The 144,179-nt window shown below is 34.7% G+C and overlaps 1 protein-coding gene and 1 pseudogene across 8 annotated transcripts; both read left to right on the forward strand.

Moving 5' to 3' along the window:
- Window positions 1-23,014: 23,014 nt before the first annotated feature.
- On the forward strand, window positions 23,015-117,702 carry Atg4c (autophagy related 4C cysteine peptidase). Of its 8 annotated transcripts, none has more exons than XM_046451061.2 (14): window positions 23,046-23,204; window positions 33,177-33,204; window positions 35,511-35,602; window positions 49,158-49,295; window positions 56,922-57,005; window positions 63,008-63,241; window positions 65,455-65,785; window positions 68,364-68,434; window positions 73,273-73,409; window positions 81,325-81,403; window positions 82,059-82,135; window positions 89,638-89,757; window positions 102,828-102,872; window positions 116,561-117,702. In XM_046451061.2, exons 4-14 carry the CDS (start codon window positions 49,220-49,222, stop codon window positions 116,726-116,728), a joined length of 1,422 nt encoding a protein of 473 aa, XP_046307017.1. In that variant the 5' UTR covers window positions 23,046-23,204; window positions 33,177-33,204; window positions 35,511-35,602; window positions 49,158-49,219; the 3' UTR covers window positions 116,729-117,702. The 8 variants fall into 8 exon arrangements, with proteins under 8 accessions (XP_046307020.1, XP_058437523.1, XP_046307017.1 ...); XM_046451063.2 differs by having other exon boundaries at window positions 23,064-23,156; XM_046451064.2 differs by lacking the exon at window positions 33,177-33,204 and having other exon boundaries at window positions 23,015-23,156.
- Window positions 23,218-33,169, forward strand: LOC131424427 (acidic leucine-rich nuclear phosphoprotein 32 family member E-like; annotated as a pseudogene).
- Window positions 117,703-144,179: the final 26,477 nt, after the last annotated feature.

Raw genomic sequence — 144,179 nt, forward strand, 5'->3', positions numbered from 1 at the left:
TAGATTTGATGGCATTTGCCTTCTTCTCATTGACTCTTGGCCCAGAATCTCACCTTCCCCAGCCCCATGCAGAGATTTCATGGGAGCTGGGAAAAGTTCAAAGATGAGATTTCATTCTGCTGATTAAAGTTTTTGTAGACTGTATTTAGGGTCTGGAAAACTGTAGTTTATTAACAATTCTCTATGCAGTGGTACTGTTGGTGATTCTTACTCTTTTTTTCTTGTCCTATTTTTTCTCTAATAAACATAAGAAGAAGCAAGAATAACAGTAAATTTGTAGGACGTGCTGCTTTTCTTCCATAATGAAATTTCGTTTTATTTTTTTATCTAACACGTAACAATTGCCTCTATTTAGAGGGTATGGTTTGGTATTTCAACACATGTATACAGACCATATTGATCAACTTAGGGTCGTTAACATTTCCGTCTTTATCATTTCTTTATATTTGGAGCCTTAACCTCTGTTCTTCTAGTTCTTCCCAAGACATATAAAAAGTTATTGTGAACTATAGTCATCCATTGTACTATGGAACACTGTAACTTGTTCCTTCTATTTAACTGTTTTGGTACCCATTATCTAACTTCCCTCCATCTTCCTTCTCCCCAGCCCTTCTCAACCTATCTAGTAGTAAGATTTTATTTTAACAATAGACTCTTTGGCAAAAATGAACAAGTACTCTTCAAGTTCCTTATTCATTCACTATTTCATTTAATCCTCAAAACAACCAACAAAGCTCTAAGATCACTTTTTAAAATTCCATTTGAGAAATAAGAATATGACAGCCACAGGACATTGACTGAGCCTCGTTTAAATACTAGTTCATTTTACTTTTGGGACTAGAAATCAAGATCAGGCATACTTTTGATGCAAATTGGGAATTCAAGGTTGTAGTTTCTTGTGATTATCAAAGTTTGAGCCCCAATTACATTTTTATTTTGACAATATTCATATCTCTCCCTGATCTCTGTGATGACCAGTATCACATTACCCTTCCTGAAGATTAATTTTTCTAACCGTAGTTCAAGAGTTAAAAGGAAGAAAGCAAATATCATCAATTCTTTTCTAAATTAAAAATTGAGATTTTTAATCTAGCAAAAGTTTTTAAGAAATTTTAAAATTCAAATATATGAGCTCATTTATAGGAAAAAATCTTCCAGGATTTAAAAGTCAAAATCCAATAAAGGAATGACCTTTGTTATGGAAAAACAAAGAAAGAAAGAAATCAGGTCTTTTTTGGAAATCTGGGACATCGAATTGTTAGGCATAATATGTGTCCCCTAGGGACATAGGTCACTTTCAGTATTTGCCAAAGCATTAGATCAGCCAGACACTGGGACACATTTCTAAGCTTGAACAACTGAGCTGCTTCCATGTGCTTTAGTCAAAGTTTAAAACTTCTCCGGCCCCATTTTATTGAACATACATCTTCAACTATATAACATCTTACTATACAATCTCCTATAGGATATTAGTGAGAAAGTGGCCATCTACTTAGCAGTTGCTTTGGTGCTTGTAGTACTTGTACAGTGTGTACAGTTGTCTTAAGGTAGTAAAACTGCACTGATTAGAGATCTTGAAAAGGGTTTGGGAAAGTAAGTGGAGTTTGTAATCTGAGCAAAGAAATGAATTATTCACCTGGCTAAAAGTGTGTCAATCTTCTTTGCTTCACAAATACATTAGAAACAAGAGGTAGACCTTAGATCAAACACAGAAGCTCCAAAAGAAACAAAGAAAAAAGCAATTTGTTATAGAATAATCAGAAAAAACCAGATAATTTTTTTTAAAATCCCTAAAACTATTAACCAGAGAGATATAGTTTTTGAGATATAGCTTTCTAGACCATACACATACATATATTCATTAATACATCTTGAATATATTTCTGTGTCAACAAATAAGATACTAAAATATCATGATAGTTACCATATAGTATTTTATTAAGTAAATTTATAATTTGTATAGAAAATTTTTGTTCTGATTTTTTACATTTATAAACATTAAAATGATAAATATTTTCATAACCAACATCTTTGGAAGACTTTATTAACTCCTGAAGATAAACTCTAAGAAGTAAAATTGTGGGCTGGGGTTAACTCAGTTGGTAGAGTGCTTGCCTTACATGCATAAAGCCCTGGGTTCAATCACCAGCACCACACACACATACAAAAAAGTACAATTATAGGGGGTATTGGTTGAGAGTCTTTGGTTGCAAGAGACAGAAATCCAAACAGAACTAGCTTCATAATAAAAAGGAAGATTTATTGACTCACATTCTTTAAATATTGTTTTTTAACTATTAGAGCTTTTGTTCATTTCCTAAATCAAAACATGGATCTGCTCAAAGAAAGCAATAGGGAGTTTGGGATTTTTAAAAAGCTCTCACTTCAGGTAGTTCCTCCTACACATGTCTTGATTAATACTCAACTGAACAATAAAGGGGGGACCCTCTAGAGATCTCTGCAGCAATCTCCTCTCTTGGATTCTGCCCTAAGAGCCCTAGCTACCTTGGTTTCCCCAAAACCCTGAGCCTATTCCTTTAACTCAGAGAAATCTTGAGAATCCACTTTGATTCCCTTCTTTGTAATATATAATGGAAACTCTCTCTAGGTAGTAAAATGGGTCAGTCATAGAATACACCTTATCAGCTTCCTCTTTCATGGATCACTGACCTGCACTAACTGATGTGATATTCAACATCTGAAAACTATAGTTTCAGATATGTTGTCTGGTTTTTAAATTGTTTCATATGGGCAGTTAAATCTGGTCCCTGTCATTCTCTCTTGGTCCAAAGTGAAGTCTTTGACTCAACAATTAAATTTTGAGTCATTATTATGTGCCAGGTACTTGGGATCCCTGCTCTTGTAGAGTTCATGACCACACCACAGAAAGGTTAGAAAGAGATCTAGCTCTAGGGACACAGGATCCAGGGTTATAAATGCTACCAGACTTCAGTATTTCTGTATATCTCTTTTCATATCTTGTATCTCTGTATCTTTCTTCAGTGGTTTCAATCTTCTGTAGATAATCTAAATTCATGAATAGTAAGTACACAGCCAAGTCAACCTGGAATTATGATCCTTTAAACTTAGTCATTTTAGGAAAAAAGCGAATCTTCTCCCCCAGCCCCAACCCTCTCTTTTGGAGGTTTGGACATTGAACCTAGGGCCTCCCACATGCTAGGCAAGTGGTCTAACATTGAGACACACCCCCAGTCTGTGAATCTCTTTTTGAAAAATTCTATTTGAAAAATCTCTAGGAAGGAACCATAATTCCACCTTATGAATGAATTAACCACTGTGCTAGAGGAGTGAGGAACTTAAATTGACACATCCCTGGATCATATGCCTTATTTTGTGGCCAGGGATATGGAATCAATTACCAGACAGAGCTACAAGGGAAATATCAACAGAGCAGCCATCTCGATTTGTGTTTATAATTCAAGGTGTACTAATTTTAGATACTTCCAAAGTGACTTGAAATGATGTCAAACTTTAACACATTAACCCCTGGTTAGTACTAAGTCAAATGTTTGCCTAGTAGAGTACATAAAGAAGATAATGTAGAAATAACCTTAATATTTGAATGAATGTGGTACAAATAAACAGTAGATTGTAGAAAGAAACGACTGAGGCTCCAGAGGAACAAAAGAGAAATTTGAAGAGTAAAGGAGCTATTATGAGGTTAGTTTAGAAAACATGAAAGGAACCTGTGATAAACTTTTCTCATTCATGGACCCAGGGCAGGAAATTCTTACAACATTTAGGCTAACCATGTCACCGTCTGGCCAAGAAAAACTTTATTCTCTGAGTCATCTTTGTCTAGTTCTCCCACTGTTTAAACTTCTCAGGTAATTATTTATCAAGTCCTGTCCATTCTACCTTTTGTATCTGTCTACTTCTCTCAACCTTCACTGACTTTTCCTTGCCTAGGACATTGTCATCTCTCATTTGGATTATTGTAGGCCTTCTAACTGGCTTCCTAACTCATGTCTTGTTCCCCATAAATGATACTTGTGTAGGCTGCCCAGCATCCATTTCTGATCCTTCTTGGTAGCAGTACCTCAGATTTCCTTTTGGAAACATCTATTCTCAACCATGTAATTTGGGGTGGGATTTAACTTCTCCCTCAGTTCAAGGAATAGATTCTGATTATGCCAGCTCTTGCTGTGAATTCCTATTAAATTAGTGAATTTATTAATTTGCTTGGTGAATTCATCTACACTCTTCACCATACTGATTATTTAAGGCCAAGGAGACACAATAAACTGTGTATAGAGGGCTTCTGGGTAGGGAGTTTCTTGCTCTGAAAAGGGAGATCCCTCTTTCTGCTCAACATGAACAAGGGAAAGGGAAACCATTGGCAACTATCTTGAGATCATGAGGGGGAGCCAACTTTACAAAGTAGCAATGCAGAAATCAAACAAGAGACATGGAAAGAGAGGATGTCACAGTTTACCATTTCTCTGAACTTTTCATTTATGTAAGCCAATAAACATGTCATTTGGTAAAGCCACTTTTGCTTAGGTTTTCTATAATCTATAGCCCAGAGCATCCCAACTATTCTCTCTTTCAATCCATTTTTCATTCCAGATTCAGAACTGATTATGTAAGTAAGCACCCAGAGAGGAAGAGAACAAATTGCTGGACAGTGAAATGAAGGCTCGTAGAGAGCTACCATACCATGTTAAGGTTTGGATCTGAAATGTCTCCCAAAAGCTCATATATTGAAAGCTTGGTTTTCAATGCAGCAATGTTGAAAGATGTGGCTTTTGGGAAATGACTGGATCATGATGTCTCTGATCTCATTAAAGGATTAATCCATTGATGGGCTCATAACTAAATAGACTATTGGAAGGAAATGAAAACGATGAGGTAGAGCCTAACTGGAGGAAATATATCACTGGAGGCATGCCCTGGAAGGGTGAATCTTGTCCCTGGCCCCTTCCTCATTCTCTCTGTCTTTCTTTGCTTCCTGGCTGCCAGGAGGTTAGCAACTCTGCTCTGACAGGCCCTCCCTGCTTTGATGATTTGCCTTATTACAAGCCCACAGCCAGAAGACAAAATGACTATGGACAAAAACCCCTGAAACCATGATCCAAAATAAACCTTTCCTCCTTTGAGTTGGTTTTCACAAGTATTTTGTCACCATGACAAAAAGTGTACTAACAGAAAATGTCATGAGGATCCTGACACATGTAAAATGCTTGGAATAGTATCTGTTATATTGGCATATAAGCAGTTAAAATAAGGCCTGGCACTTAGTAAGCTCTCAGCCAACATCTCATTTTCAACTTCAAACCTTACAAAGACTTCCTTGTGTCCTTAAATTAAAATCTAAGTGATCTAACATAGCCTGTGATGCTGACTTCCCACAAGATGACTGCCATCTACCTTCAGATTCTTGCCCCGCTACTTCTTTTACTTTGTATTCTGTTTCCTTTTGTCTTTATGAGATTAACTTCTATTTCCTTTGGTTCACTATGGAAATGTCACTTTCTCAAGGACACTTTCAATTCCAAGAATCATACACAAATAATTTGTGTGTGTGTGTATGTGTGTGGAGAGTTTTTTTTTTTTTAATATCACATTCATAGCTATATTCTGAGTCCTGCATAGGGCATGAGATCAAATACATGCTGAATGAATCAATAGACCAAGAATAAACATGGAACTCAGAATCATAGTGAAAACAAAAGGTGTATGATAAGAGAGAATGAACGTTGCAACAAACCTAGCTTAAGTGTTAACCTAATGCTACTGATGTTAAAGAATATGGGTATCTTGAGCTAAATTCCAATTGGATAGGTAGGGCTAAGAGAGTAAATGTGAAATCTGACAACCCAAATAGTGTGCCTTTCAGATTGATTTTTGACTGACTTTCCTTATTTAATGTTCTGTGAACTCCTCCATGTGTATGCCCATGCATTGTCTATCATTTTGGAATATTCTTATTTGTTATTTCGACAAATGTTTATTCACTACCTCCTTTACTTATGGATTGCTATAGATGTGTGAGATAGGATGAATAAAATGTGATCCTATAAGGAATTTACAGTCTAAGTAGAGAGATACATGTGTAAACAAATAAATTATAATACTAATATTGTGATAAGTGCTAGAAAAAAATAGTGATTATTGCTTTCTTCAGACATGAGTTATTATTAATCAGGAGTCTCTCAGTTGCAAGTGACAGAAACCCAATTTCAAACAGCCTAAGCAGAAAATGAAATCTATTGGCTCATGTAATTAGGAATTCAGGCATAGAGGTGAGCTGAAGGACTCATATAATATTGTCGGATCTCTGTATCTCTTTCTGGATTTATTTCTTGCTGTGTGGGCCCCATTTTCTTCTTCCAAAGTTGACTTAGAGTGAATTCTGTGATGCCACCACCTTTATGAGTGAACTGGGTTTTCCCCAGCTCAGCTTGTTGGCTGCTGATGGCTCAAAGTTAAGTCTCCCTCTGTGAATTGTCCTTAAACAAAGGGAGCTTCTCACCTGAAGTTAAATCTCCTCCCTGGGGCAGCATTCATCCAGAGCAGGTCAGTGAGGGGTACTGAAGGGGAAGCCCAGCTATGGGATCAGGTGAGGGGTCTGAGAAACTTGAGCAGGTATGACTGTTGGCAGAACAGTTTTGTGGAGAAGAGAGTTGAGTTTATTTTTTTTTCGTTTCAAAGATATGAAGAAGAAATAGAACAGGTAGAGAATACAAAATGAAACAAAAATACTGTTTCAACTGGTGAAGGACCAAGACCCTTTCCCTGTAATCCCCCTCTGGGGCTCTGTTAGATCTTTGACGATTGCTTGAGTGCAAGTGTTTTTGTGTGTGTGTGTGTGTGTGTGTGTGTGACAAAAAGAAAGAGAGAGAGAGAGAAACCCATGAAGAGACTGGTCTTCTCCTTTGGCCCAGGATTGGATGGAACCATGGAGTTTAGAGGCATATTTAGAGGCATAGTTCTGAGGTCATAAGTCCCAGAACTTTATACAAATAGTGGGTAGAGCTATGAGCTTTTTAGGGTCTAAGGTGAAGCTGGTGAATATGACTATATTTGTCATGGCAACAGGGTAAATAAGATCTAATTTCTCCAAACATTTGAGGAAATAGTAGTAAAGCTGTTATGCTTGAATTCGGGACCCTCAAAAGACCACCAGAGACCAAGACCGATGTAAACAGCAAAGAGGTGTTTATTGCGAGCTAGCTCGGTCCTCCGCACGCATACCCAGCAACTGGTGGCGCTGAGAGGCCCCGAGCCCAGGGTTTGCAGCAGTTTTATACATTCTTTGGAAAAGGCAGGGACCCTCCCCCCCACATACATCAGAGCATCTCTTAGCAAATCATCACACACCGCTGGAAAATCAAATAACAACTCTAAAACATGATTAGCACATTCACTGGCGGGAACAAGTTGGGTAGGGGTGATTGGTTACTACAAGAGGGGGGTTCATTTGAACTGATTGATTTAAGCCAAGAGGGGTGTACGTGCTGAACTACATGGTTTCCCAACACGTTATCAACCACCATAAACTACTGGGAGGGTCATCTGGTATCCCAGGTATTTCCCTGTCTCATGCTGATTGGTGGTTGTTAGGGGGTTGCTATGGATCCCCACCTAGCCTGACTGAGTCAGGGACACCTGGCGCAGCAGATCTCTCCTGTTATTTGTAGATAAACAACTTAGCAGGGTGAGAATGTGCCTAGGAGTGCTCTGTGGGTCTTTCCAAGGTCATGTCCCTTCCTTGGACAGGCTTTGCTTTGAGATAGAGGCTGGTTTTTCAAAGCTAACTAATGCCAATAAAGGACAGTATAACAAAATGAAGAGAATGCTGTGGGTAGAGACAAGTCCTCGTCCACTTATTGATTTCTTAAATAACTTTATTTATTTATTTTTATTAGGTGTTGAGGATTGAACCCAGTGCCTCACATGTGCTAGGTAACCACTCTATCACTGAGCTGCAACCTCAACCTACTTGATGTATTTTTTAAAAAGACAGATTTTAATAAGTTATTACAGAGCTTTATAATGTAGACAAAAACTGAGAGATTAAGGGCTGGGGTTGTGGCTCAAGTGATAGAGTGCTCACCTAGCACGTGTGAGGCACTGGGTTCAATCCTCAGTACCACATAAAAATAAAATAAAGATATTGTATACACCTAAAACTAAAAAATAAATATTTAAAAAAAATTCTAAGAGATTAAGTTAAACATGAAGCTACTATAAGAAAATTAAATAGGAGGGGCCGGGGTTGTGGTCAGTGGTAGAGTACTTGCCTAACCTATGTGAGGCATTGGGTTCGATTTTCAGCACTGCATAAAAATAAATAAAATAAAGATCCTTGACAACTAAAAAAATGTTAAAAAAGAAAGAAAATGAAATAGGAAGAAAACTAAGTTAATTGTCTATTAAAACGTTTAAAAACAAATATGTTCATCTATTAATCAGAGCCAATAGAAATAATAGAAATCCTAGGCTCCAACTAAAAGTGTTCCTATGTTTGATGAACTAAAAGAACAATGAATTTAAAAATCCCTATCAATTTTTTGATTGAAAAAAAAATTGAAGAGGTACCTCTGAATGCAAATTTATTACTGTGAATGTGATCAGAAAATAGACAAATGAATTAAATAATTCCTGAAGAGCCAGGTCTGTCCCTCTTTTGAGGTTTTTGATGGTGTAACTTGACCTATAAAAGTAGAATGCTGAAGTGAACATAAAATAGCACATTAAGAGAGCCATCTACTGGCAGTTCATTGAAAACTGTTTAATTCATGAGGCTTCTATGCCAAATATCCTCCCATATATAATACTGTGAACATCTCTGGATAAAATAAATTTAATCTATCCAACCTCCACACTACATTTTGTATTAAGGGGGATATATTTAATGTAATACTACAATTCATACTACATATATCCACACTTAGAAATTATTATTTGAAATTTGGCAAACCTTGAGGGGCTGATGGTGTAGCTCAGTTATAGAGCACTTGCTTAGCAGGCATGAAGCTCTGGGTTAAATCCCCTGAACTGCAAGTAAATAAATAAATTATTTGTTTGTTACACTAAGAATTGTGATGGCAAGATGGGTGATATTTAGTAAAGTGAACATAGAAGAGCAGACAACATGTGTCCAGCACTGGTTTATGTACTTTTATGGATTCTTATAATCTTCACAACTCCTTATAAGGTAGATACTATTCTTTTTGTAGGTGAGAAAACTGAGCACAGACAAATTAGGTATCTTGGCCAAAGTCAAACAGTTAACAAGCTTTCCCCTTCAGATCAAGAACAATACATAGACATTCTTGCCACTTTTATTCAATACTATATGAGATGTTCTAGTCAGGGCAGTTAGGTAAGATAAAGAAATAAAAGATACCCATATTGGCAAGGAAAAAGTGAAGCTATCTATTTGCAGATAAATATGATCATATATACAGAAAATAAGTCTTAGGAATTTACAAACAACTATTAGAATTAATAAATAAGTGTAGTGAAGGTGGTAGGGTGCAGGATCAATATGCAACAATCAATTGTTTTTACATACACAGCAGTGAATAATCTGCAAATTATAGAAGATTTAAATAAATGAAAAAACATTTTTGCGGATTGTAAGACTTAATATTGTTAGGATGGCAATACTCTTGAAGTTGAGCTACAAGCTTAATGCAATTCCTAATAAGATTTAAACTAGCTGATCTTTTTTTGTTTGTTCTTTTTTTTTTTGTTGTTGTTGTTGTTTGTTTGTTTGCAGAAATTGGCAAGATTATCCTAAACCTCATATGGAAATGCAAGGTATTCAGAATACCCAAAACTGTTCAATCCCCAGTATCGGGGTAAAAACCCAAAACTGTCTTGAAAAGAAGGAGTAAGATCAAAAGGCTCATATTTCCCAATTTTAAATCCCACTGTAAAGCTACAGTAATCAAGACAGTGTGGTACTGGCAGAAGGACAGAAATTTATATCCACAGACTAGAATTGCAAGTCCAGAAATCATTCTATAATTCATTGTGAAGCAATTTTCAATCAGGATGCCTACATAGTTTGGTGAGGAAAGAATAATCTTTTCAGGCTAGGGTTGCAGCTCGGTGGCAGAGCACTTGCCTAGCATGCATGAGGCACCACATAAAAACAAATAAATAAAATAAAGGTATCGTGTCCATCTACAACTAAAAACAATTTTTAAAAGAATAATCTTTTCAACAAATGATGCTGGGACAACTGAATATCCATATGAAATAGAAAGAAGTCTCACCTCCTACCATATGTCAATGGAAATCAAAATGGACTAAAGATCTAAATGTAAGTGCTAAAATGGTAATGTTTTATCTTCCTACTTTGGGAAAAAATTTGTATAATGACATATGAAAAAAATTTTTAAAAACTTATGGTTTAAATGATTGTCATCAAAATATCAAAGATGATTGAGCTTAATTGTTATTGTGCATGTCCTGTAATTAGGTAAGATAAAGAAATAAAAGATACCCATATTGGCAAGGAAAAAGTGAAGCTATCTATTTGCAGATAAATATGATCATATATACAGAAGATAAGTCTTAGGAATTTACAAACAACTATTAGAATTAATAAATAAGTGTAGTGAAGGTGGTAGGATGCAGGATCAATGTAATGGGTTGGCAATATTTAGGTTAGTAATAAAAGAAAGACATAAATAATTTACAAATGATTGCATGCTATATTAGTTTTCTTGGGTTGTTGTAACAACATACCACAAAGCAAGTGGCTTAAACAACTGAACTTTTTTGTCTCTTGGTTCTGGAGGTTGGAAGCCATTCTATTTCTTTCAGAGGGAGTATGGTCCTCCCTTCAGAGAGAGCATAGTCTCTCTTCCAGCTTCTTGATATTTCCTTGGTTTGTGGAAACATAATTCAAATTGCCATGTGGAGTTCTTCCTATGTACATGGCTCTGTCTTCAAATTTCTCCTTTTATAAGGGCACTAGTCATATTGGATTAGTAGACCACGGTACTCCAGTAACCTCACCTTAACTAATTATATCTGTAATTAATTACTCTATTTCCAATTAAGTTCACATTCTGAGATACTGGGAATCAGGACTTCAGCATGATTTTTTTTTCTTTTTGGTGATGGGAATTGGATCCAACACCTCAGGCACACTAAGCACAAGTCTTACTACAGAGCTGTACCCCAGCCATAACATGAATATTAGGGGAGGACACAATTTAGCCCATAACACATGCTTATTCAACAGGACTAGTTTTCTTGCCTTCATTTTATCAAATTGCTCTATTCAAGATTTTCACATAAATTGTATACTGTTTTATAGTTGTCTAAAGGATTAAGGCATAAAGACTGCTTACCACAGTCACCATAGACACCATGCTAAATTCATGAGTGCCTTTAAACCACAAATTAGAATATGAAGAGTAGCAAGAAAGTAGGTGCTTGGTCCTAATGGGAAATGATTCTTTGGTATGTGAGAATCCATTACATTCATGCTGTATGAGGGGAAGGTTTTACTAGTTTATTAATTATAATTGGAGGCCATTTTAAATCACCAAGAAAAAGCACAGAAATGTGAAAAAACATGGCATTAAATACACTGCGAAAGGGGCAATTATTTACAATATGAGAGATGAAAGAAGAAAGCAAAGCCTGGCTTTTGTGAACTCATCTGAGAACAGGCACAAGACACTCAGTTGTTTTTTTTTTTTTTTAAAGCTTGGAAATTTTTCTTTATTTGTGTAACATCACAGAGCTAATAGGTGCAAAAAGGGAATCAGTTTCTCTACCTCCAGAATCCATGCTTTTAACCACCATGCTATACTATCTTCCAACCCAAGTTTTCAATATTTATATTTACAATTCAATGGATTTAATATCTTTCAAAAATGTATATATGTACTGTTAAAAGAAATGTTTTTAAAATGTTAATGTAATTATTCCCCAAAGAAAATTTTGTCATTTTATGCTTAAGAATATAAATGCTTTCTTTTTTTTTTCACAAGGTACTAAACCATGTTTTATTTTTTTATTTTTTATTTTTTTAATTTTTATTGTTGGTTGTTCAAAACATTACATAGTTCTTGATATATCATATTTCACACTTTGATTCAAGTGGGTTATGAACTCCCATTTTTACCCCGTATACAGATTGCAGAATCACATCAGTTACACATCCGTTGATTTACATATTGCCATACTAGTGTCTGTTGTATTTTGCTGCCTTTCCTATCCTCTACTATCCCCCCTCCCCTCCCCTCCAATCTTCTCTCTCTACCCCATCTACTGTAATTCATTTCTCCCCCTTGTTGTTTTTCCCCTTTCCCCTCACTTCCTCTTGTATGTAATTTTGTATAACCCTAAAGACACTCAGTTTTTTCACAGCTTTGTACATGTGAATGTCTGCAAATGACTTGGAAAGAGCCATGAATATTGATTTTGAGGTTGCATACAATCTTTAGCAAGGTGAATTTGTACATGCAAAATTTGTGAATAATAAGAATCAACTGTAATTCTAAAACTTATCTTCATGAATATACCATCAAGTCAGACCATCACAGTATTCCTATTCTGCTTAAGATATGGTCAAAATCCATAATTACAAACACAGGAGACAACAATTTATCAAGAGTGAGGTAGCAGCTGGGCATGGTGGTGCACACATGTAATCCCGGCACCTTGGGAGGCTGAGGTAGGAGGATCCCAAATTGAAAGCCAGCCTCAGCAAAAGCAAGACACTAAGCAACTCAGTGAGACCCTGTCTCCAAATAAAATACAAAATAGGGTTGGGGATGTGGCTCAGTAGTCAAGTGCCCCTGAGTTCAATCCCCGGTATCAAAAAAAAAAAAAAAAGTGTGAGATACTAAATATGAAAATTTAGAAACCCAAGAATATCTGGAAATAAAATTGTACAATGGGGAATGTGAAATAAGAATTTTGAAAATAATTTTTAAAATAAAAGAAACAAAGGAGAGAAAAATAAGATAATTTTAAAAGACCAGGTGGATTTGAAGAAGCCCAGGCAGAACTTCTAAAATAAAAATACAGTCAATTTAATTTCAAAAGTCATTGGGGACCTGGAGTAGCTCAGTGGTAGAGCACTTGCCTAGCATGTGTGAGGTACTGAGTTCAAACCTCAGCACTACATAAATAAATAAAGAAATAAAATAAAGGTATAGTGTCCATCTACAACTAAAAATATTTTTTAAAAAGTCAACAGAGGGCTGAAGTTGTAGCTGAGTTGTAGAGCGTTTGCCTAGAATTTGTGAGACACTGAGTTTGATTCTCAGCATCACATAAAAATAAATAAACAAAATAAAGGTATTGTGTTAATCTATGAATATATATATATATATATATATATATATATATATATGTCAGTGGAAAGTTTAAACAGGAGACTAGACAATTGAAAAAAATTAGTATATTTGAAAATAGAAGAAATGACCAACTTTAATCAATGCAGAAATCAAAATAGAAAACCACAAAATAAATACAAATTAAAGTCATAATTCTTCCCTATATACATATATATGCATGTGTATATATGTGTTATAGCAAAAATGAAATATTTGGCTTAATTATCTTGATATTTTGTTTTGAAAAATTTTCATGTTAATAATTGTGCTTCTGAAACGTAATTTTAATTGGTTGTATTATATTCCATTAGCATATTATAATTTACTTTTAGTCATTCCCTGTATTAACTATTTCAGTGGTTTCCAAACTTGTGATTTAATAAATACTGCTGTGCTGCATATTTTTGTACATGTCTTCTGGATTGTTTATTCACATGGAATAAATTTTTAGACATGTTATACTTGAGGTACTCCATCCATTTTTTAACACATTAATACATAAATGCATTAATACATATTTCATTTGACTTTTAGGGAAGTTTCCCCATTTGCATTTTATTCAATGTTGTTTAAGAGTATCTAGTTCCATATCTCTCTCCAATGGTGGGGTATTAGTGTCAGTCTTAAATTTTACTGGATATTAAATGACATCTTTTTGCTTTAAAGTTCATTGCTTTAAGTACTGTTGGGGTCATAAACATCTTTTCATCATTCAAACACTGTAGGAAGTGATGGTGACACTAAGAACACTCATTAGGTGGCAATTTTAATGAATTTATTAGGTTCAAAGCCTGACCTTTAAATCCTTGTAGGTTTGAAAATATGTTTCCCCACCTTAACAAACAGAAAGACTTAAATATTAGGTTTATAGAGACCAAAATAATCATTAAAATGGTGATTTGTTAGTTTTAATGAGAAAGTAAGTTGTAAAGAGAGGAAAGAACCATGGAAGTAACAAAAGTCTGGTGAGGGATGAAGAAGGCTTTTCTAGAGGCTTTCATTTATTGAAGCAGTAAATACGCACCGAATGTCAATTATCACTTACTATTATAAATTATATCATAAAGACAAGAAGCTTATGATTATAAATTTAGTGTTAATTTTTAATGTTACTGTTTTTACATTTAAAAATGAAGAATTAGTGTATTATTTAACCAATGTTTACTTTTTGCAAAAAGATTGAGACCTTAGTTGGCTATGATGGTTTTACTTCATAGAGTATTGTAACAGCCTGTGTAGATTTATGTGGAAGTTCTTACACTGTATCTATCTCATTTTAAATAAAATCATCTGAAAAATGATATCATTGTTTTAAATCCATGATTTTAAAGCAGATAATCACTACAGAGGTTTTAATTAAGTGGTTATGAATATGTTAATGAATGCTAACTTCCACCAAATTTCTTTCTTTCTTTTTTTAAAATAAATATTTCCTCCTCTAAGTTGTTATTTATTTATTTTGTGGTGTTACGGATTGAACCCAGGGCCTTGTGCATTCGAGGTAAGCACTTTACCAACTGAGCTATATCCGCAGCCCCTCCACCAAATTGCTTACTATTGTGTGAACAGTATGCAGTTCTCCTTTTTCAGTATCGAAAGGAACAGTTTCCTTAGGTCATCATCTACTTTTCTGAAATAGCATATTCTTATTTTTAGAGACGGTTATTCTGTTGCATCATAATTCCAAATAAATGCAATGGATTACTATTCATTTACTTTAGAACAATAATTAGTACAATGTATTTGGTATCTGTTACACACTCTGAGCTTTACATTTTTTTTTTTTTTTTTTTTTTTTAAAGAGAGAGTGAGAGAGGAGAGAGAGAGAGAATTTTTTTTTTTTTTTTAATATTTATCTTAGTTTTCAGCAGACACAACATCTTTGTTTGTATGTGGTGCTGAGGATCGAACCTGGGCCGCACGCATGCCAGGCGAGCGCGCTACCACTTGAGCCACATCCCCAGCCCCTGAGCTTTACATTTTATCCTTCTAGTAACTTTTCAAAGTTCTAGGAATCACACGCAGATCCAAAATGTACAGCAGAATATAGACTCCACTTTTTTTTCCAGGTGGTGCTTTTTACAAATTGTGATAAAATACATATGACATGAAATTCACCATTTTAATAATTCTAAAATGCATAGCTCAGTGGCATTTAGTAAATTCATGATGTTGTATAACCATCACCACTATCTATTTCTGGAATGTTTTCATTACCCCCAAAAGAAGCTCCCTAAACAATTATTCTTTATTTAAAATATATATGTGTGTGTGTGTGTGTGTGTGATATATATATATATATATATATATATATATATATATATTTATTTATTTATTTATTTATTTATTTATTTATATTTAGTAGTAGGTGGACACAAGATCTTTATTTATTTATTTTTATGTGACGCTGAACTCAGTGCCTCACACGTGCAAGGCAGGTGCTCTACCAATGAGTCACAGCCCCAGCCCCAACAATTATTTTTTTTTTAATTTTTTATTTGTTCTAATTAGTTGTACACAATGGTAGAATGCATCTTGACATATCATACATAAATGGAGGATAACTTCTCATTCTTCTGGTTGTATAAACAATTATTCTTTATTCATTCTCTCCAGGGTACCTGAAAACCACTAGTCTGCTTTCTGTCTCTATGAATTTGCCTATTCTGGATATTTTATATACATGGAATCATACAATGTGTTGCCTATTATAAAGGGCTTTCACACAGCATGATGTTTTAAAGGTTCATCTGTGTTGTAGTATGTATCAGTACCACGTTCCTTTTTATAGCTGAGTAACATTTCATCATATGGATATATCACATTTTAATTATCTATTCATCTGTTGATGAATATTTGGGTGATTTCCACTTTTTGGAATAATGCTGCCATGAATAGAACTATAAAGGCAGTGGAGTCCCTATTTTTAATTCTGTATATGTATATGCAGGAATGGAATTATTAACCCACATGGTTGTCTGTGTTTAACTTTTTGAAGAATTACCAAACTGTCTTCCACAGTGACTTCACCAGTTGAGATTCCTATCCCCAATGAACGAGGGTTTCAATTTCTCTGTATCCTCACCAATATTCTTCCCTCTTTTTGGCAGTAAGGAGGATCAAACCCAAGTTATTGCCAGATCCAACTCATGAATCTTTACTTGTGTAAAATAAGAAATCTCGAAGACTTCTTCTATGAGTTTTGACTCTTATGTTTAAGACTTTGATCAACCTTTAGTTAATTTTTGTGTAGAGCATGATGTAAGGGTCCAGCTGAAGCGACTATGCTTTGGCATACAGTGGTATTATTTTTCCTTCCAATTCTCCTTTTCTTTCTCCTTCATCTTCTTCCAGTACTGGGGATTGAACCTGGAAGTGATCAGCCACTTCCCACCTCTTTTCATTTCTTTCCCTCCCTCCCTCCCTCCCTTCCTTCCTTCCTTCCTTCCTTCTTTTTTTGAGATGAGGTCTTGTTAAGTTGTCCAGGCTGGTCTGGAACTTGTGATCCTCCTGCTTCTGCCTCCCAAGTAGCTGGGATCACAGGTGTATGTCCCTGAACCCTTCCTTCCTCCCTCCCTCCCTCCCTCCCTCCCTCCCTTCCTTCCTTCCTTCCTTCCTTCCTTCCCTCCCTCCTTCTTTTTTTGAGATGAGGTCTTGTTAAGTTGTCCAGGCTGGTCTGGAACTTGTGATCCTCCTGCCTCTGCCTCCCAAGTAGCTGGGATCACAGGTGTATGTCCCTGATTCGTTAGGTAGATCACAACACATGCCTTGTGATGAAGACAGGGTAGGTATCACTCCCTTAACCTATGAGAAGGAAGGATGAGTTCCATTAAAGAAGGATATGAGTTTTTACACTCTGCTGCCAAGACTCATCAAAGATATACACATACAGGCTAGCATGAAACACAGATCTATATAGAATTTCTTTTATGAAATTTCCAGGCACTACCCAAAACTACTTTATGTTCTTGTCATCCTTGGTTGACATCTTTCTTTTTGTGTTCTCACCTGTGCTTGACTTTTCTCCTTCCAAAAATCTTTCCATTTCTTCTTTGATTCTGTCATTCACCACATCTTGATTCTCCTCAGAATTCTTGCTGTGCCTCCTTCTTTTAAAAAATAGCGACTATCCCCTGAAGATATTATCTCTGCAACCTTCTTGAATTTATGTTTTGCTGTATTTTGGGGCCTCATTTATTCATGAATACTGGACTCAGAAATGAGTTCAGTTCTCTCTTCATTCTTCAATGCTACATCTAAAGCAGTACTCCCCAGCTCTTAGATAAAAACACTTGTTTCTTTGAAGGATTTCATGACATTTGCACACACTGATATCTACCATACCTCATATTTGTCATCTGTTGACTTCCTGGTTATTAGCTTAGTTGCTCACCCCAATGGCTCACAATATTATCCATGTCGATGGTTTCAACTGTCATTTAAAGGTGATTAGTCCGAAAGCTATATATTCATCTCAACTCTTCCTCTTAAGTTCCATATACAACTGCCTGTTGGGCATAGTCATCTGACAGCTTTTAAACATCTCTAACTCAATATGTAGAAAAATGAAAAGCCAGAAACCTGGAAGTCTCCCTTGATTCCTTTTCTCACTCCCACCTCCTCTTGATTCAATTATCTTCACATCTTCAACTAGTATTTTGCTCTTTCCTTATTCCTATTGCATTTCAGATCTCCCACTTAAAAAAAAAACTAAATTAGAAAAATTAGCTTTGCCAACCTAATCCATTCTGTCTACTGCAACCAGCAACCTAAAATGTAATCTGATTATGTGACTCTTTAAGTGATTCCCTTCATGTTCAGGGTAAAGTTCAAGGCCCACATCATGGTACATAATAGCTCCATTCTGTCTTTCCAGGCTTATATCATATCATCCCCCAATCCAGCTATAATGAACTCATTGGTTATCTTAAACTGGTTTGTCTTCCTCTTCTGCAGCTGGCTATTTCTTATTTTTATCATTTAAGTCATTTCAGGAAACTCCTCTTCTGGGACCCCTCAATTTGAGAGTAACAAACCTTTCTTGTTCTCTTAATATATTGTTTATACTTCTATCACAGCATTTGTCACACTGTATTGTCAAGCCATAAGCTTCGTATCTGAATTCTCTTCATATTCTCAGAACAATTGTGGGTGTTTAGTAAACATTAGTAGCTTCAAAGAGATCCTGTGCTGAATTTCAAGCCCAAGGTTTGCTTTGTAGCACTTGCTGAAGCATGGCAATGAAAGGAAAAGGAATACAGAATAATATTCATAAAGGAGGAAACGTGAATTCACTGAAGATGCTTTCAAAAATCAGAGGGATCCCGGGCATATTTGCATGCTGAGGTGAAGGGGGCAGTGGAGAGAGACAGAGATTGAACATATAAGAGAGGGATAGAAAGAAGTAAGGTCACTTGGAAAGGAGAAAAGGTTTTCACCAAATTTTCTCTAAAATAATTTTTTAGCCTTTAGAAGTCTGCAAGTTATTCATCTCATCAAGGCTCAGTTCAGCTTACCACAATATAATATTTCCAATGAAGCATTCAAGCTACACGTTTACTTATTAAATAGATCATTCATCTTTTTTGAGTCCAGAAGGAAGATGGATAAGAAGTACACTTTGTAGAAGTTAATGATTAAAAGTTTGCTTACATGGGCTGAGGTTGTGGCTCAGCAGTAGAGTGCTTGCCTAGCAGGGGTGAGGCCCTGGGTCCAATCCTCAGCACCACATAAAAATAAATACATTAATTAAAGATATTGTGTGTGGGGGGGACTGGGGATGTGGATCAAACGGTAGCTTGCTCACCTGGCATGTGTGCCGCCCAGGTTAGATCCTTAGCACCACATACAAACAAAGATGTTGTGTCCTCCAAAAACTGAAAAATAAATATTGAAATTCTCTCTCTCTCTAAAATAAAAAGATATTGTGTGGGAGAGCAACCTCACATGTGACTGAGTTACTCCCCAGCTGGGTGTTTTGAGGTGTCCAGTAGCAGATGCAGCAGGACTTCCCTACCCTTCTTGGGTTCGAGAACGGTTTCTGTGTAGAAGTGTGTCTCTCCACTACCCCAGGGACCCAATTACCTCACCTGACCTTGCAATACTGCCCCCTTTGACCTTCATTGGACGGGATTTTCCCCAGAATTTAGAGTTCCCCAATAAAAGCCCACTCCCAAGCATGCTCGCTCTCTCTCACTAGCCTCTCCGGTAGAACCTTGCTTCCCCTTTGGGGAGCTTGAAGCAGAGAGTTCGAGGAGCTGTCCAGAAGCTGGTTTAAAGATAAAATTGTGTGTCTGTGTTTTATTTTGCAATTCCCTGAGAATTTCCCTGCGTGACCAAACAATTAACCGTCTGCATCAACTAAAAAATAAGTATTAAAAAAATAAAAGTTTATTTACAAAAAGCTGGTGCTATATCACTCTCTATGTTACTAGAATAACTGGCATGCTTTAAAATATGCCAGTGCCTGGGATAAAATGATATTTGGAAATCATACACATGCCTGCATGTGTGTGTATGCATACACACGCACACACACTCACAGGGAGAGAGAGGGGAGGGAGGGAGAGAGAGGGGAGGGAGGGAGAGAGAGTGAGTGAGAGAGAGAGAGAGAGAGGAGAAGAAGGAGAAGAAGAAGAAGAGGAGGAGGAGGAGGAGAGGGAGAGAAAGAGAAAGAGGGTAGTAAATTCTGACTGATAAAATATTCTGGTTTTAGCAGTTATTATATACTTGAATTACTAATTTGTTTAAAAGCTCAGGTATTAGAAATAACTTACATTAAAGCACAATGGAGGGCTGGGGTTGTAGCTCAGTGTTAGACCACTTGTCTAGCATGTGAAATGCTGGGTTTAATTCTCAGCACTGCAAATAAATAAGTAAAATAAAGATCCACTGATAACTAAAATAGTTAAAATAAACACAGTGGAATATTACTCAGCCTTAAAGAAGAATTAAATTATGGCATTTGCCGGTAAATGGATGGAGCTGGAGAATATCATGCTAAGCAAAACAAGCCAGCCCCTCAAAATCAAAGGCTAAATATTTTCTTTGATATGCTGATGCTAATTCACAATAAGGGGCGGGGGCACTAGGGAAGAATAGAGTTACTTTAGATTAGGTAGAGGGGAGTGAAGTGAGGGGAGGGGATAGGGGAATAGGAAGGATAGAGAATGAAACAGACATTATTACCTCAAGTACATATATGACTGATGACCGATATGATTCTACAACATGTACAAAAAAATGAGAAATTCTACCCCATTTATGTATGATATATCAAAGTGCACAAATGAATTCCTACTATCATGTATAACTAATTAAAACAAATTTTAAAAAACACACAGCATGAATGAGGAGGGAGTTTCTGGTCCTCTGTCACCACTGAGAACTCCCATAAACACTACTAGTTCCTCTGTTTAAACACACTAGTTACTATTTTTAGCACTGAGAGTGACACAAATATTTAAGATGCAGTTCTTGACTCTTAGAAGGCATGTTAACTATTATAGATTTCCAATTAACCGAGTGTACAAGTGATTATTAAGTTAATGTTAGACATATTTTACTTTGTTTTCCATTCTGCTAAATCTCTTCTCTCCACTTTTCTTTTTCCTTTAAATCTTTCTTAATTATCAAATTTATCTGGGCTTCAGAAACAGCTCAGAATGCTTAGAGTGCTTTGCCCCTAGGAGTACTTATTATTTATTTGTTAAACAGTTTGACCAGTATTGACTCTGGTGTAGATGGCAATTGGCTGAATTGGAACGTCCAAAATGCATTTAGAGGAGAGAACAGTGCTGAGTATTGCAGCTGCAAGAATCTCTAAAAACAAAGTCTGTTACATAAATTATGTACTCTTTAAATGCTCTTCCACGTTCATTTCACAACCCATCATTGAGACTGCTTTAGAAATATGTTTATCAAATATTTAGCACATTTTAAAAGGTTCCTTAATAACATCACTAATAAGTGGGTACAATTATGTGTTTGTCTTCTACAAACACTTATAAATATCAGATAACCTAATTATAATTTATTAACACTACCTTTGAATCACTCCAATGAAAATGTTCCCTCAATGCATTCATATTGTTTTGGTGCACAAGTATGGAAAGCAGCAGATTGTTTTCCATGATCATAGATTTTAAATATTTACTTGCTAGTGCTGCATAATTTATCACACTGGAGTTGGAAAGCAGTTTGTATGGTAGCTGATACTGTCAGTGTTATAGAATGTAAGATCCCTCTGTGACTTGCATGTAAAGTTGTAAAAATGAAAGGTATTCTACTTCCTTTTTCTTTTAAAAAATATTTTTAGTTGTACATGGATATGATACTTTTATCTTATTTATTTATTTTTATGCGGTGTTGAGGATTGAACCCATGCCTCACATGTGCTAGGAAGTGCTCTACCACTGAGTTACAATCCCAGCCCTCTACTCTGTTTTTCTAACCAGTTAAAATTTATTTTGCTATAAATCCATAGAAACCTAAAGCTTATGTTAGTCACACAATTTAATTTTGCATAATTATCACATAATTATTTTATGAATCCAAGCATTGTTTTTCATAGCCTGTTAATATAGTAAGTTAAAAAAAAAAAACCTTATTCTTGTCATCCAATTATTTATGGAAGTTAGAAAAAGTCTCCAGATGGCTGTTAGATGTATGTTCTCTCTCTTAAATAATCAAAAGAGTTCTGTCCGTCTATATATGGAACCACAAGCTATGTAAATAGGCAAGAAGAGGGTTACTTTGCTTGCTCACTCTAACAAATGTTCTATTTGTTATTTTGTACTCTGATTGGTTATTTGATTGCCCCCAGAACATGAATGAAACATAAATTGCTCTAGTTAACCTAGAGCTGTTTTTTGAGAAAAATAATGAAAATAAACAAATTCACATTCACAAATGGAAAATAATGATTCAAGTTTAATCTAGAATTTTTCAATTCTGCATTTTGGAAGATTTTCATTCCCATGTGGTTTCATAGTCCTGACGTACAGATTTTTTTTTTTTTTTTTTACTTTTGAGTTTCTACTATAATTTCCTAGGTATTTTAGGAGAATGTCTGGCAGTCGTTGAGCCAACAGAATCTGCAGTACTGCAAAACCATATAGAATTTTCTTTTTACTATGATTTAGTCATTCCTTCAACATCTTTTAAAAGTGAGCCCTCTTCCAGACTGTTGTGTTTCAATCCTTAAAAAGAATATAAAGATGGAAAGTGAGTGCGCACGTACCTGGGTATTTTACCCAACCTAGAGTCCTAACTATAGCCTGGCTTCAAGTACCCTTGCAACAGGTTAAGACAATAGTGGTATTTTTATCACAATGTGGCTTGGTTAGAGGTCTAAACTGTCGGACAGTGAGAATGAAGGGCGCCGTGCATACTGGGTCTTGTAGTTCTTGAGCCGAAAGCAAGCGTGGTGTTGCATGGCATGCTGGTAGTTGAAGTCCACTTGTTCAACAGGCATTTTTGACAGCTGTAGCAAGGTTTAGTCCATCAGAGAGACACTGCTTATAGAAGCCTTCTCTGGGCTTTGCCCTCGTGGCACGAGTGATCAGCGGTTGCTACGGGAGGCAAACCCGTGGGAAGGCGGGACGTAGGAGGCCAGCCGAGCGCAGGCCAGTGCTCCTCGGCGCTCTTCGCCAGGCTTTGCCCCGGAAGTGGCTGATCTGCAGGCTCGCGGCAGAGGCTGTTCCTCTTACTACGGTGGCCGCGTGGCCGCGGAGCTGAGGCTGCGGCGTCGAGTTTGGAACGTCTGCGTGCAGCTGCTTTTGTGGCGGCCGTTGCTAGAGGTGGAGAGTTTCCTGGGTTGGTGGCTCCTGCACATTTGTACAGTTCTCGGGTCCTTCTCTTTCGGTGAGGGGTCGGCTTGAGGCGAGGGGAGTCGAGAAGGTCGGGAATTAGCGTCTCTAACTCCCGAATGGCAGGGTTTTCTGGGAGGGCCTTGCCCCAGTGGAGACCCTATGGCCAACAGTTGGGTTCTCCGAGGCGTTGGCGCCTCCCTCCTCTCCGCTTTCCAGTGTCATTTGTCTTCTGACTCCTCCTTGCCCTGTCTTGGGCTCTAAAGATAACAAACCCTAAGCCTTCCTGTGGGCAGCTCTCTTTCATTGCGGTTTTTTATTAGGTATTCCAGGCACGACCTTGTGCCCTGAGCTGTCTCATCTGTTTGGCCCCTTCCCCGTGCCCATTTCTCTCTGGGGAAAACAAAAACAAAAACAAATATACACACAAAAAACTAAATTCTTAAGATCTCATTTTCTCATTCCTATTCCCTGTCCCCTCTTGTGGTCTTTGTCACTGTTTCAAACTGTAACACATTACCTTGGGTATACTGATGCCTTTCTATCTGGATATTAACGTTCACTAATTTTATTTGAGTTTCTCTTTTGAGATTGAAGGTTCAGAATACACTCTTAACATTTGATGACCCTGAGTTACAACGGCCAATTCTGACATTGCTTATTGAATTTATTTTTATTTTAGCTTCTTTGGCTTACATTTTCATTTTGTGTTGTTTTCCTATATGTGGTCCGCTACTACCTTAGACTTGAGGAGAATACCTTGTCCTACAGCCTTTCATGTTTAAATGACTTAGATGGGAATTTTCATTTGTTTTCCGTACTGTATGTCCCAATGGATTTTTTTTTTTTTTGCAGTGATTTTGTGTCAGTTGATAGCACTTAGATGCACAAGGGAGTGGTCTTTCCTTCTTGCTTGTGATTTATAATTAGATTATGAATCATTGAAAGTACTTAGAGGAACTGGAAAGGCTTTAAAGGAAAAATCTATGTCTTTTCTGAGTTTCAAATTGATAAAGCTTTTTCCTGAACAGTGAAGGGGTTCTAATTAGTCAGGAAATCTGGTGCTGTATTGAATTGCTGATCAATTCACTTGTTATAAAATTTTGAGAACTATTTAAAGTTAAAAAGCAGAAAACATAAGAAGTTGTATAATTAGTAAGTTTTAAAGCTATTTACTTGGTGCTCTTTTTTCTGTGAAATGGGATGTACATATGTTGAAAAAGGTGTTTGTGATAATTAATAAGTATTTCTAGATTTGGTAAAGGGCTTTGAATACTATTCACTAGTGTTTTGTAGACAAAATTTTTTCCTTTGCTTTCTGAGACTAATGCAACTCAAATGAGTTTGCCACTTCTAACTCAAAAGAGTTTGCAACTACTGTTCTTATTATTGCATTATATATTATAGTAAGTTATCATTCTTCTTTAACAATACAATCTATACCTGTCCATAAAATTAACATTAATACTTGTATTATCAAATTGGGATTATTCCTAATTAATCTGAAATGGTTACAGCCATGCTTAAAATTTGGGGCTAAATGTATATTTCAGAATTAATTAACTCATGGAACTCTTTAATGGAAAAACCTAAGAAGCTAGACATTATTCAAATTTAAAAATATTTTCCTGATATTCCTGAGTTTCAAATTGGTACTTTTCTGAGATTTTGTTTAATGGTCATTGAATACTTCTTACTCTTTAATACAATCATCAGAACATTCACTGATAAGTGTTCTCTTGTCTTTATCTATACACATGCTTTTTTTTTTTTTTTGCAGGGGATGGGGGTGTACCAGGGACTGAACTCAGGGACGCTTGACCACTGAGCCACATCCCCAGCCCTATTTTGTATTTTATTTAGAGACAGGGTCTCACTGAGTTGCTTAGCACCTCACTTTTGCTGAAGCTGGTTTTGAACTCTCCATCCCCCCATCCCCACTCCTCCATCCCCATGGGGATTACAGGTGTGTGCCACCTGCCTGGCATCTGTACCAAATGCTTTTGAAACATTATCTTCATTAATTGTAACAGTTCAGTGAGCCACTGATTATTATTTACATTTAGCAAATGAACAGACTGAAGCTCAAAGAGTGTATGTCTTTCAGTCCATTTTTTTTAAATTTTTATTTTTTATTCTTCCCACTGTACTACAGTTGCAAAGATTTGTTCTGCATCCTGGAATGTATAAAGATCTTGCTTTGTAGCTTTATTGTATCAGTTACTCTGCTAGTTGCAGGTGATAGAGCAGTGAACAAAAGAGACAGACAGAAGCTCCTGCTCTTGGGAAGTTTATAGTCTAGAAGAATATATGAAGTGTAAACTTTGCCTAAGGAAGCAGAAAGTATAGGTAATAATTGTTAGATTTTGTGCATTTTCCAATGTTAAAGTTGAAAAGAGAGGTTGACTAGGGAAGGTTTTATGAAGATGAGATTTAATCTGGAATTTTAATAGTGGGTAGAGATTTTATAGGTAGGAATAGGGAGGAGAGTAATTCCAGAAAGAAGCATAAAATGAACAAAAATTCCTAAGGCTAAATTTTAGGGAGAGCAATTAGAGGGGTAAATAGAGAGCTACTTTGTGTCTTCAGTTTTCTTGCATGTAGTAAGTACACAATGTTGGTTGAATTTGGAAAAAAAAAGTTTAAACAAATGAAGTCACAGTAACAGCTCAGATGAGAAGTAATGAGGAGTTAGATTTAGAGTGACTTTATTGAAAATGGAATAAAGAAATATATTGGTGAAAGAACCTATAGGTTTGTTAATTATTGATTGTTGAGAGTGGGATAGTAGCCAAGGAAGAAGAAAGGCTAGATTACCAGTATGAAATGAGTGAGCCCCCCAGGTGAATTGTGAGTCATGAGATTAAAAAAAAATTCCAAAAAGCATCATTATTTTATGATTCAGTAAGAGAAAAGAAATATTGTTATTTAAACAGATTAAGAGTATTAATAGTAAGATGAATTTTAATTTCAGAGTTAAATATAAAATTCTGTGATGGAGGCTTGATGTCATAAGGTATCCTTACAATGAGTGATGTAATCTCTGACACACATTCAATCATTTAGCATTTATTTATAATTGGGTACTTTTCTAGGCCACAGTGATGTAGTAGTGAGTAAATATAGTTACTACCTTCGTAGAATTTACTGTAACAGAGGAAGCAGATGTAAATCAGATAAAGAGATTTAACTTTACAATTATGTTAAGTGATATGAAAAAGTATTTGATATTATTTATTCAGAGGAAGAACTGATTATCAAGGGGAGAAGACTGAGAGACCAGTTAGGAGATTGCTGGAGTAGCCCACTGAGAGATGGTATTAATCTAGAGAAGGTGGAGGTAAATTGTAAAAGATAATTAGTTAGAAGTGAATGGATTTCAGAAATGTTGGGGAGGTAGAACTGGAAATTACATTAGATATGAAAGTTGAAAAGACAAAATGTCATTGGCTACACCTAGATTTTTGATTTATTTAACTGGATGGATTGTGATAAAATTCACTGAGAAACAGAACATTGAAAGAGGATCAGGTTTAGGGGGACATGCTTTGTTTATTAAAATTATTTTATCGTGGCAGTAGTGTTCAAGGTTAATTCTTAGTTATTTTTCCCTTTTGTGTCATTGTTTAGTATATTTGAATAATGGTAATTTATAGTAAGGTTTTTTTTTTTTTTTTTTTTTTTTTTTGCATTGTTTCTCCTTGAATGAGGGAGAATGAAGTTCTAGATGAAAGCATCTGGAAAAATGTTGCTGTCTATTTTGAACCTATGTTCAAAAAGTCTCATCTGTTGTTCTAAAGGTCAACTTAACTTTCACCTTACTTTTTTCCTCCAATTTTTTTTCTTTTGAAAGTTTCAAACCCAGAGCAGCCATTGAAGGGGAAGGAAACTGCTGGTGTATGTGTGTGTGTGTTTGTGTGTGTGTGTGTGCGCGCGCGCGCGCGCGCGCGCGTGCGCGCACATGTGGGTATGTGGACAAGGAGGTGGGGGCAGCCGAGTTAGAGTCCCAACTACCTTGGACTCCATTTGCTATTCTTTTCTTTCTCCCCCACATCTATCTGGTGGTAGTGGGCGTTTAAATTTGTGTGTTTTTTTTCATTCATTTCCAAATCTTTTAAAAATTTTAGGGTTAGGGGGTAGTGGGACAAGCAGGAAAGGGGAAAGGAAGAGAGTAGGAGCAGAAGAGCAGGAGGAGGACATGGAGATGAAGAAGAGGATTAACATGGAGTTAAGGAACTTAGCCTCGGAGGAGGTGACAGAATTAGTTCTTGATAATTGCCTGTGTGTCAATGGGGAAATTGAAGGCCTGAATGACACTTAAAGAACTAGAGTTTCTGAGTATGGCTAATGTGGAATTAAGTTCATTGGCCCAACTTCCCAGCTTAAACAAACTTCGAAAGTTGGAACTTAGTGACAATATAATTTCTGGAGGCTGGAAAGTCCTGGCAGAAATGTTCAAATCTTATCTACCTCAATCTGAATGGAAACAAAAATCAAAGATCTCAGTATGGTAGAAGCTCTGCAAAATCTTAAAAATATGAAAAGTCTTGACATGTTTAACTATGAGATCACAAATCTGGAAGATTACAGAGAAACTTTTTTTGAATTGCTGCAACAAATCACATACTTAGATGGATTTGATCAGGAAGATAATGAAGCACCTGACTCCGAAGAGGAGGAGGATGAGGATGGAGATGAAGGTGATGGAGATGAAGAGGAAGATGAAGCTGGTCCACCTGAAGGAAATGAGGAAGAGGAGGAAGATGATGAGGAGGATGAGGATGAAGATGAAGCAGGATCAGAATTGGGAGAGGGAGAAGAAGAAGTGGGCCTTTCTTACTGATGAAAGAAGAAATTCAGGATGAAGAAGATGATGATGATTATGTAGATGAAGGGGAAGAGGAGGAGGAAGAGGGGGGAGAAGAGGAAAGGAGATGCTGAAGATGGTGGAGAGGAAGATGACTAGATCATTCTAAGACCAGATTCCCCAGCATTCCTGGGTGTGCAATAGAGTGATCACATCTTTGTTTTTTCATGTACAATAGCTATCCCTACAGAAGATAATGTGTTCCTTTTTATAGAAAAGTGTGGTTTTACTATTTTTGCCTTATCATTCCAGTTAGGATTTACTAGTCTGTTAATGATCATATTGTATGTAGAGAAAAAAATTTCATTGACACTCCTCCCATTAAGACATTCTCTAGCAATTATATTTAGAAGCTAAATTTTCTAATTCAAGTTCAAGTTCATTGTATTAGTAATTTTTAGTCCGTAATTAAAACATGATTGCTTTTACACAGGTGAAGTTTGGTGCATTTCATTCATAAGATTTTAAAGTTATTTATAAATTAACTGAAATTACAGTCATCTGTAATATGAAATAACAGTAGTCTCTTGAATAAGTTGATTATTATTACTTTTTTTTTTAAAGAGATGCTCCAGGGATCTTTATTTTGAAGGCATTGGCTTTTTTTAAGTAGCTAAGGATATTTGGGTTTTTTTTTGTCACATGAATTAAGTTGTAAAGTAGAAGCAGAATAATAAAGGTTCTATTCAGCAATATAGTTTGTGAATTTGGGGGAGGTTCTAGTCCGTAATATAATTCATGGATTTTGTGGTGATTGATAAGATTTTATTTTTGAAGGAAAAATTGCCTATACTAAGTGAGACACGCAGATGAGCCCTCTCTTTAGGCTGCAGATCATGACATGCCAATAGTTGTTTATTTTGTTTTGTTTTAGTTGTGCATTTTCTTATCAGTTTCTTTGTGATCACTTTCCCTTCTTGTTGACTCCCCTCTCTCTATTCCAAAAGAAAGCTGGGAACTTCTGGATACCCAGAAAACCTTTAGTCTTATACCTCACCACCTTTTCAGATCTCTCTGGGTTTTAAACAGAGTAGAAGAAACTGAGAATTTTCTGAGATACAAATATTGTTATTGATACAATTTTAGGCATCAAGCTCTGCTTATTGTAAATCTTTCTTGTCTGACAACATGTAAGACCATATAAGTAGGTTGAAGAAAGTAAAGAAGCAGAGGAGGGTTTTTGAATAAGCATCAATGTTCATTGCCTGTTGATAATTAGACATTTAAGTCAATTTTTAAGTTGGCATCCCAAATTATTTGGATACCAACCCTGTGCAGTATTTATAATTTTTCTGAGTAGAACCTTTAGTTGTTCCTATAGTTTTAAAGCATTACCAGTTGTAGCATTTAATTGGAATATTGTAGGCAGTTGGAAAAATGTTTGGGATTAAATATTAAAATTAAGACTTATTTTCAAGTGAATGTTCATTAAAATAAAAGAATATTTGGGATAAGTATGAGTGTGTGCTTACTTACATGGTTACTATATAAAATATAATGAGTACACAAGTACATCTCTGTTTTTGTCATGGAGGCTCCATGTTCAAGGTAATTGCTTTGTTCATCTTGACTATCTAAAATTTTTTTCTTTGTTTTGAATATTTGTAAGGTTTTAAAAAGTGTCAGTAAACTAATTGAAGCTATTCTTCTCTACTGGGACACATTTAAATTACTTAGTGCTGCTGCTGCTTGTTTTTTTTTAGTTTAAAATGTATGACTTGGCGTTTTAAAGGTTATTTGTGGAGAAACTAAAACAGTTGCACAGCTGACTGAAAAAAAACACTTGGAATAAATTTAGTAGGGGGGGGGATCAGAAAGTACAGAACATTAACATTTTTTCTCTTAATTTTTAGGAATTGATATGCCCTGCTTTAGTCTCTAAGAATTCTCATTACATACTATGTCCAGGTTATCAAATACTTATTTTTAAAATGAAATCTATATATTGACTTTCTTATCAATCATCTTATTGTGCAATCAAAATTAGAGTTCTTTGGTTTGAAAACAACACATAGTGAACCTCCAGATAACTTTTAAGAACTTATTTAGCTTTGTGGGTGGTATTTTCATGCAAATAAGTAAGAGGAGGTTTTATATTTTGTAGAATTTTGGGGTCCTGTTTTAATGCTCTTTGTATTGCACTATGTATATAGTGTGTTAAGTTCTTTAAGAATCTCTTCTTAAACTTTGAGGTTAATCCTTTTGTGCAACTGTGTTTTTGAATAAAGCCATGACAGTGTTAAAAAAAACAACAACAAAAAAATCAGTACTCATGATCATTCTTTTATTGTTTCTGACTGTTCCCTGTTTTTCCTGTGACTGCTGTAACTTAAAAGTTTTTGAAATGGAATTGCTTCAAATAAATTGAAGATTTGTTATTAAAAAAAAAGAAAGTTTCAAACCCATAATAAAGTGTTTAAAACCATATGTACCAATAGATACTGAGTAATACAGTTAAGTGTCATTATTTTACTTGGGATTTGACAGTAAACTCACATCTGGTTAAATTCTTACTTGGGATTTGACAGTAAACTCACATCTGGTTAAATTCTATGCATATGTAAATATAAATGTGCATTTGGGAAAAACACATGCTTTTGATTTTTCTTTGAAGTGTCTCATGTATGTAATTGTTGATATCTATTGAATCAATACAATCAGTTTAAATTTTACATTTCATAGTGAAAGGACAGAATATAGTGTATAGAACAAAGATCATGGGCTTTGGAGTCAGCCTACTTAAATTCAAGATCTCTTGGTATATTCTAGCTGTATGACCTTACAGAAGCAATGTAGACTTTCCAAGATTTTGTTGTTTTATTTATAAGTTTAGGATAATAGTAGTACTTGCCTTATCCTTATTGTGAGGATTAAATGATATATGTATATGGGTTAACAAAATTCTTGGTACAGAATTTAAATGATTAGTACTGTTATTATCATAGTGATACTGGGTGTGAAATCATCTGAACTTTTGTGAAAATGTTTTAGTTTTAGGGCTCTGTATAAAATAAAGCTCAATTTGAGAAAAAGAATTTCTTGGTAGTTGTATTTATATTGGGGAGAATAATATATAAGATAGCTTTGTTTATTCACTGTTGTACATGCATCACCTCTCAGGGAATCTTAAGCAGAGATTATATTTAGTCTGCCACTATGGTAGAAAACTGATGGTGGGCCCAGCGCAGGCCTGTAATCCCAGTGACCTGGGAGGCTGAGGCGGGAGGCTGAGGCAGGAGGATTGTGAGTTCAAAGCCAGCCTTAGCAACTCAGTAAAATACAAAATAGAGCTTGGGGATGTGGCTCAGTCGTGAGTGCCCCTGAGTTCAATCCCTGGTACCAAAAAAAAAAAAAAAAAAAAAAAGAAAAGAAAACTGGTGGTGGATTGGTTTGTGAGTACTCGTTATTAGTTAGAATGATTATCTTTATTTTTAGCCATACCTTTTTTGAATGTTATACTCCTTTTAGCCCTTCTGGGTAGGGTGAAGAAGTGGTTAGGCTCTATAAAGTCTGATCTACTGTTCTAAAGGTCAACTTAACTTTCACCTTTTTTCCTCCAATTTTTTTTCTTTTGAAAGTTTCAAACCCATAATAAAGTGTTTGAAAGAGTTAGTACTACAAATATATGTACTTTATATCCTTCACCAAATTCATTAGCCTCATTTGGGCTTGTGCTTGCTGTTGCACAAGTGCTGTCTGTATTTAAATGTACCCATATACTTTTTTTCTCACTGAACTGTTTGAAAGTAAGGTGGAGACATAGTGGCACTTCACCCCTAACTACTTCATCATGTTTCTTCTAAGAACTGGGACATTCTCTTACATCAGTAACTCCTTTAGCATACCCAAATAATTTAACCTTCATATGATAATATTATCTAATGTAAAGTACATGTTAACAATTAGATTTTTTCAAATATCCCAATAATGCATTTAAAATATACTGAATTCAGTCAGAGATCATGAATTATATTTGATTGCCCTGTCTCTGTTTTCTTTTATTTAGAGCATTCTCCATCTTCTCCCTCCCCCCCTTCCTCCTTTCTTTCCTTCCTTCTCTTTAAAGACATTGTCATCGGTCAGGCACAGTGGCACATGCCTTTGTCCTAGCTACTTGGAGGCTGAGGCAGGAGAGGTTATAAGTTTGAGACCAGCTTGGGTAAATTAGCTGCACCCTGTCTCAAAATATAAAATTTTTTAAAAAAGGGTTGGGGATGTAGCTCAGTGGTAGAATGGTCCTGGATTTAATCCCCAATACAACCCCCCACCCACATGCACAAAGAAAACATTATTTAAGAGTCTAGACAAATTGTTTTGTAGACTGCTTCACAAAATTGAGATATCTGTTTCTTCACAATTAGTTTCAGGTTAATAGTTTTCCCTGTCTTACCTAGGTAATGTTAAAAACTTTTCATTTCATCATGACATAGTTTGTTCCATCATTGATGATGTTAACGTCCATCAGTTAGTTTAGCCTGATTTCTGTATTCTAAAAATATCATTTGTTTCCTTTTTTTTTAGAAAGAGAAGAGAGAGAGAGAATTTTTTTAATATTTATTTTTCAGTTTTCGGCGGACACAACATCTTCATTTTATTTTTATGTGGTGCTGAGGATCGAAACCCAGCGCCCCGCGCATGCCAGGCGAGCACATTACCACTTGAACCACATCCCCTGTCCCTCCTTTTTGTTTTTAATAATCAGTCAGTGGGGATGATATTTTGAGATCATGTGGGTATTGTTTTCCAGAGTTTTTTTTTTTTTTAACCTAGTGGTTTTAGCCAGTGATAATTCTTGCTTGGATCAGTCATTGCATTGGTACTTGCCAAATGGTGATTTCCCAAGTTTGGTCAATTGCAGTCCCTTCAGACTGGTTTCTATGGCTTTTGGATGTGTCCACATTTATATGTAAACATTTTTTTTTCCTCTTTTGTACCCTATGATGTTCCAGGCTCTTCTGTATGTTACCTACTTGAGATCTGGAATCATCCGTTTTATGATGGAGTCTGAGTTCATTTTAGTGCAAAATGATGCTTAGGACCCAAGATCTGGGCATTGAATATGTTCATTGCTATGGGGTGTCATTGCTTCTCAACCCTTTAAATGGACAGACACACAAAAATTCAGCACTAATTCATATTGGTATCTCCTTTTTCTTACAGGAAGAACTTGGATTTCAATAATATCAATGTATGTAAGCACTTAATTTATCCTATAATCACATAAAATAGTTTTGTAATTACTAGATCATTACTCCTTTCAACAACAAACCCACCAAATTCTTTGCCCTTAGAATTTTTTGTCCTTGGAATATATCCCTCTAAAGGTATATATAGTAGGTGCTCAAAATTAATTGAATTATTTTTTTTCTGTGTGATTATGTTATCAATTTAAAATGTAGTTAAGTTTTTACTAAACTACTCTTAAACTTTGTAAAATCAGTTGTTTGTAAAAGTACTAAAGTAAACATAACAATTTAAAACTGTATAATAATGTATAGTTACAGAAACTCTAGAATATTTATATCATCTGAAGACTATGCAACTTTAACCTTCATAAAGATTTAAACTTATGGCTCCATTTTCCAGTTGATATATTATTTATAATTAGGAATGACAAGTGACATTAAACAATTGGATTTGTAAGCCCAAACAATTGTGTTTGTGAATATTTTAAACAATGGTCTTTTATTGACTGATGATACAATTCAGCACTAATCTTTAACAATAGTCATAATTGTTGAGAATACTTCAACTTATTCCTAACTAATCTGTCTAGTGTTTTCCTGTATTTATTTTCAGAATAGAAAGATTTGTTAGTAGCATGCCCTTGTTCCTTGTATTGAAGAAAGCCATTTGTGATTATTTACCCTGTGATATTGCCCTGTGATTCGTCTGTGAATATTCTCATTGGATGGTGGAATATTTCTCTTTTGTATTACTTTGTATCTCTATTGTGAGATATAACCACATTCAGCTATGTTATGGTAGTTATGAACATCTTGCTTATTAGAATGGAAGGTTAATGAGGTTAGGAAGTAAGTTTTATCTCCCTTAGTGATCATTTTATCTCCCTTAGTACCTTGTAGAAGTAGCTACTCAAATATTTGACAAATAAATGTGGTATTTTATGTTTAAATGTGATGTATGTAGCTTCAATAACATGGATGTACCTTTGTCTTGGCAAGAGTAACTAATGGAGTGGATTTGGGAAAGATCATAATCATGTTTACTTGTTACCAACTTCTAAATCAGTGTCTTAAACTGATTTCCCCATCTTAACTTTAGTCTTCTCCATCTGCATTCCCTGTTTTTGAGGATGGAACCATTGTCCTCCTAGACCTCAGACTTGAAATCTCAGAGTCACTTTAGTCTCTTTTCTTGTGTGTGAGCATATGCATTCATATAGTTGTGTGACATTGCTAGTTCTACCATTTCAGTGTGTTACCTGTATGTCCCCTTATGGTACCCTGACTGAGTCCTTATTACCCTCTTTTTATAGTCTTCTGGCTAAGTGAAGGAATTGAGGATTTTTGATATGGAAAAGAGAAGACTGGAAAGGAGGGGTATTAGGAAGTATGTTTTAAAATATCAGCTGGGTTGTCAAATGGAATAAGGATTAATTTCTGAGGACATAAGCAGACTACTTGGTGGACTGTATAGGGAGAATTTTAGTTCTATGTAACATCTTTCTAGCAAATGTAGTTGTTTAAAATTAGTAGGTATCAGATAGTTAATGTGAAAACTATAGAACAGTTATATCAGTAGAGAATAAACAGTTTAAAACATTATCAAGCTTTTACATTTAAAACTGCATATTCAGTTAGTACAGTACTCATTAGGTAGTGAGCTCCTCCTTATTCTAGAAGTGTTTAGTCATAGGCTGAGGTACTACTGTTGGTGAGGATGCTGTAAAGGTCTCATTACTGTGTGTTAACTTTGGGTAGTGATTAGTGAATCTGAACCAGAGAACAAATCAGATTTCTTGGGCTGAGAGTGATTTTTTTTTCAATCTTTTAAATTTACCCACTTTACTCCTCCTCTCAATCTAAGCTCTGATAGATTGAAGTGTATTATATGGGACTGATGGTCAAGAACTACTGTTAATACTAGCTATTAGATGCTTTATAAGTTTTCTTTCATTTCAGAGATTCTGACATCCTTCATCTGTTAATTATATTTTATTGATTAAGTGGTTTGATCTCCTGTGTGCATCTTATCTTTAGACTGCATATTTAACAGCTTGAAAAGTTGCATTTTAAAGTGTGAAGGCTCCAAATATTCATAGATACCTAGAAATCATCAGAAGTTACTAAGATCCTGACATAATTAGTATTTATTTACCAAATGATAGTAAATATTATGTTCTTCTTAGAGATAAGATAAAGAAAGCTTAAGACAATATTGTCTTTGGACAGTCTAGATATCATTAATAATTCTTATTGCCATCTTCAAGTAAATGGTTGAGGTCATTTCAACTCCTTATATCCCATTTAGATTGGTTATGGTGATGACTGTATGCAGCCTGTGAACATGGAACATGCAACACAGCACAGGTCCAGGTTGTTTGCTACAAGTCAAGTGTGATGGTAAGTGTGTGTCTGCTCAGTACTTAAATTTTACATTTTATTTAGGTCGTCTTTATAAAGTAACTGTGCATCGAGATAATATTTTTAACTGGTGGATATGATCCTGAGATGCCCTAAGAATGTTTATAAGATGTATCCTTGGGACTATCTTATTATTCTCTTTGCTCTTAGCCCTTTGTTCTTCTTTTTAAAACCCTTTTTCTGAACTTGCATGTTTTGCCTTTATTGTGTTGTTGTTGTTCTTCTGAATCTTTTGTCTTCATCTTTTACTGCCACCTGTTTCCTCTTAGCTCTAAAAAGAGACAGTCCACATAATTATTACCATTGCTTTCCCATTCTCATATTTGTGTCCCTTCTCCACTGCTTTTTTTTTTTTTTTTTTTGCTATGTATGCTGGGTCTTTAGGAGTCTTTTCAGGTGGATTTAACAAACTGAACATTTTTTAGAGTATGAGTTTAGTGCATGGAGATAAAGGGGAATAGAAGTGGGGACAGTATTCATATTCCTGTAGGTAACAAACTGAGATGGAGAGAAGAAATTAGAGCAAAGCCGACAGCTGATAAGCAATTGATACTTGTTGCTAAAAAATAAAAACAGATAGAAAATGTTATAGTAGATGAAAAACTTAGAGCAGACCTCACATTTCATTTTATTTGATGGTATAGCTAAAAGCATATCAACAATTCAAAATCATATCTATAGTTCATCTTACTACAGAATACTATTTGAGGAAGATGACTGGCATACACAGATACTGGAAGTTTGTAGTATTTTTTTTTTTTTTTTTGGTGGTGCTGGGGATTGAACCCATTCGAGGCAGGCACTCTGCCAACTGAGCTATATTCCCAGTTCCCCCCTCCTGCAGCATTTTTATCCATGGCACAATGTGACGAAGATGCTTTCTGCTTAATCACTCTGTAAGGTTCTGCCAGGAGCGGTGGCTTTAAATCCTCAGTGAATAAAATATTCTATCTCTTGCCACATGGGAGAGGCTGATTATCTTCATCTGCCATGAAAGGACACTAATTTGTCCTTTTATTGATTTACATTTATTAGTTTGTTTTTTATTTTGTATTTTTAAAAAATTATATATGATAGAAGAATGCATTACAATTCTTATTACACATATACAGCACAATTTTTCATATTTCTGGTTGTATACAAAGTATATTCACACCAACTCATGTCTTCATACGTGTACTTTGGATAATAATGATCATCACATTCCACCATCATTTATAACCCCATGTCCCCTCCCTTCCCCTTCTATCCCTCTGCCCTATCTAGAGTTCATCTATAGAGTTCGTCTATTCCTCCCATGCTCCCTCTTTCTATCCCACTATGAATAGCCTCCTTATATCAAAGAAAACATTCAGCATTTGGATTTTGGGGATTGGCTAACTTCACTTAGCATTATCTTCTCTTAACTCCATCCATTTACCTGCAAATGCCATGATTTTAATTCTCTTTTATTGCTTAGTAATATTCCATTGTGTATATATGCCACATGTTTTTTTATCCATTCATCTATTGAAGGGCGTCTAGATTGGTTCCACAGTTTAGCTATAGTGAATTGTGCTGCTATAAACATTGATGTGGCTGTGTCCCTGTAGTATTCTGTTTTTAAGTCCTTTGTGTATAGACTGAGGAGAGGGATAGCTGGGTCAAATGGTGGTTCCATTCCCATTTTTCCAAGAAATCTACATACTGCTTTCCATATTGGCTGTGCCAATTTGCAGTCCCACGAGCAATGTATGAGTGTACCTTTTTCCCTACATCCCCGCTAACACTTATTGTTGATTGTATGCATCATACCTGCCATTCTGACTGGAGTGAGATGAAATCATAAGAGTGGTTTTGATTTGCATTTCTCTTATTGCTAGAGATGATGAATATTTTTTCATATATTTGATGATTGATTGTGTATCATCTTCTGAGAAGAGTCTGTTCAGATCCTTGGCCCATTATAGTGATTAGGTTATTATTATTATTTTTTTTTGTTTTGGTGTTTAGCTTTTTGAGTTCTGTATATACCCTAGTGATTAGTGCTCTTTCTGATGTGTGAGGGGTAAAGATTTTCTCCCAAGATGTAGGCTTTCTATTCACCTCACAGATTGTTTCTTTTGCTGAGAAGAAACTTTAGTTTGAGTCCATCCCATTTATTGATTCTTGATTTTAATTATTGCACCAAAGGAGTCTTATTAAGGAAGTTGGGGCCTAATCCCACATGAAGGAGATTAGGGCCTACTTTTTCTTCTGTTAATGGCAGGGTCTCTGGTTTTATTCCTAAGTCCTTGATCCATTTTGAGTTGAGTTTTGTGCATGGTGAGAGAGAGGGGTTTAATCTCATCTTTTTGCATATGGATTTTCAGTTTTCCCAGCACCATTTGTTGAAGAGGCTATCTTTCTCCAATGCATGTTCTTGGCACCTTTGTCTAAAATAAGATAATTGTAATTTTGTGGGTTAGTCTCTGTGTCCTCTATTTCGTACCATTGGTCTACCAGTCTGTTTTGGTGCCAATACCATGCTGTTTTTGTTACTATTGCTCGGTAGTCTAGTTTAAGGTCTGGTATAGGGATGCTACCTGCTTCACTCTTCCTGCTGAGGATTGCTTTAGCTATTCTGGGTCTGTTATTTTTCCAGACGAATTTCATGATGATTGCTTTTTCTATTTCTATGAGGAATGTCATTGGGATTTTGATTAGAATTGCATTAAATCTGTATATTGTTTTTGGAAGTATGGTCATTTTGATAATATAAATTCTCCCTATCCAAGAGCAAGGTAGATCTTTCTATCTTCTAAGGTTTTCTTTGATTTCTTTCTTTAGGGTTCTGTAATTTTCATTATATAGATCTTTCACCTCTTTTGTTGATTCCCAAGTATTTTATTTTTTTATTTTTTTTGAGGCTGTTGAGAATGGGTAGTTTACCTCATTTCCCTTTCTGAGGATTTATCACTGATATACAGAAATACCTTTGATTGATGGGTGTTGATTTTATATCCTGCTACTTTGCTGAATTCATTTACTAGTTCTAGAAGTTTTCCGGTGGAACTTTTAGTGTCTTCTAGGTATAGTATCATATCATCAGCAAATAGTGCCAATTTAAGTTCTTCTTTTCCTATGTGTATCCCTTTAATTTCTTTTATCTATCTGATTGCTCTGGCCAGTGTTTCAAGAACTATGTTAAATAGAAGTGGTGAAAGGGGGCATCCCTGTCTTGTTCCAGTTTTTAGAGGGAATGCCTTCAATTTTTCTCCATTTAGAATGATTGCTTTAGCTATTCTGGCCTAGGACTTAGCAAGGGTGTCTTTATGATGTTGAGACATGTTCCTATTATCCCAAGTTTTTCTAGTGTTTTGAACATAAAGGGGTGCTGTATTTTTTCAAATACTTTTTCTGTGTCTATTGAGATGATCATACAATCATATACTTACGTGATCATATGATAAGTCAATAGACTTATCTTTAAGTCTATTGATGTGATGACTTACATTTATTGATTTTCGTATCTTGAACCAACCTTGCATCCCTGGGATGAATCCCACTTGATCATGGTGCACGATCTTTTTGATATGTTTTTGTATGCAATTTGCCAGAATTTTATTGAGAATTTTTGCATCTATGTTCATTAGAGATACTGGTCTTAAGTTTTATTTTTTTGATGTGTCTTTGCCTGGTTTTGGAATCAGGGTGATATTGGCCTCATAGAATGAGTTTGGAAATGCTGCCTCTTCTTCTATTTCCTGAAATTAATTGGAGAGTATTGGTATTTGTTCTTCTTTAAAGGTCTTGTAGAACTCCGCTGTGTATTCATCTGGACCTGCGCTTTTCTTGGTTGATAGACTTTTGATGGCATCAGCTATTTCATCACTTGAAATTGAGCTGTTTAAATTGTGTATATCATTCTAATTCAATTTGGGCAAATTATATGACTCTAGAAATTTTTCGATGCCTTTGATATTTTCTATTTTATTGGAGTACAGGTTTTCAAAATAATTTCTAATTAACTTCTGCATTTCTGTAGTGTCAGTTGTGATATTTGCTTTTTCATCATGAAGGTTAGTGATTTGAGTTTTGTCTCTTCTTCTCTTTGTTAGCTTGGCTAAGGGTTTGTCAATTTTATTTATTTTTTTCAAAGAACCAACTTTTTGTTCTATCAATATTTTCAATTGTTTCTATTTCATTGATTTCAGCTCTGATTTTAATTATTTCCTGTCTTCTGCTGCTTTTCGTATTTATTTGTTCTTATTTTTCTAGGGCTTTGAGATGTAGTGTTAAGTCATTTATTTGTTGACTTTTTCTTCTTTTAAGGAATGAATTCCATGCAATGAACTTTCCTCTTAGAACTGCCTTCATAGTGTCCCAGAGATTTTGATATGTTGTATCTGTGTTCTCATTCACCTCTAAAAACTTTTTAATCTCCTCCTTGATGTCTTCTGTAACCCATTGTTCATTCAGTAGCATATTATTTAGTCTCCAGGTGTTGGAGTGGATTTTATTTCTTATTTTATCATTGATTCTAATTTCATTCCATTATGATCTGATAGAATGCAGGGTAGTATCTCTACTTTTTTATATTTTCTAAGAGTTACTTTGTGGCATATTATATGGTCTATGTGCTGCTAAGAACAAAGTATATTCTCTCCTTGAAGGTTAGAATATTCTATATATGTCAGTTTAGTCTAAATTATTGATTGTATTATTGAGTTCTATAGTTTCTTTGGTGAGCTTTTGTTTGGAAGATCTATCTAGTGATGAAAGAGGTGTGTTAAAGTTACCCAAAATTATTGTGTTGTGGTCTGTTTGACTCTTGAACTTGAGAAGAGTTTGTTTGATGAACATAGCTGCTGCATTGTTTGGGGCATATATATTTGTAACTGTTAAGTCTTGTAGGTGTATGGTTCTCTTGAGCAGTATGTAGTGTCTTTCTTTATCTTTTTTGATTGACTTTAGTTTGAAGTCTACTTTATCTGATATGAGGATGGATGCTACCTGCTTGCTTTACAGTCCATGTTAGTGGATTGAATTTTTCCCAACCCTTCACCTTCAGTCTGTGGATGTCTTTTCCTATGAGATAAGTCTCTTGGAGGCAGGCACCATATTGTTGTGTCTTTTTTTTTTTTTTTTTTACCCAATCTGTTAGTCTATGTCTTTTGATTGGTGAGTTTAGGCCATTAACATTCAGGGTTATTACTGAGACATGATTTGTATTCCCCATCATTTTTGTTTATTTTTGGTATTTAACATGACTTGGTTTCTCCTCTGATTAGAATTTCCTTTAGTGTAATCCCTCACTCTGCTGATTTTCATCATTGTTTTTCATTTCCTCTTCTTGGAATATTTTGCTGAGGATGTTCTGTAGTGCAGGCTTTTTAGTTGTAAGTTCTCGTAACTTTTATTTTTCATGGAAGATTTTTATTTCATCATCAATTCTAAAGCTTAGTTTTGCTGGATATAAGATTCTTGGTTGCATCCATTTTCTTTCAGAGCTTTGTATGTGTTGTTCCACAATCTCTTGGCTTTGAGGGTCTGGGTTGAATAATCTGCTGAGATACGAATTGGTCTCCTCCTATATGTGATCTGATTCTTCTTTCTTGGAGCTTTTAAGATTCTATCCTCATTCTGTATGCTAGGCGTTTTCATTATAATCTGCCTTGGTGTAGATCTGTTGTAATTTTGTACATTTGGTGTCCTGTAAGCCTCTTGTATTTGGTTTTCCAAATCTTTCTTCATGCTTGGGAAAATTTCTGATATTATCTCATTGAAGAGATTGTGCATTCCTTTGGTTTGAAACTCTGTGCCTTCCTCTATCCCAATAACTCTTAGATTTGATCTTTTGATGCTGTCCCACAATTCTTGGATGTTCTGTTCATGGTTTCTAACTATCTTCACTGTGTGTTCAACTTTATTTTCCAGATTGTAATACTTTGTCTTCATTATCTGACGGTTCTGTCTTCCAAGTGATCTAGTCTGTTGGTTATGCTTTCTATTGAGTTTTTTATTTGATTTATTGTATCCTTCATTTTAAGGATTTCTGATTTTTTTTTCAGAGTCTCTATCTCTTGAAGTAATCTTTTGCTACCTGTATTTGCTCTCTTATCTCATTGTTGGAGTGATCAATTTTTGCCTGTATTTGCTCATTTAGATCATTCTTTAATTCACAGATCATGTTAATTATGTTAATTCTGAAGTCCTTCTCTGACTTTTCATCAACTTTGTTTTCCATAGGTTCTGTTATTATAGTGTTCTGGTTTGTTTGGAGCATTTTCCTCCCTTGTTTTTTCATGTTGTCTATGTATCTTCCTTTCTTGCAGTGTGGATCTGAGATATTATGGTTTCCTTCCCTATATTCTTATAGTACCCGTGAAGATTACCTGTACCTCACCTTGATATTGGGCTTCCAGACCCTGCTGGTGTCCCTCAGTAAATGCTACTGCATCATGGATCTGGGTCCTGTGCAAGTTGGTGTGAGTTGATTTGGGCCACAGTGCTTGACCTCTCACGTGGTAGTCTCCTGGTCTGAAGGGGCAGTCCTGTGCCAGAGGCTAGGCTCTGAAGGGTGTCTGCCCCCATCCAGGGTAGGGGTGGACTGGGCCTGCTGTGAGCCTGGGACCTGCATAGGCTGGTGTGAGTGAATCTGGGCTTCTGGGCTTGACCTCCTGTGGTTGTCTGCTGGTCGCAAGAGGCTGTCCTGCACTGGAGGCTAGGCTCTGGTAGGTGTCTGCCCACACTGGCATGCCAGGGTGGACCTGGCCTATTGAGAGCCTGGATCCCTGGCAGGCCAGTGTGGGCAGTCTGGGCTGGATCTCGGCTCTCTGGTAGTCTCACTTATTAGTTTATAATTTGTCAACTCTAATGCGTAGTTGTGGTTAAAAAAATAACTTTGAAAATAACATCTGGGTCTCAACTGATGATTTACACATCAAGTGTTGATATTTTGCTTTCCAAAAAAACTCTGCTTAGTCATCATTCTGCTCCTGTACATCATTAACAGTTAAGTGTATGAATAAACCTTATCTTGGTTTTTAATTTGTTTATTAAGATAGAATTATAAGAGTTTTCTCCTCTTTAAAGAAAAAAAGAAACTTTTTAAAAAAAATTTTAAGTTGTAGATAGACACAAATGACTTTATTTATTTATTTTATGTGGTGCTGAGAATCGAATCCAGTGCCTCACATGTGCTAGGCAAGCACTCAAACACTGAGCCACAGCCATAGCCCCTAGTTTTCTTCTCTTTAATGTGATTATTCTGTAGTTAGAAAAGGACTTGAGAGAATTTAAACAATGAACAAAAATATGGAGATGGTAGGTGGTAAGATTTGTTGTAGTATGTATTAGTAAAGAACATCCACTTGAAAAAAGATTTAGTAAATCTCTAAAGTATAAAAAGTAAACCATAAACACCTCTAAAAAGTTATTTGGAAAATGTTACTTTGATACATCTCCAGACTGAGGTGCTGATGATACTACATAGAAAAAAAAAAAAAAAGAAATTGTGGCATTATCAATTTGAACATTTGATCATGGGGACAGTCAAACCAGGTGTTTTGGGTACTAGAGGGATTGGGATATACTGGATAATGGCAAAGCAACACCTTATACTTTCTATTTGAGATGGTCTCACTAGGTTGCCCAGGCTGCTCTTGAATTCCTGGCCCTAGACTCCAGAGTAATTGGAACTACAGGTGTGTGCCACTGTGCCTGACTTTAGACAAATGAATATTAATTTACTTTTAATTTTTTTAAAAGCTAGGAAAGTTTTAAGGGATTTGTGGGTAAGGATAGTTTAGAATTTTGAGTTGAGACTGTTATCTTGAACTTTATTGTGATATCCTCATTTGTGTGTGTATTTTTTTTCTCATTTGCAGTTAAATTATAAATATTTGTTTTTCTTTCCTTGGCTTATCTCACACAAATATACAGAAAATGTTTCATAGACTGAATGGACTGAATTATTTTTTTAAAAAAATTTTTATTTGTAGATAGATGTAATATCTTCATTTTATTTATTCTTTTTTTTTGTTGTTATTGTGTTGAGGATAGAACCCAAGCCTCATACATGCTCAGTAAGCACTCTACCACTGAGCCACAACCTTATTCTATGAATAATTCATTCTTTTTCCTTTTTCTAAATCTTGCCACATGTATTTTAAAGTGAAACAAAAAATGGTGAGTCAACAAATGATATTCTCTAAGTGATTTTATTTAGCTAAAGCTTCCCTGGGGAATTAAATAAGGAAGTTAAGTTTATTCATATGTGGTGTTGAGAATCAAACCCAGCCCCCCCCCCCCCCCAATATCCTAGGCAGGCACTCTACCATTGAGCCACAACCCCAACCCCAACTATAAATTTTTTAGTCGAGCAATTTGTTTATTTTGTTAAGTGGTCATTTATCATTTTGGGTATTAATTCTTTCATTTGAGCAATTTATTTTTTAATAGTTTTGTTATTTTAAAAGAGAATATAACATTTAAATAATAAAGAAAACAACAAAGAAGAAAGTCAGAATAGAGGGTTTTATTTCATAGCCTTTTCCATTTTTGACTTTATGGATAATTGGTACATTACTGACTTTAAAACTTTGAATATTCAATGAGTATCAAATTTTTTTTCCTCTTTGATGGATTGTAACTCAACCTTGATGGATTGTAACTCAACCTTGTTCATGCTGTATAGAAGTTTTCGTTTCTAATAATTGCATTTTCCTTTCTGATTTCTGGTTTTGTATACTGTGCTTAGAACTGCCTTTGCTCTTCCAAGGTTGTTTAAAAATTTTTAATCTGTTATTTCCTTGTAGTATTCGAATATATTCTCTGTGTTTGCATTTGTATTTAAATTTTTAATTTAGAATTCATAATGTGTGAGGTAGTCACCGAACTTTATTTTTAAACTGGCTAGCCTATTATTCTAGTGTTGTTCATCTTTTCTCACTAATGTGAAATATCCTCCATGTCAGGTCTTAAATTCTCAAATGTGCTTGGGTTTATTTCTGTATTCCCTATTATGTTTTATTTGGTGTCATCCTGTGCTAATAGGAATAATAAATTTAAATAGTATTAAGGTTTGATTACTGTAGTTTTTTAATGAATTTTAGTATGAAGTAAGACAAATCTTCCAATTAGGCATTTTTGTTTATTCCTTTATAAAGTTTCTCAGTTTCTAATACTTTCCAACATAGTTCTAGGGATCACTTTTTTTTTTAAACATTTATTTTTTTAGTTTTAGGTGGACACAATATCTTTTTTTATTTATTTATTTTTTACAATATCTTTATTTTGTTTTTATGTGGTGCTGAGAATCGAACCCAGTGCCTCACGCATGTTAGGTAAGCACGCTACCATTTGAGCCACATCCCTAGCCCCTAGGGATCACTTTTTAAAATAACCTCCAATTGCTCAGAAATTAAAGAGTTTTAGAAATTGTCATTTAAATTTTTGTTATGGAAATAAAATTGGCTTCAATTTTTAGAAAATAATGTAGTTCAATATTAGTCATACGAAAAATAACTATATTTAATTGTTAAAATAGTAACAGATTATTTTTAGTTTGATCCTATGCTGATAATTTTGTTATTCTTAATTACTCAATATAACAATGACAATAAAAGTATTCTTATGGAATACTTAAGGATATGTTTCAGAAACATTTCAAATGTTTCACATTTGGGGATAAAGATATTCTGAGTCATTAATCTAAGTATCAGGAGTTTCAATTAAAAATAATAATAAAAGAATAATTCAGCAGTTTATTCTACTCTAAATTCATTGAGGTTAGCATATTTGTCTCATTAATTTATGTATCATGGCATCTTACTTTGCTTATTTGTTTATTTAGGAGTCATTATCTAAGATGCAGGCTTTCCCTATGCAAAATGCCTGATTACTCACCATCTTCATTTCCTCCAACCCCTTTAGGGCATCTTGACTTTTTTTTTTTTTTTAATATTTGGGTAGGGGAGTCTGTGTCCCAGCAATATCTCACAAAGCTAAGTCTGGGTTATATGAAGAAAACTAATTGCAGATAACACTAGAATTATTAAGTAAGCAAGTATTATATTTAAATACCAGGGATTTAGACTTTATTCTGTATTCGAAAGGGAATCAGTGAAAGAGGCATGCTTTAGGGCGATTGGATGGTAGTGTAGAGGGACAACAATAAAATGAGGAGGTCATTTAGACAGAAATGACTAAGACATAATGAGGTATTTAAGGAGTGGTAGAGAAAATGAACAGATTTTACAGACATTGTAAATTTTAAAAAATAAAAGGAGGAGTTGGATGTGAAGAGGATGTAAAGGGTTAAGAGAATGCAAGGAGTATGAGATGACCCCAACCAGAGTCTGTTGGGAAGTTTATGCTATTTACAGAAACAGAATAAGACAAGAAGCCGGTTTTACAAGGAAGCTTATGAATTTGCTTACTTATTTTGACGTGTTCAACTTGATGCATTCCTGAGACATACAAGTGTAAAACTAGCAGAGAAGTGGATTTTAGAATTAGGTCTGTAGTCAAAGAGCTCAAGGAAAGATTGACCACAGCCAAAGAAATATGAGTGGAAATACTGATGGAAAAGGAAAGCAAAGAGGGTAGAACTATTGGACCGTCTTTAGGAACTGTCTTCTTGGGTTCTGCCCAAAACTCTGTTTAGTAGCAGATGTAAGTAAATATAATGCATTTGGAAATGGAGAATAGAAGTTAATGAAGGAGCCTAACAGGAATTGTCAGATGGGGGCTGAGGTTGTAGTTCAGTGGTAGAGCACTTGCCTCACATGTGTGAGATACTGGGTTCGATTCTCAGAACTACATATAAATAAAGGTCCATCAACAACTTAAAAAAAATTGTGGGAAGATTATGGCATCATGGTGGCCAAGCTAGAGAAATTTCAAGGGAGTCATGAGTAGTACAGCTACAGTGGATTTAGGGGTGAGCTCATTGGTTTTACATGGCACCATTCTGGAAATGTCACAGCAGCACTGTTGATGAAATACAATATCCTTACACTTGAGACTTTGGTTAGTGTGCCAAATATTTGTAGTTGGAAAGAAGACTTTGATAAACTATTTAATTAGAGAGTCAGAATCAGTGCATCATGACTTCTTTATTCCTGCTAAGGACCATCCAGAATAATGTTAGGAATTGGTGGAACCAGTCTTTCCTGTGGCCTACTTTCTTTCTGACTTAGGGGAAAAAAAACATGTGTGCACCTTTTCTTAATTAAAATATTTGGATTTAGAGGATTCAAGGTTGGTGACTTTAAAAAATATAGTCTTCTAAATTCTATAACTAATACATTTTCTTTACATAAGATTTGGAAAATGTGGACAATGATGATATAAAAGTAGCCACACAGAGAAACTGTTAACATTTTGATGAACTTCTTTTGAACCTGCCATCCATCCCACCCCTGCCTGTGTGGTCTGACAGTGTTTCTCCACTTTCACAAACTCTTTGGAGACATTTTTAAAGGCTATGTAATCCATCATGTGGATGTACTTTATGTAATGCACACATTTTATAACTGCTTCTCTTTGCTTTTATATATTTTGCTAAATATGTGGACAGTTTCTTTGAGGGAAATTTTCCTTTATTTTAGTTGTAAGTTAAAACTCATTCTAATTCTGGTGAGAGTGCTACTAGCAATATACCTATATTTCATTAATTTATCAGTTCACTGATTCATTTTTTAAAATATATTTTTTAGTTGTTGATGGACATTTATTTATTTATTTATTTATTTATTTATATGTGGTGCTAAGAAATGAACCCAGTGCCTCACACATGCTAGGCAAGTGCTTTTACCACTGAACCACACAAAACTCCAACCCATCAGTGATTCATTTAATAAATGTAAGATGATCAAATAGTGAGGGTGAGCAGGAAGGTATTCGAGGTAGAAGGAACAGTACTTGCAGAGATAGCAAACAGCATATCAAAAGTTCAAGAAGCTTAATTTAAAAAATGGCTTCAGCATACAATACATGTTAGGGATTGGCAAGAGAGGAAGCTAAGTGAAGTATGGATAGAGTTACTTCATGAAGAGCCTTAAATATTCTCATTAAATACCAGGAATTTGCTAAGTGCTGGGGTTGTAAACATGAACTAGACAAAGTCCTTGAGAAATGTATTTATAGCTCTAATTCTTGTTTATACATCAGCAGTTTGCAGATTAAGATTTTCAGCTCAGACATCTCCTTTTAACCCCAAATCAATGTAACCAACTGCCTTGTTAAGAATGAAGACAGGTGTTACTGATATATTCTCTGGCTAATAAGCACAGCCTAACTAAACCTGTATAAATATGTATATCACCTGATTTTCATTTCTATAAATTATAACTGCTTCTGTGGGACCAGTGGAGAAACAGTCCAGCTGCTGCTTCCTAAACTGCATCCTTTCCCATTTTCCCATTGTTCCCTTGTTTCTTATGTGGATTGGTGGTGGAATACCACCAGCTGGGATCCAGTCAGGCCCCAGGATGAGCTGAAGATATCCCTGCTTCTGTCATCTTTCAATATTCTCCATGCTGCTGTTAGAGTAAAACAAACACAAAACAATTCCAATATTTGTGTTTGAAACCACTTTCTTAGGATAAAGAACAAAATTCTTAACCTGGTCTGTAACGCCTGGTGTGTTCCTTCCTGCTCCTGCATCTTGTGCCACTTTTTTGGAGTTTGTGTATTGTAAGCACATTTGTTTTTAAATTCTACCAGTAAGTCATATTTTCTCCTGTCTTAGACATAATTTATGATTAGTAGCTTTTAATGCATATTATAAAACACAATGCCTATTGTTAGAAAAATGGATGTATCAATATTTTTGAGTAGATATTTATAACCCCTAAAAGAGTAATGTTCTGTGCAACATTCATCTCTTGAAAAGTACACTGTGAATTATTGCAAATAAACACAAGCATTTTCAGTTATAATTTGTTCCTCATTCAGATTGTATCTCACAACTCAATTTTCCCCCTAGACAACATTATGAAACACATACTTATGAACTATGTTTATTCTTATTTTAAAGTAAGAAAACATTTTCTTTTGTAAATTTAAGCCATACTATTTTATTTTTTAAAAAGCTTCAGTATTTGGTATTAAAATAGGAAGAAATTAAATGTCATAATTTATAATACAAAACAATTAAACTTTATATGAAAGTAGCAACTTAATGGAAGTCAACATTTTATAAGATTTCAAATCACCTTCTCTAATAACAAATAAAATAAATCTTGGGTGTTCTTATAAGCATAAAAGCTGAGCTATGTTACTAAGGTACTTTTTATTATATTCAATATGAGTGTTTGGTTTTGTGTGATAATTTTATTGTTACATATTTGGTATTGAATGTTTCATATAGTTAAATATTTATGGAATATCATATTTTATAAGATTTTTGTCTGTAAATGAGAATTTGATTTTCTATTTTTGTCTGTAAAATGAGAAATTGGTTTGTTCCTTTTACTTCATATTATATTTAATCACTTAAGTAACTTTAGCAGAATGGCACCATATAATATGTATACTTATTTTTCTTTAACTTTTTTCCTTTAAGTCAGAAGATTAAACTGTACAGAAGAATGCAACCAAGTAATGGCTTTTTCTTAGAATTTGAATATGGAGGCCACGGGAACAGATGAAGTTGACAAGCTAAAAACTAAATTTATATCAGCATGGAACAACATGAAATATAGTAAGTATTATGACTTACGAATTATATAAATCCAAGGGAGTATTTGAAGATATATATCTTTTTCCCTTAATTTTTGTAAGGAATGTAGATAAGAATCTCCTGAAGAAAGAGCTAAATGTCATTATGAACATTGCTTAGAAGCTCAAACATACTGTGTGGTCCTTTTTTCCCTCCCTATTTTGATAGAGTTTATTGATATCCTCATGGATGTGTACTTTTTAACATCCCATTGCAGAAATAATTTATTCAGGTGATAATACGTCACTTCTTCAGATTCAGTTTCAGGCAGCCTCATCTCTGAACCAGGAAGTTAACCAAAGTTTACTTCTGAACACACAAAACAAGTAGTATCATGTTCGTACACTGATACTGCTGAATTTTTTCCTTCAAATGTACTCTCTAGTTACTATTTTCAAACTGGTTACTCTTGGCAAACAAATTCAATAGGGGTAATATTTTTTTGGTATCAGGGATTAAATCCTGGGGTACTTTTTACCAATGAGCCATTTCTCCAGTTCTTTTAAAAAATATTTTATTTAGAGACAGGGTCTCGCTGAGTTGCTTAGGGCCTCGATAAGTTGCCAAGATTGGCTTTGAACTCATGATCCTTCTGCCTCAGTCTCCTGAGCTACTAATGTGGTTATTATTGAAATCCACCTCAGGTTAGATACAAATTAGAGATGAAGAAGCTCTCAAAGATAGAGAAGTACTCAGGCAGAACTAGTTTCTACAGGTAGAAAAAAACAGGAATGATAACAAAATTCTTTAAATTTATCTTTGAAACAGGAATGATGGGGCTGAGGTTGTAGCTCAGTGGTAGAGCGCTTGCCTTGTATGCATGAGACATTGGGTTTGATCTTCAGCACCACATTAAGGTAAAAATAAAGATATTGTGTCCATGTACAACTAAAAAAAATTTTAAAAACCAGGAATGATAACAGAATTCAATAAAAGGCCTTTATAATATAAATACAGATAAAACATAATTGGCATTTGGCTTCTGGTCTACTGGAAGTGATCAGCTAGCTATATATGTATAGATATAATTTGGCAACAACATGATATTGCATTTTGAAAATTTTGAACATTAATTTTTAAAAAATAAAAGTATTTTACATACTAAAAATATACCCTTTTATAGTGTACAATTTTAATTTTTATTTATTTTTTTGTGGTGTTGGAGATTAAACTCAGGGCCTTGCATGTGCTAAATGCATTCTACCACTGAGCTGTTCCCTCAGCCCTAGTTCATATTTTTAATATACCAATTTAAAAAGTGTACTTTCTGACTCCATGAATTTGACTGTTCTGAATATGTCATGTAAATGGAATCATATAGCTTGTTACCTATTGTATCTGGCTATTGTCACTTTGAATAATATTTTCAAAGTTCATCTGTATTATAATATGTATGTATTAGTACTTCATTTTTTATATGAAACTCATTAATGTTTTATTGTATGGCTAAAGATTTTACTTAACTTTTTTCAGTTGATGTATATTGGGTTGTTTCTGTTTTTGGCTACTATGAATAGTTTTGCTGTGAACAGGTTTTTGTGTGAATGTATCTTTTTCATTCTAGCAGTGGAATTGATGGGTCATATATTAACTCTAAAGTTTAACTTTTGAAGGAACTGCCAAACTATTTTCCTTAGCGACTGTACCATTTTAAATTCCCTTCAGCAAGGTTTGAGAAGTTGACTTTATCCATATCCTTGCCATCACTTGTTATTGTCCTTCTTATTGCAGTGGATGTAAAGTGGAATCTCACTATGGGGTTATTTGCCTTTCTCTGATGATTTATAATGATGAACATCTTTTTATGACCACCTGGCTAGTTGTATGTCTTCTTTGGATAAATACTTTGTCCATTTTATAATTGGGTTATTTGTAATTTTATAATTGAGTGATAAAAATCCCTTAGCAAATATATGATATACAAATATTTTCTCCCATTCTTGGATTGACTTTTTACTTTCTTGATAGTGTCCACTGAAGCCCAAAACTTTAATTTTGTTGAAGTCCAGTTTTTCTTGTCTTTGGTTGCTTGTGCTTTTGATGCCATAATAAATCAATTGTTGCTAAATCAAGATCGTGAAAATTTATATTCATGTTTCCTTCTGAGAATTTTATTGTTTTAACTCTTACATTTAGGTTTTTAAATCCATTTTTAGTTAATTTCTGCATGTGGTGAGAGGTAGAGTTCCAATTTTGTTCTTTTGTATGGTTATCTAGATTTCTCATTATCAACTATTATTTCTCAGTTGAATGATCTTGACATCTTTGTCTACAATCAACTGACCATAGATGTATGGGTTTATTTATGGACTGTCAGTTCTATATCATTTATCTCTACATCTGTCTTTATACCAGTACCTGACTGTCATGATTGAAAGAAAAGTGGTGCAGGACTGATCACACACACACCTGGTATAAGAAGTAGGTTTATTGTCAGGAGCCTGACAAGGCTGCTCTGCACAAAGAGAGGGACAGCAGCAGCAAGGAAGGAGAGCAACAGCAACTTCCCCCTTGAATCTTATCTTTTATAGGCTAGAATCATGGCCGCATACTAGGGGTAGGTTTAGTCTTGACTGACATGGTAAGCAACCCCTTATCTTGTGGAAGGCAGATTTGTTTCTTGGGAACAGAGACAGGCAGTTTTCCTATCTCTCAGAGGGGGAACAGGGAAGCCAGCATGTCCCTTTATCTTCTTAAGGAGAGAACATGGAAACCAATGCGTCCCCATCTCAGGGGCCAGTAAGTTGTCTTCTATCTCTTAATGAGAGAACAGGGAGAGACCAGCACATCTCTAGGCTGGTAGGTTTTATCTCGGGCTAGTTTCTATTTCATGGGAATAAGAACAATATTCATAAAATGGAGGTGGGGAAAAGGAAAATGGCTGCAGTTATGCTCACAATGATTATTATAGCTTTGTAGTAAAGTGTGAAATTGGAAAGTAAGTCTTCTCACTTTTTTTCCCTTTTCAGGATTTTTTTGGTTAGTCTGGCTTATTTGCCTGTCCATATGAATTTTATGATCATTTTGTCAATTTCTACAAGATGCCAGCTGGGATTTTGATAGGGATTTCATCGAATATGTAGATCAATTTGGGGAGTTTTGCTCTGTTAGCAATATTAAGCCATCCTGTCCATGGACATGAATGTCTTTCCAATTGTTTAAGTCTTTTAAAATTCAGTGATGTTTTGTAGTTTTCAGTGTTCAAGTCTTGCACTCTTTTTGTTAGAGCTATCTTTTCTTTTTGAGGCTGTTGTAAAATGAATTGTTTTCTTAATTTCATTTTGATTGTTCGCTGTGGTATTTAGAAATACAACTGTTTTTTGTAATTTGATCTTGTATTCTATAACCTTGAAGAACTTCTTTATAAGTACTACTAGTTTTTTGTTTGTTTGTTTGTTTGTGTGTGTGTGTGTGTGGATTCTTTAAGTTTTTTTATAGAGAAAATCATTTTATCTGCAAGTAGAGACTTGTCATTTAATCTTTTTTTTTTGTAGTGCTGGGGCCTTATGCATGTGAGGCAAGCACTCTACCAACTGAGCTACATCCCCAGCCCTTGTCCTTTAATCTTTAATGAGTAGGTTATATGATGAAGATTTCATTTGTAAGGTTTGAAAATTATAATAAAGAAACTCATTAACACATTTCAGCAGTATCTTAGGAGTTGTTATTTAACCAGTCACACACGTATGCATATAAAAGTTTTAATAATGTGTGGCTTTCTTTGTTTAGATATTTAAGTGCATATTGTGGAATTATGGTTATCACATCTCTGAAGAACAGATTGTTTTGGGTAACTAAGTGTTCTAGGTAGCTTTTTGTTATGGAATACTATTTTAATTTTAATTGATGGAGCTCATTTTAAAATGTTTTGTGTATTTTACATCCTTAGAGTTTGTATAGCTTGGGGAAGTGTAGGAAAGACTTCTGTTGATTGAATATTCATTGTATGCTGGACTTTGTAATAGACAGTTTTTGTCCTTTATCATTTAAATCTCATCTCTCTGATACTCTGTGTTAGATTTTTCTTGCTGTGACAAAATGCCTGAGAATCATTTTCAAGAGAGGAAAGATTTATTTTGGCTCACAGTTTCAGAGATAGTCCCAGGGTTGGCTGGTTCCATTGCTTTCTGGCTTCTGGCTAGGTAGAAACATCATGGTGTGGGAGTATGTGGCAGGGGCGGCTATTCACCTTATAGCATCCAGGAAGCAAAAAGAGAGAAGAGATTGGGGTCCAAGTATTCCACTCAAGGGCATATCTCCAATGACCCAACTTCCTATCAGTTCCACCACCTTCCAGTAGGGTATCAGCTTGGGACCAAGCCTTTGGAGATGATGATCCAAATCATTACACTCTTTTTTTTAAAATATAAGTTTAGAAAGCTGAGAGTAAGTGACATGTTCAAGGTCACCTATCTGGGTAAATCTGGAAAACAGATTTCAAACCCAACCTCTCTTGTTTTTCAATCTTGTTATTTTCTGAATATAGTTTACATAATTTAAGATTATTCAAAGTCAGGCTGATATTATCATGGTGATGAAATTGGAACTGAATAATAAGATATAAAATGCACTGGATTATATTTTCTTCAAAAAGCCATTTTTTGCCCCCCACCCCCCCTTTTGCATGTTTTTATGATTATAAATTTAGGTTCCTCTTTAAAAAATTAGTATTGATACTGAGGTCAGTATTGATAATTATTATTCTGGGTGTTTCTTATTCTCCAGAATATTATTATCACGCTTAGTATTTCTGTATGTTTTATCCTGTGTACGGCTTTTAAAGCCTTAAATCACCAATTTGAATATTACAAATAAGGCTTTTTTGTAAGATTCTCTTTGTGGTAATTGATCTCCAAAGATGACCCTCAGTGAAGCACATCTTGTGTTATCACTTTTTCTGATTGAATTTGGTCTGGCTCATGTTGGACATTAGTTAGCAGGAATGAAATGGAAGTGATGGCTGTGTCAGTTCCAGGCCTAGCCATTAAAAGGTAACTTCCACTTACTCTGTTTTGGAGTTCTGAACTGTCAAGTAACCAGTTCAGTTCTCTGCTGGAGAAATCACACGGAGAGACTTCATGAAGAGGAGAGTCTTTGTGTAGCTGTATAGCTTTGTATAATGTTTTAGTCAGCTTTTTTGCTGTTGTGACTAAAAGATCTGACCAGGACAATTTTAGAGAAGAAAAGATTATTTGAGGGCTCATGGTTTCAGAGGTCTTAGTTCATAGAAGGCAGGCTCCATTCCTCCTGGTTGGAGGTGAGGCAGAACATCATGGTGGAAGAATGTGGCAGAGGAAACCAGCTTACATCATATGGGTTAGTCATTGACATGGTAGACTGATTCATCTCTGACATGCCTGTGGAAAAAGAGAGAAAAATAGGGTCTTATGGGAAGTCCTGATTCCTCTTATGTATCTAACTACATGGAATATTAAAGGACATCAGTCTGTGATGAGGGGTTAGACCCTGCCAGGGTCTACACAGGAATTAGAAGAGTAAGAGAGTATATGTACCCCGTCATTAATTGTTGAATTGTAAAGCCCTGTAATCCTGTTCTCTTGTGGACTTTTGCAGTGCTTCAGGTTCTGGCCGGATTCCTAACTTTTCCTTTTTTGAGGAAGGACTGGTGGGTGGTTGGGAAATAGGTAGAAAATATAAACCACAGGGAGAAGTTTCTCCTTAAGTAGTTTCCTTTTATTTGAGCTTGTTTTTATTAAGTTCTTAGGGTGTTCTTTGAAAATACTGCCTTTTTGGGAAAGACAGCTACTACTATTTTGCATTAGGATCATTTATAAGATACTAAGAATAGTATTAGAAGATGATATATGTAAAACTCATAGTCTGGTCCCCGGAATATAATAGATAAATGCCAATTTTTCACTTCTTTAAAGAAGGGGGAAAGGAAAAATTGTGTTGGAAGAGCATGTTTGAGCCAGAAGAAGGAGTAGGATTTAGATGGACTGTTATTGTAGCAAAGCCCACTTTGAGTAGAGGCAAGGAAAGAAGGAAATATGATTATAAAGATAATTTGTCTCAGGAAAGTCTTTAATACGAATGAGAAGTTCATAATAAATCTGTTAAGTAATGAGTAGCTGAATATGTTTTTTGAACAGAAGAGTTACCTAATCAAAACTGAGCCACAGGGAGTTTAATTTGGCTATGATATGTTACAGTTGTTAGAATAGGGAAACACTTATCACACAAAAAATATTTTGGTGAGTCTTGTAATAATCCAAGTGAAGCTTAGTGTATTTGACATCCCATTCTCTCTTACTTTCAAATTAAGAGACTGACATTTTTATTTTAAATAAATTTTTCGAGGCTGGGTTTGTAGCTCAGTGGTAGAGTGCTTGCCTCTTACATGTAAGGCCCTAGGTTCAATCCTCAGTACCACATAAAAATAAATAAATAAAAATAAAGATATTCTGTCCATCTACAACTAAAAAATATTTAAAAAATAAAAATAAATATTTTAATTTATTTATGTAGCACTTTGGGGTGCACTCATAAAAATCACTACTTTATAACAAGTCTGTTAAATATAAAGGCTGATTGTCTTCCTAAGAGTAGACCCAATTTGACTTTCAATTACAGCTTCTTTGTATTGAAACAGTCTAGTATTTTAGAAGATTCATTTAAGCCTACCATTAGCAATCAGGAATTTCAAATGGTGTGACTCTACTTTGTGTATAACCAGGAACATGAAAAATTGTGCTGTATATGTGTAATATGAATTGAAATACATTCTACTGTCATATACAAATTAAATAAATAAATAAAATAAAAAAAAGAATATTCAGCAATGTAGCAGGCAAGTTCTTTCCTCAAGAGATTTGGAATTATTAATGGAATTATAAAAAGCCAAAAAGGATACTAACTTTTACCAAGGTTTTTTTTTTTTTTGCACTGGAGATTGAACCGAGGGCCTTGCACATGCTTAGGCAAGCTTTCTGCCACTGAAGTACATCCCCAGACCAGGATACTACCTTTTTGATGCTGACAGTTTAGTAATAAAACAAATTGGAAGAATTAGAATTTGCAACTTGTTGAGGTTTGGAAGGTTGAAGATTTAGATGTCTGAAAGCTTTATATACCATATGCAGACATTCTCATCTCATCAAAATGAAGCCGTTTTAACAGATTTCCTCAGGAACCTTCAGGGATCCACTTTTATCATAGTAGCATTAGGCTACTGTGTGTTTTTTTCCTTAATTATTTCCTGGGAATATGCAAATACTTTCAAGTCTTTTAATTTCTAAGATAAAAGAAAATGCAAGAAATTGATACATATTGTTGCCTTGGGGACTAGAAGTTAGTGTTGGGGAAGTCAGAGCAGAATTTGTATCTTTGGAATTTTGTACCATAATAACATCAAGATCTGACAAAGTAAATTAAGATTTTTTTCTCATATTCTTTAAGGGGATGGAATGTGGTTAAAAATATTTTTATTCGAAAGTAACGTATGACTTGTATATTAAGGTCATTGTCTAAATATTTTGCAGCTCTTGAAATAAATGCACATTCATAAGTGGTAATTGATGTTTTGAAATTAAAAGAAAATATTACTAGACTCTTAGTTTGACTTCTTTTTTTCCTTCTTCTATTTAGGTTGGGTTTTGAAAACAAAGACATATTTTAGTAGAAATTCTCCAGTTTTATTGCTTGGAAAATGTTACCATTTTAAATATGAAGGTAAGTGCTAAATTTGTAAGACATTTAAAAATCTTTGAAGAATTTATTGTTAAACTTTTTTACTGTTTTATTTTCATATTACTCTATTTCTGGCGTAGCTCTGTTAAGTACCTTTATTTTATATAATACATAACATATTACCATATGGTTTGGTTCCTGTTAACTCCTTCAAGATAAGGATCATGTTCTCTTTTGTTATGTCCCTCATAGTTTTAGACTTTCAATATGAGTACTAAATAAATGTTATTTGAATTGATATATTAACATTCTTTATCAGATTGTCTAATAACTTTAAAGTATATGATAATAATAATGAAAGTTTTCATCTTAGTTAACTTAAGAATGATAATTTTTCAAACATTTATAGATGCTTCAGTATCTCAAGTTGACTTTATTTGATGTTTCTGAATTTTCACATATACTCATCCTTTCAGTAATCACCTATAAAAAATTTATTCCACTTCTGAGTTCTGGGTACAATGCTAGGCTCTTTGGAAAATATCTTTAATTCTTACAAGAAGCCTAAAAGATAGACTTAAGTGTCCCTACCTTATGAATGTGAAGCCAGAAGCTGAGAGAAGCTAAATAATTTATCCAAAGTTTACATGATAGCAGAGCTGAAATTTAAACCAAGACTGTCTGTCTCTAACACTGGTGTTCTTTTTACTGTGCATCTGTGCTTGACTTTGTATATTTGAATGTGTTTCGGTCTGTCTGTCTCTAAGAGAGAAAACAAAGAATGTATTTGAATATATGTTATTGCAAGGTATATTCACTTTCGGTTGACCTATTTTGGTGTATCATTTATCATCAATTTTCTAAAACCTTATACATGGCTTTTAATAATAGCAGTTAACATTTTTCAAGTAGTAATAATAGCCAGGCAGCATTCTAGGTAATTTATATGTATTAACTCATTCAGTTGTCACAACAACCTTTATGGGTCAGGAGGAAGTTGATAAAGAAGGTGAGTATTTTAGGAAAATAGAATGGGATGATGAAAGCAATTATATATTAGAGGCAACGTTTAGGAAATGGATGTCCACCTTAGTTGTGGTGAGGATGAAGAGTTAGGAGATATCCATATATATGTATTATTTTATTATATAATATATTTTAATATAATATTATATATATATATATATATATATATTTTAAAATTTTTATTATTGGTTGTTCAAAACATTACATAGTTCTTGACATATTTTAATGGGCAGAGGATAGCCATAGCAGTATGATTGGAGTATTAAGAGTATGGGCTTTGAAATCAAACTTTTCTTGGTTCTGAATCTTGGCTCTTTGTTTTTAGTTGTTACTTTAGACAAGTTATTTGATCTTCCTAAGTATTAATGATACCTATTTCATAGGTGTTTAGTTGTGTGTCTGGTACAGGTAAGCATTCTAAATGATATCATGATATAAGGAATTTATAAAAAATATGATTAGAATTTTTTAGGGCTTTTAAAATGTTTATTTGTTCTTTTTAGATATATATTTCAGTACAGTATATTTTGGAATATTGTACATATATGAGGTATAACTTATTCTAATAAGGATCCTATTCTTGTGGTTGTACATGATGCGGAGTTACCCTGGTCATGTATTCAAATACAAGGATAGATGGGCTGGGGTTGTGGCTCAGTGGTAGCTTGCCTAATATGTATGAGGCACTGGGTTTGATCCTCAACACCACATATAAAACACAAATAAATAGTTATTGTGTCCCTCTACAATTAAAAATATTTTTAAAAAGCCAAATGTGGGCTGGGGATATAGCTCAGTTGGTAGAGTGCTTGCCTTGCATGCACAAGGCCCTGGGTTCTAATCCCTAGCACCACACACACACAAAAAAAGTTTTGGGTTTGGAATATGGCTCAAGTGGTAGCGCGTTTGCCTGGGTTCGATCCTCAGCACCACATAAAAATAAAATAAAGATATTAAAAAGAAGGCCAAAGGCAAGGATAAGAAAGTGTTATGCCTGATTAATTCTACTGTCTTTCCTATTCCTCTCACCCACCTTCTCTTTATTCCCCTTTGTCCAATCCAATGGATTTCTATTCTTTTTCTCCCCACCCTCCCTTGTTGTGGGTGAGACATATGAGACATATGAGACAGAACATTCTGTCTTTGGTTTTTTGGGACTGCCTTATTTCACTTAGGATGATAGTCTCCAGTTCCACCCATTTTACTGGCAAATGCCATTATTTCATTCTTCTTTATGGCTGAGTAATAGTCCATCGTGTATATACCACATTTTCTTTATCCATTCATCTGTTGAAGGATACCTAGGTTGTTTCCAAAGCTTATCTATTGCAAATTGAGCTGCTATAAACATTGAAATGGCTACATAACTGTATTATGCTGATTTTAATCCCTTTGGGTATGTACTGAGGAGTGAGATAACTGAGTCAATCTAGTTTTTTAAGGAATCTCCATACTGCTTTCCAGAGTGGTTGCACCAATTTGCAGTCCCACCAGCAATGCATAAGTTAACTTTTTCCTATATCCTTGCCAACCTTTATTGTTGCTTGTATTCTTGATAATTGCCATTCTGACTGGGGTGAGATGGAATCTCAGTGTAATTTTGATTTGCATTTCTCTAATTGCTAGAGATGTTGAACATTTTTTCATATATTTTGTGACCATTCATATTTCTTCTTCTGTAAAGTGCCTGTTCAGTTTCTTTGCCCATTTATTATTTATTTTAATTTTTTTGATGCTGTTTTTTGAGTTCTTTATATATCCCGGAGATTAATGCTCTATCTGAGATGCTGATGGTAAAGATTTTCTCCCATTCCGTAGCTCTCTTTTCATGTTCTTGATTGTTTCCTTTGATGTGAAGAAGCTTTTTAGTTTGATACCATCCCATTTATTGATTCTTGATTTTACTTCTGGTACTTTAGGAGTTCTACTGAAGAAGTCAGTTCCTAAGCTGACATGGTGGAGATTTCGGCCTACTTTTTCTTCTAATAGGTGTGCCCAGGGTCTCTGGTCTGATGCCTAGGTCCTCAGTCCACTCTGAGTTGAAGTTTTGTGCAGGGTGAGAGATAGGGGTTCAATTTCATTTTATTACATATGGATTTTCAGTTTTCCCAGCACCGTTTGTTGAAGAGGGTGTCTTTTATTTAGTGTGTGTTTATGGCACCTTTGTCTAGAATGAGATATCTGTATTTTTAAAAAAATATTTAACAATTCAAGATTTTAAAAAAAAATTTAGTTGTAGGTGGACACAATACCCTTATTTTATCTATTTTTATGTGGTGCAGAGGATCAAACCCAGTGCCTTAACACGTTAGGGTAGTGCTCTACCACTGAGCTACAATTGCAGCCCTGAGATATCTGTATTTATGTTGGTATGACTCTGTGTCTTCTGTTCTGTTTCACTGGTCTTCATGTATGTTTTTGTGCCAATCCTTGCCATTTTTGTTACTATAGCTTTGTATTATAATTTCAGGTCTGGTGTTGTGATGCTTCCTGTCACTTTTCTCATTAAGGATTGCTTTGGCTATTATGGGGGTCTTATTTTTCCAAATGAATTTCATGACTCCTATTTCTATGAAGAATGTCATTGGAATTTTAATAGGGATTTCATTAAATCTATATAGTGCTTTTGGTAGTAGGGAGATTTTGACAATATTAATTCTGCCTATCCAAGAACATGGGAGAACTTTCCATCTTCTAAGGCCTTCTTCAATTTCTTTCTTTAATGTTCTGTAGTTTTCATTGTAGAGATGTTTCACTTCTTTTGTTAGATTGATTCCCAAATATTTTTTTTGAGGCTACTGTGAGTGGGACATTAAAACCATATTTTGATTTTAATTTGCATCTTTTTTGGTAAAATTGAGCATATTTTCATTTGTTTATCGGCTATTTGGATATATCTTCTATTGTCTTTGTTTTTATTTTTGATTTATAGATTTTTCTTTACATATTCTGGATATAAATCCTTATTTTGGAGATATGTATAGGAAATGCTTTTATCTACTTCATTACTTACTTTTTCACCCACTTAATGGTATCTTAATTTTTAATTTTAATATAGTCTAGTTAATATTTTTTACATCTTAAATAGTGCTCTTTGTGTTCTGTTTAAGAAATCTTTGCTTATTTAAAGATGTGATGTTTTTCTCTCCAGGCCCACTAAAGGGCATCTTGGGCTACATTGGGGACCAGGTTGTCTCCTGTAACTGTAACAATGATATTCCCTCCTATTTATTTATTTAGTTTTTTGGTGGCAGTGGGGTTTACCACTGAGCCACATCCCTAGCCTTTTTACTTGCAACTTTCCTGCTTCAGCCTCCTGAGTTGCTGGGATTACAGGCATGACCCCTTCCCCACTCTAGCATCTTTGATGTTGATGCTGGCATTGCCCTCCCTTAATTACCACCTTGTCAAGCTCATTTCCTTGTTTGACTGTGAATTTGGTTTTAGCAATAGGGTGGTGAACTTTATGGTCCACATGATCTCCAAGGAATAAGAGCCTATGGACCACATGCCTCAGCAAGAAAAGAGATGGGGAGTGGGGGTGGGAGGGGGGCCCAGCTGTTAGAGAGTTTCTGTCCTAACTCAGTCCCCCAACACAACGAGAATCTCTGCTCCTCCCAGTTCTATCCTGGACCCCCTGAAGAAGAGGAGGAGCTTAGGAAACCCCATTTTCATGTACCCTTGGTAAAGTTCACTGTATGTTTCCTAACCCCTACAGAAAAATGATTTCTCTCCAAGTTATTTCAGAGCCGTCATTTATTTGTTTATTTGTATTCCTCTATGGTTTTTTTTAAGATCAGCTCCTTTTCTTTGGTATGGATTTCATTTTAATCTGCTTGAAATTTATCTCTTAAAAATCTATAAAATATTAGCCTTTTTTTCCCTTAGGTACTGGGGATTAAACCTAGACCTTGTGCATACTAGGCAAACACTCTATCACTGAGTTACATCCCAAGGCATTTTTATTTTATTTTAAGACAGACTTTCTAAATTGTCCCGGCTGTCCTCTAATTTGTGATCTCCTAGTAGCTAGGATTATATAGTAGCATATACCATTATTCCTATTAGCCATTTTTTATAATACCTGTTCCCCATTCTTTCTATTTTCTCCTTCTGCATATCTGATAAATCTTCTGTTAAATATTTCTTCATTCTCTGCAGTTTTTTGTTTTATATTTTCCATTACTTTGTCTCTCTGTGCTATGTTCTTTATTTCTTATTTCTGTCCTAATTATCTCCTGAGTGGTCACAATTTGCAGTTTAATTCTACACCAAGTTTTTGTATTCAGTTTTTTTTTTTTTTCAATTCTAGTAGTTTAATTTGGTTCTCACCTGCTCACTTTTAATAGTCTGATTTCTGTTATTTGTCCAACTTTTGATATCCTTTTGTAAATATATGCATGATTATTTTATATCAAATAATTACAGTAACTGTACTCTTTGAGGGTTTGTTTTGCAATTTGTTTTTCATCAATTTTTTCTCATAGTGAAATAATTATCATATTTCTCATGATTTTTGATTGTGGTATTAATTAATTAAGCCTCTGTATTAATAGCAAATCTTATGTTTTTGTTTCTTGGCTTTCTCATTCTTTTTTTTTCAATAATTTTTAGTTGTAAATGGATCTTTTATTTTATTTATTTATATGCTTTTTATTTGTATATCACATTTCAGAGAGCTTTAATATGAATATCCTGAGCCAAATGAGGTTAAAGATACTTTCCATTATCCTTTCATCAAATAATTGATTAGATATGGAAAAGGATGTTATTGTTAATAATAGTAATATGTCTTATATTAGTTATTTCCAGTGTTTAAAACGTTTCAGGATTCATTCTCATTTGATTTTCATAACAGCCTGATTAGGCAGAGTAAAATTAATCTTCCTTTTAGATGAGAAAAAATATTAGAAAGGTTGTTATGTAGTCCATAACTTAAGACAATAATGCTAATATATTTCCATTATTGATATTTCTTTGCCTAACTTAAGACTATAGTTTGTATTTTTATTTTGTAGATGAAAATAAAGTGTTACCTTCAAAATCAGCATGTACAATAGAAGATCGCATAATTGCAGGAAATGTAGAAGAATTTCGGAAAGATTTCATTTCTAGAATATGGCTGACCTACAGGGAAGAATTTCCTCAAATAGAAGGCTCATCTTTGACAACAGATTGTGGTTGGGGATGTACGTTGAGAACTGGCCAGATGCTACTGGCTCAAGGACTCATACTACATTTTCTTGGTAGAGGTAAATCAAATCTCTGTTGCTTTTAAGTGTGATATTCAAGCTTGCATACTCTGTAAAATTCCCTGAGGTTAGTTTTCGTGACTCCCTGATGTTTTCTAAAGTTGTAACTGACCTAGCATATTACAATTTTATTGAACTAGGCCATACATGTCTTCTATGCACACTTTCAAAATTCTTTTTTCAAATCTTTAGATAAATGTGACTGTTATTCTTGTCACTACTGTGAATTGTTAGTTCCAACTAGTAGGTTTTGGATTTTTTGGTAGTTATTATTTATTTCCCTTTTAGCATAATTCTTAGGTATATCTCCATTTCAGTAAGTCTAGGCAGGTTAATATCTGTAACTTTGGAGAATAATTAGTATCTTTTAAATCTGGAGTTTTCATCTTGGTTTATTTTCTCTTTATCAATAATGCTTTGAATTTTTTATCTTCATAAATATGACTATTATATTAAGTTAATTAGGCATATTATCAATAAGATCATCATGATTAATCTTTAAAGCCTTCTAAAATGTCATTGTGTAACTTGCATCTTTTTTTCCTAATATACCACCTTCTATTAATACATTAAAAAATTTTTTTTAGTTGTTGATGGACCTTTGTTTTATTTATTTATATGTAGTGCTGAGAATCTAACCTAGTACTGCACACATGCTACTACTGAGCCTCTATTAGTACATTTTTTAATGGACAAATGTGTATATTGGAAAGAGGATTTTATTTTATGATTTAAGGCTCTTGTCTCCAGCTATTACTAAATACTATCATTTTTTTTTTTTTTTTTTGGTACTAAGGATTAAACCCAGAGGTCCTTAACCACTGAGCCACATCCTCAGCCACAAAATTTTTCAAAGTGTTAGACAGCCAGACATGGTGGCGCACACCTGAAAGCCCAGCAATTTGGGAGTCTAGGGTAGGAGGATTGCAAGTTCAAAGCGAGCTTCAGCAACTTAGTGAAACCCTAAGCAATTTAGTAAGATCCTGTCTGAAAACAAAAAATAAAAAGGGGTGGGGATATTGCTTAGTAGTTAAGTGCCCCTGGGTTCAGTTCCCAATACCAAAATACAAAAACAAAAAAAGTGTCAGACAATATCCCTGAACTTCATTGCAAATGTTTTCTAACCCTTATGTAGAGATTATTGATGAGATGATTTAGAGAGAATGTTTATTTAAGAGTTCAGTGAATAAAGCAAGGAGAAAAAAATTTTAAGCTAACCTTCTGGGATGATGTATTTGTAGTCAAGTCCTTACTAGATCTCTAAAGCTGTGACTTACTTTATTAACTTAAAATGACATATATATTTAGTGACTAGTTTATTAAAAACAGTAAAGTAATGGATATATTTGATTTTTAAGAACTTTTATTTTCCATGGCTTCATTTATTAAATTAGCTTCATGTATGAGAGAATTGGTATTATTCTCTAAACAATAATTAAGTTATTCTGAAGGAATATATAGAAAAAATATTTTATATAAAGTTTAAAATTTCTGTGGAAAGATTTCTCTTTTAATATGTAATCAGAACAAATGCACTTTCTAAAGATATTCATGAGTACTGTAAATGTTAGTGCATGTGCTTATTGAGTCAAGACTGGATATCTGATAAGCAGTCTGGTAATTAAATACAGCACTGAGCTGGTAAAGAAAAGAAAAATGAGCAAATTGCAGAATTGTACATTTGTTCCTGAGTTTAGTATTTTTCTTTTGTCTTTTTGTAGTTATTTTGATTATGGGTAATATATTCCCAGTTTAGAAAATTTGGAGATTATAGAAAAAGTCCTGAGAATAATATGACCACTCACATTTAAACATCATTGAAGAAGAGATTGTCTCTACCCATACTTTTGTTTGTTTTTCTTTTGAAAGCAGTTTCATTGGGATATAATATTCATACCATAAATTCACTCATTTAAAGTAAACAATTTAGTGGTTCTTAGTATATTTACAGTTCTGCAGCCGCTACTATAATCTATGTTTAGGGCATTTTAATCATCCCCAGAGAAACCTTACACTCATTAGCAGCCATTCCCAGTATCTCTTCATTAGCAGCTGTTTATGTACTTTCTGTCTCTCTATATTTGTGTATTTCTGAGTTTTCTGTTTTAGTTTAATAACCTGTATGACTTTAAATGCTACACATTTCTTTTAATAGAATTGTTAAAGTCTGTCTATTTAAAAGATCTGAATACCTTTCTTTGGAATTACTATAGCTTGGACCTGGCCTGATGCATTGAATATTGAAAATTCAGAGTCTGAATCATGGACTTCCCACACTGTAAAAAAAATTACATCATCATTTGAAACATCGCTTTCAGGGGAAAGAGAACCTGAAACTCCAACAATTTCTCTGAAGAAAACAATTGGGAAATGTCCTAATGATCAGGAGATGCAAAATGAAATTTTTCACAGGAAAATCATCTCTTGGTTTGGTGATTCCCCATTGGCTGTCTTTGGCTTACATCAGTTAATAGAGTATGGAAAGAAGTCTGGGAAAAGTGCTGGAGATTGGTATGGGCCAGGTGTTGTTGCTCACATTTTAAGGTAAAATTATTTAAAAGTCTTTGATCTTGTGACAGAGGTTTTCAGGCTTAGAGATACTGAATTTTACTATGCGTATATATAAATTGAAACTTTTAAAGTCTAGTATAAGAATGTTCATAAAGGAGATTTCATTTGCTAATATGCTAGTTACATTTATCTACATACAAATTTTTCATTTCTTGCTCTTGCTTTTGTTTATTGTTGCTCATAGGTACAGATATTCAAGGTCTCTTTCTAAATAAGTTCTCATTATACCACTTTATTGAAATGTTCAAAAAACTAACATCTCTTTCAATCTTAGGACATGAACAATGTTTTAGATTTTTTTTTTTTGTTTTTTGTTTTTTTGTTTTTTTTGGTAACCTGGGGGCTGTAATGTACTGATGGTGTAATGAAATATCAAGAGCTAAAATTGATGTTTTCAACGTTTCTTTGCACACACATCAGATTCTTGTGAATTGTAAATCTATGGCACTATTAACATTATAATTATAGTAAAAGTAAAGGGTATTCAGGATGGTTAGAAAAAAGTCCAAAGTCAAATTTCATTATACTTTAGCTTTTACATGCCATTTATTTGAATGTTACTTTTTAAAATATTGTATTATTTGTTGTATGTCCCATTGTTATTATAAACTAAATCATCAATATATCATCTAAGTGTAGTATGTTAGAATACATTTTCTCCATTTATAATCATTTTTAAATTTGAAGTTATTACAAGCCATTTTTGCATATTATAATGCTTTTTTATTTTATAGGTCATATGCTTACTGTTGAAAGAGTATTTACCTAATGTTATTTATTGGATTGTTAATGTATAAATTTTAGCTTTGTAAGACATCATGTAAAAGCCTAAACAAAAAAGCATAGTTTCTGGGCTGGGGATGTGGCTCAGGCGGTAACGCGCTCACCTGGCATGCACGGGGCGCTGGGTTCGATCCTCAGCACCACATAAAAATAAAATAAAGATGTTGTGTCCACTGAAAACTGAAAAATAAATATTAAAAACTCTCTCTCTCTCTCTCTCTTCCCCCCACCTTCCCTCTCTCTCTTTAAAAAAAAAAAAAAAAAAACGTAGTTTCTTCCCTTAAAGATATGTTCCAGGGCTCAATAAACTTTATCTGCTAAATGTCAAATAGTAAATATTTTTGGCCTTGCAGATATTATAAGAGTTCTTCTGCCCAGTATTTTTCTTTTTCACTTAATTCCTTAAAACTATGAAAATCATGCTTGCAGTATATAAAGAGGCTACAAGCTGTGTTTGGCCTATGGGCCATCATTTGCCATTTGCCAGTTCATCTTTTATACTAAAGATACAGTTAAATAAAAATATTTGTATTTCCCCAGTTTGCATAATTTTCTTTTTCAGATAAGTGACTTTTTTTTTTAACACCTGCAGCATTGAGAACATTACACTCGAGATTTTTTTTTGTACCTGGGATTGGGCAGACAAGGTCTCACTGAGTTGCTTAGTGCTTTGCAAAGTTACTGAGGCTGGCTTTGAACTCAGGTACTCCTGTCTTAGCTTCTTGAGCTGCTGGGATTACAGGTGTGTGCCACCACGCCCACTTTAGAGAGATTTTTTTTTTTTTTTAATGTGCAGTTTTACCCAATAGAATTCTAAGATTTGAGATTAAGAATTCATTTGTTCGGGTCATACATGTTTTCTTCTTCCTCTTCCCTCCTTTTCTTCCCCTCTTCCCTTTTCCTTTTTTTTTTTTTTTGCCATGTTGGAGATCAAACCCAGGACCTCATGCATGGTATGAGCTACATTCCCAGCCATTTATATAGATTTGGTTGGTTTTTGTTTGTTTTGTTGTGAGATGAGATATCACTGTGTTGCGTAGGCTGGGTTTGAACATGTAAGCTCAAGTCATCTTCTTGTCTCAGCCTCCAAAGTAGCTGGAAATATATAGGCTGAGCTTCATACAGGTTTTAGAAACGAAGGGTGAAAGACTATTTAAGGAATAGAAAAAAAAAAAAAAACTTAAGTATACCAGAGGACAAGCACAATAATTCATTCCAAGTCAGTAATTTTAAGTTAATGTGAAGCAAACCTTGAAGCACATCGTAATAGCAATGGTTAGAAAACATTTACTGTAGCCAAGTAAGTAGCTGAGAGAAATCAGTCTTGGGATGGGTAGGAGGTGAAACTGTACATTCAAGAATTTTTAAAATGTATTTTTTTATGTATGCTTTGGTGTTCTTTGAGTAATTTAGTGTAATATTCAGCTTTGTAAAATTAACCTGATTTCTGTTGATATTCACAAGTCATTGACTTTGAAGTGAATGCTGAGGAAACAGTAAAAAATGAATGGGTTCTACCTTGAGTAAGCATATAAGCTTGAGCCTCTTAATCAAGAGAACCAGTAAGTAAAAATGGGTAGAACAGGGGGAAGTTGTAGTTTCCCATGTCAGAAATCATTATCCAAATGATAGTTCTGACAGTAGACATGTAGGTTTAATAGGTAAGTCAGAAAAATGGTGGCTTTTTCCCTCCTCTTGACTAAATCTTTAGTTACCAACCAGAAATGCTATTGAGGATTTTAAAGGATAATGTTTATTATTTTTTTAGAAAAGCAGTCGAAGAAGCAAGACACCCTGACTTACAAGGAATAACTATTTATGTTGCACAAGATTGTACAGGTAAGGAATGTATAAGATACTAATTTTTAATTTTTATTTGTTTAGACCTTTCATGTATGTTTAGCTCATCTGTCTTCCCAGTTATATTATAAATGATAATGAAGGTTTAGATACCATGTGTTATACATTTTTGTTCCTACAGAACGTGCTACATATAGGAGGTATTCATTAAATATTTTATTGAATATATGCTATAATTTATAATATTAAAATAAATTTTCCAAAACAAATTCCAGTATTTAAAATGACTATTTTAAAAGACTTAAACTTGAACTACATGTGTTTTAAGGAAAGAAAATTTTGCGTTTATTTTAGAGGAACTATATGTTTTTCACAGTGTTTCAGTAAATCATCTAGTAATGATATAACTATTATTTAGATTTTTTTGTTGTTTGGGGTCTTGTGTTGATCAGTGTCTATAGTAATTTTGAAACTTTGTTAGGAATGAAATAGAGTCCTTAACTTTCTAATACAATAAAATAAGCCACATCATGCTATTAAGTTTATTTTTGACAAAAAAGCAATTAAGAGAGTAAAAATATTAATGTTTTGTTAAAGTTAATTATACTACAATGATATTTAATATGTTTAAGATTACTCTAGCTATTGTAGAAAGATTGGTTGCCAAATTATATATGCATTTTTTTTTTTTTTTTGTTGGGGTTGGGGAACTGGGGATTGAACCTAGGGCTTTGCCAATGCAAGGCAAATGGGCTTTTCCACTAGCTACATCCCAGCCATATACATGCATCTTTTTTTTTTTTTTTTGGGTGGTGTTGGGGATTGAATCCCAGGACCTTGTGCATAAGGCAGGCACCCTGCCAACTGAGCTATATCCCAGCCCCTATAGATGTAATTTTTTTGGCCTTTTGTTAAGGATAATTTCCTTTTAAAAGAAAGTCATAATTAATAGCCATTTAAAAATGAAAGTGATAATTTTTCAGATGAGCATATACATTTTGAAGGTACTGTGTTTGTTTTTCATGTAGGAGGTTTTATAAATAAAATTTGCTATGTTAAGACCTGTAAACTGGATGGGCACAGTGGTGCATGCCTATAATCCCAGTATCTTGGGAGATTGAGGCAGGAGGATCTTGAGTTCAAAGCCAGCCTCTGGATTGGTAAGGCGCTAAGCAACTTAGCGAGACCCTGTCTCTAAATGAGATACAAAATAGGCCTGGGGATGTGGTTCAGTGGCTGAGTGTCCCTGAGTTCAATCTCCAGTAAACCCCCCCCCCCAAAAAAAAAAGACCTGTAAGTGTCAAGATGTGCTTAAATGACTAATCATAAATAGATTTATGAATTGCTTTCTGTTCTTTTATTGGTATCAATCAGCCTTGGTCTTTATTCATTATATATAGTTTCTTAATTAAGCAAACAATACAGAGTTTCTCATTATATGAGTGGTTTGTAGTAGTTCTTTAAATTTTTATTATTCATGTTTAATGGATCTTATTTATACCTCATACTTAGTGTGAGGTAATTCATGTTTTCTGTTCCCCTTCAAATATTTCTATCAAGATAGTCTACAAACCCTTCATATTCATCCTGTTTAAAATGAAACTATGATTTTCCTCTGTCTTACCTGCTTTTACTTTCTATTTTCTCTTAACAGAGAGGATCATATACAAAGGTTATTTAAGGTAGAATTCACTCATTCTTGGATGTTTATTCATCATTCTTGTCTAGCCAGTCAGCAAAAGCTTTCCAGTTACTCTTTTAAAAATGTTCCTGGAATCTATTCTTTTTCCCTCTCATTGATTTAGATCATACTTTATCTATAACTTGGACCTTAACTTGATCTCCCTATCTCTCTTCCCTTTTTGATCCTCTGATCAAAAGACATTGATCATGTTCCTTGATTTAGAAAGACCTGCAACTAGTTGCCCACAAACTTTAGTCTCAGATTATCTTAGCATTTAAAGCACACAGGCTATTCTTAGGACACGCTACTATTGTCTCCTTTCCATGCCTCTGTGCATATTAATTGCCTCTATGTGGAATGGCCTCTGTGTTTTCTTTACTATGACCAAGATACCCAATATGAACAATTTAGAAAAGGAAGAAGTTTATTTTGGGCCCATGGTTTTAGAGGTTCAGTCCATAGTTAGTTGACTCCACTGCTCTGGGCCTGAGGTGAGTCAGAACATCATGGCAGAGCAACAGTGGAAGAAAGCTGCTCAGCTCATGGTACAGAGTGAGGGGTGGGTAATGCGTGCTTGCCTGCAGGGAATCAGGGACAAAATATAATCCCCAAGGACACACCTCCAGTGATGTAATTCCTTCTGCCATACCTCACCTGCCTATAGTTACCACCCAGTAATCCATTCAGATTATTAATCTATCAAATGGATTTGTCTACCTAGTAGGTTATAGTTCTCATAATCTAACCATTTCACCTTTGAATATCCCTGAGTTGCTTAATGTATGAGCTTTTGTGGGGAATTCCATATTCCAAACCATTACACCCTTCTTATTAGAATGTCCCTTGTGAACTTTAACTTGTTCTTTAGAAACACACTTAAAGGTTATGCTTTTTCCTAATTCTCATCAGGCAGAATTAGTTTATTTTTCCTCTGTGCTCTGTAACATTTTAGAAATACTTGTGTTAAATGTTGTACTTGTGATTCACTTGTGATATTGCATTATAATTATCTGTTTCTCCTTGTAGATCAGTGATTCCTGAGAGGGTTAGAATAAGGGTATCAGAATCATTTGTGTGCCTCTGTAACAAAATTGAACTGTGTCTTAACTCTTATATTGGAGGTGGAGGAAGAACACATAAACAATTGAGCTAGACACTTTTTTAAGTCAAAACCTTGTCTAGCATAAAACACATCAGTAAATGTCAGGGCCTCAGTAAATGTGTATTCAGTGAAGATAAAAGGTAAGAGGCAATTCGATAAGGCAGAATTATTGTGACATTTTTCTAGCTTTGGTTTAGACAGACTATGGGAAATGAGGCTGGTGATAAGAAGAATTCTATAACTGATTCTAAACTTGGTATTTAAAGGAAAGTATAGGACAAAAGCAGCAGATTTTCTTTTTCTTTTTTTAAAATGTTTTACTTGTCGATGGGTCTTTATTTTATTTGTTTATTTATATGGGGTGCTGAGAATCGAACCCAGGCCTCACACATGCTAGGCAAGTGCTCTACCACTGAGCTACAACATCAGCCTCCAGAATTTCGTTATCAGCTCTTCTGAGAAGAGCGCAGAGTGAGTTTGGTTAAACTGATAGGTAGTGTGGGTGGTGAAGTGACTTTTGTGTTTTGTAAGTAGCAACTATTTGAATAAATGTATTTTGAACAAAAGTTTGTCTATATTTGTTTCCAGAAAATTCTTCTATTTTCTTTTGAACTATTCCACCTAGGCTCTCACTGCCCCCACCAAAACTGCTCTTATCAATAATTTCATCTTGGTAAACCCAGTGGTCACTTCTCAGCCCTAACATTAGTTTGCCACCTGCATTTGGTACAGTTGATGACTTCCTCCTCCTTGTACCATTTTTGTTACTTGCTTTTCAGAACATTGTTCGACAGATTTTCCTTTTACTTTCTGTCTATTCCTTCACAGTCTCCTTAGTTGGTTTTTTCCTCATCTCCTTCATCTTTAGAAGTATTGGTGTTTTAGTGCTTAGACTTTAGATTTCATCTCTGTTTCTGTCTACACTGATTTGAATATACCCAGTATTGTGACTTATCAATATAATCTATATTCTGGCGATTCCCCAGATTTATAGATTCATCCTGGTACCCTCCCTAAATGTTAAACGCTCCTAACTGCCTACTCAACCTGCATGTCTAACAAGCATCTCAAACTAATCATATCTAAAACTCAATTTCCAGTTCTTCTTCCTTTGTTTCTTCTTTCTCTGGTCTTTTATGTTTTTGTAAGTGGCAACCATTTTACTCTTTTGCTTCGACCAAAACCCCTGCAAGACACCTGAGTCACACTTTTTTCTCTCTTGCATCTTAACATTTAATAGCAAGTCCTTACTTTATCTTCAGATATTTGAAACAGTCACTTTGTACTTCTTCCACATGAATGTCCCCAAACCATTCTTATTTTTACAGTGACTGCCTTTGCTCAGGCCACCATCATCTCTTCCTGGAAAACTGTAGTGACTTTCTTTATAATTGTTCTCTTTACTTCAGCTCTCACCCCTACAGTTTATTATCAACACAGAAAGCAGCCTATTAAAAAGAGTGAGTCAGATTGAGACACTCCATTCTCAAAAAAAACTTCTCAGTAACTTACTATCTCACTCAAAAACTGGTCTTTCAAGACTTCTTCTAATCTGTAACGCTGTTTCTTACTGCTGTACCCCTTGCTTGCTTCCCTCCAGAGGCATTGGCCTCCTGTTCTAAGGACATGCTAGCTATTTCTGCCTTAGGACCTTTGTGCTTGCTGACATTTCTGTCTGGAAGGCTTTCCTTAAGTCTTGACTCAAATGTTGTTTCTTATAAGACTTCCCTGATACCTGATTTCAAAATTGTCCCCACCTTAGCATTTCCTATCCACTTTTCTTTATTTTTCGTTAAAGCACCTCCAGCATCTGACATATTTTATATTTTACCTTTTAATATCTGTTTCCCCCATTAGAGCATATATTCATAGAGGACAGGAATTTGTCTGTGTTTTACCTACTGCTGAAGTTCCAGTGCCATATAGTAGCTACTCAATTGGTATAAATTGAATACATACATTAATGAGGTAGATATTTTTAATATACCAAGATCAGATGACTGGCCAATGTGGGGGCAGGGGAATTAGGGTAAAAATCTTCTGAAAATCACTTTTCTAAAATTGAGTATGTATTCTTTATGTTTTCCTCAGTTTACAATTCTGATGTAATTGATAAACAGAGTGCTTCCATGACCTCTGATAATGCAGATGACAAAGCTGTTATTATTTTAGTTCCTGTTAGACTTGGTGGAGAAAGAACCAACACCGACTACCTAGAGTTTGTGAAGGTATGAAATAAGTACTCAATTTTCTTAAGTCAGTTCTAGCTGATATGAAAAATATAGGTGGCCTTTCTACTAAATGGGTAGTGATGATTTTACAGTTTACATTGTAAAGTTTGATATTAGAGATTTTAAGTCTCAATATTGCAAGATCAGATATGAGTGTGTGACTGTGTGAAAAATAGAGTGGTCTCTGACAAAATGAAAATCCTTTTAATATTTGTAGCTAATCATAGAGGCACAGATATGACAATAATCAAAATGTGAAAGTGGCTACAATTCCATTATCATGATTTTTTTAATACCTTTATTTTATTTTTTAGGTGGTACTGAGGATTGAACCCAGTGCCTCATATGTGCTAGGTTAGTTCTCTACCACTGAGCTACAACCCCAGCCCCTCCATTATCATGATTTTTAAAATATGTATCTTAGTTTATTCTTTTTTGGGAAGGGATATTGGGGATTGAACTCAGGAACACTCAACCACCGAGCCACATCCTCAGCCCTGTTTTGTATTTTATTTAGATCAGGTCTCACTGAGTTGCTTAGTGCCTCGCCATTCCTGAGACTGGCTTTGAACTTGAGATCCTGTCTCAGCCTTCTGGGCTGCTGTCACTGTGTTCCTATGCCCAGCTAGTTTATTCTTAAAACTAACAAATCAGTGGTACATACCTATAATCCCAGCTACATAGGAGGCTGAGTGAGGCAGGAGGATTCCAAGTTTGAGGCCAGCTTGGACAACTTTGTAAGACCCTGCCTCAAAATTAAATCAAAAGGGCTTGAGAGGGCTGGGATTGTGGCTCAATGGTAGAGCGCTTAGGTTCAAATCCTCAGAACCACATAAAAAATAAATAAAATACAGTAATTGTGTCCATTTATAACTTTAAAAATATATATATATATATATGGGGTGCTTAGGATGTAGCTCAAAGGTAGAGTGATTGTCTGGAGGGCAACAGGCCCTGGGTTCAGTCCCCAGTACTGCAAAAAAACAAAACAAAACAAAAAACCAAAACAAACCCAACAACAACAAACTAATATACTATTATCAAATTAATTATTGAAACAAAAACTGACTTTTCTGCCAGTACTCTGTTATAGTTTGTTTTCCTGTGCCATCATGAAGTCAGTGAGAAGTTAGATTATTTATATGGATAGAAAAATGAAGATAACATGGGAGCTTTCAAACATTGCTTTTTTCATATTAACCATTTAAAAATCTGTTATGTTTCAAAGTATGTATTTTGTTTCTTGTACCGAAAGTTAACATTATCTTGTTTTGGGCACCAAGACATTCTATTGTGATTAAATAACTCTTGAAATGTTTAGTTTCTGATTAAGATTATAGTCTTTATATTATTTTCATAGTTTCAATAAAATTCTCTATTTTTTAGGAGTCTATTTTCAAGGTCTGAGATGAAATTCTTCTTTGAATGGAGTGTTATGGGATATAGTAATGTTGAAATATAGTCATATAGTCTCTATCTGTCTTTTATGATTCAGTAATAATTTGTTCCTTACATGAAGCTAGTATTCCATATCATGGTCCATATTATAGGTGGATCATCTGTGCTCAGGCTAGACTGTGCCAGTTCAAAAAATCTGGAGCAGCTCCTTTCAATACTTGATACATGGAAGTCTTATAGCTGATACGTTGGATTTTATTTTTTTCTCCACATTTTTTATTAGTGTATTATAGTTGTACATAATGGTGGGATTTGTTGTTATATATTTGTACATGCACACAACATAGCAATATAATTTGGCCAATATCCCCCCCCCATAGCAGTACCCCCTTCATCTCCTCTTCCAGCCTCCTCCTGCTCCCTTTCCTCTGTTCTAATGATCTCCCTTAGATTTTCATGAGATCTCCCCCACCTTTCTTTTCCTTTTTCTTCTCTAGCTTTCATATATGACAGAAAGCATATGACCTTGATCTTTTGAGTTCTGCTTATTTTGCTTAACGTAATGGTCTCTAGTTTCATCCATTTTCCTGTAAATGACACAATTTTATTTTTCTTCATGGCTGAATAAAACTTCGTTGTGTATGTAAAGCACATTTTCTCTATCCGTTTATCTACTGATGGATACATAGGCTGGTTCCATAGTTTGGCTGTGAATTGTGCTGCTGTATACATGGGTATGAACATATTTCTATAGTATGCTGACTTTTATTCTTTAGGATAAATACCAGGAAATGGTATAGTTGGGTTATATGGTGATTCCATTCCTGGTCTTTTGAGAAATCTCCATACTGATTTCCATGGTGGTTGTATTAATTCACAATCCCATCAACAGTGTAAAAGTGTTCCTTTTTCTCCACATCCTCTCTAACATTTATTATTATTTGGAGTCTTGATGACTGCCATTCTTACTGGTGTAAAATGATTTGCATTTGCATTTTTTTAATTGCTAATGATGTTTAATATTTTCATATATTTGTTGGCCATTTGTATTTCTTCTTTTGAAAAGTGTCTGTTTAGTTCATTTATCCAGTTATTAAGGGGGACATTTGATTTTTGGTATTAAGTTTTTTGATTTCTTTATATGTTCTGGATATTAATCCTGTTTGGAGGGTAACTAGCAAAGATTCTCTCCCATTCTATAGGTTCTCTTCTCTTCACATTCTTTTTTTTTTTTTTTAGTTGTCAATGGACCTTTATTTTACTTATTTACATGTGGTGCTGAGAATTGAACCTAGTGCCTCACATATGCTAGGCAAACACTCTACCACTGAGCTACAACCCCAGCCCTCTCTTCACATTCTTGTTTCCTTTGCTGTGCAGAAGCTTTTTATTTTGATGCTATTCCATTTATTAACTCTTAGCATTATTTCCTGAGCTTTAGGAGTCCTATTGAGAAAATATTGCCTGTGCCTTTTTGCAGCCCTTCTAGGAGTTGTGCAGTTTCTGGTCTAAGCCCTAGGTCTTTGATCCGTTTTGAGTTGATTTTTGTGCAGGGTAAGACATAAAGATCTAGTCTCAGTGTGTGTGTGTGTTTATATATACACACACACATATACAGTTTTCTCAGCACCTTTTGTTAAAGAGGTTTTCTTTTCTCCAGTGTTTGCTTTTGGTACCTTTGTCAAGGATCTTTGACGATATCTGTATGGGTTTGTCTCTATGTCTTCTATTGTGGATTTTCTTAATAGTTACCAAAACTTTGGAGGCATACTTGTTATTGATAGTAACAATACTATATATGGAGAGAACAAAAGAATCCCCCAAATATAAGTGGGGTTTTGATGTCTGACATGGGCTCTTTAATAGATATTTGAAAAATGTCAAAAGTTCTGGACCACTTTACCTGGTAGGTCTTGTAGTTTTGAAACTTTTGGTTCTGGCATCTGACAAGGTCCTTCTTGCTGTGTCCTGTTGTAAAGACAGACAGACATGGAATGACATTTCAGAAGAGCAGGAGAGAAGGAATCCTTCAAGCCCTTTTTATAGCAGCATTAATCCATTCATGAGGGTGGAGACCTCACTACCTGAACAAAAGATCCCACATCTTTTTTTTTTTTTTTTTTTGGTTCACCTCTAGCTGAGTTCTAACCAAATTCTTTCTGTCTTCTCACTACTGTGAGAAGATTAGAGACTGATGAAATCTTGAAAGTGATTTATTTGGCCAAAGTCTGGTGGAGTGAGCTTCTGATGGCTTGCAACCAGATGTGAAGTCTTTGCTGCTTGCTGGTATTGATAGCATTTATCATGGCCACACTGCCTAATGTTCCCAAGTAATTCATGGGAGTCTGCATTTACAGTGAAACAAGCCACTTAGATTGTTGTTAAAAGTTTTCCTCAGTACCTAGCATATGGGAGTCACACAATCATTATTGTTAACTTTCATTTTTATAATACTTTCCAACTTCCAATATTAATTTATCTCATTTTACCCTCACAGTAGAAACTGGATTATTTTTATAAAATAGAAAAGATATAAAATAGTTAAGTTCAAGTTCAGATAACAAATTGGTAGCAGACCTTAGAATTTTCATTGTTTTTTTTTTTCAAATTTTCCCCTAAAATAATTTAAAAAAAGGTTTGAAACGTAACATTTCCTTGGACATTTGTTCATTTGATTTATACCATAATCCACTAAAATGAGAGAGCAGTGACTATTGAGACAATTAAAATTTTCAATTATTAGGTAAAAGTGTCTGAAATGGTTGAGTGAAGTAGATTATATGGTAGGTGTTATGCTTGGCCAGAGGGGGTGGTTGATCAAAAGCCAAAATGAGAGCATGTAAAGAGGTGTTCTCTTAGAAGTGAAAAGGTACTGTGTCTATAGCGCTAAAAGAAAGATAATCATCAACATTTCCTCCTGTTCTTCCTTCTCCTTCTCCTCCTTTTTTTGGTGGTCAGCAGTCATTTTTTTCCCTGACAAACCAATGTACGTTTAGTCTAAAATCCATTATTCAGTTCTATTTCTCATATTTATTAACCAAAGTAATTCTAGTATTTTCAGAGATGGTACCATCTTAAGCATCTGCTGCATTCTATGAAAAAGAAATTTGGTGTGTGTTCTGACAACCCCTAACTACAGGAGGTTTATTTATTTATTTATATATTCTTAAGGATTTGGAACGAGGAAAATCCAATAAGTTCTTTTTCTTCAATAAGACAAATTAGGACTTTCCTTTTTGACTGATTGCTTCATGGACACAGCTCAATAAATTCTAACTCTGTGTAACTACAGAGAATAAGCTCTTTTAGGAACTGAAAAGTGTTTCAAGTTTCTGAAGAGACAGCCTTTTACTTGTAATGGCATTCTAGTTCATAATCTTCTAAGTGTTTATTGCTAAATCTGCTCTAGTCTGTTGCAAAGAAAATGTAGATATCAAGAACCAAAGTCTTCTGATGCTTGGATCCATTCTTTTTTTTTTTTTTTTTGAGGAGAGTCAGTGCTGATTTTTGCTATATATTTCCTTTTTTTCTTTTCTGAGTTATGAAAGACTTAGAACTTTCATTTCCTAGGTTCCCAGGACATAAACACTCATTTCAGCTGATCAAATTGCCTCAAGTAAGGTACCTTACTTGTAGCAAAGATTTTTATTTGGGGGATGGGGAATAGAATAGAATCCTTAATGTTAAATAACTGCATTACTATTAAGTGTTTATCTTTTTTTTTGGTGTTCAATTTTGTTTTCTTACTTAGTGCAGGTTAGCTAAAATAAGCTGAGATTTTAATTGAATATACCTCTCCTGTTTCATTTAATTTTTTTCAGTTCTAGTTCTTTAAAAAAAAACTTTGATATTTTTATAAGATTGAAAATATATGATGTTGTTCTTTAGTGGGTGGTTTAGTTTGTTTTATGCTGCTGTAACAATACATGAGACTGGGTAATATATAAAGAACAGAAATCTATTCTCTCACAGTTCTGAAACCAGGGAAGTCTAGGATCAAGGTGCTGGCATCTGACAAGGGCCTTCTTGCTGTGTCCTGGCATGAAGACAGACAGACACATGGAATGACATGTCAGAAGAGCAGGAGGGAAAGAACCCTTCAAGCACTTTTTATAGCAGCATTAATCCATTCATGAGGGTGGAGACCTCACTACCTGAACAAAAGATCCTACCTCTCAACACTGCTGCACTGGGGAGCAAGTTTTGAACACATGAATTTTGGAAGGGACAAAAACATGCAAATCATAGCAGAAGGTTGTTTAAAACAATGAGAACTTGGAGCAACTTAAATATTCATAATGAGGGTTTTAAGCACATTTTGTTATTTCAAAATAGAATATTTTACAGTCATTAAATGTTTTAATACATATCTATTTTTACTAATACGAAAAGAGATTCATGATAAATGTGTTATCTTGTATGTTAAAAATGATGAGCACTGGGTATTCGAATTTAGCGTAATTTATACTTTTTTTCTATATGTCTGTGTTTTTTTTCCCCCAATGACCATTTATTATTATGATAATGATGGTGGTGGTAGTGATGGTGGTACTACTTGGGGTACCACTGAGCTACATCCCCAGTCCTTTTTATTTTTTAAGACAGTGTCTCACTGAGTTGCTGGGGCTGGCCTTGCATTTGTGATCCTCTTGCTTCAGCCTCCCAAGTCATTGGGATTACAGCTAAGTGCCATTGCACCCACCCAAAACAAAATGAAACCCACCCAACCAAAACGAAAATAATTAAATTAGAATTTTTGTCCATATATACAGATGCTCCTCAACTACAGTGTGATTACATCCCAATAAACCTAGTATAAGTTAAAAATGCATTTAATACTTCTAATGTAACAAACATCATAGCTTAGCAACACTATGGAACATTGTGCTAGATTTCAAGTTTAGAGTATCAGTTGTTCTCTCATGATCACCTGGCTGACTGGAAACTGTAGCTCACTACCACAGCCTAGCTCAATATTTGCTAGCCTGCAAAGAGGTTAAAATTCGTATTCTAAGTATTACTTATAATAGATATGTATAACTTTTACATCATTGTAGCTGAAAAATTTTAAGTCGGACTGTTTTTAGTTGAGAGCCATATATAAGAGAATTTTAGCTATTTAATATTTTGGAGTTTATAACATGTTTTATCATTATTAATGTTTTATAACATGTAGTTAATGCAAGAACTATTTTTAATTATCTTTTTTAGATACAAATGACAGTAGAATATATTTTGATATACATATATAGAGTATAACTTACTCTAATTAGGATTGCATTCTTGTGGTTGTACATGATTTGGAGTTTCACCGATTGTGTATTCATATCTGAACACAGAAAATTCATGTCTGATTCATTCTCCTGTCTTTCCTATTCCTACTCTTCTACCTTCTCTTTATTCCTCTTTGTCTAATCCAATGAACTTCTATCCCCTCCACCTTACTGTATGTTAGCATCCACATATCAGAGAGAATATTTGACCTTTGGTTTTTTTGGGATTGACTTATTTCACTTAGCATGACAGTCTCCAGTCCTGTCCATTTGCCTACAAATGCCATAATTTCTTTCTTCTTTATGGCTGAGTAATATTCCATTTGTGTGTGTGTGTGTGTGTATACAGCACATTTTAAAAAATTCATTCATCTGTTGAAGGGCACTTAGGTTGGTTCCATAGCATAGCTATGAATCTTGAATTGAGCTGCTATGTTCACAGTGATGTGGCTATGTCACTGTAGTAATTGCAAGAACTATTGATAAGATATTAATTGTTGCCTCTGGATATTTTTTAATTGACATCACTGGACATTTTTTAAAGGTATAGAGTTATTTTGCCTAGCTTAAAGAGTTTGCTTATAATAGAATATTTAATATACTGAGGGGCATATTAAATAACATATTGAGGTATGCCTGATATTTTTTGATTAGTAAAATAAATTGACTTTGGATACAATAATTATTTTCCTTAAGTTGTTTTCATTAATTAGTCTTTATGTTTATTCCAAATTAAACAGCACAAAAAAAATGTGTCAAGTAAGTGAATGATTTGATTAGAAAAATGGTTTTCAGTTTGGGATTTGAAAACTCAGAAGCTTAATGAAAACAATCATGAGTTCTAAGAACTAGGTTTAGCATTTCAAAAAGTCTGATGCAAATATTACATTGGTCACCATAATGCTGCCCCAGTAACTGGAAAGCTAAGTGTTGGGGCTTTGGCAGGAATTTTGTTGCTTTAATGGGGTAACATTATCTCTGTATCTGTCTCATAGTAGGAGTTTAATGTTGTTGAACAACATGCTGATCACAATATTTAATTTCTATTAATGTTGAGTGATTTAAAGAAAGGAGAAGGCAGTTTGGAAGAAGAGATTTCAGAACATGGGGCAAATGTAATAAAAGTGGTAACTAATTGGTGAAAAGTTTGGGAACTACTAGTATTGGTAAAACAAATTGAGTTGTTTTAAATAATTATCATTTGTCTCTTGACTAACTCTTGTTTTAATTTCTTTTGGCAGGGTGTTCTGAGCCTTGAATATTGTGTGGGTATTATTGGTGGCAAACCTAAACAGTCATATTACTTTGCTGGATTTCAAGGTTAGTGATTTTGTAAAATATATCTCTTCATTTTTTTTAAGTCAGAAAGTTAATATGAGATCAGCTGGAAACGGTATAATTAACAGAGCAAAAGGAGTACCTCATACATTCATCAGTCCTGCGGTAGCCACTCATCTGTCATTTGGCTCACAGTATAATTGGGTTCCGTAAAATGTATGCTTAATTTCTGTTATTGCATAAACAAGGCATAATTTATTGGTCTCACTGAACTTCAGAAGCCATAGCTGCCACGTTCTGGCAGTTGCTATTCACATATTTACTTTTTACCAGTCTTAGTAGTGCTAGTTGATGATAAAATGACAAGCAATATGTTCTTCCTGTCAGGACAGAGAAGTGCAATACATTTTTCATATGCAAACTGTAGAATATAATTGTGTGTTTGTGAAAGTAATTTTATCACCAAAAATTAAATGACAGTCTTATCACTTTATAAAAATTCTGCTTATACAAGCATATTTGATTATGCAAAAGTTAATCTATCCTATGCAAACCTATGTTTCAGTCAATGAATATCAGTCTGGCAAGCTGTTACTCCTAGAGTTTTTTTTCAGCTGTTCTACATAGAAATTGGATTGTAAGCAGTGTAATAATAAGGTGTTTTTTGAATTACTTGTCTTCTGTTTTGTCCTTGTAGATGACAGTTTGATTTACATGGATCCTCATTACTGCCAATCTTTTGTAGATGTCAGCATAAAGGATTTTCCTCTTGAGGTACTATACATCTAGAGATAGTATTGTTTTCTTATCATATGAAGCAAACTAATTATTTAGAAATGTACAAGATAGCTATGCTTTTATTATAACAGCAAGATAGCTATGCTGTATTACAATTACAAGTTAATTTTGCCTTCTTATAAAATTATTGTCAATACAGTGGTCAAAGGTTAAATGCTTCGTTGCTGAATTTTAATTTAAAATATACTTCCTTCTTCATTTATCTTTGTCTCTAACTTATTAGATACCCAGTCTTACTAAAATAAATGATCAAGCCTCTCAGTAATTTTGTAGAAAGACAGCTAAACTGTACTGAAGAATTTAAAATGTGTTAGGTATGTTTTGTAAAAAGAAGAAGAAAGGAAGTAAAAGAGAAGGTGAAAGACTTGAGGTAAAGTGACAAAAATAAGATTATCTACTAAATTATTTAATTATTATTTACTAGTCTTAAACCTTAACCTCTAGTTTAGGAGTTTTTAGGAGCTTAGATGGAATCTAATATTTGTTTTAGCTTGTATTTTGTACCTTTTTTCCTCTTAAATTGGTCATTTTATGATCCATGTTTTAATTGAGAAAATTTTGAGAGTTCTTAAGTGTTTTCCCAGTAAATAGTTTTACAGACTAAAATAATTTTTTTAGAATATGATAATTTTAATCAATTCAACAGCATGGGTCACATGAGGGCTTGGCAAGTTGGAAATGTGGTTAAGTTTTTTTGTTTTAGTAATAACTTTCTAGCTAATATTAATACTTACTAGTATTTAAGGGGTAGATTATGAAAATAAACTGCAAGATATAATCTGGTTTAGAAAGAAATATTATGATGTAATGTCACAGCCTTTGTAAATTATTTCCTCAACTAAAATATAAGCATCTTGAGGCCAGAGATCAGGTTTTCTTGTTTTTAATTGTTAGCAACTTTGCTAGTTAGTTGATTTAATTGAGGTGAGACACCACAGAATTGTGCTATATGAACTGTATCATTATTCTCTCTCTCTTTGCATTGTGGTCTTGAGGCACTGATTCTTATATCTAAGTTATATTTACATTTATCTGTTCCAAACTGATAGTAGATATTTGAGATTCAGATGGAAAATTGTTCATTGCATTTTAGTATTACTTAAAATAGGCAAATTAAAAGATTGTGGGTCTTGATAATTTTGGCCAATAGAGAGTGAGACACTATCTATCTAATATTTTGAGAGGTTCTGCAAAGGGACCAGGTTAGTGAATATACTGATTATGTCTAAGCAATTAAGATTAGAAAGGTTGCAGTTCATTATGGGGAGTCTGGCAACTGTCTAGGAGTGAGTCAGATTAATAAAAGCTTGAAGTAGGATAGTGGTAGTAAAAATTGAAAGAATTGATTTAAAGATTTTACTTTGATGAAATTAAGTACATTAAAGTCAGAAGAACTTATTCCTTATACACTGGAACACTAATATAGTTGATTTGATGTTATATTTTTGAGTTTCTGGAAGACTGTCTGAACCTGTATGAGTAATTCCTATTAAAAGTTTTTTACTTTTCTCCAGTGCACAGATTTATCTTAGATTGTATAATTAAAAGCATCATTTATTTTCCCACGAAAATATAAAAATCTTAGCAAGTTGTCTATCTGTGTCCAGGAATGAAATTATACTTTCTGCTTTTTGTCACATTTTAAGTTTACAATGTTCCAAGTAACTACCTATATTATTAAGTACCTTATATTTATTGCTAACCATCCTTGCTTTGGTCTGTTGGTTGTATGTGTATATGCTATTGAAATTTTGCAACTGATGTTATAAAGTTATAGTAGTAGAAGTAGTACTTTTCTAAGATTGAACCCAATGATGCTCTGCCACGGAGCTACATTCCCAGCCCTTTTCATTTTTTTTTTTTTTTTTTTGAGATAAGTTCTCACTAGATTGCTTAGCATCTCACTAAGTAGTTGAGACTGGCTTTGAACTTTGAACTTAAGATCCTCCTGTTTCTGCCTCCTGAGTTGATGAGATTACAGGTGTGTGCCACCTTGCCTGGCTTCATACTTCAGTTATTAAAATCATTTTTGTGGGCAACATTTTTTAAAATCAATACTTCTTGTGTTCAATAGATGAAGAGATTCCTTTTTTGATATTCTCTCCAATTCCATGTAATAATTGCTTATAGTCCTGGTGTTTTAAATGAGTGCCCTAAATTCAGTAATATTGTGAAAATTTCAGTAGAATGGTAACAGAATATAAGATTGAAAAAGATATTTAAATAGATTATACCTTTTGTTATTATTCTTACGGTATTGAATTCCTACATTTCTAGAGTTGAACTTTTAATCATTTTTTAAAATATTTTATTTACATTTTAGTTTTCGGCAGACACAACATCTTTGTTTGTATATGGTGCTGAGGATCGAACCCGGGCCTCACCCATGCCAGGGGAGCGCGCTACCGCTTAAGCCACATCCCCAGCCCCCTGAACTTTTAATCATTTGAAACCACATAAGATAACTCATTTCTTTCTGTTTTACTTATCATTTGTTGAACTCTTTCTGGGTGTGAAGCACTGTCCTGAGTTCTTCAAAATTTTCTGTGGACTCTCTTCTTCTGTATAACTCCAAATGCTTTGATTATATATATTTCTACTAAATTTTTAATTCTTGAAATGCAGCCTTATAGAATATATTAGTATATACTATTGAGTTAATATATACTTTAGAACTTCTATACTACCTGTTAAGAAACTCTTCCTTGAGTATCTTCAAAATACATGGAGGTCTTGTTTAGATTCTGAGCCCAGTAGGGAGGATATGGCAGAGATATTCTTGGTCAGCACTGAGGAATGGGACACACAGTTCAGTGTGAGGGTACATTTTAATATGTAAACTCACACTCTATAATTTTTATACAGATAATGGAGTTCATAAAAGCATTAACAACCTTAAAAAAAGTCATGAAAGGATAACTTGAAATTATAGAAGAGTGGGAAGAAGTCAGATGGGCTTTAGCAGTGAGGGTAGTTGAATTGTGGATTTCCATTGTCAGTGGTTTGGATAGGGTGGAGTTTCAGTTGTTGGGGTGGAAGGACTAGTGGATGGATATATATATATATATATATATATATATATATATATATATATATATATATATATGAATGATGTGTATGTGTGCATCAATGTATTTACATATACTCATACAGTATATTTATCATATAACTACTATGTATGTAGATGCATTTATATATAATATATATTTATAAATAGATACATATATAAATATATAAATGTAACACATTTATATATACGTATATGTGTATATACATATGCATATGTGTGTGTGTATAAAATCAATGAATTAACTTTTGTAAACAGGGAATATTGGTTCATATTTTCTTTTTTTTAATATTTATATTTTAGTTGTAGGTGGACACAATATCTTTATTTCATTTTTATGTGATGCTGAGGATTGAACCCAGTGCCTCATGTGTACTAGATGGGCATGCTACCACTGAGCCACAACCCTAGCCCCTGGTTTATATTTTCTTATGTATATTTTTAGTTGTATATGGACACAATATCTTTATTGGTAACAGAATATAAGATTGAAAAAGATATTTAAATAGATTATATCCTTTGTTATTATTCTTAACAGTATTTATTTTTATGTGGTGCTGGGGATCAAACCCAATGCCTCACACTTGCTAGGCAAGCACTCTACCACTGAGCCACAACCACAGCCTGGTTCATATTTTTAATGCATGTTTTCAGAATGACAATTTCTAATTCTTACAAATAACTGAAGTTTTCTTACCTTGTTTAAAAAGTAAGAAAAGCCCTATTAATAGATATGCTACGCTGTTCTGATTCCTGGGTCCTCAATTCCAAGTACCAGATTTTAGGAGGTTCATATGGTGGTGACTGTTTTAATCTTTCTAGTAATCTTAGAAATAGTGGCATGAAAGTCACTAGGTAGATGAATAAGTGAATTTGTCAGTGAAGATATATACTGTAAGCCACACATGGGAATTGCAGTTGGTAGAAGTTACTTTTTTAGTAAGGGTGTTCTCAGACTACCTTAAAAAGCTTCATCTAAATTTCCAAAATAGCATTCTTATACCTAAAAGTATTCATTTTAATATTATTTATATGTTTAGGTAATAAAATCTACAATTCCAAATAATAAACTTACAACTGCTTGGCATTTAAGTAGGTGCCTAGTAACTATTTTTTGAGGCAATGAATAGTGTGTTAAAAAACAAAATAAATGGGAATTGACTCTTCCTGACCATTTTTCCCCCCAGAAATGCATTGTATTATCATGAAAGCATAAGTAATGAACATTCCCTAAAATGTGTTTGTGAGACAGAAGCAGCTGTTCTTATCAAACCTCATAATAAAAAGAATTAAATCATAAGTGCATAGCTTAAAGAATTACCACAAAGTGAACATAGCCTTGTATGCCACTTAGGAAAATACTTTGAAATTCTATCCTTTATTTTTTGCAATTAACAAAAATGGTTCTGAATTATAAATTAATATTGGTTTGGCTTCATAATCTTGGGTAAACAGAACAATATAATTTTAAGTGACATAAAATGCCTCTCTGTAATAAGTCCTAAAACTCATGTAGTTACATCCAGTAGTAATTTCAGTTTTCAGATTTATGTCTGTGCTTTTAATAATTTTAAAAAGTTTTTTGTAGGTATCAAAGTAACCATAGATAATAATTTAGTGTTTTTTGTCATAATTATCTATTATGATTGAAATAATACAGTAAAATATAAGTGAGCTTATTTTAGTTAGTGTTACTGGTTCCTACATGAAAACTTATTGGTGCTTTAGTATAGAACAGCCTAATAGATGAATTAAAAAACATATTGTTGAACCTTGTATACCCTTTTTGGGCAAACTAAAGAAACATTCCTAGTTGCTGGCTTTGCAATCAGCTTGGCAAATGGCTATTTTTTTTTTTTATTGTTGGTTGTTCAAAACATTACATAGTTCTTGATATATCATCTTTCACACTTTGCTTCAAGTGGGTTATGAACTCCCATTTTTAGCCCATATACAGATTGCAGAATCACATCAATTACACATCCATTGATTTACATATTGCCATACTAGTGACTGTCGTGTTCTGCTACCTTTCCTATCCTCTACTATCCCCCCTCCCCTCCCCTCCCCTCCCCTCCCCTCTTCTCTCTCTACCCCCTCTACTGACCTTCATTTCTCCCCCCTGTATTATTTTTCCCTTTCCCCTCCTTTCCTCTTGTATGTTCTTTTGTATAACCCTGAGGGTCTCCTTCCATTTCCATGCAATTTTCCTTTTCTCTCCCTTTCCCTCCCACCTCTCATCTCTGTTTAATGTTAATCTTCTTCTCATGTTCTTCGTCCCTACTCTGTTCTTAGTTACTCTCCTTATATCAAAGAAGACATTTGGCATTTGTTTTTTAGGGATTGGCTAGCTTCACTTAGCATAATCTGCTCTAGTGCCATCCATTTCCCTGCAAATTCTATGATTTTGTCATTTTTTAATGCAGAGTAATACTCCATTGTGTATAAATGCCACATTTTTTTAATCCATTCGTCTATTGAAGGGCATCTGGGTTGGTTCCACAGTCTTGCTATTGCAAATGGCTATTTTTAGACATGTTGTATGTAGAATGATATCTTGTGAGTATGATTTAGAAATGTGTCTTATATCCTAATATAGTCCTGTGATTTGTTAAGTAACAGGCTTACTTAGCTTTTTTGTGCCTTTCCAGATCTGTTTTAAATATCTATTTATAAATAAAATGAGTGAAATATTAAGAATAGTCCAATAAGATAATACTTGTGTTGACTTGTACCCTGGAGGTTCTAGTTTAGGTAGGTTGGATCTCACTATGTAAAGTAAGTGTTAGCTAAGCATTTTGTTGAAGTCAGAGTTTTGAAAAACTAATTTCATCTATATTTACTGATGTATTTATTGTTGGATTTGAATCGAATATACATTTGAACTATTTTTAAGGGAAAAATCAATCAAATGTATGCATTTTGTATCTTCGATGGTGCTAATATGTCACAGTAATTGGATGACTAGGATGTAGGGAGACAGAAAAGTGTAATTTTGATTTACTATGAATATAACAAATGAGATAGCCTATACTTTTATACATTTTAATAGATAGTTTCAAGTTAAAATCCCTTAGTTTTAAGGCATTGAATGTAGGGAAATATTAAGTTTATGAGTTCAAATCCAGCTGAGATTATTTCCTAATTTAAAAATATAAAATACACAGTGGAGAATTTCCTACATTTGTCTTCCATCTGTAGTTCCTTAAACTTGTTAAATTTTTGTATGACCTATAGAGTCCATGCAAATATCAACAAATATTAATATATATAGTATTATATCCTTCTAATTTTACATGGACTTTAAAAAAATACTTAACAGAAAAGCACTTGGAAGCATGGTTTTTAAGAATGAGATACCCAGGGCTGGGGATGTGGCTCAAGTGGTAGCACGCTCGTCTGGCATGCGTGCGACCCGGGTTCAATCATCAGCACCACATACCAACAAAGATGTTGTGTCTGCCAATAACTAAAAAAATAAATAAATAAATATGTTTTAAAAAAAAAGAATGAGATACCCAAGCATTCATATATTAATTTATATATATATGTGTGTGTATATATATCTGTATATAATGAAAAAAATATATATATATATAATATTTTAAACATAGTACCAAAAGTATGGTGGTGAAGAACAAAAAGATTGCAATGATTAGCTCTATATTCAGCCCTTTTCCTACTATTGTATTCCTTAAAGATATTAAACCCCATAAATAAACAAATCCCATTAGTGAGAGGAGAGAAACAAGGGCAGCCTCCCCAACCTGTTTACAACTGTGGTACTGAGACAACTTGAGAGAAGCAAACTAAGACAGACAAGAGGACTGGTGAAAAAGAGGGCAAGGAACATAACAAGGCAGTTTTCACAAGAGCAAATTGAAGAATATGCAGTTATGTACTATGTCCATTGGTAAAACTCTCAAGTTGTTTTCTTTTCATATCAGTACAAGCTTTACATCAGTCTGCTTTTTATTTGCTTTAAAAGCCTGGATATTAAAAGGTTTGTAAGCATTAAACAAGGAATCTCTTACTAGACAGACTTAAGTTCAACTTCATAGAAATGGCTAACTGGATTCTAAACCTTGTACTAGCCCCTGATGTCACTCAGTGGCGCCATTTTTCTTCCCTTCTCCAAGTGTTAGAAAAGCATACCACCTTCTACACACTTCCTTTCTTTTGTATAATAATACTAATGTCACATAAGGTGTAGATTTGGTGAATTACATATATACCATGTTGGCTCGTGTTTTACACTTTTGGGGAGTGGGAAAGACTAAAATACCATTTGAAAAAATGTGTTTATAGTTTTGAGAAAAAACTAGATAACGAAGCTTAACTAGCATTCTTGTATATACTTAAGTTCATCAAGTAAATATAAATTAATCCTAAAAAAGTTTTAAAATTACAGACATTCCACTGCCCTTCTCCCAAAAAGATGTCGTTTCGAAAAATGGATCCTAGCTGTACAATAGGATTTTACTGTCGAAATGTTAAGGACTTCGAACGAGCTTCTGAAGAAATAACTAAGGTACCTGCATTTAAAATATAATAACATTTATAAATGACTTGATTTTTATTAGAGACAGTCTGTTAGAAGACAGGAATCTTTAAATTATGATATTTTGTAAAACTTTAACCTTTAATGTTAATATTATTAAGAGTATTGTGAATCAGAAAATAAAACTATGTGAGGAGTCTGTGACCAGGTCAAAGTATTGATTGTTCCACTAGGTGGCACTGTTGAAATAAAAATCCTGCAAATTGTAGAAATGGGCAAGCAATTGGGTTATATTCTATTTGAAGAGGATTTAAAAGGGCAATCCCTTAGGGGCAGAAAAAAATTAATGAAGTATTTGATCAAGCCAAATTGTGCATTATTTCTTGTTAGTCCAAGTGCTTCTTTTATTTTTTTAAAGAGAAATGGTATTTTTGGATTCCTCAGAACTGCTTTATCAAATGAGCTGTGTTGTTACCTTCCAATAGCTTGTCTAATCTGATTTATTCTACTTGCTGAGTCTTTGAAACAGGTTTATTTAACTTTTTTCTCATTACCTTTAAACTTCTGCATGTTTTTGGTGTTTGAGTACTGTTAAAACACGTAGAGAGCTTTAATCCATGTCTATATTTCCTACTAGAACATAAAAAGATTATTTATTTAAGAAGTAAGTGTAACTGGACAGGTCTCTTTATTAGCACCAGTAGTTATAGATTATCCTTTTATCTTATGTAAAGCCAGTACTAGAAGCATTTTTAGTAATTCTTAACTTGGGCTCAGATATAGTAGTAATTTATTACTCTTTTACTTACAGTTAATTTTATTTGGAAAAATGGACATAATAGGTTGAAATTTTATTTTCACAATATAAAAATAGAATAATAATAAGTTGAAGTTTTATTTTCAAAATATAAAAATGGAATAAAAAGGTTAAGTAAAGAATCTTTTTAAAGATAGGTTTAGTTTGCTTGACCTGCCATGTGAAAAAGGAAATTTAACAGGAATATGACAAAAATAAATGAGGAGAGGAGAAAATTAGATATGGGAGAACTTTTCCCTATTATTAATTTCTCACAGTTGTTGTCTTTTTATTCTTCCTTTCAACATGAAGGCCTCGGTGAACAGAACAAAATATATATTTTCCATTTCCTTCTCCTTTATTACTTGAAATTGGTGTTTACACTTGTATATTTTAGTCTGATAGTTCTTTGTCTTTGTAAAGTGTCACAAATCCAGATGATATTGTGATGTACATTAATGTTGATGAACATTTCCATTAAAAAGTCCCATTTCTCTATTTTCATGAATTTATTTTCTATTTACAATAAGATAAATGTGTTTAAAATAACAGAGCAGGCTACTCCTGGAATAGAAGCAAATCAAATTATTATGACCAAATTCTTAAAAATTTACAAGTGAGTTGTATATTGATCTATTCTAATTAATATCAGATAGTTATTATAGTTTTTACACTGGAAAAATTATAAATTATTATTCTTGATGCATCAAAGTAATATGCACTATTAAGGCAAAGAGTAACAATGTTGAAATGTCTTTTGAAAGCACTGAGAATTTTGTAAGAATCAATGAACTTTGCTGTTCTATAAGAACTTTTTTAGCAATATCCAGGACTCACTTTGTCAATTAATAATTCGGTCATTTACTTTTGCTTGGGTAGTTGTAAGTTGTTTTTCTTTTTTTCTAAAAACTGAATTTGCCATTTTCAGTTTTTATTTTCTTCTCTTGAAAATTAAAACAATTTAAAAAATACTTGTTTCTTTTTTTGTTTTAATTAGTTACACATGACAGTACAATGATCTTGACATATCATACATTTGAATCAGATGGGATATAATTTCTCATTTTTCTGAGTGTACAAGTTGAAGAATTACATTGGTCATGCAGTCACGTATATACCCACAGCAGTAATAAAAATACTTGTTTCTATGTAGGATGTATTTTCAGTTTTCTCACTTTGAAAATGAAGCTAGGTAGTCCAGAGTCTCATGTTTAATTTGTAATGCCCAATAAATGAATATTCTAATAATTCTTTATGTTGTGTAATATTTAAAGTATTAACATAAAATTGTTAAACAAATTCAATGTTTAACAGAGTTCAGTCCATCAAGTATCTGATTAACTATTATATAAAATGACCAAGATATTATCCTCACTTTTGAACAAGATATAAGACTTCTGCCCTCAAGTAACATTTATACTTGAGGAGGGGGAATAAGACAAGTACACATATATTACAGTGAAATGATAAGCATCCGTATGGAAGTAGAAATGAATTAATGGGGGAAGGAAGAGTGTTGAAATGAGAAAGATGTCACATTCAAATTAAAAGTACTTTATTGTGATGGTGATATTTAAAATGAACCTTAAAGTATAGGTTTAATTTTCATTGGCTTGGTGAGAGGGAGGGAGTACTTCAAGCTGAGATACTAATAAAAGTAAAGATACAGGAAAAGAGTGTAAAGTTTATCTAAACAATGGTGAATAATCCACTTTGTTAGTTGTCAAGTATATAAAAGGGGCAGAATTTCTTCTCACTACCTGAATCAGACCCCTATGTGTGGCCTGGGAGCCTCCATTTCTATCTAGCAAGCCTCCCAAGTATTCTTATATATTAAATTTGAGAACCACTGTGTAAGACAGAACAACCTGAAGTGTGACACTTTGATGTTCTTTTTAGGTGGCACTAGGACAAACATTTTAATACTTATGTATTTATAGTGATATTAGAAAATGTATCTTACATATTAAACATGATTTTTCCTGGTTTTACAAGGCTATTTGAATTATATATGATGAAAAGAAAATATTCATTAATCATACTAGAGATGACACATGTAGTAAAAATAGTAAAGACAATATGTAAACATCCAAGGTTTAGGAAACATTGCTATGGAAATAGGGAAGGATGAAGTTAAGAAAAGTATGTTGAAATAATATTGTGAAGAAGTGTGAATGCCAGGCTAAAGAATTCTTTAATAATTAAATCTTTTCCCAGTCTTATTCTCTTTTTTTTCTTCATAGTGGTAACTACTATCCTGAGTTAGTTTATCATATGCATACTTTATATATATTATAAACAGCACATCTTTGCATGTTATTAAACTTTTCACCAGTGATATTTTTATATAAAAAGATAAAGCTGGGCATAGTGGTGCACACCTGTAATCCCAGCAGCTCGGGAAGCTGAGGCAGGAGGATCATGAGTTCAAAGCCAACCTCAGCAACTTAGTGAGGCACTTAGCAACTCATTGAGACCCTGTCTCTAAATAAAATATTTAAATGGGACTTACTTAAACTAAAAAGTTTTTTCTCAGCAAGAGAAACAATAAGAGAGGTAAATAGGGAGCCTACATCCTGGGAACAAATTTTTACTCCTCACACTTCAGATAGAGCCCTAATATCCAGAATATACAAAGAACTCAAAAAATTAAACAGTAAGGTAACAAATAACCCAATCAACAAATGGGCCAAGGACCTGAACAGACACTTCTCAGAGGAGGACATACAATCAATCAACAAATACATGAAAAAATGCTCACCATCTCTAGCAGTCAGAGAAATGCAAATCAAAACCACCCTAAGATACCATCTCACTCCAGTAAGATTGGCAGCCATTATGAAGTCAAACAACAATAAGTGCTGGCGAGGATGTGGGGAAAAGGGTACACTTGTACATTGCTGGTGGGACTGCAAATTGGTGCAGCCAATTTGGAAAGCAGTATGGAGATTCCTGGGAAAGCTGGGAATGGAACCACTATTTGACCCAGCTATCGCCCTTCTCAGACTATTCCCTGAGGACCTTAAAAGAGCGTACTATAGGGATACTGCCATATCAATGATCATAGCAGCACAATTCACAATAGCTAGACTGTGGAACCAACCTAGATGCCCTTCAGTAGATGAATGGATAAAAAAAAATGTGGCATTTATACACAATGGAGTATTACGCAGCACTAAAAAATGACAAAATCATGGAATTTGTAGGGAAATGGATGGCATTAGAGCAGATTATGCTAAGTGAAGCTAGCCAATCCTTAAGAAACAAATGCCAAATGTCTTCTTTGATATAAGGAGAGCAACTAAGAACACAGCAGGGAGGAAGAGCATGAGGAAAAGATTAACATTAAACAGAGACGAGTGGTGGGAGGGAAAGGGAGAGAGAAGGGAAAATGTATGGAAATGGAAGGAGACCCTCAATGTTACACAAAATTACATGTAAGAGGTTGTGAGGGGAAAGGGGGGGGGAAAACAAGGGAGAGAATTGAACAACAGCAGATGAGGTAGAGAGGGAAGATGGGAGGGGAGGGGAGGGGGATAGTAGGGGATAGGAAAGGTAGCAGAATACAACAGTCACTAATATGGCATTATGTACAAATGTGAATGTGTAACCGATGTGATTCTGCAATTTGTATTTGGGGTAAAAATAGGAGTTCATAACCCACTTGAATCAAATGTATGAAAGATGATATGTCATGAGCTTTGTAATGTTTTGAACAACCAATAAAAAAAAAAGGGCGGGGATTTGGCTCAGTGGTTAAACACCCCAGTTTAAACCCTGGTACCAAAAAAAGAAAAAAAAAAGATATATATCTTTCTATAACTTTTTCACTTAACAGTGACTTACAGATTGTTGATATCTATACATTTTGGCCTATCTTGCACTGTTGAATAGTGGTCAATTCTACAATGTACTATTTAAACTTTCTTTTGTTGATGGTCACCTAGCTTGTTTCCCAGAAGCAAAAATGACTTATTTAATTTTTAAATTACAAATAATATTTTAAAGAATATTCATGCACATGCATATCTAACATTTTAACTAGGATTACATTAGATACACATTAGATACATTAGAAAGACATTGCTAGATATGTGTTTTTTTGGGGTTTGCTAGATATTGTCAGATACTCTCCAAAGTGATCATCAGAAGCACTGCTGAGAATTTTCAGTGCTTCACACCCTTACCAACACTTGATATTGTCAGACTTTAAAGAGTTTAACCAATCTCATGGATAAAAATAAAATAGTATCTCTTTGTAGTTTTAATTTGCATTTCCCTGCTTGACAGTGAGGTTGATTATCTTACTAAAGTTTATGGGCCCATTTGGTTCCTCTTTTATGAATTTCCTATTCATTTTCTTTCTCTCTTTTTCTATAGGACTGTTTAACTCGAAGAGAATCTTTATAATTTTGGATACTAAAACTTAGTTAACTCCATGTGTTGCAAATATATTCTTCTAGGCTACTATTTTTACTTGTTAATGTTTCTTTCATTTTAATGTAGTCAAATCAGTAAATCTTTTCCTTTATGTTTTTTGGATTTAGTATGAAAGAAATTTTAATAACCAAAAATCACAAATATGCTCTCCTACATTCCCTCCAGAAGTTTTATGTTTTACAGTGAGAACTCATATATTTTGATATAGGAACCTTCCATCTACCTCCTACCCACCAACACACGTGTGAATTTCATTTCCAGCATGGATAAATGGTTATTTCAACATCACTTACCAAAAAAGTCCAACTTTTCTTCGTTGATTCGTTATACCTTCTTTAAGCACCTTGACTAGATAGAACAGAAGCTGTGAGTTTGAAGAGAAAGGGATTGGTTTGAAAATCAGCAAGATCAAGCTACCACTTGGACTTGGGATCAAAGGAAAAGGAGAGCTCTGAAAGTCTGTTTACATCTTGGTGACTAGGAGAAAAATGAATAGTTCATTAATTCAGCAAATATTTAAGTGCTTTCACCCCCACCATTACACCAAAACTACTCTTCAAGGTCACTGGTAACCCCCACGTTGGTCAAATCTTAGTTTTCATCTTACTTGTTCTAATGGAAGCATTTAGCATACCTGAACACCTCCTTCACCTTCATATACCTTCTTTAGTTGGTTTTCAGAGCCTCAGCTGCTTTGGTTTTCCTCAATGAGTTGCTGCTTCTTGCATCTTCTTGGGCTGTTCCCTCATCTCTTAAAGTTGGGTGAAAGTATACCATGGCCTAGTGTTTAGTTCCTAGTCTTTAGTTCTCATACCTTCTTTAGCATGGTGATCTCATCCAGTTACATAGCTTTAAATGTCAATTTGAAGAAAATCTTTATAATTTTGGATACTATGGGCTGGGGATGTGGCTCAAGCGGTAGCACGCTCGCCTGGCATGTGTGCGGCCCGGGTTCGATCCTCAGCACCACATACAAAGATGTGTCCGCGATAACTAAAAAATAAATATTAAAATTCTCTCTCTCTCTCTCTCTCTCTCTCTCTCTCTCTCTCTCTCTCTCTCTCTCTCTCTCTCTCTCCCTCTCCCTCCCTCTCTCTCCCTCCCTCTCTCTCCCTCCCTCTCTCTCTCTCCCTCTCTCTCTCTCTCTCTCCCTCTCTTTCCCTCTCTCTCTCTCCCTCTCTGTCTCTCCCCCTCCCTCTCTCTCTCTGTCTCTCCCCCTCCCTCTCTCTCACTCTCTCTTTAAAAAAAATAATTTTGGATACTAAAACTTAGTTAACTCCATGTGTTGCAAATATATTTAAAATAAATTTAAATAAGTCAACTAAAACCAAGATCTTATCTTTACCCCAAACCTCTTTTCTAAATTATGTATGTCCAGCTATCATTCAGCATCCCTTGCATGTCTGATTTACCTATCCAAAAGTAAGTTCCTGGTCTTCCTTTTCTGCTTGTAGTTTTCCTTATCTCATTTGAAGAAAAATCTGTCTTATCTGTTTAGGCAAAAAGTCTTGGCATTACCTCCTTCCTATCTCTCACATTCCATAACCAATTATATGATCAAAATATATCTAGACTCAAGACTACTTTTCACCATCTCTATAGCTGCTATCCTGGTCTCAGACACCATCCTTAATAGTCCTCTTACTAGTTTCCAGGACTTACTTCCTGCCCCATCCTATTTTCAATTCAATAGTCCCCTCCCCATTTTATCCTTTTAAAACATAAATCAAAGCACTGATATATCCTAGAGCATCTACAATGGTGCCCAGCCCATAGTAAGTGTTCACTTTAGACAGTGATTTCTGGAGCTGGATATGCTGTGGTGACAAGATAGTTATGACTCCTGGATTTATGAACTTTGTGGCATAGAGGAGAAGAGAACATTAAACATGCAACTGTATAACAAAAATCAAAAACTCCATGAAGAAAAAAAAATACAGTGTTAAAAGAAAGAAAATAGAGACTTAATTTGAAAGTACAAAAGCATTTCAGAGTGTTTATTCATTACATTATCATTAAAGATTTTAACTGGCCCATGAAACCTGCCACACATCGAGTAAGAAATCACCAAGAGAAGACTGAATGTTCTTCTAAATATTATGGGCCTAATTAACACAGTTTCGTGACTTGCTTTCAGAATTCGTGAATGCCTTGAATCCGGAACAGGTAAAGTGAGCCTTTCTTTAGCATGGTGATCTTAGCACATTTCAGGTAGGGTTCTGAATAGATTTTTATCTCACTGAAATGGTCACCTTTGGAATCTCTGTGGACAAGAGGCAAATCATCCAATTGAGGGAAGAATCAAGGGAAGTGGAATTTGATCAGGTGAATATGATGAAGTCTGATTTCCTGCAAGTGTTTTCAGAGTAACCACTGTTCTGTCTATGCCTTTAGGAACTCTATGGAATAGTTCTATTTAACCTTGTTTCTAATCTATTAGTTTCATTTGTTTTCTTTCTCCCCCACCCCTGTCCCTCCCTCCCTGCCTCCCTTCCTATCCCTCCGTTGTGTCTTCATGCCCTTTTTTCCTTCCTTCATGGTTTTTGGTTGTTGTTTTCTCTTTGTTTTTGGTACTGGGAATTGAACCCAGTGTGCTTCACCATTGAGCTACATCCCTAGTCATTTTTACTTTTTATTTTGAGACAGGGTTCCACCAAATTGCTGAGGCTGGCCTCAAAACCAAGATCTTCCTGAATCAGCCTCCCTGAGTAACTGGAATTAGAGCTGTGCATCACCATGCCTGTTTCCTACATGTTTTTTAAGTTACTGAAAGAAAGGGTATAAAAGTCTCCAATTGTGATTATGGAGTTGTCAATTTCTCCTGTTCTGGCCCTTTGTTTAATATATTTTGAGGCTATTTTATTGGTCACATACAAATTTAGAATTGTTAGTCCTTCCTGTTGCTTTGAATCATTTTATAATTATTATGTCCCTCTATTTCTAATAATTTCTTGCATTTAAATTGTTTTTGTGCTTTGTTGTCAACAATTTGAATCCTGTACGATTTAAAATTTCTTGCATTTATTTAATAGTCACCTTACCCTTTCTGATGCCCTTTATTCCTTTCTTTATTATGCTGCTTTCTTCTCAGATCATTTTGCTTCTTTCTGAAGACCTTTCATTATTATTTCTTTTTTTCTTCATTATTATTTCTTTTAGTGCTTTTTGCTGGTGAAACATTCTCTGTTTTTGCTTGTTTGACTATATCTTTATTTTGCTTTCATTAAAATATTGAAACAATTGCAAATGTACAGAAAAGTTGAAAATAATATAAATAATTTTTTACTGTACTATTTGAGAGTTAGTTAATACCTGGTGTCCAGTTATCTATCAATCAGGAAAGTCACATAGTACATTTCTACCCCTCAAAAACTATACAAGCTTCACCACTTATCCCGGTAATGCTCTATGTAACAAAATAGTCCACTTTAGAATATGTTGCATTTATATATCTTGAGTCTCCTTTAATCTAGATCAGTTTCTTTTCTTTCTTGACTTTTATCTGACCTTGATTTTTTCTGAGAAAACAGGACACTTTTTTTAAAAATAGGACACTTGAAAATTTTGTAGATTGTCTCCTTGGTTTGGGTTTATCTGATATTTTCTCATGAATTTCAGGTTCTACATTTTTTGTGTATCATAGAGGGGAATGCTGTATTCTTCTCATTGCATTCCTTGATTGGCACTTGATTTTGATTTGTCTTTTTATTGGTGAAGTTAACTTTAATCACTTGATTAAGGTGATTGCTATCAATTTCCAGTCAGCTTTCAGTGTATTTAGTAGCCAGAGAGACTCCCTGCATCCTGGATTGGATGCCTCCTTTGCCCAGGCAAAAGCCCATCTAGTGGCTTAGAATGAATTATATGGGGAGGAAAGGGAAGAGGAGAGACTGCTTTTAGTATTTATTATGGTTTGGATCTAGAGTGTCTTCCAAAGGCTCATGTGTGAATGGTTGGTCCCCAGTGCAGCATTGTTCAGAAGTGGGACTCTTAGGAAGTGATTGGATCATGAGCTCTAACCTTATCAATGGATTAATCTATGGATGGATTCATAGTTGAAGGGACTATTATGAGGTGATGGAAACTGTAAGAGGTAAAACCTAGTTGAAGGGAATGAATCCTTGGGGACTGTATCTTGTTCCTAGTTTCTTCCTTCCCCATCCCTTCCTCTCCCTCCCTGTCTGCTTCCTGGCCACCATAAGGTGAGCAACTCTTTTCCACCACACCCTCTCTACTGCGATACTGTGCCTTCCCACAGGCCTAGAGCAGTGGAACCAGCCAACCATAGACTGAAACTTCTGGAACCAAAAAGTCATTCCTTCTCTTAGTTGAATTTCTCATGTATTTTGTCATAGCAGTCACTGACTAACACAGTATTGCAGGATATTTTCACTAGATTTAGAGTTCCATGTTGGCAATTGTTTTCTTTCAGTACCTTAAAGATATTTTTTCCATTGTCTTCTTTCCTGTATCATTTCTTAATCTATTTCATCTCTTTCAGATTTTTACTTCTCGAGACTTATTTGTCTTGATAGCTCTCAGATGCTTATCAACAATCATTTATCTACCCCTTTCTAATGGTTGTTCTTGGTGGTAGGGTTAACTCTATCTTGACCTTCCTAATAAATATATTTATAAAAATACTTGTTTAGGTATTTCCTTTAAGCTAAAATATGAGACTATTAAATAAAAAGACCCATTTCTAAATTATAATATAAATACACTAGTCTCCTTGGAAATGATAGGTGTCCTCTGTTTCTAGGAATGTGTTTCCTTCCTACAGACATTCACTTCTTTCAGGTCTTTAGTCAAGGGACACCTTCCTAGTCCTCCCCTGGCCATCCTTTGTATATTTGTAGTTAACCTTCTTCCTTGTTTTGTTTTTCTCTTTAACACACATTAGTTCTATTTCTATATTTTATTAGAATTTTACTTCATGAGAACTATTTATAGAAAGGGATATGTATATTTTATTTTATATACATACAAATAAAATTTGACATTAAAGTGAATTATAAAAGTACTAAAGTAAAATAAAACAAATGAGCAGAATTCGATTATTGTATAAAAACTTATACAACTGATTTTCTGGATGTTCATCTCCCAAACTGGATCGATCCCCTTTCTCCATCTTGCATTTCTTGTCTGATGCATCAGCAAATCCTATCATCTTACCTTCAAAATACATTACTACATCTTCCTTGGGATTTTTGCAATAGCTTCCTTATTTCCCCTGCACTACCCACAGTCTGTTATCAACACAGCCACCAGAACAACTCTGTTTAGAATGTAACTAAGATTGCATTAATAATTTTTATTCAGAATCTTACAGTAGCTTTCCAATTCATTCAGAATAAAAGTCCATACCCTTATAAATTCTTAAGGGATTAAGGGAATCTAAATGGAATTTTTTCCCCCACCCCATTAACTCTTTGACCTTATCTCCTATGACTCTCCTGCCAGCTCCCAGGTTCAGACACACTAGTCTCCTTGGAAATGATAGGTGTCCTCTGTTTCTAGGAATGTGTTTCCTTCCTACAGACATTCACTTCTTTCAGGTCTTTAGTCAAGGGACACCTTCCTAGTCCTCCCCTGGCCATCCTTTGTATATTTGTAGTTAACCTTCTTCCTTGTTTTGTTTTTCTCTTTAACACACATTACTATCATTCATTTAAATGTACACAAACACATATATATACATGTGTGTATATATTTTACTATATCATATATGCACACATTCTGTTATTTCACTGAAATGTAATCTTAACTAAGGCAAGAATTATTATTATTTTTAAAAATCTATCTATTGTGTCCCAGGCTTCTTTACTTGAGAACAAAATAATGAGTGATATGGAATTAAAATCAAAACACCATTAAACTTTACTTTCCCTCCAGCCAGTTCCCCCAAATGCCCTGTCCCCATCTTAGTGTTTTTTTTTCTTTTTTTAGATTTTTTGTGTAGATGTACAGCATGCCTTTATTTTATTATTTTGTTTATTTATGCAGTGCTAAGGATTGAGCCCAGTGCCTCATACATGTTAGGCAAGTGCTCTGCCACTAAGCTATAGCCCCGGCCCTCCAATCCCTTTCTTTTTGATTAAAGAACTTAATCCTACGGATTCTGGGTTGTCTTTCCCCGTCTTCTCTCCTTTCTTCTACCCAGATTCCTGGGAAGGGCAGGTGCCTCAGTTTTAAAGTACACACATTTTAAAAAGTAAAATTGCAATAAAAGGCTCATGTTGAAAATCAGGAGTACCTTGCCATGTTATTCCCTACTCCAAAGGGTACCTCTTCAGAGATAGTCTATAATTTCTTAATTAATCCACTTTTGATATTGTTAGTATCCTCTTATAGTACTTGCAGGGATTTAGCTCTCTTTTTATATCCCTTCTCTTCATTTCTCCTTCCAGCCAGACTCCCAAGTATAGTTATATCATAGACTCTAAATTGCTATTCACTGTTCACATCATGCCATAGTAATGTCACTGATTACACTAATTAGTTCACTAATCACATAATGTATTATGATTGCAGTTTTTTCCCTAATCTTCATTTTTCTTGGACTTAGCACTAACCTTTCCCCTTTTATCTTTTTCTCTGTACATATTTATTTTTTCCTAAACATCCAGTCTTATCATACAAATACCTAGCAGTAAATTATAACTAAGTACAAATGTAGGAGAATCATATCTTTTTGCCTTCCTTTCTTTCTTTTCTGGTGACTGACTTCTTCCTGTTTCTCTTCACTCCAGTCTTAACTGCTCTGTAGGTCTGGTATAGAATTGCAAGTTTGGAACTACCTAATGCTACTTTCCTATATTGGATCTCCTGTCTTCTTATCTTTTAGTTTATTCCTTCTTTTGCAAAAGCATACTTTCTAGCACCTTCCTAAGAAAAGGATGTGGCTGCAGATATAGCTCAGTAGTAGAGCACTTGCCTAGCTTGTGGCAAGGTCCTGGTTCAGTCTCCAACATCACACACACACACACACACACACAGAGAGAGAGAAGAAAGGCATGAATTCCTCTTTTGTTTTCTTTATTCTTTCTTTCTGCAGCTCTTATTACACAATTGTTGGCCCTTCTCAATTGCTTTTCTAATTTTTCCCTATCTTCATATTTTTGTACTGGGAAATTTTCTTAACTCTTCTATTGTTCCTAAATTTCAGTTATAAAAATATATTTTTAGGTGTTATTTGTACTTTTCTATTATTCCTTTTTCATAGTATTTTTTGAGGATGTATTTTCTCATTTCCCTGAGGAAATTAATTATAGTAATTTTTTAGTTTTCTTCTGGTTTTTTTGTTATGTTTCCTTCTAGATCATTGCTTTTTTTGTTGCTGCTGTTTTTGCTTTTTCTTAGAACCTTCTGGTTTTCTACTAGCTGCTTTTCTCATTAAAGACTGGTGATCTTCTGGGTCTTTTTGTATTCAAGAGTGGGGCACTAAGAAGCTGAGTATTAGCTCTGTGTGTTTGAACATGGCTTTTTAGCTGGTGACTTTAATACTAGGGTGATTATGTAGTGAGCTTGCCTTTTAATTGGGTCACCCCCACAGATGAATAAGTAGTGGTCTCTCTCTCTCTCTCTCTCTCTCTCTCTCTATATATATATATATATATATATGTGTGTGTGTGTGTGTGTGTGTGTATTGCATTCTCAGAGAGAAGCTCTGCCATCTCCTGTTTATGGAATTTGTTACCTCTTGGATCTCCAGGAACAGAAAGTGAAGGATGCTTAGGGCCCTGCAGTTTAGTTTTTTAGACTGATGCTTATTCTTTACCTTCTGGAGTCATCACTGGGCCTGGTGTACTAAAGCCTATATCTTTTTTCAGTTTTCCCAAAGAATAAATCTTTATTTTCCTAGATGATGGATGGCTCAAGGGGAATAAAGAAGAATATTGATTACAAGGTAGGACCTGGAAAGTTTTTAATTACTTTCCTTGTTTTCATCTATATATTCATCTTTGCTATCCATGATGTCTTTCACCTTTTTTGTGTTGTTCCTCTTCAAGTTCTGTGAGATGAACTTGTTTACTTTCCATAGATAACCTAACACAACTCCTTCCCCACTCACAAACTTAGATTATAGTTCCTATGCTCTGTGGTCTTGTAAATGATGTAGGTAGTTTTTAATCTCATATCCCCTTCTCTTTTTAAAGCCTGTATCAAATAAGATATTCTTTTTCCGTGATAAGCATATTATCTAAAAGTGCTGATGTTTGGGACCAGAAAGTTGCAAATAAAAATGTATTAGGAAATTACTCATTTATTTCTAGAATAGATGTCAGCGCAGGAAAAAAAAGTACATATATTTTCTAGCTACAGAAAAAAATTTATATTATAGCCATTAAATCCTAGGGATCTTAAGAGACTTTTGATCTAAAGCTAATATTTTTTGAGTCCTCACCTTAAGTCAAGTACTGTTCTAAGTACATTATACACACACTTATATACATTAACTCAGTCTATACAAACCATCTGTGGTATGTACTGTTACATCCATTTTACAGATAAACAATTTTACATTTCAAAAGGTTTAGTATTACAAAGATCACAACCAATACATGGTAGTGCTCAGATTCAGACCTCAAGCAGTAACTCATATGTTTTATAGTCTCTTAAATATACATTAATCCATAATACAGACAGTTTACTAATCTTTATTGCAGTTTAGTCATGAACTAAGGATGTTATTTGAAAGTCATTTCAAATTTTTAGACAGACCCTTTTGTTAAAAAAAAAAAAAATCTTTCTTATACTGGGTTGGAATTAGCCTCTATGTGACTTTTACTAGGTAGTCTCATAGAGAAAGAGAGTAAATTTGCCTCCTCTTGTAGGATAAACATTCTCATTTGCTCCAGTGAAACATGATTTTCCATGCCCACCATCACTTATTTTGGTAAATGTCTTTTTTTTTTAGAGAGAGAGAATTTTTTAATATTTATATTTCAGTTTTCGATGGACACAACATCTTTATTTTATTTATATGTGGTGCTGAGGATGGAACCCAGCGCCCCGTGCATGCCAGGCGAGCACGTTACTGCTTGAGCCACATCCCCAGCCCAAATGTCTTTTTTTTAATGTAAATTTTTAAAATTTTATTTATCTTTTTAAATATTTTTTTTAGTTGGATACAATATCTGTATTTATTTTTATGTGTGCTGAGGATCGAACCCAGGGCCTTGCATGTGCTAGGGGAGCACTCTACCGCTGAGCCAAAACCCCAGCCCAAATTTTTTAAAATTTATATATGACAGCTGAATGCATTATAATTCTTATTACATATATAGAGTACAATTTTTCATATCTCTGGTTGTATAGATAGTATATTCACACCAATTTGTGTCTTCATACATGTATTTTGGATAACAATGATCATCACATTCCACCATCATTTATAACCCTATGTCCCCTCCCTTCCCCTTCAATCCCTTTACCCTAACTAGAGTTCGTATATAGAGTTCATCTATTCCTCCCATGCTCCCTATTTCTATCCCACTATGAATCAGTTTCCTTATATCAAAGAAAACATTCAGCATTTGGTTTTTTGAGATTGGTAACTTCACTTAGCATTATCTTCTCTAACTCCATCCATTTACCTGCAAATGCCATGATTTTATTTCTCTTTTATTGCTGAGTCATATTCCATTGTGCATATATGCCACATTTTTTAATCCATTCATCTATTGAAGGGCATCTAGGTTGGGTTGGTTCCACAGTTTAGCTATTGTGAATTGTGATGTTATAAACATTGATGTGACTGTGTCCCTGTAGTATGCTATTTTTAAAGTCCTTTAGGAATAGACCAAGGAGAGGGATAGCTGGGTCAAATGGGTGGTTCCATTTCCAATTTTCCAAGAAATCTCTGTTCTGCTTTCCATATTGGCTGCACTAATTTGCTGTCCCACCAACAGTGTATGAGTGTATCTTTTTCCCCACATCCTCACCAACACTTATTGTTGTTTGTATGCATAATAGCTGCCATTCTGACTGGAGTGAGATGAAATTTTCAAGTGGTTTTGATTTGCTTTTCTCTAATTGCTAATGATGATGAACCTTTTTTCATATATTTGTTAATTGATTGTACATCATCTTCTGAGAGGTGTCTTCTCAGGTCTTTGGCCCATTTATTGATTGGGGTTTTTTTGTTTTTGTTTTTTTTCTTTTTGGTGTGTAGCTTTTTGAGTTCTGTATATACCCTAGTGATTAGTGCTCTTTCTGATGTGTGAGGGGACAAGATCTGCTCCCAAGATGTAGGCTCTCTATTCACCTCACAGATTGTTTCTTTTACTGAGAAGAAGCTTTTTAGTTTGAGTCCATCCCATTTATTGATTCTTGATTTTAATTATTGCACCAAAGGAGTTGTATTAAGGAAGTTGGGGCCTAATTCCACATGATGGAGATTAAGGCCTACTTTTTCTTCTATTAGACGCAGGGTCTCTGGTTGTATTCTTAAGTCCTTGATCCATATTGAGTTGAGTTTGTGCATAGTCAGAGATAAAGGTTTAATTTCATTTTGTTGCATATGGATTTCCAGTTTTCCCAGCACCATTTGTTGAAGAGGCTATCTTTTCACCAATGCATATTCTTGGCACCTTTGTCTAATATAAGATAATTGTAATTTTGTGGGTTAGTTCTGTGTCCTCTATTCTGTACCAATGGGCTATCACTCTGTTTTGGTGCCAATACCATGCTGTTTTTGTTACGCTTGCTCTGTAGTTAAGGTCTGGTATAGTGATGCCACCTGCTTCATTCTTCCTGTTAAGGATTGCTTTAGCTATTCTGGGTCTCTAATTTTTCCAGACGAATTTCATAATTGCTTTTTCTATTTCTATGAGGAATGTCATTGGGATTTTGATTGGAATTACATTAAATCTGTATATTGCTTTTGGAAGTATGGTCATTTTGATAATATTAATTCTGCCTATCTAAGAGCAAGGTAGATCTTTCCATATTCTTCTTTTTTGTTTTTAAAGAGAGAGGTGGGGGAGGAGGGAGGGAGGGAGGGGAAGGGAATGAGAATGAATCTTTTTTTTTGTAGATGGACACAATACAATGCCTTTATTTTTATGTGGTGCTGAGAATCGAACCCGGGTCCCGCCCGTGCTAGGTGAGCACTCTACCGCTGAGCCACAACCTCAGCCCAATCTTTCCATCTTCTAAGGTCTTCCTTGATTTCTTTCTTTAGTGTTCTGTAATGTTCATTATATAGATCTTTCACCTGTTTTGTTAAGTTCATTCCCAAGTATTTAATTTATTTATTTATTTTGAGGCTATTGAGAATGGGATAGTTTTCCTCATTTCCCTTTCTGATGATTTGTCACTGATATACAGAAATGCCTTTGATTGATTGGTGTTGATTTTATATCCTGCTACCTTGCTGAATTCATTTACTAGTTCTAGAAGTTTTCTGGTGGAACTTTTAGGGTCTTGTAGGTATAGAATCATATCTTCAGCAAATAGTGCCAATTTGAGTTCTTCTTTTCCTGTGTGTATCCCTTTAATTTCTTTCATCTATCTGATTGCTCTGGCTAGTGTTTCAGGAACTATGTTAAATAGAAGTGGTGAAAGGGGGCATCCCTGTCTTGTTCCAGTTTTTAGAGGGAATGCCTTCAATTTTTCTCCATTTAGAATGATATTGGCCTGGGACTTAGCATAGATAGCCTTTATGGTATTGAGACATATTCCTATTATCCCAAGTTTTTCTAGTGTTTTAAACATAAAGGGGTGCTGTATTTTGTCAAATGTCATATGATTCTTATCTTTAAGTCTATTGATGTGATGAATTACATTTATTGATTTCCGTATCTTGAACCAACTTTACATCCCTGGGATGAATCCCACTTGATCATGATGCATGATCTTTTTGATATGTTTTTGTATGCAATTTTCCAGAATTTTATTGAGAGTTTTTGCATCTCTGTTCATTAGAGATATTGGTCTGAAGTTTTCTTTTTCTTTTTTTTATGTATTTTTGCCTGGTTTTGGAATCAGGGTGATATTGGCCTCATAGAATGAGTTTGGAAGTGCTGCCTCCTCTTCTATTTCCTGAAATAAATTGGAGAGTATTGGTATTTGTTCTTCTTTAAAGGTCTTGTAGAACTCCACTGTGTATCTATCTGGAGCTGGACTTTTGTTAGTAGACTTTTGATGGCATCTGCTATTTCATCACTTGAAATTGATCTGTTTAAATTGTGTATATCATTCTGATTCAATTTGGACAAATTATATGACTCTAGAAATTTGTTGATGCCTTTGATATTTTCTATTTTTATTGGAGTATAGGTTTTCAAAATAATTTCTAATTATCTTCTGTATTTCTGTAGTGTCGGTTGTGATATTTCTTTTTTCATCACGTATGTTAGTGATTTGAGTTTTCTCTTTCCTTCTCTTTGTTAATGTGGCTAAGGGTCTGTCAATTTTATTTATTTTTTTCAAAGAACCAACTTTTTGTTCTGTCAATATTTTCAATTGTTTCTTTTGTTTCCATTTCATTGATTTCAGCTCTGATTTTAATTATTTCCTGTCTTCTGCTGTTTTTGGTATTGATTTGTTCTTATTTTTCTAGGGCTTCGAGATGTAGTGTTAAGTCATTTATTTGTTGACTTTTTCTTCTTTTAAGGAATGAACTCCATGCAATAAACTTTCCTCTTAGAACTGCTTTCATAGTGTCCCAGAGATTTTGATATGTTGTATCTGTGTTCTCATTCACCTCTAAAAACTTTTTAATCTCCTCCTTGATGTCTTCTGTAACCCATTGTCCATTCAGTAGCATATTATTTAGTCTCCAGGTGTTGGAGTGGATTTTATTTTTTATTTTATCATTGATTCTAATTTCATTCCATTATGATCTGATAGAATGCAGGGTAGTATCTCTACTTTTTTATATTTTCTAAGAGTTGCTTTGTGGTATAGTATATGGTCTATTTTAGAGAAGGATCCATGTTCTTCTGAGAAGAAAGTATATTCTCTCGTTGAAGGTTGGAATATTCTGTATGTCAGTTAAGTCTAAGGTATTGATTGTATTATTGAGTTCTATAGTTTCTTTGGTGAGCTTTGTTTGGAAGATCTATCTAGTGATGAAAGAGGTGTGTTAAAGTCACCCAAAATTATTGTGTTGTGGTCTATTTGACTCTTGAACTTGAGAAGAGTTTGTTTGATGAACATAGCTGCTGCATTGTTTGGGGCATATATATTTGTAACTATTCAGTCTTGTTGGTGTATGGTTCCCTTGAGCAGTTGGTAATGTCCTTCTTTATCCTTTTTGATTGACTTTAGTTTGAAGTCTACTTTATTTGATATGAGGATGGATGCTACCTGCTTGCTTTACAGTCCACGTTAGTGGGTTGGATTTTTCCTAACCCTTCACCTTCAGTCTGTAGATGTCTTTTCCTATGAGATGAGTCTCTTGCAGGCAGCATATTGTTGTTGTTGTTGTTGTTTTTTTTTTTTTTTTTGACCCAATCTATTAGTCTGTGTCTTTTGATTGATGAGTTTAGGCCATTAATATTCAGGGTTATTATTGAGACATGATTTGTATCCCCAGCCATTTTTGTTTATTTTTGGTATTTAACATGACTTAGTTTCTCTCTGATTAGATTTTCCTTTAGTGTAACCCCTCCTCTGCTGATTTTCATCATTGTTTTTCGTTTCCTCTTCTGGAATATTTTGCTGAGGATGTTCTGTAGTGCAGGCTTTCTAGTTGTAAATTCTTGTAACTTTTGTTTATCATGGAAGGTTTTTATTTCATCATCAAATCTAAAGCTTAGTTTTGCTGGATATAAGATTCTTGGTTGCATCCATTTTCTTTCAGAGCTTCGTATGTGTTGTTCCACAATCTCTTGGCTTTGAGGGTCTGGGTTGAAAAATCTGCTGAGATAAGAATTGGTCTCCCCCTGTATGTGATATGATTCCTTTCTCTTGGGGCTTTTAAGATTCTATTCTTATTCTGTATGCTAGGCATTTTCATTGTAATGTGCCTTGGTGTAGATCTATTGTAATTTTGTACATTTGGTGTAAGCGTCTTGTATTTGGTTTTCCAAATCTTTCTTCATGCTTGGGAAATTTTCTGATATTATCTCATTGAAGAGATTATGCATTCCTTTGGTTTGAAACTCTGTGCCTTCCTCTATCCCAATAACTCTTAGATTTGATCTTTTGATGCTGTCCCATAATTCTTGGATGTTCTGTTCATGGTTTCTAACTATCTTCACTGTGTGATCAACTTCATTTTCCAGATTGTATACTTTGTCTTCATTATCTGACAGTTCTTTCTTCCAAGTGATCTAGTCTGTTGGTTATGCTTTCTGTTGAGTTTTTTATTTGATTTATTGTATCCTTCATTTCAAGGATTTCTGACTTTTTTTTTCAGGTATTCTCTCTCTCTCTTGAAATAATCTCTTGCTACCTATACTTGCTCTCTTATCTCATTGTTTGAATGATCATATTTTGCCTGTATTTGCTCATTTAGGTCATTCTTTAATTCACAGATCATTTTAATTATGAACCTTCTGAACTCCTTCTCTGACATTTCATCAACTTCGCTGCCCATAGGTTCGGTTACAATAGTGTTCTGGTTTGTTTGGGGTCACAGTCCTCCCTTGTTTTTTCATGTTGTCTATGTATCTTCCTTTCTTGCAGTGTGGATCTGAGATATTACAGTTTCTTCCTTATATTCTTGTAGTACCCGTGCAGATTGCCTGTACCTCACCTTGATGTTGGGCTTCCAGACACTGCTGATGTCCCTCAATGGATGCTATTGCATCCTGTGTCTGGGACCTGCATAAATTGGAGTGGGTGTATCTGGGCCTTTGAGGTTGACCTCCAGGCGTAGTCTACTGATAGGAAGGGGTGGTCCTGAGCCAAAGGCTAGGCTCTGACAGTGTCTTCCTGCCGGGGGAGGGGTGAACTGGGCCTACTGAGATTCTGGATCCCATGTGGGCTGGTGTGCACGGTCTCTTTTTAAAAGTGTCTTTTTGAAGTTACTGTGTTTCAGGCTTATATTCATGATTGTTTCCTAGAGGTCCTCTTTCTAGTTCTGTTCTCCAAGTAAAATATGAAGGATAATTTTCTTTCAGAAATCTCTCATTTCTTTTCAAATCTTCAGAGGCATATTGTTGTATTGGGAAGACATGAAATAGACATTAAAGATAAATGACTGTACAAGAGTAATAAATGCCAGAAGACTTATATTATGATAATAATGGCAATAATAATGATAAAGCCAACACATTAGATGCCAGGCAATCCTTTAAATACTTTACATATATTAACTGAAATAATCTACACAAGAACTCAGATAGATACTATCATTACTGACATTTTATAGCTAAGGAATATGAGACAGTCTGGTTAAGTAACTTGCCCAGGTTCACACAGTTAATAATTATCAACCAGGTTTTGAACTGAAATTGTCCAGTTGCATAGTTTGTGCTAGTTATCCATACACTGTACTAGATGAATCTGCAGGACTTTGGAGAAGGAAGTGATCACTGAAGACTGACATAGTTTTCAGTGGCACTTGGGCTAGAACTTTAAGGACTGATTAGCATTTGCACAGTCAGGATGAGTGAAGGATGAATAAACAGATGACAAAGACATCATGTGTAGAAACATGAAGGTAGAATGTTATGAGAAAATTATGGTAGAATGGTTGTGAGGTAGAACATATAAGGGAACAGTAGAATGTAAACCACTTGTTAATTTGGCTTTTCAGGGCCTGTGTGATCTGGCCTTTGTGTATTTACTCCTTTCCTCTGTCATTTAGCTTTCTTTTCTTTGAACCTATTCAGTGTGCTGTAGCCCTAGGGCCTTTGCACCAGCTGATTTATCTACCTAGCATACTTTTCACCTTGGATTTTTATTTCTGTCACTTCATTGTCCTTCAGGTCTCATCTTGGCCTTTTCTGATTATAAACTAAAAAAGCCTTTCTCTTTCATTATCACATGAACCTGTTTTATTTTTATTTTTTTTTTAAGAGAGAGTGAGGAGAGAGAGAGAGAGAGAGAATTTTAATATTTTATTTTTTAGTTTTCGGCAGACACAACATCTTTGTATGTGGTGCTGAGGATCGAACCCGGGCCACAAGCATGCCAGACGGGCGCACTACCGCTTGAGCCACATCCCCAGCCCAAACCTATTTTATTTTTATCTTTGTTCTCATCTCTGAATGGTATACAAATTCCATTGTTCAACACTCAGCTTTTTTTCTTTTTTTGCTAAGAGAATCCTGATTGTGTTTGAGGTAACAGTGTGCACACCCAAATATTTATTTTTTCTAGTCTCCCAGTTATTTAGATATAGCTTTGTCAGTGACATGTAAGTGGACACGTGGTGGAAGTTTCTGGGATGTTCTCCAGATACAATGGCATGTAGATGCATGCTGTCACTCTTCTTTCATCCATCTGCCCGTCTCTTGAATGCAATAGGATTTTAGCAATTTTTTTTGTGATGATGAGAGGAAGGTCAAGAAACCTGCAGAAACTGTTATGCTGGTATCAAACAAATCAAGTAATGTCAGCCTTCTTGTTATGTGATCAAAATGGTTTCTGTTATTTAAAACCATTGTTAATTGTTTTGTTTGTGTGTATGTGTGTGTGTGTTTGTCACTTACAACAAAAATATTTGATAAAAATAGAAAAGTCTGAGGGTAACATCATTGATAGAAACAAAGAAGTCCAGAAGGAACTAATTTTGGGAGGAAGAAATGATAGTTTTATTTTGGAATGGTTGATTTGAGTAGATATTGCAGTGTGCCTCCACTTACTATTGGAGGCATTTAAAATAGTAGTTATATTAGAACCAGATTGCCTATGCTCCGATCCTGGCTCTGTCAGTTATTAGCTGTGTGACCCTAAGGTAGTCATCTAATCTCTCAATATTTCAGTCCCCTCATCTATAAAACATAGATGATAACAAAGCCTAGGGGAGAAATGGTTGAAGTTGAGAGCAGATAATATGTTTTTAAGAGAGAAAACATAGCACGAGTTAATATACAATGAAAGTAAAGAATCAATAACTATTTTATATCTACATTATGGGATATGGACATAAGTGGAGTCAGTGGAGGAGGAGATGGAGCAGAATCATTCAGAAAATAGGAGGAGAAACAAGAAAGCAAAATATTGAAAAAATCAAGGGAAATGCTATTTTAAGAAAGTAATGCTCAGGAGTTTAGATTGTTGTTAGAAATAAAAAGAGAATAGGAACTAATTAATGGCTTTTTAATTTGAGGAATAGAATGAAATGTTTTTAGCACAGTGAAAGGTAAAAGGATTTAAGTTGAGTAGTGAGGAGATACAAGGGAGTAAACATTACTTGTACACCTATTGTACTTCAACTATGGAACTCTTGCAATGAAAAATACATTTCCCATGTATACTCTTTATTATGTGCTAGACATTACTATATATTGTATGAATTTACACATTACTGAACAGGATTATATAAATAAGATTATGCATGCTACCCTTTGAATAATTGAAAGGGCTTTTTAAAAGTGATTTTGACTATATTTGATTTGCACATTATGGGCTGACTTTAGAACCTAACCCTTACGTAGGAAGTATAGTGTATACCCATATAGCCCATATGGATATAGACTCTTCTCTACTTGGTATAATTTTACATGTATGATGGAAGAGACTAATGAACAAGGTTTTGGCTTGGAGAGAAATCATCTGGTTCTATTTCTTTACTCTCCAACTAGTAACTTTGTGTGGAATCATTTAACTTCCATCCTCAAGCTTTTTCCTTTGTAAATTCTGAAACCTCTCATATCAGTACATAGGAAAAGTGTGATAAAATATTTGAACTCCTGAAAGAAGTTAAGCTTCAATGTACTTTTAGTTATATTATTAAAACAGAACAGTTTAGACTGGTAAACCACTGAAGTCCCTTTTGAAAAGTAATAATGAGGTAGTGAATTCAGTTAACTTAAAAAAAAATTGCGGGGGGGGGGGGGTACCAGGGATTGAACTCAAGAGTACTTGACCACTGAGCCACTATTTTATATTTTATATCCCAGCCCTATTTTATATTTTATTTAGAGATAGGGTCTCACTGAGTTGCTTAGTGCCTTGCTTTTGCTGAGGCTGGCTTTGAACTCGTCATCCTCTGCCTCTGCCTCAGCCTCTGGAGCCACTGGGATTACAGGCGTGCACCCCCGTGCCCAGCTAAAACTATTTTTTTACTGTTTTATAGGATACGTATTAAAAGTTTGGAAACAAGAAGTATAAAAAAGAAAAAAACCTCTAATTCTTTCATTAAGAGATAACTAATATTTTCTTCCTTTGGCATTTCCACTTTTATTTGCCTTAAAATTACATCATTCTTGTCATATCATGTTTGTGTGCTGATTGTATTCAACTATGTTAATATATTTTTTATAGACTTTCTATTTTAGAGTTTTGGGTTCACAGCAAAATTTCACAGAAGGTACAGGGAGTTTCCACAGACCTTTTCCCCCATTGTCAATATTCCACAACATGGAAGTTTATTTGTTATAATTGATGAATTCAGATTGATACATCATTATCTCCCAAAGTTCACAGTACACATTGGGGTTCACTTTGTGTGTTGTGTATTCAGTGGATTTTGATAAATATATACAAATATGTATCAACATAGTATCATACAGAACAATTTCACTGCCATAAAAATTCTCTCAACTCTGCCTGTTTATCTTTCCCTCCCCCAGCCGCACTTTTTACTGTCTATAGTTTTGCCTTTTCTTGAAGGTCAAATGGTTGGGATCAAACAATATTTGGCCTTTTTGGATTATTTTTTTTTCATTTTATAATATGCATGTAAAATTTCTACATGTCTTTTGATCTCTCCCTCTCCCTCCCTCCCTCTCTCTCTCTCTCTCTCTCTCTCTCTCTCTCTCTCTCTCTCTTATAATGTTCCATTGTCTGAATTTATCATAGTTTAGTTATCCATTCACCTACTAAATTACCTAAGTGACATCTTGGTTACATCGATTACATCCATGTTTGGGAGATCAAGAATAAAGATGCTGTAATCATGTTTCCAGGTTTTGATGTAGACATAGTTTTTGACTAATTTGGATAAAGCTTTAATATATTTTTCATTTGATAGTCTTTAAAATATTTTAATAAACTCAGAAAAATTGGAAAAATTATCATTTTTAAAGCTTGAATAATTATTATGCATAAGGAGGTCTTACATTGCTAGAGGGTTTGCAAAAAGTAGGTGTATTTTGTAATTAAAGGGAAAATGTTTTCTTTCTATCATTTTTTCTGGGGCCCAGATTTGAATCATATTGATGAGCAGAGTAGTCCATTACCAATAAACTCAAATGACTTCTCTCTTGATCTTGAAAGAAAGAATGAGGAAGTGATAATGTTAGCTCTGCTGTGTTGATCTAAAAATGATATTATGCAGATACTTATCTGATATATACTGCACTTTTACAAATGACATTAATGAATGTATGAATGTAAAATGACAAACTGTTTTGGAATATGTTCAGCTGTTGGCTGGTGGTGAAAGGTGATTTATCTGATGCCAGCCTTAATTTTTCATTTTTCACATTTTTGCCCTTCTCACTTTTTTGGTAGGATGTAAATAAAATAAAGTAATATATAAATTAGCGGCATGATATGAATTATAAGATCAGAATTTTATCACCTCTAGTGTTTGTAGTACTTGATTATTTTTTTAAAAAATGTTTTTTAGTTGTTAATGGACCTTTATTTTGTTTATTTATATGTGGTGCTGAGAATCAAACTCAGTGCCTTGCACATGCTAGGCAAGCGCTGTGCCACTGAGCCACAATTCTAGCCCCAGTACTTGATTATTTTAAGTGGTTCATTTCTGTGCAACTAAAAATATATTTATATGTAATGTCTCATTATTTTAAATTTAACATTGTATCTGTATGCTAGGCTACCCCATTTCTTTTATCCATGTTTCAAGAGAATCTATAAATGTAATATATAAGAATTTGGGGCAAGGATTATATTTATATATAATTTGGCTCAGTGGTATAGCGTGTGCCTGGCAAGTGTGAGGCACTGGGTTTGATCCTCAGCACCACATAAAAATAAATTTAAAAAAGGTATTATCTCCACCTACAACTAAAAAAATATTTATTAAAAAAAAGAATTTGATGATGGTACAGTTGAAAGTTGATATTTGGAAGAATTTAGTTTTATCCCTGAAATTACCACTTCAAAACAAATTATGTTTGATGAGTCATATAAATACTGTTGATATTTTTCAGCATTGTCTGTACCTCATGTATATTTTTCAGAATCTTTTCCTATTGGTCTTGATTGCCAATAGGAAAGTTTCTTTCTGTCAAAACATTTTTCAAAGTTTTTTACTCATTTTTTTGTGAAAATTGTTTTAATTCTTAAAAAGAACTTAAGAGAAAAATTTAAAATTGCTTAGAGTACTTTTGAATCCCAAATCTACAGACTACAGAAGTTGTGGGTGCCTTCATAAAATTCTAGGTGTCGCCTTTTTTTTTTTTTTATGTAATGCATCTTTAGGAGGTAATATGTAAACTGTGGATATTACTATGTATGAGAAAACTACTATTCTTATTGATTATATTATTGCAGAAATATTTCACTCAAAATATTTTTAAACATAGAAATCTTTTAAAAAACTTAAACATAACTTTATATTGTTGCTTTTTGTCTTTTTAACAGTTTTTTGAAGTAGGGAAATTGGATGTCTTTTACCATTTTATAGATGATAGGTAATTTATTCAAGGTCACATTGAGGTAAATTATAGAACTGAGATTAGAATGGACCTTCTGACTCCATTTAATTTTATCTGTGTTTGGGTAACAGTCTTTTACCATATTTTATCATAATTAGTAATACCATTTTGGTGTATTGCTACCACCAAAAAAAAAAAAATCACAACTCTTTAACATGCCTTCAAACTGACTAGAATATTTGCTTGTGGAGTGATCCCATAGGGTGGAAGTGAATATGTAACTTTTTATTTTTTAAAGGTGACTAGAAATATTGCTTTTATTGTGTAGAATGTCTGAATTGATGGACTCCTCTTTAAATGAAAAATGAAAGTCAATAGTAGTAGCACATTTCCCCCTCCTTTCCCCTTTGTCTAATCCACTAAACTTCTATCCTGCTCCCCCACCTTATTGTGTGTTAGCATCCACATATCAGAAAGAACATTCGACCTTTGATTTGGGGGGATTGGTTTATTTCACTTAGCATGATACATTTATGGCAAAAGTCATAAAGTCATTCTTTTTATGGCTGAGTAATATTCCATTGTGTACTTTTCTTTATCCATTCATCTTTTGAAGGGCACCCGGGTTGGTTCCATAGCTTAGCTATTGTGAATTGAGCTGCTATTAACATTGATGTGACTGTGTATGTAACTATTTTTAATGGAGAAGCATGTATTTAACTATAAATAAACTATATAATGCTAATTCAACTTTAATATTTTAGCCAAAACAATGAAAATAATAGCACTGGATTAATGTAAACAAGAGACGGTAACAAGAAGGCTAAAACACTATGTTTTGTCATATGTCTCTAGAGTCCCCTATTACATCCAGTAAGGGAATCTTCTGTATTTTCTTTTACAGATGCTGAAGATTTCTTCTAAGGAGAAATATCCCTTATTTACTTTTGTAAATGGTCATTCCAGAGACTTTGACATTACGTCTACTACAACCAATGAAGAAGACCTTTTCTTAGAGGATGAGAAGAAAAGATTAAAAAGAGTCAGTACAGAAGAGTTTGTCCTCCTATAAAGAAGAGAATATTTGTGCCCTTTGAAAAGAACACTGAAAGGGGAAGATGAAGAGGAACAAGTACATTTGGAAGTGTTTGTTTTCACAGATATCTTAATTTTATATGTTCTTTAAAAATGAAACATTTGAAAATATATAAAGATATTTTTCTGAAAGAGAAATGATTTAATGAATATTGCTTTCTAATATATATTAAGCAATTCTGGTTGCATTCCTATTTCTGTAAATCTCTAGTGAAACACTACTTTCACTGTAAGCCTTTTCTTCATTCTTGCATCTGAGCCCATTGTTCTCCTGAAAATTTTATGGCATAGACCCCTTCAAAGACTGGATACCCTAGATAGCTTCAAAAAAACTCAGTTTGTATTAACAATCAGAAGACCAGAGAATGAATTTTAGTGCTACCTAAGCCTCCTGCTATTAGTGCAACCAGAGGCTACATTTGGATATATATTAATAATTAGATAGTATTTGCTACCTATGATGTACATATAATTTTAAATAAGCAGAATTCTGAGTTAAGGTAATACCAAGCAATATGATTTTATAATGGTTACTTGTTTGTGCTTGCTTTTTAGTCTTTTATGAGTAGTAAATATAAACAATTGATTTTTCCCATGAATTTAAAGGTTATGTTATTAATAAAACTGCATCCATTCAAATCAGATAAAGGAAATTATAAAATAGCAATAGTGCTTGCTTCCTATCTCAAGAATGAAATTTTATGAGAATTCAACTTAATATGCAGTTTTTAAATCTAAGATAAGTACCATAAATATATCAATAGATCCTCCTCTGGTTTTGCTGTTTATGTACAGCAGTATATTAGTGTTTAGAAGCCAAGGCCATTTTCAAGGTAAATCTGCCTTAAGTGCATTATATGTTACTTAAAGGTAAATTTGTGATATAAAAATCCAAGACTTGTTCTTGAGCCAGGATTATAAACTAAATAATAAAGATGTGAGAACATAAAATGCCTTTGTTTTGGTTTTAATGTTGGGATTGTTTTAATCCTTTCATTTGAAAAATCATTATCTCAAGTGAATTCTATTTATTTATAATGATAGCAAATAATATTGTTGTTCTAAAAGCAAAATATTAACTTATTTTATAGAGATTCTGTTTTTCAATGTGTAAAGGTGACTTATTATAAAGATGTAAAATTTTGCATCATTTAAAGCCATTGATCTATTCTATCAGGAGAGTCTGTTTATTTGGAATTTCATGTAAAGTTGAAACAGGGTGGGCACATTGCTTTCCTATGCCTGAGGGGAGAAATCAGATTTGACATTTCCCAGGGAGAATGGTTTATTGAATTGAAATAAATGGTCTAAAAGCTAAAATTTTTCTTTTCCTTGGATGAAATCTGGACAAATTATGTCCAGTACTAATTTTCCTAGAATGTCAAAGCAGTATGGGAACAGAAGCCAGTGGTGCAGATTTTATATGCTACAGTCCTTTTATCTTAGCTATTTCAATTTACTGTTCCCACACAGCTGCAGTTGTCATAGGGTTCCACAATAAACACATCAAATGAGAGCACTCATACCTTCAAATGGATCAGAACTAATTATAAGTATTCTCTTACAAGAACTGTGCAAAAGCTTAGATTTATAGGGTAGCTTTATTATTTTCCCAGCTTATTTAGGGATCACTTGTAAGTAAAATTTTAGAATGAGACAAATGACCTGGACAAAAATAAGGTGAGAGGAGACAAAAACTTCCTTTATGTTGAATTGTATTGAAAAGGCTGTGTTCAGAATATTGAACAAACAAATCTTACAATATAGTCATCCACATGACTGGAGTAAATGTTTAGAACCAAATTATGAACAATAATATACATATAAAACTATTTAATAATAATAAAAAATATCCAATAATATGTATGAATGAATGAAATTTGAAAGAAGCTGATAAATTTATCTTGCTTACTTGCTAATTTGACTTTATCTGAGAACCAGCAAGAGGTTAGGCTTATCTTTTCTTGGGAAGGCAGCAACTAAACTATCATTAGGTTTAAAATAAAGGTACTATCTATCCTGGTTTCAGACTTTGTTTTAAACACAGATTTCATTTCAAGTTCAAAGAACCAGTAGGTTCAATAAGTAAAGTTTATGGACCATCTCTTTCAGTTGGAATAAAGGAACAACGAAAAGGATAAGATTCTAAGAATTGTGGGGGGATCCTCCATTTGGACATCAATATTAAGATACTGGATTTTACCATTAACATTTCAGAAATGAATTTTTAAGATTCTCAATATGTCTTTTTGATGGTGAAGGCTTCTTTTGTCTCTTCTTCATTAGATTTGATACTTTGAATCCCTTTTTGTCAATGTATTAACCACCAGCGGGCAATGTTGAAAGTCATCATTTGCTGAATGAGTGAATGAGAAGATCCTTTATGGAATAAGTATATCCAAAAAAAATTTCCCTGAGGTATTCATTTTTCTGGTTTTACATTAAACAAACCCCATTAAATATATTTTAGAGAAAACTTTTATAGGATTAAAAATTTAGGTCACTTTTCTGTTCTGTTAACCTTAGGATTTAATATTGTCCAATGACAAATATCTAAAAGTAGATATGTTAATTCCAACTTGGGTTTAGCGGAATTAAAGAAAAAGATCAGCAAAAATTACTTATCTGTACAATCTATGCAATCTTAGGTCTGAACTCTAACACACACTCTCTCTCTCTCTCTCTCTCTCTCTCTCAGAAATCTCTAGTTACCTTCTATTATTCTATGTCAGAGAGCACTTTACTTCTGGTCAAATCACACTAACCAAGCGGATTTCCTAATTTTCTTCTACTGGGGATAAATTTCATTTTCATAGTTGACCAATGGCTTGCATTTGACATCTTAAATATTTTTGACTACATATTCAAGTACAAGTATTTTAAAAAATGAAGTGATTTTCTGAAACAGGAAATGAGAAAGTGTGAAATAATGAAAAAGTATTTATAAATATTAAATCACTATATGAATTGTTATTGAATACATACATTTGTTTATGTACTTATTTCAGGAAGAAACTAGGAATATAAAATACTTGTGAAATAGATTCAAGATATACCAGATGTATGGTAAAGGCAATTTCTTGGAAAGTAAAGGGATTATTATTTTCTACAAAAAGAAGAGTAAATGGTTTCAAAATAAAATTAGGAGAACAGTATTTATCAAGTGATAGTTTTTGTAGTTCAGTGTTGTCAATCAACCACAGTTCAATAGTGCTATTCACTGAGTAGTCTGAGGTACTGAATTGAAAAGGTGAAACATCAGACCACGAAAAATTGGAAACATTCTATCGATTATAAAATATAAATTTTATGTCATTTTATAGTTTGAATCTTAAGTCAGTTTAAAAATCTTAAGCATTTTTGTGTGGCTTTCATGGTTATTTAAAGACTTTCTCCTTGCCTATAAACTTAGTTTTCAGACACATTTTGAGTTAGCATTTCCCTCTCTTTCTTTTTTACAGTCTTCCTTGACATTATTGGTGGCAAGCAATGGCCCAAAACATTCACAACTACAGTTATAAAATTCCACTTACTCTCTCACAATGATAAGAAAAATATGTTAAATGTGGAGAATACGTGTTTATCATTAGGTAGAAAAATTACTTTTTTACTGTGTTACCCTCTAACCAATTTTTCCAGAAATTTAGAAACTCAGTCATCCAAGAGTGAGTCATTAAAAAAAAAAGTATTTTATAGAGAAGTATCTTTTGTTTAAATTATTAACAATAGATGATACATATAACATTTATATTTTATGTTAAGATAATATAAATTAATAAGAATTAATAAATGGGTTTTAAAAGTTGTTGTATAAGCAGGAAAAGTAAACAAACATTAGAAATCCAATAGAAGGAAATCTGAGAACAAAAGGATGAGGGAATTATTGACAGCACATTTTGAGTGTCTAGGCAAATACACCATAGTATGCTAAAACAGATAAAATATATAAATTTAAAAGGCTGGGATGGTTTAAAATTGAGTGTAGGCACAGGAAGGTAGTAAATACTGACTGATAACAGAGAGGGGATCTGCAGCTGCCATGCTACACAACTCCAGGAGGCACTATTGTTAGTATATGTTGTGTGTGTGATACTCCCTGGAGTTGTGCCATGTGGCATTTCTTCTAATATTTATGTACTGCTTTCTTTTTACTCAGCACTGTTCTGATCTGTTTGCTTGTATTAAAATACAGCAAATGAATTAAAGATTGGGAGACTAGAGCTGGGATTAATAGGGCAATTAATATGAGTCATGGGATTTGAATGATCAACAGTGGTTCAGGTCAGGAGAGTCCATTGTCAAAAGTCTAATTACAATAGAGGTTTTTAGGGCTGGGGATGTGGCATAGTGGTAGAGCACTTGCTTAGCATGCATGAGGTGCTGGACTCAATCTCTAGCACTGCAAAAAAAAAAAAAAAGTTTTTAACGGAGGATACACAAGTATATTTAAATTAGTTCCTGGGCTGGGGATACAGCTCAGTCGGTAGAGTGCTTACCTTGCATGTACAAGGCCCTGGGTTCAATCCCCAGCACCACCAAATAAATAAATAAGTTCCTAAATACTTTTAATAGATATCATAGAAAAAATTCTGTTCATACTTTTACTACTTAAACACATTAATTTTTCTACAGTTATTTCTATTTTAGGTTCATGTTCATGTTATTCTTTAAGCATGTTTAATGGGTTGAATTTGGATTCCTATTTAATTTAACCATATTTTATTTGATGAAGAGGGCCAGCCAGCAACTATTCAGTCTTTCATATTTTGCTTTATACATTAACTTTTTTTTGTGGCTCTGGCTTGCATTATACTCTTTCCTATGATGTGTAACTGGTTTCTAGACCTTATTCACTGTTCTTTCTTTGCTGGTTTTATGACTGCCAGCCCAGAGGTATATAAAGAACCTCTTTATTTTTGTATGTAATTTGTTCCTATAAACACTTGAAATAGTACAATATAAGGAAACTGAATGATAGATGTTTTTAAACATTGTTTTCAAGGGAAGGTTTGTCCCAGGGAGTTTAAAATATAAAAATATTAAAAAGTGTTAAATTATTTTAATCATACTGACTTGACAGGATCTTGATACAATTACAGCATCTCATATGTTTTTTTTTTATTTTTGTTCTTTAATAGAACATATAGTTAACTTTAAGTCACCCATGTATTTTTACTGAGGCTAGTGATTTTTTTATGATTGTTTTTATTTGTTAATTAGGTTAAACTTATGACCTACATTTCTTACCACTAGTTTTATCACTTAGGTTTTTCTGTTTTCCCCACATATTTACAAAATAAATACTAATGTCAAATCCAGTAATTGTATAACCTGCTATTTGTGGTGATTTGGGGGTGTTAGATTACTTATGTTATATATCTACACAAGTCCAAGAAAAGCCTTTTCATGATCTCCATCTATGTTACCCAGCTTTACATTACTATAACAAAATACCTGGAACAATCAGCTTAAAAGGAAAAAAGGTTTATCTTGGCTCACTGTTTTGAAGGTTTCAATCCATGATCAGCTGGCCCCATTGCTTTTGGTCCTGTGGCAAGGCAGGAGTACATGGTAGAAGAAGTTGCTCATTTCATAGAAAACAGGAAGAGAGGCCAGAGTCCTAATATTCCCTTCAGGGACTCACCCTTAGTGGCCCAACTTCCTAACACCAAGTCCTACCTCCTAAAGTTTCCTCCACCTTCCGAAAGTGTTATGTGCAGGGGACTAAGCCTTTAACCCCTGGACCTATGGGAGACACTGTCCAAAACATAGCACCACTCTAGTGAGTGTCAAGTGGTAAATCATGGTTTTCTTTTTTAAATAATAGCCTTATAAAGATATAATTAATTTATTAAACAGTTCACTCTTTCTAGTATACAATTCAGAGGTTTTTAATGTAGTCAAAGAGTTGTACAATGATGACCATTATCAAATTCCAGAACATTTTTCATTACCATAAAAAGAAACCCTATATCTGTTAACTGTCATTCTGTATTCTCCACCCCTCTACTTCCCACTCCCAGCCCTTACAATCACTAATCTTTTCCCTATGAATTTGTCTATTCTTGATGTTTTATTTAGTTGAAAACATGCAGTATAAGGACTTTTGTTTTGACTTCTTTCACTTAGCATAATTTTTTCAAAGTTCATTCATGTTATAGCAGGTATCAGTACTACATCCTTTTCTTATAGCTGAATGATATTTCATTAGACAGATATGCCATATTTTCTTTATTCATCAGTTGATGGACATTTGGGTTGTTTCCACTTTTTTGCTATTTTGAATATTGCTGCTATGAACATTTCATGTATGTGGTTTTATGTGGGCATATGTTTTAATTTCTTCTGGGCATACACCTAGGTATTAGAATTGCTAGTCGTGTAGTAACTATGATTAATTATGTGATGAAGTACCAAACTTTTTTCTAAAGTGGCTACATATTTGCAATTCTACCAGCAATGAAGGTTCCAGTTTTTCTTCTTTATAAACCCTCATTATTGTCTACCTTTTTATTTTAGCCATTCTAGTGTATGTGAAGTGATGCCTTATTGTGGTTGTGATTTTTATTTTCCTAGTCACTAATGATGCTGAGCATCTTTCCTTGTGTTTGTTGGCCATTATTATATTCTCTTAGAATTAATGTGTATTCAAATTCTCGGCTCATTTTTAAATTGGGTCATTTGTCTTGATATTATTGAGTTGTAAGAGTTCTTTGCATGTTCTGGATACAAGTCATTTATCAGTTATATGATTTACATTTTTTCCCTTTCTGTGGGTTACCTAACCTTCATGATATTTTCCTTTGAAACAAAAACAATTTTAATTTTGATAAAGTCCAATTTTTCTATTTTCTAATTTTTTCTTTGGTTGTACTTTTGGTAGTGTACTTAATCTAAATTCATAAAGATTTATACTTAAACTTCCTTCATAGTTTTAGCCTTTACACTTAGGTCTTTTATTTTGCATGTGGATATCCAGTTATGTGAGCACCATTTGTTGAAAAGACTGACCTTTCACTATTGAATGGTGTTGGCACTGAAAATGAACTGGCCATAAGTGTAAGGAGTTATTTCTGGACCTTTTTTGTTTGTTTGTTTTGGTTTTGGTGCTGGATGTTGAACCCATGGTCTTGAGCATGCTAAGTGCATGCTGTGCTACTGAACTGCACCTCCAGGCCCTGAAATTTCAATTCTTTTCTATTTATCTACTGTATGCCAGTACCACACTATCTTGATCTGCTATAACTTTGTAGTAAATTTTGAAATTGGGAAATTGAAGTCCTCCAACCTCATTTATTTTCAAGATTCCTTTGATAATTCTGAATCTCTGTATTTTCATATGAATTTTAGGACTTTGTGAGTTTCTACAAAATTTAAAAATGTTTTTTCAATCTTCATTTTTAAAACATGGTATTATTGAACTATTACATAATATAAAATTGACTCAAAATATGTGCATGTTTAGAAAGTTAAGCATGCAAAATTTAGCTCTTATAACCATGGTCATAGTGTATGGGAATATATCAAATTAGGCAGATTGTATTACACTACAGCATCAAGCAAGTGCTTCAAAAGTAAGGCTTTACATATTCACTTAATATTGCTAGTTTGGAAAAAACCATGAACCTTTACATTTAATTTCACTGTCAAATTCTCAGTGTTCACAGTAGAGATGGCAGAATGAAGTGGTGAAACAGTGGAATCAGAGCAGCTCAGCTCAAATTGTGACAATATCACTTAGTAGCAATGTCACCTTGAGCAATTTAACATTGACTAAATGGGGATAAGAGCCCAGTGAGGTAGCACATGCCTATAATCCCAGCGGCTCAGAATGCTGAGACAGGAGGATCATGAGTTCAAAGCCCAGCCTCAGCACTACAAGGTGCTAAGCAACTCAGCGAGACCCTGTCTCTAAATAAAATACAAAAATAGGGCTGGGGATGTGACTCAGTGGTGAATGCTCCTGAGTTCAATCCCCAGAACCAAAAAAATAAAAGAATTGGGGATGATAGCAACTGTCATATTCTAGTAACAGCATAGGGCTATAGTGAGTTTTTCACTATACTGTTGCAAAAGCATGTAAGTGTTAGTCTTTAAAATATTCTCAAGAGTTTTACTCATGTCTGTCCCAAGATTTGAAAGACTAATTAAAAATCTTCAAAACAAAACAAAAACTGGCATTAGAGTATAAGAATTAGAAAAGAAAAACTGAAAACCTCTTAATTTCATTCCAATATTATGTGAGATTCCAAGATATACATTGAGATTTTAAAAAAAGAAAAAGAAAAGAGAGATCATTTCTATTGGGGAGTTCAGAAATTTACTTAAGAATGGGGGAGTACACACACAAAAAAACTGCTACACATGGTAAAGCAAGAGAGACTAAAAGTAAAATGATATTTGGTTTCAAAAGACAGTTCACATGTGGTCATGAGGATTAGGGAAATCTTCATAAAAGAAGAGGCATTTGAGATGAACCCTGAAAGTCTAGGATGACTCACTGCATGATGGGGATGAGGGAAGTGTTTGGATTAATAAGAAACAAAGACTCCGTGCCAGTGCCATTTGCAGGTTTTCTAAATGAAAGTGGGGTTGGGACAGTGCCTCTCCCCAGAGGGCACACCACTCAAGGTGCATGTGGCTGGCGTGGTTGTTGGGCTGACTGGGGAACACGGCTGGCATTTACTAAGGGAGTGCGGCTAGAAATGAAATGTCCAGGCCAGACCACCAAGGGCAGTGAATGTTGGGCTGAGACAAACTTGCTCAGGTTGATGCCTGGCAGAGACAAAAAAGTCAAGGGCTGTCAAGGAAAAACAAACAGGGTAGAAATCAGAAGAACTGGGTTTTAGTTTTAATACCTTTGAAGTATGAAAATTCAAAATTGGAAGATGATTTCACAAACCCTTGTTTTTTAAAGTTTTATGTTCTTTTTAATTGATTCTCCATATTTTCCCTCTTTTACACAGATATTACTTGAATGTACTCTTGATTTTCACATTTACTGTGCGTCCTACCATGCTGTTGAATTTGTCCCATAACCTCTTAGCTCTGCTTCATGCACTTGTGAGTCAATGTCTTATGGATGGAGTCTAAACTCAGACTTTGAAGTGTCAATGCAAAATGTCCCCTTACTATTCCCTCTAGTTTCCCAGGTGGGGGATGGTGAGAGTTAAGTTGCTTCAGTCGTACCCTTCTTTAAAAGTCTATTTTACCTGATATAAATCTGTAGATTCTGTGGATGTACTAAGTGAATTTACATGGAGCTAAGAAAGAATAGGTCATTTAATTCAGGGGTTCTTAATGAACCTATGAATAGAATTTAGGGTCTGTGAACTTGGATGGAAAAAAAAAATTACCTATTTATTTTCACTAATATCTAGTAGGAATGTAGACAACAAAGTGCATTAACATCAACAGTAGTCAGAACTTTGTCACTCATAGGAATCAAAGATGTTTTCATATCATGGTTAATTAAGATATCTTGAAATATTATTTACATAGCTTTGAAGTTGTGGTAGAACTTGTTGCTGCTAGGTGGGCTGGGGATGTGGCTCAAGCGGTAGCGCGCTCGCCTGGCATGCGTGTGGCCCGGGTTCGATCCTCAGCACCACATACAAACAAAGATGTTGTGTCCACCAAAAACTAAAAAATAAATAAATAAATATTAAAAAAAAAAGAACTTGCTGCTAGGATTGATTAAAGTGTTGATAAAGGGCAATGTTATTTCTGTGTCACAGTTTACAAATATAAAAACTAGTCCTTTTAACCACTTGTATTTGCATTTAAATTTAAAAACATTTTTCTAGAAAGGAGACACATGTGCGGGACCAGACTTCTAAAGGATTTAAAGTGAAGAAGTTTAGGAATTAGAAAGTTGTGAACAGGATAAAAAAAGCAGAATTTCAGACTGAAATCTGGAGCTGGAGCATTTGGGGTGTTTGAAGTAGTCTGAGAATTGTAGGTGGGGGGAGGTGTGAAGTGCTGATAGGAAGAAGTGCTGGTAGTGCTGATAGGAGGAAGTGGAAGGCAAAGCTATCTCAGTCAGAGGGATTTCAGGGGAGGAGAGAGTCTTTGCCCTTGTTGGGAGGGAATTGGTATTACCAGTAAAAAGAAAAACTTGAGTTAATGTGAAGACATAAAGGATTAATGATTACAGTGATGGCATCAGTGGCCACAACTGCCATTTATTGGGTAGTTAAGTATTTTTAAAAATACTTATTATTTAGTTTAATCTTCACAAGATTACTGTGAAGTAGATGTTTCTTATCTCTATATTACAGATGACATAACTGAGGGTCAGATATGTTAAAGTAACTTGCCAAGTTTTACAGCTGGAAATTTGCAGGTTGGGGATTTAAGCCCTCCTGATTCTGTAGCCCATTCTAGTTTTTCCTACAACACCTTGAGTTAGATGTTCCAAAGGACTGAGAGGAAGTGTTGGATGAGGGCTGAGCTGGATAGGGTGAAGACAGGAAGAAGGTGAAATGGAAGTCTTCGACCTATTTTTGGAAAACGGGTTAAAGATGCAGTCTATCTGAGTAGCAGGCTAGAGGGGATGAGAAGAGGTGACAAAGATCTGCTTCTGTGTCAGTGGCTTTAAGAATCAAGTCCCTATTGTTTTGGAAGCTGCAAGTCACTGGAAGTTTATGTAATATGCTCCTTTTTTTTCTCTCTTCCCTTCACATAGAACATCCTGCCCACCCTGAGGTTAGAAGCCTGATCACAGTAGCCTTATGAAGCAACATTTTGAGCCTTCTCTTCTTTGCCTGGCCTTCAGACCCCAATTTTCCAAGAGACTGCAATTAAGAAAGACCTTTTGTTACTATACAACAGGGGAAAAACTCCCAGTGGTATAAAACAGACTGAGGACTTTGCAAAATATAGCAAGTTCATGTCTGCTAATATGTTAAGTTATTTGGCTTCCCTAGTTTAAGTAGTGATTTGTTGTTTTCATGCTAATACAAATTCTTGTATTAATAGGAGCATGGCCCTGGGTTTCTTCATCCGCCTGGGAAAAAATTACTTGTTTGATGGTAAACAAAGAACAGAATTGATTCACTGTCCTCATTTTAAAAAAAGATGGTATGAAGCAATAGTGGAATAATTTTAATTGTAACCATCTAACACTTGCAATCAGTAAGATCATTTGTGTTCTGTTTTTAGGAAATGGAGTATTAAAGAGTACATAGTGCATTAGAAATGCAAAACATGACCACATGTTCTCGGGATTTTGTCAGTGTTACATGAAAGAGCGCTTGTACTGGGATGCTCAGCTCTGAGGGTATTCTCTGTTCAATGTGTATTTACAGAGATGTATGAATATTTGATTAATGAGTCATGGTCTCTGGAGAAATTTAATAACTGTATTGCTGTACAAAGCCAGGCCCTTAACTGTTAACACAGCTGCCAATAGTGTCATTGACACTGCAGCCCTTTCTGAATCTAATATATTCTGTGGAGTAAATTCCTTGGTTAAAAAGGGATCTGTGAGAGCCATTCAGTTATCTGTTTTGAACTTTACTCAGTTTATAGGCTCTGATTTGTAAAGATTTTTCCAATAAAAACAAGCAATGATAGAGAAACTTAAAAATGACCTTTTTATCTTAATGATTGGTTTCCCCAGAAATTAGTTGGAAAATTATTGATAAGAAAAAAGCAATGATTTTTTATCCTCTTTAAGATTATCTGTTGGGGATTCACTAATAACTTTGGTCTTGATCATCATACAAAAATATCCATAAGAAGTAGGAATACAAGATACATTTCTGATTTAAATATGTAGATCTCACATCTCTTTGAATGCCATAATCTAAATTCATTATTAAACATAATTTAATGCTTTTCCAGCAATAATTGACGGCTAATCTATCCTTTTTCTACCCTTCTCTTTGTTTTGTTTTAAATATCTATGGAGAAATCAATTCTAACTTTCAAAGTTAGGCTGCTATTTTAGTAATGTTACCTCCGTTTAACTGCTTGAGTAACAGGGAGAAATGTCAAAAAAAGATAAATTCAGTGCAGGAGCTTTCGCTGGAAGCTGTAACCGCAGGTTAGAATTATCCATGCTATGCAGAATTTCCTGCAACACCTCTCCTTAGGGCCACAATGCATTACAGCAGACGTGTAATGAAGCTGCTATAAAATCTCTGGTAATTAAGGGGGATTTGACAGTAATTGCAACAGTGAATCAACTTAATTATTACCTGCTTCAAAGAGAGCTAACCTGATGTTATAATCTAACCTTTTCTACTTTTAAAATGGGAGATTAAACAAGTATATGTAGCATTTAAGAATTAAATGTGTTGAGATAGAATTGTATTAATATACTTCTTTTTTGCACATGTACACATCAATTTCTTAAGAACTAGCTTTCAGTTCTCTGTGATCCATTAAAGTTATTTGAAATACTCTGGAAATTGAACTTTCAAGCCCACATCTCTTAGTCAAGTCAGCTTCTTCCTGAGTTCTAGGCAGATCTTGATTGTGACTAGCTGGACTTCAACAAAATAAAGGATGTTTTCTTAATGGTAGCCTGTAAAGAAAAGAAGCACCAAAATTATTATCATTACTGACATTTAGATAGACCATCTCTTAGAATCAAAATTTCATTAAAAGCAGCAAGCATACTTCCATGAAGGAGAAGATTGAGAACCACCTGAGAGTGCTTAGATAATTTGGTCTGAGAGTGAGACACTTAAGTTTCAGGCTGAGTTATGCCTGTGGTAGTGCTTCTTGCAAATTCTCTTTCCATTTCCTGTCTTCATTTTCACAAGAATGGAAATGGAAAAAATGACAATGGTCAGTATGGTTTTGAGATGAAGCATGTCACATACCATATCAGGTACCTAGAAAATATAAATACTACAAGATTTTGTATTTACAGTTTGGACTCCTCTGGCAGATTTCCTCAATCTTTTTTTCTGCTTTTAAGCTATATCATTCTTGTGTCTTCACTGGCTTTAACTTTAACAATATCATGTTATCTCTGTAATTACAGAAAGATTGGTCCATAGTAGCTTTGTTTGGGAGTGTGAATCTTTTTATTTAGTTTTACATTTTCTATGTATAGATACAATGGATTGACTCATTTCACTGGAGAAGATTGAGTAGGCATAGATTTGGTATGCCTCATCCTTAACCATTGTTTGCCACAGTAAAAGTATGTGCCTGAGACTGAACCAGAATTGAGTCTTTACCTGGGACAGCCAGAGACGGGCTGCCCAGGACCACTGGACAGGTTTTGCTCGGTGATCTTTAATATCACTGGTCTTATAAGATTTCTTCTGGTGTTGCACACTCCACCTGAACTCCCTGACAGAAGACTGAGAACACACATTACATACTTTGTTTTCTAATGTTACTTCATACCTAACCAAATTTTCCCTTAATATGGGCAGCAAATAAGTTTGGTCAATAACTGAATAATGGATAGAGAAGTTAAGCAATGTGAATTCCCATGTTGATTCCCAATTTTGATCTGGGAAAATTGTCTAGAACCTCTTTTCAGTTTTCTTTCTCTATCAGACTGAACTACAACCATTCCACAGGGATCTCCTAAACCCTGATTTCCTTGTTCATCTGTCAGAAAACTTTCATTAGAGCAGGTGGCCAAAGTAGTGGCCTTAACAAGTTAGTCCCACTTCCAAAGGTACCCATTTAATGATCAGGAATTCTCTCATTTTATATGAGCTGTGATGGTCTTTGATTCATACCATAACTTTTAATTTACCAGGGATCTGTGACCTATGTAGTAATTGTGCCTGATTTTTTTTGTCTTTTAGATGCTCTATTTGAATAGGGGAAGTTAAAAGGTATGGAACTCTAACCATGTGATTTTTATTAATAAATGGTGTAACAAGATCATGGGAAGAAGATGGAGCTGTTGACCAGAGTAAGAATCTTCTATTGCTTGTCTATGCAATTAAGAGAGAAAAGTGAATGGAACTGGGAAGGTTCCTGCTTCTGTGGAGCTTCAATTATAATTGTATTTATCTAGTGCTTATGATTTTAGGCACTTTATTGAGTATTTACTATTCCAGGTACCTATTTACATTATCTCATTGTTATGTCATAAACAGAAATCTGTACTTTTGTGAGAAGAACCTTGAGACTTAGGTTATGCAAATTGCGTAAGGATACCGAACTGATGCAGTCAGTATATAGTCCCAGATCTGTTGGATTCTGCAAATGGTGGAAATTACTAAATTTTGAAATTGTAGAATTAATAAACCACATTATTTCTTTCCTGAATATCACAAGCAAACAAATCCAGATTACAATATATACTGAAATTCAAAATAATTTCCAGTGATGGACTTAAGAACCATAGGTTTTGAAACTATCATGTTAAAGCCTTCTCTCAGTTCCTCTTAGATCTTTCCACAAGCAAAACATGTACCAACTTCTTATGAACTTCATAAAGAATGAGTATCCATTTAGAGTCCTCTTGGTAAAGACAAATTATTGTACTTCTTTTTTCTTATAGAATAATGGAGTAAAAACAATTAAGATTAGGCTTTCTGAGAGAGAGTTAATTATACAACCATCTCAATTATTCAGGGACAGAATGTTAGATTAAGGATATATCATTCCTGCCTTAGGCAATAGAGAAGAACTTCTTGGTTGACACTAAGGTGATCACAATAAGAGACCAAAAGAGTTGGAGTCACCTGAAAATACACATGTCTTTGGAAGACAGCAGACTTTTAAAAGATTTTAAAGATTATTTTACAGATGAGGAGATAGATAAGACCCAAAAAGATAATATTACTTGAGCTGGGGATGTGGCTCAAGCGGTAGCGCGCTCGCCTGGCATGCGTGTGTTCGATCCTCAGCACCACATACAAACAAAGATGTTGTCTGCCGAAAACTAAAAAAAAAAAAAAAAAAAAAAAAAAAAATTAAGATTCTCTCTCTCTCTCTCTCTCTCTCTCTCTCTTAAAAAAAAAAAGATAATATTACTTGCCCAAGTTATACAGCTAATAAAACAGGTGCTACTAGAGTCTAGTTTGTTCTTTTAGTTGAGGAAGATTAATTTTAAGGAGTTTATGTTTGGCACCTTTAATATAAATAACTGAAATTCTGCTGTTGTCTTAAAAAAAAAAAAAAAAAAAAAAAAAAAAAACAACCTGCTCTTAATTTGAATCAGTTGATTTTTAAGATGATAATCCTGAAAAAGGATGGAGCTCTTGTCACAGAAACCACATTTTCTTTGGTGTTCAATTTGAACATTGATTCAGAGTTGGAATATTGAGTGAAACTATAAAGACAGAAAATGTGAACTAACACAGAGACAATCAGTCTAAGCTTCTTTCCACAAATATTTCTACTCCTCCAGTTAGTATCTTTGTTGTTTGACTGTTATTAAATCACTTCTGCAAGAGGTATAGTCATAGATTTTTATTTAAAAGAGTATGGGATCTGAAAAGAAAAAGAAGAGATTTTAATTATAATATCTAGATTTTAGTTATCTATTGTTGTTTAACAAATCACCCCAAAGTTTACTGTCTTAACCTAATAAAGATTTGTTATTTCTCATGATTCTATGGTTGATCAAGCTCAGCTATGAGGTTCTTCTGCCCTACATGGTGAAGCTGTGGTTACTCATCTGACTGTCTTCAGCTGGGAGTTTGGGAGTTTGAACATTCATCTTTTGGAACCACTCTCCAAGTCACCACTTTATCATTTGGTAGTCTAACCAGAATTTTTCTGAATCATGGCAGTTGGCTCTGAAAAATGCAAAAACAATAGCTTCCAGGCCTTGTGAAGGCTTGTGCTGGGATCTGGCACAGTGTCACTTCTGCTATTCTGTTGAGCAAAACAACTCATAAGGCCAACTCAGATTCAAGGGTAATGAAGAGAGACTCCATTTATTGATGGAAGAAATGTTAAAGAATTTGTGGCCATCTTTTAAAAAATTATTTTAGTTATCGATGGACACATTACCTTTATTTTATTTATTTGTATGGGGTGCTGAGGATGGAACTCAGTGCCTCACTAGTGCTAAGTGACTACTCTACCACTCTACCCCAGCCCCTGTGGCCATCTTTACTCCATCACAATCTCAACTTTGTAGGATTTTAATATTTGTTTCCCAGCCAGTCTTGTATCTTTACTTTCTTAGCTCTTCAGTGTCCACATAAAATAGTCAACAAATGCCAATATTTCCTTAGCCTGAACATTAATTATTTTTTCTCAGTTTCCCCTGAAGACAAAGTCACAGACATACATGATGCAGAAAAACACTTAAAATATTTTGACTTCACAAAACCTTTGATTTCAGAGAAAACAAATTCCTAATTTTCTGTTAGAGCTGAGATAGATTTTCTAGCCTTTTCTACTTTTCAGGGGTATAAAAATGAGCCTCAAATCCTAGGAAATTTAAATTCTGGAATAAAAAGAAATATGAACATGTGAGAGTGAGCCAGAGAGAGAATTTTGGCTGGAAATTTAACTGAGTAATTTGGTTCAGCAAGAAGACCCTATCCATTTTCCCTTTGGCTGCTTAACTCCAATTTCTCTGATAGAGTCGGAATTTAGAGAATCATCTCTGACCAGGTACCCCTCTGCCAGAACAACAGAAAGTGCCAAACTGCCTCAGCATTGACAGCCAAATTGACACAGAGACATTGTAAAAATAGGAATGAGGGATCAGCTTGGACTTCCCTGAACTTATTTTTATAATACTTACTAAGGACTTGCACAGAGACACCCACACCTGCGTTTCTGCTGAACTGCACAGTCTTATACAGGACCTCCTCCTGAAGCATGCAGACAATGGTGGGAAGGGGCGCTAGAGAGTGGATCACACTGTAAAGACAGCGATGTGATTTTGAATCCCCCTTTCCCTGAAGGCACCAGCAGAATCACCAAGAGGTAGCCCGTTCCCTCTCAAATGAGATACAGCAGTTTATCATGTCAGACTACGCCACAGAGGGTTAAGGCTATAGGGCTTCTGGCTGTCAGCAGCAGGATTTCATCCTGGGGCCCCTCAGGCCATATGGAGGAAGCCTAAGAAGTTCATTCTCTTCTCCCATTGTCTGGCATCTTGTCTCCATTTCCTACCCCAGGGTCCTCTTGACTGGCCGTTTATCCCGATTCCAAATCATGTGTAAAACAAGCATCCTAAAACTCTCCTCCTGTCCATTAAGAGAAGCCTCCCAATTTGTATCCAAATAAATTTAATAAGCAGAAATATGAAAGGATGGGTTGTTATTTTAATTTAGAAAATTGAATCTACTTCCACAAACTTAGGGAACCATCTTTTAACGTTTGGAATGATTCTGTGAAAAGAATTTGAAATTATTTCTGCTGAATAGAGACAATCTGTGGAGGTAAGATCATGAGAGTAAATTATACATATGTAATTCTTTTGTGGAGCTACAATATTAAGATTCTGTTCACGGCTCCTATTAGAGTTCATCACCACCTATTTCAGATTTTGCACACAGTAATTGTTTCATTGTAAAAATCTTTTGTGTCTATTTTCTGAATTGCTATGTTGTCTATAAATATTTAGTGATAATTCATGATTGGGTTGTATTTACCCCTGTAGTTATGTATTACAAATGAAACGACAGCATCTGCTGAAATTAAAAGTGGCCACATTTTCACTGGAGCTTAATTAAATGCCAAAATTTATCTACATTAACAACAAAGTAGTGAAATTTATTGATCAATTCACATGATATAAGTTGACAAATGGCTTAAGCAATTTCCATAATTTTCTACACGTGTTAAAATTTGTAATGAAAAAGAACACTATATTAACATTAAATGAGAACTGAAAGGGAGGTTTTGTACTGGGGCCAGTGCCCTGGAGCAGTGTACTTTGTTTCCCGGGCCCTGTCCAGGCTTGCTGTTTGAGCTGTGTACAGATGGGTCTCTGACAGTCCTACAGCTGTTCTCCTAATTGTCCATTAAGTGTTCTATTGATTCTCTGATTCAAAGTACATGTCTTTCAGCTCAAGCTATCGTGTGAAGTGGCAGACACATTCCTTGTAGAATGACAGAGCTGCTTGAAACCTAAAAATGTGGTCTGCCAGTTTCAATTGAGGATGCTGCTTTCAGAGGAGAAGGCTTGGTTAAAGGCACTTTGTAATAGCTGGTTAGGTTGTATTTTCTAAACTTTTAGCATCAATCAATTAAAGCAGCAGCAGCATGAAGAGTTTTAATTCTTGGTTAAGCATGTACAGATTGCACCTGGCTGGTAGAGGGCAAGGAGAGGGGCTTGGTACTGGCAATAGGAGATCAGCCTTGTTTAGCTGTATGCAGATTCCCCCCCCCCCCCCCCCCCCCCCCCCGTGCATCTGACATGGGCAAAGTCATTTTCATTTGACTTGCAATTTCACTTTTAGCATTTTTTAAAAAATTGTGATCATCTGCAGTTCCAGATTATGCCAGTCAGAAGCCTGTTTAAAATCATCTCTCTTTAATCTGGAAAGTGAAAGATAAGATGCATATCTGTTGTGAGGCCCATAAATCTTCAGAGAAACAAATAACCATAGATAAAACTGTAAAAGTTATTTAGTTCACCACTGGAAGAGGATTATTAATCTAAAATTTCCAGTCCATTGTGTCTTGATTTGGTTAGCACTTTCTATCTCATTTTGTGCAATTGGACCTCAAGCAAAGAGATGATCTCTTCAGAGTTTGGACTTGATCAGTAGCGTTGTTTAGTTGAAGATCAGTTTCAAGAAATAAAACAAAAGCTGTTATCCAAAAAACATCCAAAAACTATGATTTAGGTGGCCCCAAATGGCATTTGCATTCTTTTCTAAATGAGATGACACATCCAAATGTTTTCACCATGGAGATTTAACTCTTAATTACTCTGTAATATAACATTTCAGTGGAAAACACTATTGTCTAGTAATCTCTCATCTATAAATGCAATGAACGAATAACGTTTGTCACTGCCTGTGTATCATTAATTTCATTAGAAACTACTACCATGGCCCTAATCACAGTTGAGGTTTGCTGGTGGGATGTTAGCTATTAAATAAGTTTTGAGATTCATCTGAATTTTCCAAGGAAAAAAGACTATCAAACATATTTAAATATGTTTAATATATCGAATATACCCATCTAAATATGTAAAGATGAGAACGATTTTATTAAGGAAAATCATGTTTAAAAGAAGGATTCATTAAGAATGACTCTGTTTCCCACCATTAGCTCTTAATTCTTCTTTTTTTTCCCTGCCACCTTTATATGTTCTCACAATAGCCTCTTTTGGAGAATACCCCCATTTTTTCCCTCTCATTCTAGTTGTGTAGCGGAGCATGGCCACTAAACTCGTGTTCCTTTTGTTAAAAAGCAAGTGATTTGTATCCTGATGCTCTGTTTCACATGCAACTCCTTCCATTCTATTCTAGAAGCCTCTATACTGGAGCCTTCTGTGTAGGGAGTGGGTGGCCTGTGCTGAGTTGATGGGCAGTAAGACAGAATATGTGTGTTTCTAATTTTTTTTAAGTGTAATGCTTTTAGAATTTAGAAGCAATAGGTGCATAATCTATTTGCTTTTAAAACATTTGGTTTGAAATTATAAAATATGCGAACAGGTGAAATGCATGGTATATATTACAGAATCTAATTTGAATTTAGGGATCTATAAGCTTTCAGAATGTGGAACCTTCAACCAAAATGTCCTCTTGCCCAAGGATGATAAATCCACCCTATCTGCTTTTTCTTGGAAAACAAGTGAAAAATCTATTTCTAACCTAGTAATATAGTATATATTGATACCTGCAAAATATTATGTGAATCTACTTAGACGCCAGCACTTTCAATTACACTGTTAGCCAGTTTTTTAAAAAGATTTTTAGAAGCTTTCAACTGTAGACTTTTGTCTTGTTGAATGAACTTCAGCTACACTAAATTTTAAGTAAATTTGTGATGACTGAGCAATATACATTGGCTGAGCTAGAATCCAATAACCCACAGGACAAATTAATTTTCAACAAAAAGGGCAGAAACCTCAAGTGCCATGAGTATATGGAGTCTCATTCTATCTCTCTGGAGCCATTTTTGCAAATCACTACAGCTATTCATAATCTAAATCAGTCTCCTTTAGCAGCAGAAAGATCTTTTTTCATGACAAAACAGAAGATGACATTCATTAGTGCCTAACTTGCATAAGCTACCTTAAATTTATTGGTGCTCTTCTACTTATCTGGGTAAGAATTCCTTTGTCTACAGCTATAGGAAAATTCCAGTTGTACTACTTAAAAATATAAATTGTCACTTTTATCAGAACTTTTGGCAGTTTACTTTATTTTAGAAGTAAAACTGGTGGTTAAGGTTTTAAGACTTCCAATGGGCGTTGTTTCAATCATATTTAATAGGTGCCTAGAATAGAAATAGGATTATGTGTAAGCTCTGTGCTAGAAGAAAAATCCACATTTTCATCCATGTATTGCTGGGGAGGTTTTGGGGAAACCAGCCTTTGTGGTGGTGGATATGGCTATATACATCATACTGCCTGCCAGCCAGGCACAGACTTTAAACCACCCAGTCTGCTTGTCATGTTCAAGGGCTATGTGTGATTATGGGGGGGGGAGGGGGTTTGTAGGATATAAATTAGAAACGTTCCATAAGCTATCATAGCTGTCCTAACCTGTCAGAGGGAAATAAGCTTATTTTCACAATCAGAATCTTTTGTTGGTCAAAATGTCTTTGCAGTTTATAAGCACCAGCCTTGTATCCGTCTGGGAAAACTAAAACAGTTGCTACATCATAGGGACCATGTTTTTTGTCCCTTCCCATTCCTACTCATGCTGGCTGAGAAGGAACAAGAAAAAAATTAAGGATACATACATTTTACAATAATAGGTTGTTGGTTTGTGTCTGACAACCAGATCTTGGGCCTGTGAGACAGTGAAGAGAACTATACAGCAAGGGTTATTTGTAGTACATTTATGTAGAGGAGGAGGAGAAAGTAGATATGACCTTAATAGAACCTGACTTGGATGGGGGTGCAAAGAACCTGAGGTAGAAATTAAGATATATTAAAAGATAATTTTTGAATATTTGGGGCAATGGTAACATAAGATAGCCAGATCCTAGCTGGGTGTGGTGGTGCACACCTGTAATCCCAGAGGCTTGGGACGCTGAGGCAGGAGGATCACAAGTTCAAGGACAGCCTCAGCAACTTAGTGACAGCCTGCCTCAAAATCAAAAGCAAAAAGGGCTGGGGATGTGGCTAAGTGGTAAAGTGCCCCTGGGTTCGATCCCAGTACCCTCCCACCCGCCTTGAAAAATCTAGATCCTGAAAGAATGTTTCACTAGTCTTTTCCCTATGACTGCATAGCACCTCTGAATTCACATCTGTATCTGCTGCTAGTCATCACTTATCATAGATGGTGATATTAAGGCAAGCTTTTGATATGACCTATGATGAAAGGAGAATTGAATAGTTCCACAAGTGGTGTGGCCTACAAATTGGAAAGAAGTTTTGTACTTTGACTATAACAAAATAAACAGTTATTTTGGTTTCAGGAATTGTGGGAAATTTGGGTTTAAAGAGAGATGAGAAAAGAGAGCTAGTGATACTTTATGATCATATAGTTTCATGACAATTTCAGAGTACTGATCAATATAATCTCAGACATAACTAAGGTTTAAACAAAGATTACCAAATTTGGTCAAAATACTCAAGTTAGTGAATTAACATATAAAACAAAAGTTAGAAGTGACCACACACAATTATATAAAATATTAAGTTAATTATAGATTTCTCATTACCTCCAAAAATGTGTATACAATAAACCTATAGGGGCAAAACTGAGTTTGGCCACTAGATCTAATGAACAGGGCAGATGCCAGGACATGGTTACCTGAAGAACAAATTTTCTGAGTGAGGACTTAGATTTTAAATCATGATTGACATCTAGAGGTTTCTGACAACCAGGATCACCTTCTCAAAGCCTTGGAGATTGCATATTACTAACTAGTTCATGCTCCCTTAAAAATGTCAAAAATTAAATATTAGAGCTCAGGATGTGGCTCAGTGGTAGAGTGCTTAGCTAGCATGAACAAGTCCCTGGGTGTGATCCCCAGCACTATGCACACAAAACCAAAAAGCCATCTTACTAAAATTCCCTTCCCCAGAATTGTCCAAAGATATACCTGAAGAGTGGTCTCTGATGCTTGCTGAGGTTTTATTTAGGTTGGTGTCTATCTGATTGGTTACAAAAATAGTCTACCCCATTTTTACGAAGAACAGCTCTTTACTCTTCAAATGTACTTATTGGTTTACAAATCTAAGCTATTAAGGATGCTCTTTTCTTATAAAGATGTATATACAGTATCCTGTACTTTTCTTCATCACTGAAAAATAACATGCCTTTTTGAACAGGGAAAGAGGTCCTAATGCCTGGGTAATACAACATAGAATTATTTTTACTACCAATGAACTACCACATTGAACCTGTATGTAAGATATATGTCAGGCAAAAAAAAAAAAAAAAAAATTAGTCCCATAGCCTCAAGACAAAGTTGTTCTGTAAACCTGACTGGTGTCAGTCATGGCAATATCTCTGGTTGAACTAACCAGGCTAGTCATGTGTTATAAGTGTCCATAAAGTCTCCATAAAAGTGGAACTTTGAAGTCAACCAGTGCCCCCTTTTCTGTCTTGGAACAAAGAGCTACATAGCAGATTATGCTGAGGAATGGAACAGAAATAAAGGTCCAGCATAACTCTGGGCACAAAACATCATTCCAGAGTCTCTCTACCATCTGATCAATTTCCCAGGAAAAGTCTCTCTCCTCTCCTTGTTTTCCCAGGCGAGTGTACTCCAGGACCACACCTCCGGAGCTCAAACACCAACTCTGCTGCCATCTTGCTGTGTGGCCTTGTGCAAGTTACTTTTCTCCCTGTGTCTCAATTTTCATTTTTGGGGAGTAAACATAATACTAATCATGCAGAGTTTTCAGGAAATGAGAAGACCTTGGGTGTCATCCTACTTCTTGTATATCCATGTTGTTAAATGCAACGAGCAATTCTTAGTTTCCTTTTTATTTGTCTCATCTGTGCTATACTTTGTCACTCCTTGTCCTTGAGACACTCTTCACTTGACTTGCAAGAGACCTTGATGTCCTGGTTTTCAACCCCTTCACTGTTCATCCTCAATGTCTCCTTATCTTGCTAATCTGTGAAAGTTGGAGTCCCCTACAACTTAGTGCTTAGTCTTTTCTGAAATTATATTCTGTGATGGTTTCCTCCAGATTCATGGCTTTAAATATCATTAATATGGTGGCTATTCCTCATGTATAACTCTAGTATGGAGCTATCTCCTTATCTAGATGCATTACATCTCCAGCCAGAGGCCTGGTAGGCTCCTCAAGATGACACTAAGCTAAACTCCAAGGTTCCCACCACCAATGCTGCCTCTTCCACAGTCTGCTATCTCAATTAATGACAATTCTATCCATTCATTTGCTCAGATGAAAGTCCTTGGAATCATCCTTGCCCTTCTCTCCTTGTATCAATGTCACCAGCAATGGAACTACAGTGAAAATTGCCAACAAAGTACCCCTTCTCACATCTAACACTTCCTATATCCATTCTATTTTATATTTTTCTATAGCACTTATCACCATCTGGAATTCTGTTTTATTGTGTTTTCCCCTACAAAATGTAAACTCATGGCGAGCACAGGTGTTTGTGTGTTTTGTTTACTGTTGAATCTCAGCACCTAGAATAATTGTATGCCTATAACATAATGGACCTCAATACTTATTTGTTGAATGATTAAAGTGCTTAGAATAGTACATAGCATATAGTAAATACTAAATACTAAATAAATGTACATTATTATTTCAATTATAAAGTTGTTATTGTGCATTCTGCAAGATAACTCTAAGTGATGAGGCTCCTTATGTTAATTCTATATATGTAATTCTATATAAACTCTTTTATTATTTTGTGACAGCTGCAAAATATTATTTTTGGATCATCTAAGTGTTGCAACATGTTTTGCTCATAGTACATCTCAAGTAAATATTCTGTGAATAAATGGAATGGTTCAGCTTCTAACTTGAGGGTTTTGTTTTTGGAAAACCATCACTAGAGGCCCAGTGTCCAGCTTCCTGCTTATCAGCTTTTCAAGATTAAAGCAAGAAGTGGGAGTTAGTGAGTTAAAAATTTCCTCTCTTCCATACTAAGTCTTTTTTTCTTAGCCCTGGGTCTGTTTTATTTAACATAAAAATCACTGGGCAATCTCAAGAGTTTAACTTTGTAGAACTTGGTGTTCAAATGTAGTAACACAAAGTTCAATTTAATAGCAAATGATAGAAACATTTGTGATATCCTTTCCTCACATTGGTTCAACAAATGCCTACCTGAGATCCACTGTGTGCTAGGCACTGTGCCACGTGCTGGGGATCTGTAGAGGACTATTACTGGAGCCCAGGGACAGTGGAGAAGAGAGATGTGTGAACAATTACATTTAATTTTTTTTTAATCTTTTTTTTTGTTGCTGTTCTTTATTTTTAAAAATTTTCTTGTTGCCTTTTTTATACCCTTATTTTATATATTTATATTTATGTAGTGCTGAGGATGGAATCCAGTGCCTCACACATGCGAGGCAAGCACTCTACTACTGAGCTATATAACCCCCACCTCTGTTCTTTATTTTTTATGTGGTGTGGGGATTGATCCCAGCCTCATGCATGCTAGGCAAGTGTTTTATCACTAAGCTATCTCCCTAGCCCCAATAATTACATTTAAATATAGTGTAATAAGTGCTATAATAGAACCTTGCACAATAGGTACAGAGGTAGCAAATAGAAGGAATGATTAACTTTGGGAGATGGTGTGGGTTGGGGAGGAGCTTGAAAGAAGGTTTCACAAGAGGCTATGCCCAAGCAAACCTATTATGTATGAGATATATAGGAATTTTCCCAATATGCAAGGTGGAGACTGGAGAGGGTGTAGGCATTTCAGACAGAGGGAATATTATATTCAAGGACACCAAGAGGTATAACGACATACCATGTACAGAAAATTACTAATAGTTTGGTTTGGTATTGTTGAGTTATGAGTGTGTGTGTGTGTGTGTGTGTGTGTGTAAGAGGGTAGTAGCATATGTGGGAAGCCACAGAACATGAGGCTGCTGGGCTTTCCAAGCAGCATTAAGAGCTGGCACAATTTTATGTGGTCAGCTGGGGAGCTATTTAAAGAAGGAGCATGGTTCTGTAATATTTGTGCTTTCTGAAAATGACTGTGTCCGCTCTGTAGAGGGTGCACTGAATGAGGTGAGAGTGGAGGGAAAGTGTCCACTTAGGAGGCTATGGGAAGAGTCCCTGGGTAAGACGATGATCACCTGAACTAAGGCAGAGATGGTGGAGATGGAGAAGAAAGGGCTTCTGTGACATGTTTAAGAGCCAGGGAAAACTAATTTGATTGATTGTATTTGGGGTCATGAAGAAGACAAATGCTGTTTACACCATAAATGTACATTTCCTACCCCTGGATTCTAAACAAGTTGGTGCTTCATCCTTTGCTGGGAAAGGGGCATTTTAAGAACAGAAACTATGGTAAGACTGTATAGCCCACAGACCCATGGCAGGACAGGGTCCTTTTGAGGTTCCACCTCCAGCACTGAATGATTTTTTCACAGCAAAGAGTTCTACTCTGGTCCCTAATATCTTAAGGGAATCTCAGAAGTCATCGAGTCTAAGCTACTAATGCAGGAGCAATTTCTATAGCAGCTTGGACAGAAGCTCATCTAGCCTCTGTGGGGAGCCACCCCTGAGCTAGTTGAAGGTCTTCACTTGGCCTTGAGCCAAGGAGATTTTGGTTTGACATTGCAAGCTATTTTGTGACTCTTCCCACTTAATGGATAACGGCAATGCACTGACCTCTGTCTTCCATTGACTAGGGAGATCCATCTCGGAGCTCCAGAGTTGAGCATTACCCATTGGGAACTGGACAGCCGACCTCCTACCTTATTTGGTAAAAGAACATTCCATGAAAAACCTCTGGTGCTTCCCCCATATAAATAAAGCAAAATTAGGCTTTGGCTCTTTCTTTCCAGTGTGGAACTCTACCCCTAAGGTTGAAGAGCCCTCCTGTCTTCGTTTTCTAAAATTACTTTCTGTGTCCTGTGATTTTTTTCGCCTCCTTCTTTTTCTTAGATTTATTTATAGCCAGCAGGCATCCCACAGAGGAAACTCAAATTCCATTGCCTGCGCAGGACTTGAAATTCACCTCCAGCGATAGATAACTTAACCACTCCTGGAGGAAGACCCTTCTACCGTCACACTGCTCCATGAGAAAGTTCTGTTTACACGGAGTCAGATTTGGCCTTCTGTCTTGTTCCAGTTATATCCTATAAGGTGGTACAAGTATGATTCTTTTTTTTTTAAAGGAATTAAAGATGACTTTTGAGTCCCTCTAAGTTTCTTCAGTTCTAGCTGCCTCTTGTAGGGCCTGGTGTGGAGACCTCTTACCAGTGCTCCTTGGACATGTCTGGAGCAACAGTGTTCCTCTGAAGATGCAATGCAACAACCTTCCGTAATGCTGCCCATGGGACCTAGCCACTGAAGTCCAGTGGTGTTGATAATGTGTTTTCAACAGTGAAGTCTAAGGTTGTTTTTTAATCAGCAAAGTCATTGGCACCTGCTGCGTCTCTGGCCACCAAAACCCCAAGCTAAGCCTTTCTTACCCTATCAGTCCTATCCATTCCCTTGAATCTATCTGTAGGGCTTTAAAGATATTCCCAATAAACTCATCTTGCATTTGTAGACCCAGAGTTTTTGTCTATTATGAAAGTTTATTGATCCAAGACTCAAAATGATCACATTAACTGCACCTTTAGTTTTGTGTCATCTGAAAATTTGACAAGCTACCCTTGATTTCTTCCTGATTGCATTCTTTCTCTACTTGTTCATGTTCCTCCTCTGTCTCAACCTGTTCCTAATCCTGGAATAGTTTGGGAACTTCAGTGCTTTGTTCTGCTGCAGCAGCCAATGTGGCCCCATGCTCCGTGATCCCTTAGCCTTCATGTCGCTGCCACCGCCTTGCTGTCATTTCTGCCCTGCATCAGGGATGGGATGAGTTGGATATGTCTTTGGTACTTGCCTCTCCTCTGCTCATTCCCGCATTGCTGTGGAGATGGTTGTTCAGGTACCTTTTGGGAATCTTAGTCTTTCCTCTATGCCATCAGGCCCTTGCTCAGAAGGGGCAAGGGCCTGATGGCACATTCACCCCATGAATTGCAGTTCTTTATATATCAAGGCCTTACGTGTGTGTGTGTGTGTGTGTGTGTGTGTGTGGCTGGCTGGCTTGCTTTAAAAATCTACACGTTATAGACCCTATTTATTTTACCATGACTCTGGATTTTTTTAAGACTCCCTCCTCCTCCACAGGATTCCTTCAAGGCTTGGCCAGAAGACCTTATAAGATGTAAGTAACAGTCCCAAG

This window comes from Marmota monax, unplaced genomic scaffold (genome assembly GCF_021218885.2).
Source record: "Marmota monax isolate L192 unplaced genomic scaffold, Marmota_monax_Labrador192_F-V1.1 WCK01_AAM20220418_F8-fsc00023, whole genome shotgun sequence".
Classification (NCBI taxonomy): Eukaryota; Metazoa; Chordata; class Mammalia; order Rodentia; family Sciuridae; genus Marmota; species Marmota monax.

What these genes read in the sequence shown, in the direction of transcription:
- Atg4c (XM_046451064.2), top strand. Translation starts at nt 49,220, where the DNA reads ATGGAGGCCACGGGAACAGATGAAGTTGACAAGCTAAAAACTAAATTT. An exon ending in ATGGAACAACATGAAATATA is followed by an intron (nt 49,296 to 56,921) that starts GTAAGTATTATG and finishes TCTTCTATTTAG; the next exon opens with GTTGGGTTTTGAAAACAAAG. An exon ending in GTTGTTGCTCACATTTTAAG is followed by an intron (nt 65,786 to 68,363) that starts GTAAAATTATTT and finishes TTATTTTTTTAG; the next exon opens with AAAAGCAGTCGAAGAAGCAA.